At 39.0% G+C, this 144179-nt stretch overlaps 2 protein-coding genes and 1 long non-coding RNA gene across 5 annotated transcripts; 2 read left to right on the top strand and 1 right to left on the bottom strand.

The window, feature by feature from the left end:
• Positions 1-717: 717 nt before the first annotated feature.
• LOC119779549 lies at positions 718-1357 on the bottom strand. The gene is made up of 3 exons (XR_005280246.1): positions 1206-1357; positions 855-1110; positions 718-783 (listed from the first exon to the last, which is right to left on the bottom strand). It is a non-coding gene; the product is annotated as an uncharacterized LOC119779549 (long non-coding RNA).
• A 36013-nt stretch (positions 1358-37370) lies between these two features.
• On the top strand, positions 37371-101340 carry col8a2 (collagen, type VIII, alpha 2). Its single transcript, XM_038279183.1, has 3 exons — positions 37371-38101; positions 95109-95297; positions 97898-101340. Exons 2-3 carry the CDS (start codon positions 95135-95137, stop codon positions 99790-99792), a joined length of 2058 nt encoding a protein of 685 aa, XP_038135111.1. The 5' UTR covers positions 37371-38101; positions 95109-95134; the 3' UTR covers positions 99793-101340.
• A 6218-nt stretch (positions 101341-107558) lies between these two features.
• On the top strand, positions 107559-136501 carry ptp4a2b (protein tyrosine phosphatase 4A2b). Of its 3 annotated transcripts, none has more exons than XM_038279182.1 (7): positions 107559-107710; positions 130035-130343; positions 130653-130761; positions 130843-130935; positions 131134-131264; positions 134321-134395; positions 135897-136501. In XM_038279182.1, exons 2-7 carry the CDS (start codon positions 130339-130341, stop codon positions 136003-136005), a joined length of 522 nt encoding a protein of 173 aa, XP_038135110.1. In that variant the 5' UTR covers positions 107559-107710; positions 130035-130338; the 3' UTR covers positions 136006-136501. The 3 variants fall into 3 exon arrangements, with proteins under 3 accessions (XP_038135110.1, XP_038135107.1, XP_038135109.1); XM_038279181.1 differs by adding an exon at positions 121325-121381 and having other exon boundaries at positions 107609-107710; positions 130653-130935; XM_038279179.1 differs by having other exon boundaries at positions 130653-130935.
• Positions 136502-144179: the final 7678 nt, after the last annotated feature.

Below are 144179 nucleotides of genomic sequence, written 5' to 3'. Positions count from 1 at the left end.
GCCTGGCTAAACAGGTGCAATGTTTTGATCACTTCCATTGAGGATTAAGATGATTGCGGGAAGGAATCAACTCAAACGCTGTTTTATAGGTTTTCGAGAGCTGTAACGTGAGTCCACCCCCTCTGTTTAAGGTTGGTTTTTCTCTCTTAGCATGGATGGCTTCCTTCACATCCCTTTCAAACAACCTGTCTTCTTTGCCCAAAATGTGAACATTCTGGTTCTCAAACAAGTTTCCTTTGTCCTTAAGGTGTAGGTAGACACCTGATTCTTGTCCGCAGGGGGTAGCCTGTCTGAGTTGAGACATGTATCTGTGGAGAGGTTGTTTGGTTTTTCCAATATAAAGATCAGAGCATTCCTCACTGCACTGAACCGCATACATCACTCCGCTCATCTTAGGTTTGGGGGTTTTGTCCTTAGGATGCACCAGCCTCTGTCTAAGGGTCTCTGTATGTTGTACTCTGATTTGTTGTTTGGAGAAAATCCTCTTGAGTTTTTCAAAGACACCAGCTTCATATGGTATGGCGATGTTTTTGCGTTTAATCTCCCTGCCGTTATGTTCTGTTGCCTGTCTTGTGTGCGTTGGTGTTTGAGTGAATAGTGAATAGAGAAAGTAGTGCACTAGAAATTTCCCAAATGTCATGATGGGTCTCTGTGATCAAACCCACATGCAGAACACCACACAAAGCAGAGTAAAAGTTTAACAGTTTATTAAGATATGCACACACAGAGTAAAGGATAGCACTGTTTCTGGTACTGGTCCGGGACTTGGTTTCACAGAGTAATCTGCAGAGAGGGATAGTTTGGTTAGCCAGGTAACAGCGATGTCTTAACAGAGTTTTGATTCTGATTTGTACCTGAAGAGGTTCAGACTGATCGGTAGAGGGAGGGAACCGGTTGGGTCCAGAGACTGTGGATTCAACAGAGAGCTTTGCAGCGGCAGAGCTTAGCTTCAGGCTAGCGAGATTCAGACCTTGAGTTGTTCTCCTAGTTCTCTCCTGAGAACTAGCTGGGAGATTCAGACTGTGGATCTTCAGGTTTGGCTTCTCTGGGCAGGCAGGCAGGTTTCCAAACATGAGCTCCTCCAGAGCTACAGAGTTCAGTCGGGTTTTCCTATGAGCAGAGAAGACAGAGACTGGTTAGGATCAGGTTGCTCTCTAGAGCAGACAGAGATTCTTAGTACAAGCTGAGGCTCAGGTTCCGCTAACCAAAACTGGTCAACACTCCGGCGCTGAAGACAGGTCTGGCCACTGCTTAAGTAGTGGGTCTCCTAATCAGGTGGATCAGCCTCAGGTGTGTAGGCGGCTTCATCTCAGGAGACCCAGGGCGCTCTCTGCTGGAGAAAGGTAGCAGATCTCCAGATCCCAACACCAAAATGCACCTTGAAAGTGTTGATCACCCATGGTCAGTAGACAGTATATCCCATAATGCTTTCACAGGAGTGTGAAAAAATCGTTGCATTAAAATGTTTGACTTTTTAACGCTGACGATATGTGAAGTTAAATCAAAAACTAATGTACAACAGCTGGGACCATTGCTTGAAAAGGAGTGAGTGCAGCATTAGGGACATATGTTAGAATAGTGATAAATTGGAGAAAGCTCTTAAAGTATTGAAATGATAATACGTTTGTTAGTTTAAATGAAGCAGTGTAGGCACTTGCTATTGTCCACTGTCGTAACTGATGTTATGGAAATATTCCTGATCATCCTGATGCAAAGCTTTCTAAGTTCTCGTGTTTTTCTTGCTGTGCAACTCCTCATCAAAGTTCTGTTTTCTAAAGTATATTTTTTAAGCTGCTATAGTGACATCTGATTAAGCTCTCATGAAACACGAGTGATATTTTGACCAGAAAACATGTCGATCTCTGCTATGAATAAAATTTTAAGCTAAGTTCATAGGCGTGCACTAATTGTACAAAAGTATTTTTGAGCACATTTTTTCACCATAACCACTGAAAATCCTCACACATGCTGGAGCACAGCTTCTGGGAAGACTGAGACACAGTGTTTTACAGATATCATCTCATCATTTTCATTCAAGCACTCAACCTCAAATCATTCAACAAGTTAAACTCACCAGCTAATTCTTACATTTTCTTGTTATCCTTAAATAAATGGGAATCACATCAAGAAACGCCTCATATAATTCTTTAAAATCAAATACAGAGTTAAATATACGGCCTGCTATTGGAAGTGTTTGACAAGGGAGGTCTAGGAAAAACCCTTTTTGCAAGCATATCCAAATGACTTTTTGATTGTTACAATTACATGTGCATGGCTCTTGTTAAGTCTCCTGATGCTTTATAGTTTACGGCTGAGTACACAGGTTCAAATATTTCTTTTTCTTCTCCTTTATGGGGGGACATTTAAGGCTGCCTCTGAGGGCTTTCCACAGATAATAGGAGAGCTGTATGATGGGGCGACCCCACACTGCTGCAATAGACGCTGAGCCTTTTTTTCACTTTCTTCTGGTACTCCCGCCTCTGTATTTTGTCATACTGTTGCCAGCCGGCTCAGCTCCACTCTTACAGAGTTATAAAAGCAATGTTTAAACAAAAAGCACTGCCATACTTTTGCATTTCTTCAAAGGCGGCTTTTCTTGTATTGGAGGCAGTGAACAGGCCCCTTCTTGTATCTTATGAGATGTCTCCTGACACATAAAGGAAAAAGACAGGGGCAAAGGATGTTCAGTAAGAATATCACCACAAACCCCAGCGATTAAAAATTATGAGAAAGAAATCAGCTAAAATGTACCTTAAATTTATACCTGAGATGAATTGCTTTGAGTGTTCCCAGGGCTCTCATGAGCTCTGCAGTTCCCAGGAGGTTGCACACTCCATCTTCACTAATGAGAGAACCTTCCAGGCTAGACATTGTGGGCTCTGGCTTCAGCCTCCAGCCCATGCTGTTCTCACCGCAAAGAAACAAGCCAAGTTATTCACTGATTCCTTTCTGACATCCCTGCCCAAAACTTCTCCAATCCCACCCTCCTTCTGCCACCACTTTTAGTTTTCTCTTTCCTGCTCAGCCTCATCTTTGTTTTTTGTTTTTTTTAAGCTAAGTTTCTTTAAGCTAAAATCTAATTTACATCCTTAGTATATATTTTTGAACAGTGTTCTACTGAAAAAAAAGGGGAAACCTATTCACAAGACATTCAGACTCATTGAGAAGCGCTGCAGGGCTTGGCATGTTCTGCGAGCATTAGTGTTTAGACAGCATGAGATATCTCAGGCGGACAGCACAGGGGAAATAGCATCTGCAAAACGAGCTGGGGAAGAACGTACATCTGTGCAAACAGAATCTATTAAGGGAGTTAATAATTACCCTCGCTCATCTGCGTGTGAGGTGGAAGAAGAAAGAGACTGAAAAAAAACAAACAGAAGATGGCAAAAAGGCAGCACATGATAATCTAAGGTATGTTCCTAAATATCAGTTAAAGAATTTCAAAATCTTTTAAAAACTCAAAATAAAGGATGATAATGTTTCATCATAATGATCAACCTTTACCTCTTAATTTTGGGAGAAAGAGCTAAGAGTCTTTTTCTTTCACTGCCTGCTTTTTTGCTTTCAAGAATCTCAGCAATGCCTCCAAAGAATCCTGCCCTTGTTGTCTTTGGTTTGGGATAAAAGGTGCAGCCTTCTCTCTCAATGCTGATCTGAAAGGTGATTATTCTGACCTTTACATGAGCCTCTGCATAGCCTGGTGCATTGACCCAGACATTCCCAATTATAAGAGGATCGCTCTCACTTAATGTATCCAGTAAAGAATAATAAAAAGCTAGAAATTCATAGAAGAGTATGGGTGGCATGGTGACAGTGAAAAGGACGATTAAAAAAAACAGGGAAAGAAGTTTGAGATATTAATTGCTGTTTTTTCTGGTTGCTTCTTCAATCTAATCAGATCACCTGAATCCCTGCTCATATGGAAGTCTTCCATTTGTGTGACACCATCATCGGCTACTGCTGTGTGGGTGGTTCTTTTTCTAGATGGTAGGGCAGTTCTAATAGCACTGCTGCTGAAGACATTTTCCCATACAGTCACAATACAGACAAATGGGTGGTAGAGTTCTTAGTGTGCAAAGCTGGCATAAATGGAGAAAGAAAAATATAGAGAGACCGTATGAGGTGACAAAGTTTGCTGTAACACCTCTAAAAAGCCTTAAGGTTCAACAAGAGTAGACCAAGTATTTGAAGAAGGTAAAAAAAAAAACACATTACTCAGAATTACTGAAGATTCAACAGCTTTTCTTTGCAGTCCCTTCACATAGAGTAAATGTTTTAGGGTTTTCTCACTGATGTAGACTTAGTGGACCAAGGAAAAGAACTATCTATCAGACAAGTCACTAGTGGAGATTCTAATTGTAATATTCAATCAAACTGCAGGCGACCAAGAGATCAGGATTTTACTATGCTATACGCTGGTCCTCATGGGAAATGCTGTCTTCCCTCATGCCAAAGAATCCAGCTTTTGTCCCCCGGTGCGGAGTCAACTAAACCAAATGAGTCAACGAAGTCAACTAAAACTGAAGATTCTTAGACTTAGACAGATTTATTTTGTCATTTTGTATACACAAGTGTAAAAACAGCTCTAGACAATTTCATTTTTAAAGTGCAGCCTTTAAAACGGTAATACATTTATAAAAAAATAGCAATATAAACATATGACTGACTTTTTTTTTTTAATAAATAACCCACTTTACATAACATTCAGCAGTCTAATGGCAGTGGGGAAGAAACTGTAATGGAATATGCTGAACCTGCAACGGATGCTTTGAAGCCTTTTCCCAGAGGACGGCAGGGAGAACAGTCCATGGTGGGGGTGTGAGGGGTCATTTATGATGTAACGGGCTCGGGAAACGCAGCGCTGGGATGAAATGTCTTTAATGGAGGAAAGAGGAGCCCCGATGATTTTCTCTGCTGTTCTTACTACTCTTCTCACCTTCTTCTTGTCTGAGGCGCTGAAATCGCTAAAAGCACGGAACTCAGCTTTCAAGTTCGGTGATGAAGAGCCACTGAGAACAGCGTGTGCCATCTTAAGCCGTGTCATCAGATCAGCGAATCCGAACCACAGCCAGAAAATTCAGAATCGTTTCCATGACACCAGCAACACCAGGAGGATGTGGCAAGGCATATGGGTGATCACACAATACAACACGCCCTCCCCCCCGATAGATGCAGTAAACACTGACTTCCTAAATAAACTGAACACATTTTTTGGAAGGTTTGACGCACTAAACAGCACTCCAGCAGTGAAAGCTGTTCCTCACCAGGGGAAGGAGGCACACAACCTGGACACAACACTGGTACACCTGGAGGGGAAGAACACCCACATGCGGATGCTGTTCCTGGACTTCAGTTCAGTTGTCAACACCATCATCCTACAACATCTTATAGAACATCTGGGCTTCAACACACAGACCTCAGTCAGTCCAGGTCAGACTGAACACCTGATGTCATCGACCTGCAGCAGACGGCTGAGCCTGTAGGGTGTAGGCTGTGCCCTGAGCCATCTGCTGTTCACCCTGATGACACATGACTGCGTCCCCAGGTTCACCACCAGTCACATCGGGAAGTTTGCCGACAACACCCCTCACACCCCCAACATGGACTGTTTGGATTTTATCATTGCTGCACTTTAGAAATGTAAATGTCTTGAGAGTTGTATTGAATTAAATTTTGTTTTGTATACACTCTGTGTGTACAAAATGACAAAAAGTCTAAGTCATTTAGAGTTTAAATGATCTTTACCCCTACTGTTAAATTGATTGTAATAAAGTGTATGCATCTGCATGCTTAGAAAAACCTCCAAGCTCATAGACTAAGCTTTACAGTTTGAGAATCTTGCTTTAGATCATCAAAGAGGGTCAGATGAAAATTTACAATAAGCCAATAACATCTTACAGCAGTAGTCTTCTGTAGCAGGACTCTCAATGAAAGCACATGTATTTCTTACTCTTTTGTGAATGACTGTGAATTATTCAACTTAATGCACTAACATTAATGTTTATTACTTCATGACCTGAAACCAGTGAAATTGTAAGTCTTACAGAAAGCAACTTTCCTCCCCTGTTAGATCTTTCAATGCCAAAATTAGGGAGGAGAAACTTGGCGAGAACAAATTAGTCATAAAATAAATTGCAAATCTCTTTCATAGACATTAATTCTAAACCTGCTGTGTCTCTAAATGCTGCTTTATGCTACTAATTTACAACAGTATTACTATTCAAGCTGAAGCTACACATATTTCAATGTAAGTAATATGAATAATAATCCTCAGCCCACAGGATTATTACATTCCATCCATGCATTTAATGTAGCTCCTCCTTCAGGGTCGTGAGAGGGCTGAAGGCTATTCCAGCAGCCAAGGAGGGAGAGGTGGAGTAATCCTGGATCATTCAGTGATACATCACCTCACAGGGCACATAGAAATACATGAGAAAAAACAACATTACTATTTTTCCTTTTTATTTCAGTGAACTACAAAATGTACATATAAAATGCATAATTTTAAACAGGGAGAGGAAGCAGACTGTCTTCAACATTCAAGCAGGTTAATGTATTGCGATGTATTTTTGTTTTCTAGGTGAAAAGTGAACCCTGCATTTAGTCACATTGTCAATCAACTCTTCCTCATCCCTCCAGAAGGAATGTTTTCTCGTGCTCTCATTCATTGTGTTTCACAGTTTTGATGGAGTTTTCAAGGTGATATATTATTTTAGTTTTTCACACCAAAAAACAATGATTTCCACGTAGGCTGAAAAGATTGTTTATTTCTTCTGCTGAAAGCACTGACTTCCACACAATATCCCTCACATTTAAATAATCAGCTTTGTGAAGTTCTCCTAAAATTTCTATACCCCATCCCCTTCAAAGTTAACCCATGCCTTTTGAATGTGGTAAAAAAAAAAACAAAAAAAAAAAAACCTACCGACTCTCTCGGTCTGCTGCATGAGACAGCTCCCCTCTGTCATCCATCAGATTTACAGATCAAGTCTATTTTTGACACATGACAGAACAAAATGAGTCGGATTCTTAAAAATCAAATCAGCTAGACAGGAAGTCAGACAAGGGGAAAGTAAAGCAGATGCATTACAGAGGCAATGCATGGACACGTCCTAAACAGAATGAGTGTGGACTTCTGCATATACTTCTGCATTGCCCTGGTTGATTAAGGAAACTTGTGAAGTAGTATGAGTAAATCCGTCTTAAGGCTTTCAAGAATCTGGGAGAGGCTGGCTGTGAAGGGCATCTATAAATAGGCAGATTACCATGTGTTACTGGTACAGGTCAGTGAGCTTGACACAGGTGGAGCCACTCTTTCATATAAACTCAGCTTAGAGTATATCACAATCAGTGGCAGACAGAAGCGTGACAAACTGACCCTTCTGCTACATTCTTGGTCTTGAGGCTGTTAGCTCACAAGTAAATCGCTCAAGCCGTCACATAACAGCTGGAGGTGGATTTGCTAATTACAGGTTTGGTTTAACTGAATTTCATTTAGGGAAATGAAAGTTAATTGAGTTGAATATAAATGCATGCTACACTTTTTGTGATTATGTAAAAAATTGTATCCATGTATCCTCCTACTACCACATCACAACATTTTTCTACTTAGCCTATTTTATAAAATCCAGATACAGTAGTAGCCATTCAAAATGGTTCTTCCCAGTCAAAAGCCAGCCGAATGGCAGTCCACTTCCTTGCAGCTTCCAGCAAAATCCCCTCCAGCTTCCAGCCACTGGCCTTCTCCTGGGTGTGCATTTTTTTACTCTGACTCCACCCTTTCACTATATCACAGGATCTGACCAGGAGATGGCTTTTCTGTTTAGATCTTAATGTCCACAAATCATGACAGAAAGAATATGCTAGTACAAAGATTGATGTTTAAAAAGGAATTGTAGGGGACCAGCCAAGGGCCCATCAAGGAAAGTGGGGAAATTTTGAATGACTACTACTGTAAAATATATTAGACTTTATGAAGTATACATGACAATGCTTTGATCAAACTGCTGATATAAAGATCTAATGCTAAATTATAAGAGAGGCATGTGATTTTCTTGCAAAGATGGAGCTTAAAAAGCAGCCCTAGGAATCAAAATGTTATACTGTATCTGGGGTGCATTAATATTAATATTTTTTAAACCAAGACATTACTTAACATACAGCAAAATTATTTAATTCTACTCTAAAGTTTTGGTCATTTTAATTTCATGTTTTTTGCCAGTCTTGCTGAAGCTTTCAAACTGTATATCAAGTTGAATCAGCCTTAATCAAAGGCTTGTTTTCTATTTCCTGTGTAGCAGCCAATCTTTGCCTACTTGCTCCCTCACGGTACAATTATTCCTTCTCTGTGTTGTAATTACCCTCTCCTCAAAAATGCCATCTGAAGGGACCATTTCTGCACAATAGCACACTCAGATACGCAAGTTTTGGCCAACAATAACATTGGGTTTAATCTAGATATCGTTACATGCAAAACGAGCAGCAGAAATTCAAGGGCACCATTGTTCCTCACCCAGACAGTTTCTCAAGACACCAATAATGGGGTTTTTCCTTTTATGAACCCAAACCGAGAGGGATATGGAGGTGCCACAAAAGCATAAATAAATACACAAAATCAGACAAATACAAAGAAAAGAATAATACAGCTACTCACAGCATATATTTGATCTGTGACACAGGGAAAAAAGTTAAATTAACCATAATTAGACAAGCAGATTTAGACAGGGACTCTACCGTTTACCACCCTTTTTCCTTGTACTAGTGCCAAACATTTACAAACACAGTCCTATTACTATATGTGAGGAAGTAACTTCTTTATTATGCACTAAGAGAACATAATGACCAAAAATAACCTTCGAGACAGAGCAAGAGGATGGTAGATTGATAGAGTTTTCTAGACCATACTTAGGAAGTATTGTATTAATTACACAAAGATTGGCTTGTCATATATTTCTAGATGGCGTATAGCCACAGACATGTGTTCTGCATCTGTGCTTTTTTGTTTCTGATGCTTTAAGCTTTAGTGGAATATATTGGCTTACACTGATAATAAAGCTTTCAAAGTTATCCATATCAATCAAGTAACAAAAGCCACCAACAAGATCAAATGCTTTTATAGTAAGTGTTGAGAAACTCTCTGAGAGAGTCTTTGGATTTATTCTTAAAGGTACAGTGTGTAATAATTACATTAATAAATTAATCTATATGTATGTTATTTATTATCACCTATAAACTGAAAGTCTCAAACTTTGTTTGCCTTGCCATAGAAATAGCTATTTATAAATACATAGGAGCGGGTTTGCATTTGTGGAAGAAGACATCTTTTGCGCTACGGCATTGCAAAGGTGACATACTAGTGACTATAGAGATCTGCATTATGCTTGAATGGGACTGCAACAAATTAGGCCTTTAAACAATTCTACACAGAATAATTCATTATTATTTATAAAATTACCTATGTAAACTAGGGCTACACTGGCCATGAGGGGTTTTAATCTTACAGTAAACACTACAATTACCTTTAGTTCAACATCAGGGTGGAATTAGAGATTCAGAATTTTGAAGCAAGGCTCTCTTTATAGGTTGAACATGGGCAGGTAATAACTTGCATGCAGATTCAATTTAGGCTAGATTGAAATTAGTTTGTCCTTGAGACTAAAGCTATTCAACATATTCTCATTATCAGTTCGTATGAAATCGTACGAAGAGTTATGCATACTATTTCGTACGTTTTGGACGTTTTTCCTCAAAAAACCCGGTCAGTGCACATGCGCGGGCAGACAGACAAAAAAAGCAGATATGGGACGGACGTAAAACTGGGAAAAACAGTGCAATCATCACTTATTCATGTCTCTAACTACGTTGCTTGCTGTTTTATATCTTAGGGTTAGGTGTAGGGTCAGGGTTAGGGCTAATTGTTTTTTAAATTCTATGTTCTTGAATGGTGCGTAAGTTGCGCATGCGCATACGACGAAAAAAAACGTCCAAAACGTACGAAATTACGGTGCATAACTTTTCGTACGATTTCATACAAACTCATAATGAGAATACACTGAGCTATTTGCTAATCTGAGCAGGACCAGTTTCAAACTGCATGTCTTAAAAAAGTCCAATCTCAAACATGCCTTTGTAGTTTTGTCAAAACACAGTGCTTAAAAGAGACAGCACTGTAGTACCTGTTCTGCTCATTCCCATAGCTCACTCTTGTACTGAACAAAGTTTTATTTTTATTTTTTCCACTTTACCTGGAGTTATCATTAGTGTAATGAGTTGAGCAGGACGCCGGTCACTTCTGAGTATTCATAGAATCCATCTTGAATATACCCTTTATTTGTTTGCAAGGTTGGGATCATTTAACATGGATGTGCGTCTTGTCATATCTGCCAAACGGCGCGGGAATGTCCGACCCAAAGTTAATTCAGTAAAATAGTCTAGAGGCTTATAGATAAATCAGCGCTTAACCACTGAAGTTTCAGTCTGCTCATCAACTGTTGTTTTAGTCATAAAGGGTCAAATAAGAAGGTATTTTTAATTAACTTTTCAGTAAAAAGTTGCTTAATGTCTCTTTAAGAAATGTTGTAGCTTTCTTTCATATGGCCTAATGGTATCTTCCATTTAGCTTCAGAAATGTGAGGTTCGTCCTTCTTTTCTTAAGTAACTTGGATTTTTGCTCCCATCAACAACATATGAATACAATTTGAATAGGTGGTTCTTGCTAATTTGATCATTTAGGAGCCATATCAGTTTGGCCAACCTCAGGTTTTGTTTTTGGCAAACCTGTAGTTTTAATGGTTGATGTTTCTCTCCACAAGCTGGACTTACAGCAGGTCATAATACGAATATATTCTTGATTATCTTGTTAAAGTTAAACTACATGATCACAAAATAAAGAGAATTCAACAACAGAAGAATGGACCTGCTTATGTTTTTTCAACCATTCCTAATATCTTCTCACTCAGGAGGAGAGAAAGACAAAGGAGGATGAGGAAAAGAGGGTGAGAGTGCCATGAGATGCGATTAGCCTGGACCTCATGTTTATGATTTCTGTAATACAGGCGCTTGGTTCCAGACATTCCCTCCATGGAAGGAATGTCTTCCTAACCAGTTCCATGTGAATGGTTAAGGAGGGGACCACAGCCTATGAGCGGGTTGAAGGCTCAGTCTTTCAAACACACATCGAGAAGAATATGTAGAGAATGGATGCTCAAGAAGTGGGTGAAAAACCATAGCAAGGGAACAGTAGAAAAAGGGTTTGCTGGAATCTGGCATTTCTCTAATTAAGTGTCTAACAAAGTCATCTCAAAGTTTAAAGTGAAGAAATACTTTTCTATATTTTGTCACATAAGGAAATCTGTATACTCTAAAACCCCTAAATAAGATTTTTTGTTGTTGTAACAAAATGCTGATATTGTTACAAATTTCAATACCTTGTCACTTATTTCAGCGGATCGAACTCGTATAATATATAGATTCATTAGACGTTCTCTAAATTATATCTCCCTTAAATTTATTGTCATTTCAATACTTACAAATAATAAAAAACAAAATTAATTTTATCAGAAAATGTTTAATATTAAAAAATGAAGCTGTCCTGCACTAATCCGCCAATATGCTCAAAATCCCTGCAAAAGAGACTAATATCTTTTCGAGATAGAATAGCCAAACTTTATGAGGCTATAATACAAAAAGAGGGACACACCAAACACATAAACCCAATTCAAATAAAGAGTCCCTGTGGTTTGCAGATGACATCATCAGATGTATTTTTATTTTATAGATCTTTTAACATGAAATAGGCTGTACATGATTTGCTATATAAATCAAACTTAAAGGTTGTGAAGTACATATGGAGTTTATTTTCACTTGACTGTTATTTCCATGACCTTCTATCTTTCACGAATCTGTTGCACTCAGACATACCCAGACGTTATTCGAAAACATAAAGACCCAGATTGTTTTTTTGTTTTTGAATATGAAACTTAAATAAATAGCTCCAATCATAATTATGACAATCTGTGGCAATTTGAGAGGAATTGCACCACCAAGGAAATAATTACCACACTTTAAAATGATTTTAGTCTGCAATTTCCATTTACTCGTTAGAAATTGGCCCAAACCTATATGTTTACTCTAGTGCAAGTTTTTTGCATTCCACACTACAATAGCAGACTGGTGTTGAATGCAAACTCGAAATTATTCTTTGTTTTCACTTTTTGTTATATTTTAACCTGTTTGCCTCAAAAAAAAAAAAAAAAAGAAAATCCATACCCATAGTTTGAGCTTTAGAGACGCCGTAATCAGGAGCTATTTCTTTTACCAGCCTTTTTTGTATTTTGAAATTCTGCACTCTTTGTGCTTTTTTCTGAGCACACCCACAGCTGACAAGTCGCTAGCTTGTATTGTACAACCAACCAGCCTGGGCTCCAACAATAATGTTTATCCATCTGTCTCAGGAAAGAAAAGAAACAGCAGCCAGTTGCAGCTAGTCAAAGCAGGAAATTTATGTGAGAAAATGTATACTTTCCAAACATATCCAGGCCAGCATCTCTTCCTCATAAACACTTTTAGGTTGTAAACAGGCAAGTGTGAGAGCAGATAGGCTGCAGTCCATGCCAGCAGCTTAGGTGTGTGGTTCTGTTGAGCAAACCAAGGTATGTGATTATGAAGGAATTCATTTTCATTTTGGATTGATCTAATTTTACTGTATGAGTCTCTTTGTTACTGCTTATACAATTCCATATTTTCTGCCTACTTCCTAAGTTAAAGGAATAGTACACCCAAAACATGATTAGCCTTCATTTTCTACTCACCCCCATGCTGCACAACACCCTGGAGTACTTTTTTGATATCTCAAATGCATCTGGAGATCTGGGGGCTTCTTGCTGTCTGCTGACATTCAAATAATGGAGGTCTATGGTGCCCGAGGCAGAAAGGTCCATAAAAGTCCACAAAAAACGTGTCAATATTCCTCCATACTGCTCGTCCAATGTATTCCAAGTGTCCTGAGTGGGTAGCGTCCATAATTTACTCGAAACAAAGTCATTTAGAATGTTTTTAGAGCATAAACAGTAGTGTATAGGATTTCCTAAAAGCGCGTTCACGAGTCTACGGAAACCGCGGCAGACCAAACCAGATGAAAGTGCGCATTCAGCTCGGCAAAGAACTCATGCTCTTCCTCAACACTGAAGTCCTCAGACATTTTTCTTTCGTTGTTTCTTTCTTTGCACAGGTAAACAGCACATTTCTTCTTCTACGCTTGTATTATCGGCAGAGCAGATGCTGAATGCGCACTTTCATCCTGGTTTGGTCTGCCGCGGTTTCCGTAGACTCGTGGTCGCGCAGGCGCGCGCTTTTAGGAAATCCTATACACTACTGTTTATGCTCTAAAAACATTCTAAATGACTTCGTTTCGAGTAAATTATGGACGCTACCCACTCAGGACACTTGGAATGCATTCGACGAGCAGTATGGAGGAATATTGACACGTTTTTTGTGGACTTTTATGGACCTTTCTGCCTCGGGTGCCATAGACCTCCATTATTTGAATGTCAGCAGACAGCAAGAAGCCTCCCAGATCTCCAGATGCATTTGAAATATCAAAAAAGTACTCCAGAGTGTTGTTCAGCAGGGGGGTGAGTAGAAAATGAAGGCTAATCATGTTTTGGGTGTACTATTCCTTTAAGGGTATAGTGGAGGATCTTCACGAATTATTGAAAATAACCGCCCTCTCCACAAAAAATGCCCATGTACAACCCTGTACCCGCTCCCTAGAGGGAATGCCTATTAAACAAGAGCAAGAGCTCAAAGAGCATGCACAAGCCCATTTCTCCTCGTGTACGCTCTGTTTAAAAGTTGCTATTCTCATACATAGCTTATAAAAGCTTACTGTGTCCGAATGTCCGCCCTAATCCCTAAATCCCTCAATCATTATATAGAGCGGGGACTATATAGTGGATTTTATATGGAACTCAGTTAAATGACAATTTGGACAGATGACTAGGTCACTACTTTTTGCTCCCCGTTGGTCACGTAACTCCCTCTCCACTGTGCGGTGCCTGCGCCATTTTTGTTATTAATCGCTGCTGACCGGTAGCGACAGCCTATGGTGACGGTGGGCCTTTATGACAGCAAAGCCCATAAAGCTTTACGAGAAGAGCTCTCCGGGCAAAGAATATAGGGATATATCTGCCTCATTCTGATGCCTTCTTTTTCATACTCTTCGTAGACACACTTTCTCTTACAAACCTCGGCCATTTTCAAAGAACCGCAGTGAGAAAGGTGAGCTTCAAAGACTAAAAGTCTAAAACTGTTACTCACCACACATATACGCCTGAAAGTGTGCATGCGCCGAAAAAGCGGGCAACTGGACGAGCACGTAGGACGGCCTTAGGTAAACATATCACCAGAATGACTGAACATTAGGAGGACCAATTATTTAGTTGATCCACCCGGAAATAAAAGATTGTCTTCTATACTTTAAATGTAATAAAGCAATGTGTCAGTGGTATAACTATAAATACATATGGCAAGACTTATCTCAAAAACACAGGTTCATCTGAGAGTGCTGACGTTTGGAAAAAAAGTCTGACAAAGAAACACGCACCCGGTCACTTGCATAATCATACAATCTGACCCTCTTGCCCAGACATAAAAAACACACTTAACCAAATAATCAAGGAAATGACCCATACAAATGGATGCCCTACACACATTATACTAACACGTATAGGTACCAATGCTCCAGAGTGGCAAGAAACCTCTGTACCTATTAAGTGTTTTCCTTCATAGAGAAGAGCAGAATGCCAGAGCCACCGGCGGAGATCAGGGCTGTGCACCACCGAACCTGAGCAACGACAACCGAGCCCTGCAACCCCATTGGACCGCCCTGTCCCTGGCAGCCAGGCTTCCCTCCAGACATACACACACATCACTGCCATTCTTAAGTCAATTAACTAGCTCAATCCCCATAGCCTGACCTATCCAAAAATTGGCAACCCCACCCAAAAAGAGGAATGCACCCACCCCCACCATACACATGGTTAACCAAACCGTCCCGGAATATGGATTAAGATCTTGTTTGTACATTTTTAACTGTAGCAGGTTTTCCTTTTCATATATCTTTTCTGCCTTTGCATTTGTACAATATGAATGTCCTTGCTTTTCTGGCATGTATGAACACACAAACCAAATTTTGGGGGCCGGCTGCCTGTTTTCTTTCCCATATCTGCACATCTGCAGACTCTTGAAGAGAAATTGGTTAAAATGCAGGAAAACGGTGGGAGGGTGGAGAAATAAAAAGGCAGAAAAACACTCAATCTCTGTTGCTTCAAAGCCAAGTTGCCACTTTCCCCTGAAGATACATTTAGGTGTTGGTGTTAGGCATGTTCCCCTGATACAAACCGTGGTTTGTTGGCACCAGCTTGATACATGTGTTGACAGTCTGAGTATTTATATATTCCTCTACTCCTCTTTGACAGCTTGTTTTGTTTAATATACATTCACATTCCTCCATCGCTGTACCTCCCTGCCTTGTCGGTTTCTCAGGAATAAGTTAGTGTAATGAATTTTGCATTAAAAAAACAAAAAGTTTTTCTCCACAGGATTCGTTTAGATAAAACAATCACTCAGTCAGCAGCATTTAAAGACTAGCTTCTCTGTTTCCAGCAAGGTCAAACTGTTCATTGTTTATTCTTTTAACTAGACCATATTGGAATACTTTCCCAACCACCACTTAATATTTCTTTATACAAAATTCTTTTTTGTACAAAAATTCAAAACTTTTCTAAGCTTAAGGTCCTCAGTCCTTTAGACTAATTTGAAAAGAGAAAAAACTGTGGTTCATCATGCAGTTTCTATATATTTCGGGGCTATTTAGGATACAGTTTGAAACAAGTGACTAAAATGAGTGAAAGAAAGACGATGAATAAAGAGAGACTAAATGAATATAAAATAATAAAAGAAGAGTACAACAGAAAGACAAAGAGAAAGAAAGGACATCAAAAAGGCTGAAGGGAAACAGACAAAATGAAGAAACGGAGAAAAGAATCAAGATAAAATAGAGAATACAGGAGCAAAGACAGTAATTAACAAAAAGAAGGGAATAATCAAAAGACATGTTTTCCATACACTTATTTTATTTTCTAAGTTTATCCTGAACTGGAAAGTACTGAGATTCAATTCAATCCTTTTCCAGACCGTATATCAAACCCTGCACATGTTATTTACAAAACAGTTATTCAAACTATTCCCTGTAATTTAGTTGTTCATACTCCATCGCAGAATTCCGAATTTATGACGTGGTGTTCACAGATTGTGTGTGACGTGACTTGGCCACCTTGTAACTATAGTTCATTTCCTCTGTTTCCTTGTGTATTAAAGATGCTGAATGATGGGATAGGTGGAAGCAGCTGTTTAGGGAGGAGGTTCCTGTGAGGACTAAGGTCAGAACACATTCACACAGTTACACATGCCAGGTAAGAGGGACCACTCCATAAATGTAAGGACTCATCATTTTACATGTTATATGGTACTAGTTTGGAAGTATGTATTTGTCAGGGGGCGACCGTACATGTTATGAATGCTTTACAAATGGTTTAAAAACTCTTCATCAAGAAATGTAAAAAAAAAATAAACAACTGAACAGTAAATTAGATTGTGATCAATCACTTTTTTTTTTATAAAAGTGAATTTAAAACGTCCTGTTGCAAGTCAACACATTGCATAGAATGATGTTAGCTTTAAAAACAAGGTCAACTTCAGGGAAATGCCTTTTTCTTTGAGAGGCTATAATCCTGCTTAATTTATCATAAAAAAAATAAAAATAAAAAAAAAATACCTGTTGACTGATGTGTGACTGTGTAACTGATTTGGTGGTGGAATAGTGTTTTAGGAGGAAATAATCCAAGACCTATTAGAAAATGCCTAACTAACTACAGTTCTTAGTACAAACTAAGGTGTTTAATTCAGAAGAATATGTTTAATTCAGTAGAATATGTTTAATTCAGAAGAATATGTAACCTTTTTAAACTTTTAACCTTGTGCCTTTTTTTTTCTCATAAAAAAATTATGTTTTCAGAGCATTGGTGATAAGTGTAAGTAATGGATTTTTGTGTAATGTTCTTGGGTTTGTGACTTGCATATTTCAGAGAGTAAACTGAGCCTCCTTCTAAATGGAGCATGCTGGATAATATGTTTGTATTAATAAAACAGACTTGTCTTGACAGCAAGAAGCACATGTGTTGCTTACCTCATTATTTTCTCTGCTTAAGGCCTGTTACAAATAGGAAAAAATAGGATTTCTGCTGTTGCCTTAAATAATAAATGAATTCAACAATTTTGTAGAAAATAATTGAAGATTAATTGGATTCAATTGATCGATTTATGTTTGGTAGGGCTCTCAAAAAATGTATAAGTAATTAATTTAAGTTCTTGTTTTTTGCAGTTTACCAACAAAATTGACATAGATGTTTATTCAAGGTATACTCCATTGTTGATCCTGTTTTTTTATGGTTCAGCCAGTTGCTGTTAAAAAGTTTCCTCGAACAAAAAATCTTTGCATGGCCTGTTTGATTTAGGTCCCTCCTTATCCACCTGCCATTCAGAGATCACTGAAGGGCGCAGATTTAAAAAACAATCCAAAAAAGTTGAGTTTAATTGCATGTGCCAATTTTCTTTGTAACATCACCTACAATCATAGAAAGCTTATCTTTCATGATTTTGTACGTGTGATCAGGTGCTTAAACTTAGTGTTAAAGAACCAGTCCGGGTTCTTTCTGCATGGAGTTTGCATGTTCTCCCTGAGCATGCATGGGTTCTCTCCGGGTACTCCAGCTTCTTCCCACTGTCCAAAAACATGGCTGTTAGGCTAATTGATCTCTCTAAATTCTCTTTAGTTTTGAGTGTGTATGTGAATGGTTGTTTTTCCTGTTTGTCTCTGTGTTGCCCTGCGATGGACTGGCGACCTGTCTAGGAGATAGGCACCAGCACCCCTCTCGACCCTGCTTGGGATAAGGGAGACGGAAAATGGATGGATGAATGGATGACCTGTGTGGCAATACAGACAAAAACGATTATGTAAACTGTATGCTCATGCTAACATACTGTGGTGTCTTTATTTTAATGTATCCTTTTCCTTTGCAAACCCAGAGTGGTCCATAAACCTGAAGTTAACAAATAGATATTGTGCTTGAGTTATTCATAGCCTTAAAATTAAATCCATTATGAAAGAGTGGGCTATGTAGAACTACCCCATGCACAGGACAAACGTGACTATGAAAAGAACAAACCAACACACTATGGACTGAGCACAGAATGTGTTACTTTACTAAAACTGTCTTTGATTCTGCCAAGATAAAGCCTACCACGGCTACAATGAATTAATCAATCAATAGTAAAACACATTTCCAATCTGTTTTAGATATCCTCATGATTAACATCCGTGTCTGGGAATGTTAATTCGGGTGGAGCTGCTTAAAAAAAAAAAAGTCTCTGAAAATGTCTGTTTCATTTCTGATTGTTGCAGCTGAATAACTGATATTACATCGCCTGCACCTGCATCAAGATGGATCCCTCAGTAAATACAACCTGTGATTAATGGTGACAGAACTCAGCTTCATTAGCACACAATCTGGACCTGTCCAAGCACTATGAATTATACGATTAAAGTATTTCAGGGGGTTTTTTTCTTACCAAAGCAAGTACCAGATTGGCTACCTATAGGAGACCCTGTTAGCATTATTAGCTCCAGGACAGCAAGGGAAAGGAGAAAAATATATCAGCTTACTCACAGTATTAGTGGTAAAAACTGTGCTAAATTAAATACAGTTGAAAGATTTACATTTACAGCGAGGGGAAAGATAAATATGTTCCATATATTACTTGGCCTTAACAGGCATTCTTTAAATACATCCAGGGGCACCCTGAGCAAAGCATGTGAAATGAGGCCTGCTTAAGAAAATAGGTATTTGTACTTGATCCTGTCATAAAAGATGCTAATTCTGTTAACAGCTCCTTATTCTATTGCTTTTAAGTATAGATTAAGACAACATATAAGAAAATTGTCTGCCGATCTATAACCTCTCGCTGAAACTATGTGAAGATCTATCTAAATGCTTAGAGTATGCAGTTCCAATCCACCATTTACTTTGCAATTTTGGTGACATCACTTAAGCAGGGCTGCCACAGAAGACACCACATTATAAACTAATCAAAAGCAGCGTAACTGTAAAGGGTCAAAACATACGACCCAGTATTCCATGCAGACAGACAGTCAGATATCTAAAAAGCATTTCTGTAAAAATGTCAGTAACAGCAAGGATATCTAAGGCAGCGACCTTTTCAGGAGGAAAACACAGATTAGTGACCACAGTAATCTGACAGAGGATGATTATGAACGTGTGAGTCACTAACCTGGTTTAGCAGTTCTGTCCAAGACCAGAGAACGAGGTAGGATCCAGTCAGTGGGCTGCCAACAAGATGCAGCGGGCGCGCCTAGAGTGTCCCAGACGCTGTAACCCCAGAGGGCAGAGAAGCATCAGATGGACAAGAAGATCAGATCAGGGCAGAGGAAGGAAGGCAGAATGATCCAAACGGGGAAGCCAAAGGTGGCGTCGAAGACATGCTCGAGATTCAGAACCAGGAGATCAGAAGTCAGAAAAGAAGGAAATCCAGGTCAGTGACAGGAAGCAGTACCAAGTTCAGTAAACTGGTAGAATCCAGCAGGTGTCCAAATAGGGGTCAGCAGTGATGTTAGGCTCGCATTGCTGAGAAATGTTTCGAGGGCACCAGAGTCACATGACCGCTGCGAGCCAGGTCTTGTTACATCACACTCGATATCGAGCTTCGCAGTAAATTGGAATAATCTGGGTGTTTCAATACTACTGAAGTATTTAAATGCAGCAGCATTGTGGCTCTAACCACACGTTTCTCCTTACTTTTTCAGGTTAATATGTACTACTTTAAGGCTGCTATAAGTTTATAATTCCCTGTATTTATTGCAAATATGGGAAATGATAAACCCTAATCCTTTTTTTCTGGAGCATATAACAAAAGAATAACACACAAGAGTGTTTAGTATTATAAATGAGCAGTGACGGGCGGTGCATATGGTACATAGGGCTTCAGTGGGATCCCTCAACTTAATCTACTCCCTACAGATCAGGAGTTACTGCAACATTTTTTTCCCTTTGTGGTTAATGAAGGATTAATTAATTATTTGTATTTGAATTTCATTCTTGAATTTAACAAAAGTTGAAAGCTTTTTTAAAAAAACTGCTCTTCTAAAGTCATGGAGTTGGAGGTATTAATCCAGTTTTCCCTGTATTTATATATGCAAACCTTTTGAATTTAAGGCCCCTAGTTTCTGAGCAAAAATGAAAAACTCAAAAAAAAAAAAGCATCCTGAAGAAAATATGAATAAAAGAAAATGAATCACTGTAACAGAAAAACTTACTCACTCATTACTTCTATTCACACAGGATTAAACTTGAGATTGGCTTCTCACAAAATACTTAATAAAACCTTAAGTAAAGTGTTGATGTAGTTTTGGCTAATGGCTATAGCTGACTCTAGTAAATGCAACCCTTAAAATGTGAATTTCAAGTCCAGTTTGATGTCTGGCTGAACACCCTAAAAAAAATCCACAATCATCTTCTTTGTGTTGTTTACTTTAAATATGAGGTGATTGCTTCCACACTGAGTCATCAGCTGAGTCACATGAGCTCTTCTGTAAATGACAGACAAACCACTCTTCATGTAGCACACACTTCAATTCCTCAACTGTGGTCTATCCTTCAGTTAGTGAAGTATATTTTAGGAATATGTCAAAAACTCCACCTACACCAGGTAAAGTGCTTTCAATATACTGAATACAGTGTTTACTTAAGCCCAAGGTAGTGTTTTTCTACAAAAGATGTCGCAATGCGAAGCCAGGGCTTGGATTTCCACACCCTTTTTCCACACATTTTCTGAACACTTCCAGTAAAACTTTCATAGATTCTCTTTAGAATTCAATATTTCTTCAGTGAAATTTTAAATAAGCTTTGTATTTTCACTCTCTTGGCCTATTTGAAGGAAGCAGTGTCTGCGTTTCATAATCAAAATGCTATTTCCTCCCTTTCAAACTTTTCCTCTATTCCATTCTAGTATATATCGTTTTAAAAGCATATCCAATACTAATGACTTTCATGGTTAAGTTTTAATCATTGCAGGTTTTAGGGATTTAGATTGCTATGCCACTTCTTCTCTGAGGTTACCCATTCTTTTTGATCAACCACTTTAAAAAAAATTGTCTCTATCATAGTTATAAAAGGAAATTTTGCTATTTTGTTACATAGGACAGAAAGTACCAGATACAACTAGACAATTTACAGAACTCATAAAAATATTTTTCTGTTTCAACTTTAAAGGTATCAGATTATTTTCAATCATGCAGAGATAGTCTGGCTGAGTACAAAATGGAGTTTCCAACTGATGATTTTACATACATTTCTAAATCACCATGGTCCTACTGTATGTAAATATGTTATTGTCCTCCTTGCTAGATGAAAAGCTCAGTTCAGTTCCAAAGTCACTTTCAGGTGTCATAGTCAGACTAGTAGGATCAAGAAATTTCTTTAAGTTAAGCTTTCTGGCAACATGGAGTAGGCTGAAAGACCTAAAAATATAAAATATATACTCACCCAACTTAAGAACAAAGGAGAAAAATAGTCAACAATATCAACCAAACTGAGAAGTTTTGCAAAGTTACATTGATTTGAGATTCCAGCGAACTAGATGAAAGCAAATACCCACACATAGCGACAACAGGACACTGGTGAATCTGTTGCATTCGTTCTAGAACAGGATATAAATCTCTGCAGGCCTTATTGTCTGAGGCAAAACCATGAGTTCTGTTCTCTACCAGAGAATCTGGGGTGAGAATATGTTAAGCTATCAGGACATAACCAGCACTGCAGGCTTGGTTTTCATGAGATCTGAGTTTTCAGTCTCACAACAAATCCCTTTTGAAACACTCAAATATGTCCCTCAAGGACAGACTGAACGCCAGCCATCCCAGATTGATAACTTAGAACTCAACTCGGTTCTAAACATATCAATCTGGCTACTGCCAGGTTAATCAGGACAATGATTCAAGGTACATCGTTAACTGATAACAAGAAAAAAAAAGAAGTTTTAAAGTCAGTGCTTAAATCCTATTAAACAGAGATTAAAGAGGTTGTCCATGCCTAACAAAATCTCCAACAAAGCTTTATTAAAACAATTCAGTGAAGAGTAGTTGTATCAAATTCTTCCACAGTGATGTAAAATAATATATATTTATTTCAATACTTGATGAAACTCATGGCAGCGGAGCTGTTACACATTGTGCCAGGGTAATTTTCATTGCTTTTACAAATAATTAGTCATATTATGATTTAATATTTGCTCTTATGTTTTAACTTAGAGAACCTTTGTCATAATGATTTGTTTGATCATTTGAAAGATTGAGGTGATGACAAAATAATGAAATAGAAGAAATCTTTATGTAGGGAATTATTTTTTCACTAATCTGCATGCAATTAAATCCTGATAGTGTTAGGGACTGACAGAACAACCGCTGTCATCTACAAAATGTAAAAAAAAACTCAAGTCCTTGATCCTTCAGGCTTATGTCTTAAACAATAAAGTTGAAAACACTTGACTGATCAATATGTGCTCAAGATGAGCAGAGTTCATCCTACTACAGCGTGCTAAGGGTTCCCCTAAGTTCATCTTTACACCACATTGCCAGCTCCTCATATCTGGCTGGGGTGGAGCGATAGTATGTTCCGATAGGATATCAATTTACTTGTTCTAACCTGATTGTTTGGGTTTGAGGATTTTGTTGCTCCTGGACTTAAGGAAATTGCTCCCCTGTTTCCGATTTCGGGAATGGAAAAGTTTTCCAAAATCATTAAACAAACTTCGGTACCTGAAGTTTGTTTTATTCTCTGTCTTCATTTTGTTTGATAAAGATTGATGTTCTTGTTGCTCTGTCCTAAAAGTTAACCAAGAGGATTCTTTAATGAAAGATGTCAAGAGGTAATGGAAATTTAATTTTTGAATAGCTTGTAGAGTAATGCACTTAAAAGTCAAGTGACGGTTTATGGTGTGTTCAGGTTTTAGGCATGTGCATCCAGATTTAAGATAGCCAAGATGATAGTTAATTTAATGGACATTTGAAAAAAAAATAATAAAAGATGACAGTTGCTTTCATTAAATTATGAGGACCTCGATAATAATCACATCATGTTCTTGTTTCCTGTTACTGACCTTTCCATCTTTGTCTGTGAGCCATTCTCTTCACATTGCTAGGTTTTGTAAAGGCATATAAATGTTTTGGGAAGTATTCAAACGCCTTAGAACTTTTTTATGTTCACCATTCTTCTTTGCTCAAAGCTCAATTAGATTTGTAGAAGAGCATCTGCTAAAAATAATTGTCTAGCATTATTAATGAATTCTTAGATAGATTTAGGCATGGCCTTGAATTAGGCCTTTATAACGTATGACTGCTCATTAATCTTAATAATTCCAGTTCTCTTTTGGATGTTTTTTTTAGAGTCAGAATCTGAGTGCAGCTTTCTTATGTTTAGCTCCATCCATCCTCTCACTGACACTCTACACAGATTTTCTATAAGTAGCCATTTTTCCATTCAACTTAAATTAGAACTTTAAGAAAGCTTTCGAGTTCAAGTTTCGAGTTTCCAAAATGCAAATTTGCGGTGTTTTCATTTGGTTTCGAATCAAATTAACCAAACACTGCAAAGGTGTCCTACTTTACCTCATCATCCATATTACGTCGTCATGCAGGGCTGTAGTAAGCAGGAAGTAGAGGCTGCAATCTAGCACTGATCCTTACTCTGAAAGGATTTGTTTATTCAAGATCACACTATGCCAAATAGGACCAATCTGACCACTTACCAAATCTGTTCTCTCTTTGACTTGTGCCTCAACACCACATACCTCCAATTCAACCACGATTTCTACAGGCAGAAGCATGGATGCACGATGGGCTTTCCTGTGTCTCACATAGTGGCGAACTTATAAATGGAAGAAGTGGAAAACAGAGCTCCACACTCATACATGGGAAAAAGACTCAGTCACCAGTTCAGATATGTGGATGACACATGGGTCACAACAAAGACCAATGGTATCAATACATTCACAGACCACATCATCTCAGTGGACAGAAACATAAAGTTCACCCAGGAAGATGTAAAAGATGACAGCCTTGCCTTCCTGGACTTTTTCCGGTTCAAACCACGGAAGACTGACAACTCAACATAGAAGTCTACAGGAGAACCACACACACTGACCAGTACCTCTGTTTTGACTCACTCCACACACTGGAACACAAACTAGGCATCATCGAGAACCCATGAGACACAAGAAGAAAACGTTACCACCCATACAGGGAGGTTGAGAGTACAGGGACACATTAGAACATCCCTGAAGAACTGTGGTTATCCCAGATTAGCTTTTCTAAAAACCAACCATAGGAGGTACACTATATTGCCAAAAGTATTTGCTCACCCATCCAAATTATTGGAATCAGGTGTTCCAATCACTTCCATGGCCACAGGTGTATAAATTCAAGCACCTAGGCATGCAGACTGTTTTTACAAACATTTGTGAAAGAATGGGTCGCTCTCAGGAGCTCAGTGAATTCCAGCGTGGAACTGTGATAGGATGCCACCTGTGCAACAAATCCAGTCGTGAAATTTCCTCGCTCCTAAATATTCCACAGTCAACTGTCAGCTGTATTATAAGAAAATGGAAGTGTTTGGGAACGACAGCAACTCAGCCACGAAGTGGTAGGCCACGTAAACTGACGGAGCGGGGTCAGCGGATGCTGACGCGCATAGTGCGAAGAGGTCGCCAACTTTCTGCAGAGTCAATCACTACAGACCTCCAAACTTCATGTGGCCTTCAGATTAGCTCAAGAACAGTGCGCAGAGAGCTTCATGGAATGGGTTTCCATGGTCGAGCAGCTGCATCCAAGCCATACATCACCAAGTGCAATGCAAAGCGTCGGATGCGGTGGTGTAAAGCACGCCGCCACTGGACTCTAGAGCAGTGGAGACGCGTTCTCTGGAGTGACGAATCGCGCTTCTCCATCTGGCAATCTGATGGACGGGTCTGGGTTTGGCGGTTGCCAGGAGAACGGTACTTGTCTGACTGCATTGTGCCAAGTGTAAAGTTTGTTGGAGGGGGGATTATGGTGTGGGGTTGTTTTTCAGGAGCTGGGCTTGGCCCCTTAGTTCCAGTGAAAGGAACTCTGAATGCTTCAGCATACCAAGACATTTTGGACAATTCCATGCTCCCAACTTTGTGGGAACAGTTTGGAGCTGGCCCCTTCCTCTTCCAACATGACTGTGCACCAGTGCACAAAGCAAGGTCCATAAAGACATGGATGACAGAGTCTGGTGTGGATGAACTTGACTGGCCTGCACAGAGTCCTGACCTCAACCCGATAGAACACCTTTGGGATGAATTAGAGCGGAGACTGAGAGCCAGGCCTTCTCGTCCAACATCAGTGTGCGACCTCACAAATGCGCTTCTGGAAGAATGGTCAAAAATTCCCATAAACACACTCCTAAACCTTGTGGACAGCCTTCCCAGAAGAGTTGAAGCTGTTCTAGCTGCAAAGGGTGGACCGACGTCATATTGAACCCTATGGATTAGGAACGGGATGTCACTTAAGCTCATATGTGAGTCAAGGCAGGTGAGCAAATACTTTTGGCAATATAGTGTATGTTGAGAAGGAAGAGTACAGAAGAAGGAATAGTGACATTCCCTATGTCGCTGGAGTCTCTGGAACATTCAGGAGGACTTTCAACCAGCACCTGATGCACTTCAAAGCAACACCCCGAGACAAAAACAGGTTCACCCCAAATACAAGAAACAAGACTGACAACGTGGTTTACGCCATTCAGAGTAGTGAAGAGTGCACCAATCTTTACATTTGAGAGACCAAGCAACCACCACACAGGCACATGGCTCAACATAGAAGGACCAACTCCTCAGGACAGGACTCAGCTGTTCACCTACACCTGAAGGCATAGGACACTCTTTTGAGTCTCCATATTCTTGCAAAGGGAAAAAAAATGGTTTGAGCAAGGGGTTAAGGAAGCTATCTTTGTTAACTGGAAAAAACATATCTCAACAAAGGAGGTGGTCTAAGACATAACCTTTCACCTACATACACTTTAGGAACAATACCCAGAAAATTCACCGCCTTCACCTGAGTCACACTTCAATAAGGTATGTGACCAAAACCACTCTGATGAAGGAGTTAACAACCAATCAAAACCTCTTAACGACCATTAACACCCCATGTGACCTCCTTGGCCAATCCAGTAGGAGTGATCAAAGCCACTGTTTGTGTATGTGCATGTAAGTTTGTGTTTATAATTTAAAAGCCTGATGCATTCAAGAGGTATTTATATACTTTTGAAAAGGGTGGTGAATATATACACGATTAAAAAACATCTTTCTGTTTGAGATTGAGCAGGGTTGCACTCCTGAAACAGTTCCTGGTAATTATTTCTACTCTTTTATCATATGGGAACCAGGATTTTGGTCCCATAGGAACATAGGCCCTCATGATTGGGCTGTGTAAACAGATTAAAATCCCCACACTGTCATAAAAACAAGTCCACACTATCTGTCACTAAATAAAACATATAGTTCTCCTCTACTTCCCTTTGGTTTAACTCCTCCTTTATACTCAAACCCTGACCTTCTACCTCAGCTCAGTTATCAATAACACTTAATAACACTTAAGTCCATCAAGACAATAACCTGCTAGAACAAAGGAGAAATTTGTTTAAATAGTGCTATACTGTTAATTTGAAGAAGGTAAGTACATTTTATTAAAGTGCCATTGATCTTTTTTCCTATATCTTTTCCTGGTCTGGTCTTTCACAGGTCCACAGACAGAAGAATTACCCCAGCTGTCCACTAATCCCATCTGAGAGAATTTTTCCCAGGGTGGAAACACTGTCATCCTTTTTTCTCTGCACCATTCTCCTCTCCTCTCTCTTTTATCAGTGTCAAATGATTACCCAAGAGGAAACTGAAGAATATGCATCAAGTGAGCCAGAAGGAGTCTGGCCAAAAACCATCTCTTCCTCTACCTGGTTTGTCTGTTTTCCCCCTGTCCTTGATGCACATCGTCTCATGTGCCCTGGCATCAACCCCACCCACGCTCCTCATCCATTTGTCAGTCAGTGGCAGAGTCCCAGATCCACCACAGAAGAATTTTCCTGTCAAAATGTACATCAGTCCAATCAAAAGACCTCAATTTAATAAAATCTTGTTCAAAGTAGGCTATGTCTTCTTTTTTCAAACAGCTTTAGATCTCCCCTTTTATCTTTTATCTTCCCTTTTCACTCTTCTTTTTAGACCTTTCTGAGCACAGCCTGGTAAATGCCAGGAATTCTTGTATAAGGTTAGAATGCAGAAAAGTGAATCACATCAACCCACAATAAAGCTGGGCTTTTGAGTTGTCAACCAACGAGGAGGATAGAGAATGAAGCGGAACCATAAAAGCTGCAGAGACAGGCAGGTCTTTTCATGAGCCTTTAACACTGAGCTTTCTTACGCAGGCTTGTATAGCTTCAATTAAAAAAAGTGTATTGGATTACACTTTATTGTGGTATATAGACTCATTATACTTTTTGCCACACAACCACAAACTTTAAAAACTGTAATCATGAATCAGCAAAGAGGACTTGACAACATTTCTGGATATACAACATAAACATTATGGGATATTTATGTTCAAGATCAGCCCAGTCGAAGAACAGACCAATATCTGTTTAAGAATCAGTGAAATAATGTTACCACCTCTGTTCACATTATACTATGAGTCCATTCTTACTGTGATTGCTTTTTAATGGAAAGAAGAATTGGTAAAAATGCATGCCCCTAAATCTAGAGACAAAAACCTAGGTTTTCGACTTTTTTTAAAGAATTAAAGTATAAATCAAGGAAAGGTAAAAAAAAAAAAAAAAAATGTAAATTAAATTAATGAATTTATTTTAGACCACCAAGTAAAATCATTTTAATTTATCACATTCAAAAATTATGTATATTTCATATGTACAATTGCATAAAATGTCTGAAAGGGGCTATCAAGAAATAAAACTTTTTTTGGCTTAGAACAAATTGAAATGGACAAACAGGTCTGCCCCTTAGTAATGGGGCTCATTCGGCTTCTTTGTTAGCCTGCAATACACCCTACCTGTCCATATCTCTGAAAGGGGGGTCGTTAGGAGGAATTGTTGGCCTGGCTGAATAGTCTTCTGTTCCCCTGTAAGTGGGTTGGGGTTGCGATGATAGCGGGAAGGAATCAATTCAATTGCTGCATTGTAGGTTTTTGAAAGCTGAAATCTGACTCCACCTCCTCTGTTTCTTTCCTAACATAGACTCAATGCTATTTCTGACAATTTGAATTGGGAAAAGCTTCCTTCATGGGAAGTGAAACTTCTTCAAACCTGGAAACAAAGTCGTTTAAGGGAGCAAACAAAATTGTTTCAGAAGTAAAGGAAACACATTGAATCCTATTATCATCATAGGAGAAGAAGTGGAGGTGGTAAAGGACTAAAAATACCTTGGTGATCACCTGGACAACAAACCTGACTGGGGGCACAACGCTCTCTTAAGGTCCTTCAATTTTTGCAGAATCTTCCATCATCAGCTGAGGTAGCAGCATCACAGCAAATAACCTTAAAAAGCTCAATAAATTAATAAAGAAGGACAGCTCTGCTGTAGAAACTCCTGTAGAACCCCTGGCGATTGAAAAATAGGAATTTCCTAAGAAAGGGAAGATCATCACAGACAACAGTGTGCCCCATCTTCAGAACACTGTTAGACACCAGCAGAGTTTCTACAAAGCCTCCTCCAGATCCGATGCAAGACAGACAGCTACAGAAGATCCTTCCTGCTTGCAGCTATCAACAGCTAAAGCAGAGATCCTCAATTCTGGTCCTCAAGGTGTGGTTTGCTAGCCTGGCGTAGTCCGACTCAATTCTAGTCAGAATATGAGTCTGATACTGCTCCATAGAGCTGTGATTATGGGGCGTGTTTTGAACGAACCAGGAAAAAAAATGCCTCTGCACTCAATTGGATAGACCTACAACCAATAAGAGCAATGGAGTGTGTGACGTATGTTAAGCGACGCATAGTTGTTGTCAACAAAAATCAAAGTGTGCAGTTTCACGCCTAGAATAAGAAGATGGGCCTTGATCGCGTTTCTCTGTTCCTCTTTTAAAATTAATTTGCTGTCTATATCTTCTAGAACAGACCTAATAGCAGAATCTACACACCTCAACTCTCCAGCGGCAGCCATTGTTGTTGTCACCCAAGCGTGCTTTGGTGATGTGGTTGATTACGTTACTGTTGATCATCTGTCCGTCATCGTATAAAGCCCGCCCTGACAATTTGATTGGCCCGCCAGATATTGTGCGAGCATACTCGCGCTACTACTGAGCAATGCCAGACCGAACTTCCCGACCTCAAACGTTGTGGGCGGGACTAAGTTCGGAATGGCACCCACGCTAGTGGTTTGCTGCACCTTTAAGATATTTCACTGCTGTAACACACCAGCATCAAATTATCAATTCATTTGCAAATCTCTAAAGAACTTGACTGCATCCTGAGGAGATCATTTAATGCAGTTGAATTATGTGTGGAAGCAGAAGCTCACGCACAAAGTGCAGGACACCAGAACTTGAGGACCGGAATTGAGGAATTCCGGTCTACAACAACTTGTGAAATACAAAAATGAAAGATCTATACACTAAAACAATATTCAAATTCACTTTGGGAGTATCCATCCATCCATTAACTCCTGCTTAGTCCTTGTCAGGGTCGCAGTGGGCAAATACCTATCTCCGGCAGTCTTTCAAATAATTCATTTGTAAACTTTGGTGGAAAATAAGTGCTGGGTAAATACTATAAGTTTAACGTAATACTTTGTAGGATAACTTTTATTGGCAATGGCAGAGATCATATGTTTCCTGTATGTCTTCACCAGGTTTGCAGATACCGTAGCTGGTATCATCATCATGGCGGCGCGGACGAACGCAGCGGCTCCTCGCGCTCCAGCTAAAACGGTGTTTTCTAAGTCATCGTCGTGTCCTCACGACTACAAGCGCACATATTTAAATTTCATCTGTGTTGTATGTTTACATGTAGCACATTTGACAATAAAGTTGAGTTGAGTTGAGTATTTTGTCCCATTCCTCAATGCAGATCTCCTCAAGAGCAGTGGTGTTTTGGAGCAGCCACTGGGAAACTCCTTCACCAAATTTTTTTATGGGTTTGAGGTTTGGAGACTGGCCAGGACTTTAAATTCAATGTAGGTGCCAGTCCGTTGATGTCCAAGTGTATTTGTGATCATGGGGAGTTTATCAATGGTCTTGTATGTCTCCAATTTCCTTACAGCTGCTCGCACAGTTGACTTCACACTCTTCTGAGTCTGATGCAGGTCCAAAATCTTCTTCCCGCTGTATCTTAATAGGTTTTGGTTTTGGCCATGATTCCTTTTGTAACCTAACTGAGCCTGTAGAAAGGTGTCTTTTATACAGTACATATAACAGGTAAAACAGGTACCATTATTACAGGTACAGTACAGTAAAGGCGAGAACACACCAAATCCAATTCTGCATCCAAATCGACAGAAAATCGTGTCGGAGGAGGTTGTGGGATTTAGCATTAATTGAAAGTCAATGCGAATCATCACACCCGATAAGATTTATTCCAAGAGGGCTTGCATAGCTCCAACAGAGATAAACTGCAGGTCTGTTTTAGTTGGACTACGCAGTAATTCAGCAGCAACTTCATGGGTCTGACAGGAAATGAGACGTGAATACAAAGTAAAACCCATCCGCTTTGGTGGAATATTGAAAATAAAATCAAATTTAAATCTGTTAAGGGCACCGGAAAAAACTTTACCCATGATAGGAGTTCAGGAGGACAGGGAACGTTTAAATTAGGGATCCTCTTTAAGCCTCACAAAAGCAATGAGGGACAGAAAGAGCAGTTTATCAGTCGCCTCGAAAAAGAAAACAAAAACTTAAGAAGGACAGAAAACAGATATAGTAAAATAGTGATCCTCTTTGAGCCTTAGAAAAAGAAAAATAATAACAAGGGGTAGACAGAGCAGGTAAGTGAATCTCATCATTCTCTACTCCGTATAAAAAAAACTAAACTTTGAAAAACGTCATAGATCTTTCTCTTAGAATCACCTCTCACTGCCTCGGCAAGCATATAAGCCATCCCACAACCTTATTGTTGCATTTTTCTTTTTTTAAATCTAGTTCCCATTATGTTTTAAATATAGGCCTACAAAAATTCTCTATTTGTTCTGGTTTGGGATGCTGCACAGAATCATCAAGTGGGGTTTTGCTTTATAGCTGGGCCGGATGTTTTCTTTATTTTATTTGTATTTATATTGAATAACTTTTCATAATCTGTCCCAGTCAAAAGTGGGAAACTGTTTCAGTTTGTGTGGAGCACAAAAATCTGCACCGATCTGCTCACCCTGCCTAGTTAGAGCTGCTCTATATGCAGTCAGTTTGGAAAAAAATCGGATTGCAGATTAAAAAGTTGTACGTAACTGGTGTTCAGGCCTTTTGGAGCTTCATAAAGAAGCGCAGGTATGTAAAGCCCAAACAACTCACTTGTTTTTGGGTGAACAAATACTTGTTTTCCACAATAATTCAAAAATTAATTCTTCAAAAATCCAACAGTATTTTTTTCTGGTTTGTTTTTCCTTTCTCATTTTGTCTCTCATAGCAGAGGTATACTTATGATGAAAAGTATAGACCTCTTTCATCTTTCTAATTAGGAGAACGATGTTAATCAATGATACCCTTTATGGTGCCCTATGTTAGATTAATCTAGCATTAAAATCTTTACAGGGGAAAGCTTTAATGTAATTTCTTTTTCCAAAGGACACATTTGCTAATCTCCCCTTGCAATGTTTCACAGACTACAATATTACAAAGAGAGCATCGCTTGGAGTTTTTGTGTCACATCTGAATTTATCTGATTGGTTCTAACCCAATAAGACTGACCCTGTTATTCCAGCCTTTGGAATTGAGAATACAAAATATTTGTATTTGAACATGGCAAATGTGCCATGTATCTCATCACATCTGTCTGGCCCAGAAGAAGTAGTAGAATCCAGCCGGATGGCTAACAACAGCATGCGGTGAATACCGCCCAGAGAGTTCCGAATGCTGGAGCTTAAAGACTGCTGAACTGGCTGACAAGTAGATCAAAACAGGCTAAGGAAGAGAGGAGTATCCAGAAGATGAAGCCCAAGCCGGTGAGGAGAAGTTAACAAGAGTCCATACCAGAAGATCAGAAATCCGAAGAGGTGCTGAGGAAAAATCCAAGTCGAAGTCAGGAGACGGATCCAGGTTCAGTCCACAAGCAGAATCTAAAAAGAGCCCAAAGACAGGTCAGACGTCCAATTTAGAAACAGGAACAGTCAGGCTAAAAGATCCGAGGGCAAAACTGGTCAGGATCAGCCAATCAGAACAACAACATTTACGCCTGAGAACTCTTACCAAAAGGCTTGAATAATCTGGCACTGATGGCTGGGAGCAAGACCCTTAAATAGAGGCAAGAGCAGGTGATTAACATGAACAGTGATTAGAAACTGGGCGGAGCAAATCAGTTGAATGTAATAAACCATTAAGCCAGTCATCAGCACCATAATCATGACAAACACTTGCTTTTTTAATATTTTACATAATTTATTGAAACCCCATTTTTTAAAATTTTCTCTTACATATGATTTTGGAGTTTTGATTATCCCTGTAATTATACCCTGTCTCAACATCGAGAATATATGCAGTTTGAAATTCTACCAGATCAGAGAAATTAAGCAAGCAGTAATGAATTAAAACTGGGCTAGTGGGTTCCTATTATCTTGTTTGTGAACTATCATAATGTCTCTTTTCTGCAGCATGCATAATGTTTTTAGTGATTTCCTGTAGGTGTTACTCCAGACTTGTACAAAATAGTTAATTTGGTGTGGTTTTGTTTATTTAAAACTTAAAAAGAACACCCGTTACCTGGTTTTTATCTATCATAGCTGTCACTGAAGTTCAATGGTATAATGAGATAAAATGCAGAAAAAAATCCTGCTGTCTGTAAAGGCTGGCAACTACCAATCAAAACATTAAATAATTGATAATAGAAGACCGTAAAACTCAGAGTAATCGGCAGCACTAATCATTTAATGTAACACAGTTAACACAATTAAAGCCATAGAGTAGGAACGGGGTGGGAATGAATTAACTTATTCAAGTCACGTGAAAACTCACAAACAACCCCACCCAGGTGCACACTCTAACCATTCAAAAAACCCTCTTAAGTAATATACATGCTCCATGCAACCCCCAAACAAATCCACTCCACCCTAATCACACCACCTCCGGCAAGAACAGACCTCTATACGTTGAAACAGTTGACCTATGTTTGGCCACAGTGGGTGTGGTAAAGGGTTAAGTGTATCTATGACGCCAACCTGCCTTTCACAGCTTATTTTTGGCCTGTGTTTGGTGAACATCAATGGCAAGTGGCTCTCTGTGAAGGCTTTTCCAGTCTGTAAAGTTGCCTCTGTTTGTTATTTTTATTTTTTTTCAAATGGAATGGAGAGAAGTAGAAAAGTGCGGTGAAGTAGAGAGGGAAAAAAATGCAGAAAGTTATGACAACCAGGTGTTTTCCCCCTTTTCATCAGGAATGCTTCACCTTATAAAGCATGGGACTGAGAGGCAATATTGAACCAGCTCTAAAAGAACAGTTTTTGGGATTTCTGAAGGGGTGTGTCCTGACCAAAGGACATGAGTGAGCATTAATGTGTCTTTGACTACCAGCATTAACTTTTTGAGGAGCCAGATGCGGAATTCTTCCTTGCAACCATAGCGTAGCCATGACTTGGAGAGGCCAAGGCGTTCTTTCGTGTTTTGGGTGTTGACTCCACTGACCAATTTTCTGCCTCACTGAGCCTTCTTGTTTGATAGGGTGTGATCACGCAGGAGCACACACCTGGTTGATGAATGAATGGCAGGCCAGACTTCCACACAGGGGTCCTATTGATGACATCATCACCTGGCATCTGGTCACTCCATCCTTTATGTGCTCACAGAGCCATTCAGTTGCACCATGGCTCTTTCACAGACATGACGCCTTGCTGCTTGTTTTTTAAAGCTGATTCAATTTCATTGGCTCCACCACCCTACCAAATAGGTTTTCATAAGAGATCCTGTAGATTCTGATGCCACAATGAACAATGGAATGCCTATGACCTTCCACCGATACAGTATGGATGTCTATGAGCAAAGGAAACCCACTTTATTCCATGTTTAATCACTTAATTTGGATTGACATTGCCAAATATGGCACATGAAATCCTGCAAATGCATATAAATTTCGCCATAATGACACTGTTCAAACAGCAGCTCCCATTAAAGTAATAGACATGATCCAAACATGCCCCTGCAGGAGAATTTGTCTGCAGTTCTCATGTGAGGAAAAGTTGAGTTCAGCTCAACTTTAGCTCTAATGATCAGTAGATTATACAGTCTGGGGACGTTTATTACTCTTCCTGAGCAAAACACGAGTGAGAGGATTGTAGCGAGACTGCCAGCTTTTGATAACTGCATGAAACGTGTGTGGATTGAAGGAATGAATCAGTGGGTGTTGCTCAAATGACAGAGCCGTCTTTAAATCAATACCAACTGGAACATCTGGAGAACTCTTTAAACCTTTAAAAACTGTGTTCTTATGACTGTATCTATAATTAAATCTATATATTAGTACCTATACCATCTTGCCCAATCAGAAAAAAAGAGCAATATACTTTTCAAGCTACAATTGTGTAGGTCTTAGCTAGATGGGCATTCTCCCTTTCAGACTCTGACTCTACCCAACCTTATAACCCTGTTAGTCTTTAATAAATCACTATTATGAAAAATATTCAAATATGAAAATAAGTTCAGCTTTTTTATAATTTGCAAAAGAGAATTTATTTGATAGACCAGCACATGCATTTGTGTTCATGCACCTTTGGTTTAATATTCCTAAATATAATCCAAAGCAACTAAGTGTCCTTTAAAAGTCCCCTAATGTAAATAGAATTCATCCATTTATATATTTTTTCTCAGCTTTTTTTTTTCTTTAGTTTTTCTGTTGTTGGAAAAAAATATATAAAATACCATAAAATACATCCTAACCCTGAACACATCCCCTTCAGTAAAACACAGTATTGGCAGTACTATGCTGAGGGTTTTTTTTTTTTTGTCCACGGGCATGAGGAAGCTGGTGAGAGGTAATGTCAATGCTCAAAGATCCTGAGGCCAGGATAGGAGTTAAACTTCTAGAAGGATAAGACCTCCAGGCATAAATCCAGCTTGTCAGATATTTTTCCAGTCTCCAATCTGGCTGAGGTTTTCTAAATTTGAATGTTTAAAGATGTCAATCTACTGACATGTAAAGCAGATAGAGACATGCATCAAATGACTTGCAGCTGTAATTGCAACAAAGACTGTTCTATAATTTCATGTCTCAGTATTTAGATTTTTATCTTAAAAATGAAGGCCATGTATTATTTTCCCTCTCCTTCCGATTATACTCGGCTTAGTTTGGTCTATCAAATATCATTTTAATAAAATACTATGAAGTTTGTGGTTGCAACATTATAAAACATAAAAAAGTTCAAGGTCTGTGAACACTCTTTCAGGATACTATAACTAGTGTGTCCAAAAAATGAAATAGGCCAAATTTTCTGCTGCGCTACTATTATTATACCTGAACTTCATCCTTACCTATTTGCTTTTATTATGAAGACATTGAAGTGATGGTTAAAACTTTCCTTATTAAGGAGAATAGCATTTCATTAATTCCGCACTTACCCAGCTGCTACTGGTTACTTTACAACGAGACCTTAAAGGTAAAGTTTTAAGTTTATCAGGCAGGAAAACCTCTCATTCTGTAGTTTTTTTCTCTTGCATCTAATCAACTGGAACTAAATCAAAACATGTTACTATGGAATCATAACAGGACATATATATGAAAAAATTAAGGAAATAGAAGCATGATGTAAGTTTAATGAAGACATAGCTTTTTGCAATGGAAAACAATTAATATAGCTAAATGATATAATACACAGAATTATAATTTATTTTCTCTGGCTAAAAAAAAAAATATATTTTTTTTTTACCACAAGCAGATAGTAACTGGTTTCATTTCAGTTACATTTACTTGACTAACTTCGTAAAAAAGTACTTTAAAAGTAGTTGCACTTTTCCTTGCAAGACACTATTAGTCAATTAATACTGTTGTGAGATCATCGCTTTCTTAATTTTAATAAAATATCTGGTTACTCTACCCACAACAAAACACTTGAGCTCTTCAAGATTAAATAGAAATATAGTAAACTGTAGATATTTTTAATAAAAGTTCTTTATTCATTGCTAATATAATGCATTACTTATGGGTAAGTATTGGTTTTAGAAGGTTCTGTTGATTTTTTTTCTTTTGTCGCGATTCGTTATTTTGTACTTAGGTTATATCATTGTATTTTTTTTTTATACCTTTCTGTCTGATTACAAAACTTTAAACATTAAATCATATATTACAAGCCAAAAAATTATTGGGTACTTGAGTAGCCATTTTATCAATAACTTTTTTACTATTAGTGGATGGATTTCTTGCATGGATTCTCTTTACTTTTATTAGAGTGAAAAGATGTTAAAGTAGTGCTACTTTTATTTTGGTTTGCTTTTTTTGGTACTTGATCCACCTTTAGTTAGTAGTAAACCAGGTATAATTGAATGGTTACAATTAACCATTTAACAATTTAATGGTTACAAATAAGACTACCCCTAACAAAATATAAGCATAGTATATTGCTTTGGTTACATTAGTTTTAATGTACCATCAGACCAAGACTTGTAGATGGAAAAACCTTATCTAACATAATTTGAATTAGTACTGGGGTCATATAATCCTTGTTGAACTCACAAACTGTAACATGTTTTCTATACCTAACAAGCTCAAATGTTACTCCAAAGAGTTTGTTTGACCTGATATGAAAAGTCATTACATGCGGAATGGGCTGATTACATAGAAATGAAATGGAAATACAGTATATGGCCAAAAGGCTCTCCCATATTTCCATTTTTCATGTTTGTTTTTTTTCCCCCTTCACATCATCCTACCCCACCCCTCTTTTTGCGGCTAGTAACCCACCCGATCCTACTCACTCCCCTCCTTCTCTGTTTTCTGCTACATACACTTGCTTTTTGTTCAAAAGGGGTTAACTCAATGAACAATCCAGGCTGTCTTTTCCCAAAATAAGCCAGTGGGAGAGGGACCGGCGGAGTGTAAGCCAGAGAAATTGGAGCAGAGAGGTGCACAGCCCGCAGTTATAAGTCTCTGAAGTGGGACCCACAGCCTTCAGCTCCAAATACACTGCCTTGCTGCTCCCCTGCCTGACCTGACTGACTGACACACTGAGTTTCCCTCCACTCCCTCTCCCTCTATGTCCTGCTCCTTCCCTCCTACTTTCCACCCTGGAGAGTGAGAGTGCACACATTGGGAAGGTGCCCCTCAGACCTGCGCCTGGACCGCTTGAAGACAGCAAAGAGAGGATTTCTCCCCCTTCCTTTACTTTCATCCTCTCTTTAGATTTCACCATCTCTGGTTGGACTTTGTCTTGGATTTGACTTGCCAGACACAGAAAAAAACTTTAAGAACAGAATTATTTCATCTGCAGCAAAGTCTAAGTTTTGAGTTTTATTTTTGGTTGTTTTCTTCTACTTTTTTTGAGTTAACTTTCTGCACTTGCAAGAGCATCAGACCAGTTTAGAAGCCGTTTGTCCTGGAGGACCCCTCTCCGTATTTTTGACTGCATGTTCACTGAACATCTGATACTGCCACATCTCATGGGAGACTCGCGTGGCTGAAGCAAGGTGGGTGGCAGAAAAGAGAGACCGACCTGAAGAGCACACCTGCAACTACCCTAGCCTGCCTGCCCTACAACACCGCAACAGAGGGAGAGGTAAGCGCTACCTGTCCTCACATTTTCTCTGGCTCTACTTGCATCCCCACGTCCTGTCATCAATTCATTTTATCACATGTGGCTGAGATGAACCGGGCCAAGAGAAACAGAAGGAGAGAGAAGGAAAGAGGGAAAAAATGTATAAAAAACAGATTCAGCATCTCAGTCATAAGACTCGAGTAAATCTCCTCACCCCTAAGCTAGTTCACTAAATACCAGACTTAAAGATTAAAAAGAACGTGGCTTCAGTCTGTTCACAAATTTCTACTTCACCCCTTTTTTTTTGAATGCCCTTATGGTATAAAAAGCTCACTCCTCTAGAAAGTATACTTGCATTCTAAATTCTCTTTTGTGACTAGGAATTCCAGTCTTTACTTAGACGGACTTCATCCCACACATTTTTGGGGTAGCTGATGATGTTAAACAGGCGTGGCATATCTCATAACAGTGAGGCAGCAGGTTATGTTCTGGTATGGTCTCAAAGGAAAATGCTTTTTCTGGATGAATCTCAAAGCAAAGGTGTAACTAAAGGTCAAAGATATTTTCAAATTTTTTGCCAAAAGTTAGAAACTAGTTTCTTTTTCTCTTTTCTCTCTTCTCTTTTCTCCTCCACTGTTGCTTAGTTCCATCCATTGTGACGCCTCTGGCAGGCAATGCTGCATTCCTTCAGTAACAACATCCCTTCACCAAAAACTTAGAAAGGACAAATAGTTGTGACTCCAAGTTTTTGGTTGTCTCATATGGGTAACAAAGAGACTCTGAGAGAGAAGGAAAAAAAAGAAAACAAAGATGAAAAACTAAGAACTCCTGTTACCATAAGTGCATCGGTTTTTGGTTGACTGTCTCAGTAAGTATTCCAATGAAAATAATGTTGATCCTAACTTTTACAATTCAAAACATTTGGCAGCATCCCTTTATATATTGAGGGCAATTGAGAACAGGTGTATAGGTTGTGTCAAAAGAGTGCAAGAGTTTACATAAGTATATATATATACTATGCCATCTTTTGGACCACTAAACAGGACTTGAGTCAAGGTGATGTCCAAAGCTCTATTTGCCTGAGGCTAACTACTGTTAGGTCGATAAAAAAACTGGTCTGCCTGTTTTTTGTCTTCACGAAGGCAAGAACAAGGGTGATGCCAGTCTTCTTTGCTGTGGATATGACAGCCTATTCCTCTGGCTTCAAGTGATTTGCAGTCTACACGGGCTGGAAGTTTGCCAGCCATGGGCTGACTTGAGGTTGCAGGCAGCTCAAGTGTGACTGGCGCGAGTGGTTCCTTTCTAAAACCGCACATGCCAGGCCTGATCAGGGCCTCTTGTGTAAAGTGCCAAAGCGCGTCCAAGTATACACAAACAACGGTCATGCTGGATATTCCCGAGGGCACACGTGGTGTACTTTAACTATCGTGTAGTGCAAACAACTACATGGGTGAAGCACTCCCTATAAACAAAGATTTCAAACATAGTAAAACCTATAAATCTATCTGTCTGTCTGTCTGTCTGTCTGTCTGTCTGTCTGTCTGTCTGTCTGTCTGTCTGTCTGTCTGTCTGTCTGTCTGTCTGTCTGTCTGTCTGTCTTGTCATCGATAACCTTCCAAGGTAATCTTCTCAGGCCTGGGAAACATGTTATATTTTATATCCACAAGGGGGCACTGCAATTTTCTGCCAAATTCCAAGCTAACATGCATTAAGTACACAGTAGATTAATGTCGTACTGGTAATCATATTTAAGGTTTTGTCCTTCTGCCCTCACATCCATTACCATCCTTAGCAACCGTCCTACTGTCCTGGGTCTGTTCAAAGGATGTTTTTTTCTCTTCAGTGTTTGGCTCCCTCATGTTCTCCCCACGTTCTTTTGTGCTGCGCTGAGCAACTTTATGCTTTTGCATATGCTCTTGTGTTCAAGAGTTTGCCAGCACATGTGCCTCCACTACTTCCAGTGCTAACAGGAAATGAAGAAGAATGCCAGTCATTCACTCCCAGAGGTAAACGCCCTCTTAGTTCTCTACGGTGCTGGAACACAAAAAACACATACACACAATGAAGTACAGACACACTTGTTTTATCAAAGCCCTTTGTTTCATTATCTTTCAGAGCAGACAAACTGAAAATGGGGAGGTGATATAATTTAAAATCAGGCTCTGATGGTGTTTTTTATCAGCCATATTGTTTTGTTTTTTTTCCTCCTTCCTTGATATCTGTAATTTTAGCCCTAGATGCGTGAACAGTCTTGAGTGCACATTAGAAGGAATGCTAACTGGTTCTGGTAAAATACTGCATTGCATAAAGAGTGGTGGGAACTAAATACAGGTTCTGGTCTTAATCAAAGCTTGGACTGAATCGTTCAAGACTAATAGGCTGGATTTGTTTTTCGGCTTGAAAGGGAAGCGGAGAAAAAGACATATCTGCTAAAACCCTAAATATTTTTTTGTCTGCAGAAGCTTAAAAGTTTGCAGTTTTTCTCCATCTTCCTTCTGTTTATGCTCTTTGAGCTTGTATTCACTCCACCAGTAGCCATTTTGGCCTGGACAGTTAAGTAAAATATGTGGAAATCGCTCTGCAATGAGCCAAGATAGTGAATCGACACAAATGCCTGTCCCTTCAAAATGGATCGGGCAGCTTATTACTAGAGAGACAGTTCTGGCTCTGTATGAGCCAAAGGACAAGCATAAGAAGAAAGGGAAATTGAAAAGTAGAGTCTAATTATCTCTCATGCAGAGGTTTTCCTTATTGTTCCATGATTTATTTGCCTTCTATTCCATATCTTCGTTTATCAATATCCCACTCGTGGTTTCAGTCTCTCATAACTGTCTGGAGCAGAGGAAGTTTTTCCACTGGGTTGGCAGCAACAGGAGGATGAAGAAAGGGAGAGAAAGAGAGGGAGAGCAAACAGTAGGGAGGCTTGGCAGACACCCCTTGTTATTTTTCCTCCACCTCCCATTGACTCTGTCAGCGCTTGGTTTGCTCTTAGAAAGGGCTCATAGAGCAGAATGGGTTGAGAACAGCATCTATCAGTCGGGACTTATCACAGGAACTCTGGTAGAAAGAAAATTATAGTGAAGGTAGAGGTTGTCAACACGATATTGCCACGACTCCTCTAAACATCTCCCCTAATCTTTCTGACCTTTTTACACTTGTCAAAGCAACTTTGTTCTCTAAGGACAGCTGTTGATCTTCACACTGAGAGAAAAGCATGGTGTAGAATACATTTAAGCAGTTTTGTTTGGAGCCAAATGTAAAGACCTCCAGTGTTCTTTTTTTTCACAACAGCATCTCATGTTTCCAAAGGCAGCCTATAGTACAAGTGTTGATGACTTCTCTGTTGGTAAGACACTGCTGTTCTGACCTAATGCAGTGTGACATCTTCATTTTATCAACTTCAACCCAGCTTTATTCTGACTCTACTGGGCTGCTGTTTTCCATTGATGTCTCTGATATGTTTTTGGTCAATAAATCAATTGAAAATACTAATTGCTGCATTTATGTTTCAAACCTAAGACTGGATTCCTATTGCTAGGGTAGAAATTAATGATTTCATGTCCACTTGTGGAATAGCTCCACATTTAAGAAAGTGAGAAAGATCTTTGGGTGTATTCATACCAGGAACATCCTTTTGTCCAGACCAAAAGCAGATTCTTTGTTTTTCATTTTTCATCCAGTGAGATTTGCTCTTACATTTTCTATTTTGCGAGTGAAGTACACCTTCCATGTGTCCAATAATTCCTCTGTCGGTAAAGAAAAGACTAGGGCAAGGCTGAGTAGAGAACAATAAACGGCAGAAAGCTACTATGGTGGTCCTGTGTGCACTGCAATTCTGCAAACTTGTGTTTTCACTATAGCTACTAAATCATCAATTGCACGTCAAGAACACCTCATCCAACTCTTGTTAAATCACTTTTTATTTTGAATTTTGGAATGTGTTGGATAGTACATCCTGCAACCCCACAGCATTGCTAAGCAACAGATAGCAGATCACTTCTGATTTCAGAACAACCTGCTTTGCTATGTTGACCACACTATTCTGTTTGGAAACAGACCAAGACCATCTCCAGAAGTGGCTCTCGGTCCAATTGTTTTGACCAGACCGGGGTTCTCTTGCATCTATTTAAAAGATCCTGACAAAGAGGAGGAATAAACTATGGTTCATTTAAAGAAGACCAAATGTGTAAGGTGTAAATACATCCTGAATATTTATCAGTATTGGAAATAATCAAAGTGTTGGCAAGGTGGATCCTAAAAGCATATTATTTCTGAGGTGCTTGTTGGTTAGCCACTATCAAACTTTTAATCCAACTCTTTCTAGAGTTTAAAGGAAAAGATCACAGACTGTTTTTTGGTAATATATCAAAAGTTTGGCAAAAGGGCAGAAGGTGACTGAAAAATATGAAGGAACCAACATTTAAGGCACCAGGAGACATAGGTTCCCACTTTAGAACTATTAGCAGGAAGAGGACACCTCACTGTGGTCCACATCTTACCTTCTAATTTCTTGATAATGGGAATTTTTGAACATTCTTCCAGAAATGCATTTGTGAGGTCACACACTGATGCTGGACAAGAAGGCCTGACTCTCAGTCTATTTAATATCCTAGGTGTTCTATCATGTTGAGGTCAGGACTCTGGAATCCATGTATTACTGACCTTTCTTTGTGTGCTGGTGCTCAGTCATGTTGTAAAAGGAAGGGATCAGCTCCAAAACCGTTCCCACTTACCACTGCATCCAATGTTTAGCATGGCAATTGGTGATGTATGGCTTGGACAAACCCATTCCATGAATCCGCTCTGGTGGTTTACGTTGGGAACCACTTCATGGCTGAGTTGCTGTTATTCCAAAACACTTAAAATTTTCTATGATATTCTGATAGTTTACTGTAAAAGACATTTAGGAGCAATTGAATTCCAGACTGGATTTGTTGCACAGGTGGTATCCTTTCACAGTTCCACATGGGACGTATATATTTATATATAGTTCTTGTTATCACTACTTCTAGAGCACAATGGAAATGTGTTTAGCTGACCTGTAATAGCCAGGGTAGCCTCTTTAAGTCGGGTGCCTTTTTTGAAGGATTTTTCTTCTGTTTTTGGCTGTGCTACCTCATTGCACCTCAGTTCACTGTCTGGAAAGGGTTATGTTTTGGGCTTTCAAAGGGAGGACAGGGGCAAACTCTTTATGGGGTCAACTACTTAGTATAAAACTCCCATTATCCCTGCTTTCATCATGTTACAGACACATTTCCAGTCAAGTGTTTATTTTTATCCTCTCGCTTCTGATCCATCATCCATATAATTTTTTCCCTGGTGGGCCAACAGTGAATAAGAAATTGGGAACAACTCCTTTGAGACTGTTAGAAAAGCTCAAGACTTTGTTATTGTTCAGTCTGAACTTGATTTAGACATGTGCGTAGGTGTTTGTAAAAAAAAAAAGAGAAAAGCGACTGGGGTTATTGCGGTGTTATGATCCCCCTGGAGTGTGGTAATAAAATGCATTTTATTTCACGGAGACAGACTCTCTGGAGAAGGAAATGGATGCTTTGCAAGTGACACATGCATCATATGATCACACACAGATGAAATTTTCCCACTCTCCTGTAGAAGGAAACAGTTTCAGAAAAATATGTGATCAATCAACAAGGTTTGTTCCACAACTTATGTGTATATTGTGCGTTCGACTTTTAATTTTTAAAAAGGATGTGATTCCCACCATAGTAAATAAAGTTTCACTTCAGAGCAGAAACACCTCTAAATTTTCTAAGGAAAGGACTTGTTTTGTTTCATCATACACAAAAACGGATTTCTTGTAGCAACATAAAGAAGAAGGAAGAGTTGATTTAATTACTATAGAGAAATTGTAAAAGTAAAACTGCAGTTAGAGGTTAACCTAATAAGATTGCTGTAAACCTAAAAATGGGCTCACACTGAAAAGGGAAATAGTTTGACCTCTCAAAGACCAACACAGATAAAGAAACATATCTTTAATGATCTCCTGATGGGTTTTACTGCCAGGCTTGATGATTAACAGGAGTAATGCCAGTCTTCGGGCATTACAAGTTTATTCAAGGCAGTTTGCTTGGATCCCAGAAGTTCTGAGTTCAAGCCCCAGTCCCACAGACTGCCACTCTGGGTCCTTTAGCAAGACCCTTAACCCCACACTGCTCCACGGGCGCCGCACAATGGCAGCCCACTGCTCCCCAAGGGGATGGATTAAATGCAGAGATGGAATTTCCTTGCTTTCCACTTGTGACAATGTCATAAAAAAGTTGAATTCTATTCTATTCTAATTTAGGTCACTCTTGGTCATTCCAATACAATCCTATCATACAGCTTGAATCACATTAGATCGCATTAGATCCAGATTAATCCAAATTACAAAGCAATCAAATGCATAATGCCAAATGGTAAAAAGTAATATCCCCTGAAGATTTTTGAGAGTAATAGTAGTTGAGAGTAACCCTAAAAATAACAGGAATAAACCTCCTTCAGAATTAAATTAATTAAATGACAGCTGATAAAAGCAATACCGTAGGTCTAAGATTCAATAATACTTTAACTAGAAAGAAAGAAAAGGCGCAGGGTTAAACCAACAATAAGTAACTTTTCAACCTTCATCAAATATTTTCATAACTTTTATGATTATACGTCAACTTATACCTAGTTGATAGACCCCTCTTTCATTCCCCAAAAGTCGTCTCTATTACTTTTACCAGCACTAAGTGGCTGGTTGTGGCAGTGGTGCAGGAATACAGTACAAAACTTAATTAAAAGTTTCTTCTTTTCAACATTGTCATATGACATTGTTTCACCCTAATTAGGTTCATTACCTCATTGCTATTCATCTTTCATAGAGCCAGTGGAAACGGAAATTTAGTTTAATCCAATTGTAGGCAACTGGGAGATCAGGCTTTTATCACACTATGAGCTGGTCCGCATGGGAAATGTTGTCTTCCTCCAAAACAATACAGCTTTTGTCCACTGGGTGGAGTCAAATTCAATCAAAACTAAAAGTTCTTCATAAATTCTTTAATGTAGCAGTAACATTACAAATGACTGAATTATTGGAATGAAACAAAGCTAAACAAAATCAGTGAATCGAGACAATTTTTTCACACAGACAAGTAAAGTGAGCCTTTATTGCTAAAATATTAGTCTACTGTTACATGTACACAAACTGTGATCACAACCCGTTTCTAATCTATCAGGTGGAATTTTTGTTTATTTGTTCGTTATTTTCACAGTTTAAGGACATGTCATATGTTGAAAAAAAGTTTTGAGTAAAAAAGAGTAATTTTCAGCCAATTTGCATCCATTCATTGATTCCCCCTAATTATTATGTAGATTTGGGGTCTGATACTTATTAGTGTTAAGCATTTTCTTTGTATAAATTTGCTTTTTAACTATATATTTACATTATTTATATTATAAATACAGTTAAGTTGAAATAATGGGGTATCTGACAATAACATTTTATAGAAGACGTGTATTAATATCCACCTAATGGGGGCCATAAGAACATTGAACAGTAGGCCTAAAGTAGGCATATTTTAATTTATTTTTAACTTTTAAATAAATTCACATATTGTTGTTATCAAAGCACATTCTCGCAGACACAGACAATAGATACATTAAAATACCTAAGACAAACTAACCCCAGATTATCCTTTTCCAGACCTTTCATTTGGTAGCCTCAAACCCCTGCTCTAATTTTGGAATACACCATTTACGGGAGCATTTTTTTAATTTTTTGTTTGTTTTATTCTGACTTTAGAGTTTTTTCGCTTGTCATGAGTGGATTTGAGGAAAGTGACTCCAAACATCCAATGTTTGTGACATCCTTTTAGGATGCAGCCTCCAGGACCTAAAAGTTGTAGGAACCTGAGCTGATAACAACCGTAAGATGGTTTGCTGAAAACTAAAGACAATGGAAAACATCAAGTCAAAGAAGAGGCATTGTGGTGCTGCAGGAGCGTAGAGCATAGTGGTCACTGTTACACACTATCTGAAGCTTGTTGTGCTAAGCTGTGATAGCATTTTCAAATAAGAAAGCTGAATTTGTTCCAGGTACTGGTTAGACTCCACCAAGGTCATTCCTTTTCAGTAAACATTTAAGGAAGCGTTCTCTGGATACCTTTGAGTTATGTTCTGTCCAAGAGAAGGCCATAGGATTGCACAGGTGGAGCTAAAGAATGTTCTTTGGAACAGAGAATATAAGGAGTATCTGCAATATCCGCCCTACCCTATCTCTAATGGGTAGAATAAAATTAAAAGCAGAAGAAAATAGATGGACAGGAGAAGACCTTTCTCAAGTTTTCTGTTGCTTTGTATCCAAATAAAGCTAAAAGTAAGCTGTTTTCCTGCCAAACTTCATGTTTAAAATTTGTATTTCTCACTGAAGTGCTCAAACGCATTAATGAAGTGCAACACAGCCATTCCAATGAATATTTTGCTTTCATCATTTCCTGTAATCAGAAGCAAAAGTAGTGAGACGATAAAACAGGAAAGGCTACTTTTTTAAAACTGATTTGTGGTTTTTCTTTTTAATGTTGTTGTAGGGACTATGCTTTTGACTAAACCTCTCTGTAAGTCTGCCTCTGTGTGTGCGTGCATACTGTCATTAGAAATTAGGCCCTTATGTCTGACTTTATCCCTATGTTACATATACTGTATGGCAGGGTAACACAGAGCCCAGTAGTTTGGCTGCTTGGAGAAACATCCCAAAAAAAAAAAAAAAAAAAGAATGAAAAAGTCACATGAGAGGTTAATGATCTGCTTGCAGAAAACAATGTGCAGAGCAGAGTTTCAGCAGAAGGTTTTCAATAAAATTCAGTTGTGAGAATGATGAAAAACATTTGTATGATATCACCGCTCTCTGCCTCAATTTTTGGCCTTTTCCTTGTTGTTCATATAATAGTGAAGTGCCGAATAGGTTAAAGGGGGTGAGTTCGGTTCAATTGACTTTATTTATATAGCACCCATTCACAATACATTAAGGCTAAAGGTACATTACAAAGACAGTTCACTTAATACTAAAGACAGATTCCAAGTCAAGTAGATAATGTTGTTTGAAAATCATTTTAAAAAACACCCTCAGGCTAGAAAAAGAATATTGCTTAAAAAAAATTTATATAGTAACACCTTGGGCTAATTTTATTAAATTAAAGTACAGATAACATTACATTTGTTCCATCTATTATCCACTTTGCAAAAAGAATTGTGATGTACTTCTATTTCATGTCCAAAGAACATCCAGAGTGGAGAAAGAGGGGCTAAATGGGGATAGGTTTTAGTTACTACAGTCCTTTGCTAGCAAAGCAGGACATTTATGGCTAGATAGTCTTTGAGGCTCTCCTAACTGTTTCATCTGCATTGTTTGATGGATGAATGGTTGTATTGAAGGCTGGCACATGCATCTCCTGGGAAGCTGTCTTCTCCATCCAGACTGGCTTCCGAATCTCCTCTTCTCTCTCAGAGAAATAAGACAATTCGGCAGGACGGGGTAATATTCAGTAATTTGGACTCTCCTGTCTCTCCTCTGTAAGTTACTTTACCACTTCCAACCCCACAATCTTTGTTCCAAATATGCTTTCAACAAAAATGAAATAAAATGGCAGAATGAAACATCTAGACGGCGTTTTCTTCAAAACAGTTTCTCCTGCATTAGATCTGTTATAGCTGTTATCCATTTCCCCCCGGTTGTCAGATTTACACAGTACATATATATTATATTAACATTTAAAGGGGTACACAGACATTTTTAAAGTTTTTTTTTAACTATTATTATTCCAGTAATCCACATTGAGAGCAATTATTTAGAAAATGAAAAGCATACTGTATAACAGCGACAAACCTCTCAAGAATGATCAATATACCAAAATTACTGGAGAGCATAACCATTTCATCCAGAAAGTCACCAAATAACACAGTGAAGCTTTACCAACACTGCAGACTTCAGTTTCCTCAGTTGGGATTCAGAATAAAGCTACAGTGAAAAAAAGACAACAGTGTATGAGGGACATAAAAGGCTCGCCTCACACATGCAAAAAGCAGATTTATGATCCCCAAGACTTTTAGTCTAAATTTTTGGTGGCATGCTGATTTGTGAAAAGTGCAATTTCCTGAAAAGCATTTATTCCATTACAGAAAGCAATTCAGAAAAACGACCTCGCCCTGCTCATTATACGGCCTACAGAAGTTGTAGTAGTTGCTTCAGGAAATGGGTGACATGCTGTAAATAATAGAACCACCCATTAACATCACTAGTTGCTTAAGCATACTTGGGTTTTGCAGCAGAGCCATATTACCTCTCTGAATGGATAAGAAAAAAAAGAAAGCAAGTACTCCAAGTTCAAATCTAGACTGGACTGAAATAGTTTCACAGAAATAAGAACTGAAAAAAGTTATAAGTTCAGATGTAATTACTTTTTCACATAAGGACAGATTTGTTTGGATATAGTTTAATGCCCCCAAACAATTAACGACAAGACAAAAGCAAGTTTTTACAGCACTGTAAATTATATACGGCCTTGGTAATACAAAGTTTCTTTATGATTGAACCAACCAAGTAACTTATCAACCTTCTTAAAATTTTTTGATTATATTCTAATTCCAACTAGTTGAATGACACCTCTGTCATGGTCCGAGGTGGTCCACTAAGCAACCTTGAGGAGGTTGGCAGTAGCCGATCCAACCTTAGCACCCTGACCCTTCAGACAAAGGCAAAAATAAACAGAGACAAAACTACACAGCGCCGATCGTTCATAGTGAGGCTCACTGAGCATTAACATTCAGTTCTGAACTCTTTTACTTAAAAACCATCAACAGTTGTAATTAAAAAGTTTTTTTCAGGTAAAACACATGCAATGATCTATTCTATACCTCACCCAAGCTGGAGTTTCTCAGTGAGCATCAGATAAGAGGGGAAAAGGAGGATTACTGCGTAACGTTTTGGAAGAAAGAAAAGAACAATGTCCGGTTCGGTTCAGAATCCCAGTCTGTTCATAAACAGACAACTCTCGGAGGGACTTGAATTAGTCCAAAGCAAAAAAACATAAGAAGATATGCAGCCATTGATTTGACCACATACAGTAGGTTTTAGAGGAAATCTTCTCAGAAAGGCAACTGACAGCTTCGTCACAGAGGTAACTTGGTGACACATTTGGCCCAGAACTGTTATGTGGGAAGCAAACAAGGGTCAACTAGACGAAAAACCTCATGTTTTTTCCCATTTGTATCAGTGAAGACGCGATTTTGTTGATGTACAGTTCTCTCTAACTCGTAGAGAGACAGCCGCCTGCTTACGACGGCAAAAATCAGACTTCCTCAAAGGGGGGGTTGCCACGTTAAGTTGCTTCAACTGAAGACTGGTGTTTCTCGCTTTCAGAACCAGAAGTCACAGAGCAAAGAGGACAGAAAGAGTTTGCGTTTTAAAGAGGCATGGCGGCAGGGGGGCTTGGTGCTTGACATGTGATCTCCAATAGCACAAAACCAACATTAAAACTTTCTTATTTTGAACATCGGCATATGAAATTTTTTCGCCACAATTAAATTCATCACCTCATCAATATTCATCTTTCACTCAAGCACTGGAAACTGGAATGATGTCTTTTTTCAGCAAAACAATACAGCTTTTGTCCACTGGGAAGAGCCAAAATGAACCAAAACTGAAAGTTGTTTTGAACTGCATTAAGTGAAATGGTGAATAACATTGTTACCTTATATTCTGTTGAGAGAGAGGATTTAGTTTCTTGATTACAAGAAAATAAATTGTGGTTAAATATACAAGATAGTTTGGACAAACTTTCCATTTTTTTATTAAATAAATTGCTTTAAGAAAATGAATTTGATAGAAAGAATATAAGATTTATTAACTTAATTATTATACCGGTAATATTTTTTTTTCTTCTTTGTGTGGAAGAATTTATGTATAGCATCCCGATCCACACTCCATTCCAGTAGATGGCGGTAATGCACATCAATAAGTTGCTTGCCAACCGCCATAAAAAACACAATAATAAGAAGAAGATACTTTTCCATACACTTAAATGGCATTACTTTAAAGGAGCAATAAGTAAAGTGATAAAGATGGGCTGTTGAGCACTGCCTGTAGACCAAAACAAGATGTGTGACAACAAAGACCTGTCTATCCCCACTATTCCAGAGGAAATTGTCTTTTAAGTAACTTATAACTTCAAAATAGTGTCAGACAGAAAACTTCAGGTACTTAACACCATTTCGCTGTGTGTGGCAGCTACTCACATGGGTGCACATGTATGTAGCCTGGCTTGTAAACACAAGACTGGAGAACAACACAAAAAGATACTCCATGTTCCATTAGAAAAGATACCCTTAGTCCTCCAAATAACATTTTTTGGCTATTTTTATCTAAACTTAAATCTTTTTGTTCACTGCACATTTAACTGAATAAATTCTAGTTTAAAGATGCAATAGCATAGCTATGAGACAGAGACAGACAACTTAATTACAAAGGCAAATGATATACATGATCTGAACCAAAAGTACGATGTGCAATAGACGACATATTGTAGACATCAAAATGTGAATGGAAGCCAAACACCCCCTCCGGCTGATAATAACCATGCAGGTCTGTGAATGTTTGAATACTGAAAGCTACAGAAATACAGTCACCTCTGCAGGATGTTCTTCAGCCAACCAACATAATCCTAAATTACTGAAGGCTTTGAATCAATTACTACTCACTTTCATGTGGCTTGCAGATGGCAACACTCTCTCTTTCAGACTGCACGTTTCTTACTCTTTGCTCTGCAAGATGTCTAGAAAAAACAACTGCGTTGTTGCCTCATTGCTAATTTGAACCAGAAAAATTGTCATTTCCTAACAATAGGGCTGGACTATTTCACCAAGATGAACCGAAAACTAGCCCCCAGCTTTGCAAATTTTTAGCTGGACAACTCCCAAAACCTGGGCAGAAACCACACAAACCCTGGTCTTCCTGACATGTGGTGAAAGGGTAATAGAGGTATGGAAAACATGAGCGAGGAGGCTTTAAAATAGGGCTGTCGATTGACTGAAAGTAGGAGATGATGAGAATCGAATTTGGAACGTGTTGAAGTGATAGCAGAACACGGAAGAGGAGGGGTGAAAGTACAGGAAAGACATACGTTTTCACTCTCAAGATTTCTTGGGTTGCAACCAATTAGCATCTCTAATCTGACCAGGGTGTAGGCTAATGTTAACAGGAATCTTGCAGGGGCCATGTGTTTTTATTACCAGACACTGAGTTTCTCTGTGAATTACCCTTTAACATTTTACTCTGGAATTTGTTTATCTTGACAGCATACTGCTCAAACTGAGAAGCACAGTTGATAATAGTTCTCCACAAGGGTAAACCTTTTATACAGTCTGTAAGAAACCCAAAGGTTGAGAAGTATTCTTTAACGTATAGAGTTCTTATTTTCTCAAACTGGAAGGAATAGGAATGGATAAAAATGGAACTGGAGAATGCAATAGAAGGATGCACTGATGTCTGCCAGATTGTTAGATTCAAAGGATGTGTTCTGCATACTATGTCCCTGCATATGACAGCCTCCTGATTTAAACCTCATGTTTGTAGCAGTGACGTTGAAGAGAAAGTGAGATTTAAAGATTCTTAGCTGTGGTAGCTCTAAGAAATCTTTACATTTTCTCTTTCAGTAATGCCCATTTTTAAAATGTACACTCACTTGGCATTGTGAAGGCATTTAGTTTTTCAAGTCTTCTGTCTTTTTATTACCTATGCCTGTTTTAGGTTCCCTCACACTCCTTTAATCAATGTCAAATTCAGCTGCTGCTTTATTGGAAAAGAAACAGCAGGGAAAACCAAAACACTTTAGCCATATATAGGTTAGGCTGGGGAATATATATAATGGATAAACTGGTAGAATGAATGACCTAAGAGTCAACATTTTCAATCTGACAAGTTTTATTTTATAATTTATATAAGGTTGAAAAGAAAAGTCTTGAATTGCTTCCAGTTGGATTCTAAGCACTTTTTTACAATTACAGTAGTTAGTTTAGAAAAGGTAGGGGCATGCAGTCTCTATTATATCTGTTGCAGTATAGAATTTTGCTACAAGATGTCCCTGACATTCTCGGCCAGTATCCTTTTAAACAAAACTCTCCAATTAGGGAGCTGAGGGGAGACACCTTCTGGATACCTGTATGTGATTTCTGAAGGTCTTAACCTGCTAACATTTACATTTGGAGGTCATATTGGTAGAACAAAATCTTAGAAAGTTGAATCTGGAAAATTCTGAGGAAAAAAGGTTGAAAAATTGATACATACATATGTCCATGTGATACCCAGTCAGTACTTTAATACCAATCCAAATGCTTTTTGTAGATATCTGTTGTAGCCAGGCAACCAAACTGGTTCTCAAACAAGAAAACCAAGTTAACTTACTATATCTGTACAGGCTGCTGTAACAAAATTTGGGGACATAATGCACAAGTTTGTTGGGGAGACAGTCAAAGCTTGTTTGGGGTGGTCAAAAATGTGTTGACTATGCTTTTTGTGTTACAAATAATTCATATTTTCATTATATGATAAAATACATCTTATATGAAATGCCCAAAATCACTTTTACCATTGGCATTTGAATACAAAGAGCTTAGAACTTAAAAAGCGCTTAAAAATAGGATTCTGTAACTGGAGAAACTTGTCAAAAAATAGAAACACTGGGAAAAGCATAGATCTGTGAGCTTATTACTTGTATGAACGTAAATCATTTATGGCATTTCTTTTAGAATGATGCAGAGAAGGAGCAGCTGGAACAAGTCTGGTGTAACAAAGTAAAGAAATGTACATTAATCCACTGGTTTTCGTATTTAGAGGGTACTAAATCCAAATCCTTTTGCTATTTTTAGGTGGAGTGCATGGTCTCTGTCTCTCTTTAAAAAAAAAAAACAATAGTCAAGAGCTTTTTTGAAGGAGTTTGTATATAAATGTCTGATTCAAACAACAGTTTCTCAGTTTTCCACTTTCCATCTAGTTCCTGCACATAATTATCTTGATCATGCATGTCTTGCTTTGTCTCTCAAGAGCCTGCCTTCCCCAGTTGGGAAAAACAGTGAAGCAAAACCTGCTGTTTCTGTTTGACAACATATATATTGGCCTTACCCTGAGCTGTTAGCTGGTGATGACATTCATATATCATATTCCCATGTCTGTCACTGTTGCAGCATTTAGGCAGTGACTCCCCACTATTGCAAATACGTGAAAGATGGGGTCCTCACCACTCAATCACAAAACAACTTATTCAGACTTCAACGAGCGTTGAAGGATAAGAAATTGTTCAACTTACTTTAAATACAATTCAATTCAAAGCAGATGTTACATTAAAGAAATATTATGGAGTTTTCTAATGATACTCCCTGCTGTGGACAAAACACAGAACTGCAGCACTCTTCTGCACGTTCTCATGGCGCATGCTCTTACCTGACAAGGTTGGTTTTTTTTCACCTTATCTGGAGTTGCCATTGTTGTCTAGCTCAAGCTGGGTCCCGGTCACTTCTGAGTATCCCTAAAAGGCGTATCATAATGCAGTATTATTCAGTTATACGTTCAGTATACATTGAGCTAAAAAACAGAATAAATCAATGTTCCTTAGATCTCTGAAGTGATGATTCATTTTTTTTTTTTTTTTTGATTTTCTGTAGGCTATTGCATACTAGCAGTATAAAAAAATTCAGCACTTATTTAGACTTTCTATCATTATTGGATTTGAGTTCAAACAATGGACAGATTTGCTATTTACACAGATTATTAAAGAGCTACTGCAAAATATAAGAGGGCTAGAGCTACACTAAGCAGAACCTAAGTTCAAGGTTTTTTCTTTTCTTGCTATAGCTTTCCGTCTTGGTCACTGGTGCATGCCAGACCAATGGGAAAACAAAACTTGGGAATATACTTGGCTTAGTCTACATCGATTAGTCTGCTAATCTACTCCATGTGACCCTCCTCCCACTTGTCTTTGCTTCTACCTATTACACAGCTCAAAATACAGTTATTGTTCTGCTCTCGAGGTCATACAAATGCTCAAATATATCTCAGGCCAGTGAGACCAAAGAGAATGCTCCAGGTCTCTGTTTGGAGGTTTCTTTAGTTCAGTTTGGCACATTTGAAAACTTTTTGGAAAGTTAATTTCACTTTTATAGTCCTTCATAGCTCTGTTTTTTTCTTGTTTCGTTTTTCTTTTGGAAGTGCAGTTTTCGTATGCCACCATCTGCAAGAAGAACAAGTCCATTTCGTATAGTAAAAACTTAAACCTATAAATCCAGAAGGTAGAGTGCAAAGGCTGAACTCCTGCCCCATTTGAAAACTCAGATGCACTTCATCCTGCATCTTTTCTCTAATGGTGCATCACTTACTCCACAGAGGGGATCTGGATTTTGTCTGTAATTGCTTTTTGTACATGTTTTTCTCTGCTGCAAGAGTTGACTCCAACCAGTAATATAAAGCATTTCTGCCGTTACATAAAGGCACAACAGACTGGGAAAGTAATTGATTGGTTTGTTTGTTAACTGATGACATCAGCAGATATTTAAATTTGAACTGTCTAGGTTGTTGTGATAAGTGTATTAGTGCTAAAAGACTCGCTCAACTTATGATCCTTTGGGAAACTACATTTCAAATCCAGATGCTAAGGTTTTCGTCTCTGCGATCAGTCTAGACTACATTTGTTTACACATCTGTTCTTGCACAATAGGCAAATTGTTACCATTACCTTACGAGTGTGAGATGCCGGTTTTGTTTTTCCCTGCAGAGAAGATAAATAAGCAGAGAAAGGGAGAGAGAAAGAAAAAAAAAATAGCTAAAAATCACCAGCAAAACTGAATGCAACCACTGTGGGAGATGTGGTGAACATCAAGGAGTGGGGGTGGAGGGTTGGGTTGGTGGGTTGGTGGAGAGTTTGGGGGGGTTTGGCATCCCTGATGGAAACGAGAGCTGGAATCAGCTCCTGCTTACACATAAACAGACATGCAAGCATAAAGAACGGAGCAGACATGGTACCCGACACTTAAACGACACTGCTATAGCCATTTGAAGGAATTCCTATAAAAACCTCAGATGTTATTAGACCTTGTTGAGGAGAGAAAGGAGAAGACAACGTTATGGCAAGGACAGGTTATGGGTACAGGGATAAGAAAATGCAGGAAAACTATTTCAGACAGTGTTTGTTTTTTAGTCTGCTTTTTTAAACTTTATGTTTTTACTTTTCGGCATTTCATTGTGAGTAAATACTGGGAAAGCAATTAGTAGATAAGAAAATGTGTGATTACCAGTGAGTAAGCTGTTTTATTAAAGGCATATAAGAGGATTTAAAAAAAAAAAGGTTTAGTATAATTATCAGTTAATATCTTATCTTTAAGCTTAATGTTGGTGGCTACGTTTTCTTACTCCACAGAGGAGTTGGCCACCAGTGTTGTGCATGAATGGCATTCACAGAATATGTTTTTTCTTTTTTTATACGTTTGTGTTTTTAATGAAAGGTAAACTGAACGGATCAGTTTTTAAGTAATGAGTGTAAAAGAGAGCGACGTTCACTCTGAAAACAATAAGCACCGTAACTACCCAATCCGTACCTGAAGTTAGATCCATACCATCAGCTCAGTTGCGCATGCCAACCATATATACAGCCGGGTTTCCATAGACAATGTAATTATGGTACTAAAACAACTTATTTCTATCCTTAACTCACTAGAGAGTACTAATACACATCTTTAAAAATGTTATATGACTTTTCTGAGTCAATTTTGATGCTTTTTATATTTTCTCCATTAAACTGCTTGTCTGACGTCATATCAGACATGCTCAGGTTTGTCCAGCAAAATATGACCAAACCATGTTTATCTGCATTTTAGTTGTTTTCTTTCTTTAGATTACGCACTATATACCACAAGGTTAGTGCGAAAGGAAAAAAATGAAACTCAAAAAGACTGATTTATGTTTAAATCCAAAACCGAAAAAGAGATTGGGCACAGACAAGGCATTAATTTTTTCATGAAATACATTATTAACCTTTAACACATTATATTTTCGTACGCCTACTATTTTTGGTGAGGGAAAAAGATAATTTAGGTATTTTTACAAAATAAAATCGAGGGCAAAACAGATGTATATCTGGTTGCACATGCGCAAATGAGCTGATGGTACGCATCGTGCTTCAGGGTCAGATTGATAAGCGACACACACAGCTCTCGTTTTTGTTCAATTGATAACAAAACTTGTCACTGGAAAACGTCAGGTTTTTACGGAACTTATTACAGCAAACAGCATTATAGGCCAGCATTCTGGGAGTATTTCTCATGACAATTTTGCAGAGAGGTTGGCAGAATTTTATGAACTGACAAAGGAAGACTCAGACAGAAAAAACACAAATTTTTGTGCAAAACGGCCACTAGGACTTAGCAACCAGTCTGTAAAGTTTAAAGTGACACATCGAGTTAAGGCATCCAAGCTCTCTGGGGAAATATCTGCAACTGAATGATGAACATAAGAAATAATTTTTGATACAGATCTTTTCAGCAGAACCTGAATGCACCTGTATGTTTCTGAAGTTCTGTGTAATTTGGCTAACAAAAAGCTTCACTTCACATACAGTATACCTTGACAGCATTGAGTATTTTCCATTTCTTTCTATATATTATGATCACACATTTAAAAGGTAAATATGTAGGATTGTGGCTTAGTTTACCAATTGAACTTGAACTAGTTCACTTATAGGTTTGTGAACTTAGTTCAGTTTTTGAAAAAGTGAACTATTAATTTGAGCCAGTTCAATTCATCTGTGTGAACTGAACTTTGAGCTAGTTCTTTTGAAATATGAACTGTCACAGCGTTGGTGGCCACAGTCTCTCAGGCATGCAAAGAGGACCGTTTCTATCCCCGGAGGCATATTCAGTTAAATCTCACAAATGTACAAGCAGTTATATGAAGGTTATCTGATTTACCTTTAAAGTTTTACACTGGTTTGCATATTTTTAAAGGAATTGAAAAGAAGAAGGCAGAAACCAATGTCCCAAAAAGTGAATATTCCTCTATGAAGCATGAACTAGGTGTCATAAATCCAGAACAGATGGACCCAGTATTCAGGGTAAGACAGACAGCGTGAAGGTTCAAAACGTTTATTGACAAAAACAGACATAAACTACAGTGCAGACCTGTGGATCTGCGGATTACAGCGGCTGCAGGGGGGCGGGACATAACCCATCACTGGCACTCTGGATGTGGGAGAAACACAGGTAAGTGACCACGATCATCTGAAGGAAGATGATTATCAGTGTGACTCACTTATCTGGTTTAACAGTTCAGTCCATCCCCTCAGAGGAAGGCAGGATCCAGCCAATGGACTGCCAAACGAGCAATGGATCAGAGCCCGACAGCAATCTCAGTGAGCAGGCAGAAATCCGATTCAGGTCAGGGAAACAGACCAGACAGGAACAGTTCTGGAATCCAGGATTCCACAGCCTGGTCAGGGGTTCTGATCCCCACAGAAACAGACAGATCCAGGGTTCCAGGAACCCACAGAGCGTGAAGGCCAGTTCAGAGTTCCATGCATCGAGCAATGAGCTAAAACAGAAACACACAGATGCAGACAGGCAGGCTCAGAGGTTAAGGGACAGAGACAAGACATGGTACAGTTAACTGCAGAAAGTTTAAACTGGTCTCCACCTAGGAGCCAAGCATAGGGGACTTAAAACTGACCTCTTCCGCATTCCAAGCCAAAACCCTGAGGTCTCCACAGAGAAGGGCCAGGACACGATCAGAAGACAAGACAAACACTTAAAACCTCTCAACCCACTGGCGGCCAGGAACGAAGACAGGAACCATGGAATAAAGCAAAGTAATAAAACAAACATAACTAACATGAAACATGAAACAATGATCTGGCCCCGATAGCTGGGTTGACCTTATATATTGCAGAGGGAGCAGGTGAATAAGATGAATGATACTTTGAGAGCGGGGTGGGAACGGCAGATGAATGAAGTGAGTAATCAAGGTCAGCTTTTAGGGCAGATCTTGACACTAGGAACACAAAAGTAAACCATTTCCTTTCAGAAAATGTATGGCCTAAGAGTTAAAAAGCAAACATATTTCCAAGGTTTAACCTGACTGCCAAATATTGATTTATGTTTTCCTACTTTATATCACACAATTAGTCTGACCAAAAAGAGTTCAAACTGTTTTCTTCAGTGGGTGTTTCATTTAGGAAGTTCTGTCATGGCGTTCTGCCTCCTACCTCACCCTACTGAGGAAATTATTATCAGCCTCTAACTGGCGTCCTCTAACGTGAAAAAAGTTTTGGTCTTGTCCCAAATAGCTTTGGCCCCCAGGACCAAATTTTGTGAAAGCTACATGATTTATGAAGTGACGTCCTTTTGTTTTGGGTTGTTTTTTTCTATTTATGTCAATATCCTACATACAGTAAACACCTCTCCTGGCATATTCATGAAGTGTAAATACAGAATACTTTCTCCCAGACGATTAAGCTAATGGCTTGTCCAAGTGAGGCCAAGACAAAAAAAAATACATCTTAAACCAACTCCAATGATATTTTATGAAGCTGTAAACCACTGTGTGCATTGGTTGTTATAATAAAAGGGAGTTGGAAAAAAAGGATGTGCTGCAGCACCAGTTCCTGTGTGAAGCAGGTACTGAGAGTAAAACATATGAAGCCTTTCAAGAAATTTGAGGCAGTGTAGAAATCTCTAATTATCTTAAATTTCTAAAGTATATGTGCTAATTATTTTGCTTCATTTCAATATTAGACCTTTACACCGAAAGAAAATGCTTTCCATGTTTTGTGTTTTACACGTATAGGAGGCTTGGTAGCAATGAACCGCATCCACACTCCACTTTATTAAGTAAATAAATATTTGCTTCCGGCTTAAGAACAACAAAATATAAATACTAGTATGACCAAAAGGGTATATAAAGAATCTTTCAATCACTGCTTGAAATATTTTTGATAGTGGGGCTATTTCAGGGCAAAAAAGTGGGCAGTAAAACAAAAGCTCTAAAATTGTTCTGTTTTGGACCAATCAATCTGAATTAATGGTTAATTAAAATTATATTTATTTGTTTTAGGCAACATAATATTTAATCTATCTCTTTTCTTAGACTGCTTTTATCCCCCCTCCCCTGCCCATCAAAACCTGACAACCAGTTCCCCAAAAAATGTTTCAGACCAGACCATCGTGCAACAACAAAAGAAGGGGGAGTTTATCCGTCTGTCTTGTGACCTTTAAATGTCGATCCAAAGCCAACAACCACAAATGCATCAATGCATTCCGTTGACTGTTATTCTGGCATTATGTCTGTTTGCACTGCTCTCAACTGAGGAGCTGTGAAAAACCGTCTAAACACAAGTATTTCATACAATACAATCGTGAGCCAACATTAGCAGAGCTGAATAAGTGCAAGTACAGAGTTGGCCAGTGCAGATGTTGGATAAGAACAGTTTTTTGACTTTCTGTGTTTATTTTGTCCTTTCCTTTAAAAAGGTGACTTTTCTTTAAGACAATGTAACTAAATAACTATATATATATATATATATATATATATATATATATATATATATATATTAGTGCTGTCAAAATTATCGCGTTATTATCGCGTTAACGCGAGGCCATTTTAACGGCGATAATTTTTTTAACGTGAGATTAACGCTATGTGGTTTTATGGTACAATTTTCCAAGTACATCCCGCTGCAGCCTGCGGGAAGGCGGGGCTATTTTCCCCCAGTCTATGCATTTTCCATAGGCTTCGAGAGCGGAGCTCCTCAAGGAAAAAAGACGCTCATACACTGGGTGACGCTAGTGCCTTTTCTTTAAGCCCCACCACCAACAAACAAGTTGATTGTCTGGTAACTAGTAGCAACCTGAAATACGCTGAGAAAACAGATTACTGAGGTGAAATGGAATCTGCTACGGCACTCTTGCTGTCTGTGTACGCCACAGGTCGGTATCGTGTGTGTGTGTGTGTGTGTGTGTGTGTGTGGGTGGGTGTGTGTGTGTGTGTGTGTGTGGGTGAGTTTGTGGGTGGGTGTGAGTGTGTGTGTGTGTTCTCATTTTTGTTAAGAGGCTGAAAAGTAACTTTCTAGAGCATAGACTACCTCCATCTAGTGATGTCGGTCTATTGATTTTGATGTATTGATTGAAAATTGTTCATTATTACCTTGGTTAATTAACATCTAATGTTAACTGTACTACATTTTATAGCAGTAGGGTAAAATGCTTGTCTTTGTTCAAAAGACTGTATTAACTGTAAAGACTTTTACATCAGCCTGTTTTCAGGGCCTTTTTTTTGCCTACATATTTGTTATTTTTTGCTACATGCCTCCCCATCTTCTTGCCATATGTTTCTATGGCATAAATCAGTGTCTGTGACCTGTTTTCATTTAAAAAAAAGAACATTGGCACAAACCTAGCCTGTATGTATTTTTTGTGTGTCATCGAGAGTATTTAAATGATTTTCAATCAGAAAAAAATTTGCGATTAAAATGCGATTAATCGCGAGTTAACTCAGGCATTGATGCGATTAATCGCGATTAAAAAAATTTAATCGATTGACAGCACTAATATATATATATATATATATATATATCTATATATATATATAGATACATATATATAAATAAACAATTATTGAGCTTCAGGACTTATCAACATTCTGCTGCTTAATGTTAGACTTCAAATCTCTCAAATTCTCACAAAACCACTTCTAGTATGTCTCCTGAAGACATCCATCCATCCATCCATTCTTGTTTAAATGTTGCAGTCCTCTATGCCTCATGGTTGTCAGTTCAAAAAGATAAAATCTACAGTGCGGAAAAGTCTATAAGGCTAAATTCTTTGTTCCACCAGTAGGTTCCAAACACACCCAGACCAGAAAGTAAGGATGTTCTGATTAGCTTTGCAGCTGCTCTAAATATACTCCATAGGTTTGCTTTGTCTGCCATTTAGGAGAGATTTAGGATGCCAATACACCTGCAACCACATTTCTGAGTAGACTCTAGTGAGTTTGCGAATTTGGACTGTTGTTTCTTTCAGTTTGTTAAAAAATATTTGTTGAAAATTCAATCTCCGCTGGACTAGATTCATGATCCCAGTGACATTCTTCAAGCAGGGGAGATCATGAAAGATCAACAGTCATAGGGATTAAATATTGTCTGTTCTCTCTAATGCACACTTATTATACAGAAAAGACAGAGGGCATACGAAAACATCAGTTTTGAGGTATTGTCATGGATCAGTAAGATGTTTGGTCTGAATTTTGATTGGCTTATCCTAAAACACAACTATGCTTTGTTCTAAACTTTTTCATTGTACATCTAGCAGTACCTAATTGTCCCTCTACAAGGTGAACTCCCACCCTCATCTAAAGTTTTTTGCAGTCTCTTAGAAAACATTTTAGTTGAGTGAAATGTAATCTGCTTAATCCATCTTCCTGTTATGTCTGTCATGTTTTTTTTGTTCACTAATATTTTCTAAGAAACTGACAAGATGTTCACAGGAAGCTATATTTATGAAACCCCTTGGAGGCACTGGATTTTATTTAAATGCATCAAAGAAAAACCATCATTCATTCAATTTTTTTCAGTTTTATTTGTAGCAGGTTCAGAAACCATAGATCATTTTCCTCTTACTCCACGGATGTGTTTGCTTTGTGTTGGTCTGTCACATAAAATCTCTGTTAAACACATCATACCACAACAAGTTTAAAAGTCATAGATATTTTGCTAAAGATTGATTATTTTTGTGTAATTTAGTTGAACTGCCAAACTACCATGATTTATACCAAATATCAATGAAAGTTTGTTAAATCCTGTATTTTTTCTCTACTATTTTCAAACACCTTCACATATTTGTGTCTTCCTACCAGTGTTTGATGAATCTACTTTTAAATATGTTTCATGGTTTTCAGTGATCTTCGGACCAGTTTTATTGACTTTTTTAGGGTCTAGTGGCCTTTAGTTTGTCATTTTTGAAAGTATGTTGACAGAAAAGGGGTTACAAAAGAGGGGAGAGACATTCGGCAAAGGTCAGCAGGACCTGGATTTGAATCTGCGACAGCTGGTATATGGGCAATGCGCTCTACCTCCCCACCAAAGCAGCATCTCCGCAGACCAGTTTTAAATCATTAAATTCCCTTTTTTTTATCATTATACCCTTTCACCACAAATATATTTCAGGTATACCAACACAAGAACCTTGTTCCCAAACCAATGACTTAAGCGCTTATGAATGTCCCTGTCTAATTTTTCTTCTCCATTTAAAGACATACAAGCAGAAGGAATTGCAGTCTACAGCTTTCAGTCCTACAGCTCTAAACCTAAGTAAACACACATACTTCCAAACCATACATAGTCGCATTAAGGCAATGTGTCAAGCAAGCCCTGGGGTTATGCTTTCTCAGCAGTGGGTGAATAATTTGAAAAAAATCTAAGGTCTTTGGGTAAATACAGTATATATATTGGCCTTTGGGCATCTGAGCTTTAACAGCAGGCTGCAAAAGATTGTTTTGCTTGCTCTCAGAAGATCAGAAGCCTTCAGTTTGATAGCCATCCGTCTCAAATGCTTTCCAACTACTTTCAAATTATGATTTCTCCTCTGATCAGAGATTTCAGGTCCGTTCAATGATCCACATGGCCCTTTTTACTCCTCTTCTTAGAAACAATGGCTGAAGCTCTCCATCTGGTTGTAGTTTGAATCTTGTGCCAGTATGGGTGGGGGTGATACAGAAACCTCAGAGGGGCTTGGGAAAACAACAGCTCACAGTTGAAAATACGGTTTGTATTTTTCAAGCTACTGTAGCAATAAACATACTCACTGAAACATCTTTATGTACACGTGTGTATATATATAAGGAAGATTGAGGTTATAACTGTCATGGTGGGGTCTAAGAGAGTAAAGCCCAAGATGCAGAACACACACGGAGGAGGCAGGGGAAAAGGGGTCTGCCACGGGGTCGACGATGAAGATGATCCTCCGGGGGTCTGCCACGGGACCGGAGGTGAAGCTGACGCTCTGGGGGTCTGCCACGGGACCGGAGGCGAAGCTGACGCTCTGGGGGTCCGCCACGGAACCGGAGGCGAAGCTGACGCTCAGGAGGTCTGCCGCGAGGCCGAAAGCGAAGCTGACGCTCTGGAGGTCTGCCGCGGGGCCGGAGGCGAAGCTGCTTATCAGGAGGATGACGCCCAAGCTTCAGCAGGTATCCCCACGGGGTACCCCGTCCCCTCCTCGGCAGCTCAGGAACAGTCTCAGAAACAGCCGCCGACTGCGGCTCTGGAGGAGGCTCAGAGGAAGCCGCCGGCTGCGGCTCTGGAGGAGGCTCTGAGGAAGCCGCCGGCTGCGGCTCTGGAGGAGGCTCTGAGGAAGCCGCCGGCTGCGGCTCAGGAGGAGGCTCTGAGGAAGCCGCCGGCTGCGGCTCAGGAGGAGGCTCTGAGGAAGCCGCCGGCTGCGGCTCAGGGTCAGGAACAGGGGAGCCCGCCGATAGCAGCTCCACCACAGGAACAGGAGACATCACCGACTGTGGTTCAGCCTCAGGAGCAGGTGGGACCACCGACTGTGGGTCCACCTCTGGAAACGGAGGGACCACCCAAGGAGGCTCAAGTTCAGGCTCTGAGGAGGCTTGAGGCGTGGGTGGAGGGTTCTTGGCGATTCGTGGCCTTAGTAGAGAGGCTCTTGGAGGCATATTTCCATCAACTCGAAATTCTGAAGCCCTCTTAATTTTTAGCTCAGGGGTCTCTGGACGGCACAGGGGAGGCTCAGGGGTCTCTGGACGGCACAGGGCAGGCTCAGGGGTCTCTGGACGGCACAGGGCAGGCTCAGGGGTCTCTGGACGGCACAGGGCAGGCTCAGGGGTCTCTGGACGGCACAGAGCAAGCTCAGGGGTCCTTAGACGGCTAAGAATCGGCTCGGGAGTCTCTTGGCTGCTAGGAGCAGCTTCAGGGGTCTCTAAAAGACACGGAGTTGACTCCGGAGTTTCAAAACGGCTCGGAGTTGACTCTGGGGTTTCAAAATGGCACAGAACTGACTCAAAACGGCTCACGGCTGGCTCAGGGGTCTTTTGACGGCTCAGAGCCGTCTCTTACGTCGGGGTTCATTAGAGGCTGGGCTAACGGGTTCACGGGCTGACTGTGGCAAAAGGCTAACTGATGTGTAAGTGGGTTCAGGTGCAGGTTTAGCTGAATTGCTAACGGGTTCAGGAGTAGGGCTAATAGGTTCATGATAAGGTGACAAGAGGGGGAACAGATCATCCCTATCCCCGTAATAGAAGTTCCAGAGATCTAACTCCTGGATTACGGGGGCTCTGACTGCTTGGGTTGTGAGTTGTGGTTTGATTTTTATCTTTTTAACGGATGGTGTTAACTGGCGGTCATGTAGGTGATGGCTGAACTGGACTAAACTGTGCGGAAGTGGACTGAACAGGGCTGTACAGATCTGAACTGGACTGGGCAGAGCTGGTTTTCTAGACCTGGGCTTGACTCTTGCTTGTAGTCTGTAATCCAAATAGGTTGCTATGCAAATAAGCTCCTCCAGGGTTGAAGGTTGATCTATTGTTGCTAGTTCTTTTCTAATCTCTTTATTTAATGCGTTCAGGTAGATGTTTCTTAGCATAGCGTCACTCCAGCCGGAAGCAGAGGCTCTGACCCGGAAGTCTTCAGAAAATTCTACGACGGATCTATTTCCCTGTTTAGTGTTAAACAACCCATGAGACTCGACAGATTTACTAGAAAATAGTGAAGGACGGAAATTAGGAAATGACGGAGCAGATTCTGACCTTAGAAGCGGATCTGAAACCGGAAGTGACGGACGGAATTCCGGAAGTGACGGACCCGGAACCGGAAGTTGAACAGGCGCCATCTTGCGATTCCAACGAAGCCTGTGGGATCTGGAAACGGTTGTTTACTTAGAGTCAATCGGGGATTTTAACTCACGGAGGGACTGAGTGTGATCAGGAGTAGGAGGGTCCTGTTTCTCTGAGCTACGACGGGGGTGATCTGCTGGGCTTTGTGTTTTGGCCGCTGTGTTCTGTCATGATGGGGTCTAAGAGAGTAAAGCCCAAGATGCAGAACACACACGGAGGAGGCAGGGGAAAAGTTCAAAATGTTTAATAAAGTCCAAATACACACAGAAAAACACTGGGACTAGAATGGGTCTGGGGCTGGTTCACTGGAGTCTGTGCAGGGAGCGGGGGATGGCTGGATGACTGAGAAAAACAGGAGATAATCCACATGGGAACCTCTAGGGAACTCCACGAAGAAGTCTTCAGGTTAAAACACGTAGGGTTCTTTGGGTGGCTCACCAGGGCTGATTAGCTGGCTAGCTCTCCTAGAGCTTTAGGCTTGAAACTGGTTCCCTGTGATGCAACTCTCCCAGAGCTGCAGGCCAGAGACAGGTTGCCAGAGAGACAGTTCTTCCAAAGCTTCACGAGGAGACAGGAGGTTAAGCTCATCCAGAGCTTTCACGAGGAGACAGGAGGTTAAGCTCGTCCAGAGCTTTCACGAAGAGACAGGATTCCTGTGAGGCAGAGACAAGGAAGAATTAGAATCTGATCTCGCATGAGAAATAACAAAGATTCTTCTGTAACAGAGGCTCAGGAAGCTAACCAACTAAGATCAACACTGCGGCGTGGAATCCAGGTCTGGAGGTAGCTTAAATACTGTGGTCCTCTTGATTAGTAGATCAGCCACAGGTGTGTGAGAGGCTCAGCTCAGAAGGACCCACGGCGCACTCTGCTGGAGGCAGAGGGTAATCTCCAGAACCTGAGAGTGACTCCAGCCCTAAGACAAAGAGACAAAAAGAGAGCAGAAGAGGATCCTCGGCGCCCTCTGGTGGGCAAGCCTGAGGATCCCAACAATAACTACTATTATCTTGGTGTAAAATATGGGGACTGATAAGTTCTTGGGGGAGGCTAGAATAGAAAGACATTATATCAAAGTAGACACAGAGAAAGTGTTTCAAGTTCTATGTCCATAGTAAAAAACAGTGACAAAATGTTCCATATTGTTTTGAATGGATTTTGGCTTTTTACACCTGTGGAACAAATAGTGAGCCAGTTAAGTTGGATGCATTGTCAAAATATTAGTTGGATGCGAATGGTTCTGGTTGGAGGTTCCTACATTAGGAATGGGGTGTAGTTTGGCTATGTTCTTGGACTTCTATTAAATATCAGTTTAGAGAAGCAAGATAATATCTTTCAGAGATTCTCCACAACTCTGTCTCTCATCACAGATGATCTCCATCCAAATGGAATAAAATATCCAAATATAGGTACTCTTGCAATCAAATGATCAAAACAATCAATTAAAAAGGTTAAATATGACTTTTACACCTGAGCCAAAACCTTAGCAACTTTGAAAAAATGTCCATATTTTCGTCTTCAATATGCATGTAGCCTTTTTACAGCCAGTTGGAGTGCTTAAAAAATGCATGTCTTTTTTTTTTTATGGTAAAACTTTTTTCCTTCTTTTTGTTCTCACCCGACAACAGTGTTATGCCAAAGGTTTTATAAGGGCAGTGAGGATGAGGAGCCAAAATGTGGTATGGAAATCAGCCTGGTAACATTAGGGGATTGGTTGAGGCTTTCCACTCATGCAAACACTCCCCTCTGTTTCTCACTCTGCATTTCTTTGAAGTCATGGAGGATTTTTTTTCCCCCTGGCCTTTTGCAACTGTGAAGTGAGAAGGGGCCAGTTTTTGACACTTTTACACTGAAATGTTTTTGTGTCTTATTACATATTTTTCTTAATACCTTCAAATGATTGAACACTGAGTCTGCTCCCCATTAATGGTATAATATCTTCTTTCTGAGCCAAATAAGAGGTGTGGGTCTAAAAGTGAAAGTTCATTAGTTCTGCAGTTTGGTCTGACATTTTACTTCTGTCACTTTCTGACTTTTCTAAAGTCTCCACAAACTTCCCAGTTCCTCTTCGCAGTGCAATACTTTGGCATCTTTTAATGATATTCAATTTTCCACACATTTAGCCCCAACATCAAAACAAAGTTCACCTTTCACTATAGCACCAGTTCATTTTCCATTTTGAAACACTTGATTTATTTCAGGAAAAAATGTTCTGTCCTGTATCCTCATTGGCTGGTTTGATTCCAAGTTAAAAAGCAAGACATATTCCAATAAAATCGCCAAAACGGCTGAGCTGTGTTTAACATTTGAAAGTACAAATCTCTAGAGAGCCATCAACCCAGCATTCTCCATTGTTTCTGAACACGGTTAAATGAACTGAGGTGATGTGAAGATGTTCCTTTTGTATTGCAAACAGCATTTTACTCATGGAAAAGTTTGATGAAGGAAAATTTTGCAGACGTTTGCTTATTTAATCACTATAAATACAACTTTTGCAACGTTATAGACTATTGGATTTGTTTAAATCGTAAAATTACAGGTTTGTTTTAAAGGAAATAGAACAAATATTTCACTGCTGATTTTGGCTACAGATATCAGCACTGATCCAGCACTAAGCATAATTGCATGCCCTTGGCCCTTGACTCCATGCCGAAAGACACAGATTTGAACCCAGGCATTGGAAACCCACTAATTACTTAAAATACATTTGATTTATGTTCATGTATTCTAATACTCAATACACAGTGTCAGCAATGAGTCCTGTGAGAAAATCTTATTTAAAGGTGATAAAAAAGTGTACATGTGGTACATAGTATAGTATTATGTGGATCTATAGGATCTATAGAGTAAAGAATACCGTTAAGTTTGACTACTTCTTTGCCAAATTCTTTGTTCCATGTGGGTTATTCTGTATTTGATAATAAACAAAGAAAGCCTTGATCTCAGTGATTGTGATCATAGTTTGATATCTCAAAAATCCAATTTGAAATAAATGTGATTTTCTTTGAAAGCAGATCTCGAAAACATTTCTCACTGAGTAGACGAATGGCAGAGGATTTGAAACTAGAATCCTAACAGGGGCTGACACCAGACACAACCCTTTGAACCCTTCAATTACTTGGTAATTGGCTACATTTCCGAGGTCACAATCGGTCAAAGCCTGTGCACAGCTGGAAGTTAGGAGGCAGTGATGGTCTGGTGGATTTTGACTGACAGATGCTTGGTTGCATTCCCTCCCTAAGGAAGAATCCTAAAATCTTCAAGGGATCTTTGAGATCAAGTCTGGAAGAGAAAAAATGGGGTTGTTGGTCTCAGAGATACATCTCCTAGTAGAAATGTCATTTCATGCATACTCAGCTGAATGGAAACAAGGCCAATCTTTATTCCCTTATAAATCAAAGCTACCCGTAGGCGGACTGATTTAACTTTGTAGTTTAAGCTCCTTCTAAAGCTGTGGGTATGTGATGGGCTATCCTATACTACACAGAACGTCCCCTTACTTGGACTTTTATCTTGATTCCTCTTTGATATAAAAGTTAGAATCGTGAATGTGGCAGGAATAAAAGGAGGAAGAGCCAGAAATAGGGGGGTTGGGGGAAGAAATGGGGAAATAATTGAGGAAATATGGTTTCAAAAGCTGCATTTTTTTGTGAAGCTGGGAGACGGCATTCAGGTTTAGAGATCAAACGTTGTAGAGTTTTTTATTTTCTCAGACCACAGTGAATGAAAGAACTGAGGTTTCCTGCAGCAGCCTGCACTTTGTCATCCAAAGACGTTGAGCAGCTCTCTCTTGCCAACTCTTTCCCCTTTAATGCAATATCTCTCGTCAATAAACTGCTTTGTCAGTATCTGGATGCCAAATAAAATTTTTGTTGTGCGGCTTGGTTGAAGCACTTTGCATTGTTTAACCAGAAGTTAATCTGCCCTACTCTAAAAGCTTCAAACAGCACACTTTTTGACCGGTTGCTCATTTTGACACTACCAAGAAACTAAATGAGGAACTAGTTTCCCACGTGTAAATTTTAAAGTTCATTCAAAAGAGGGGTGTTTTTAAAGGAAATATGTTATTTTACTGGAGCTTTTTATTCAGATCACAAGCCAATTTTTTGATCTTGGATGCATTCATATAACACCACTACCTTTTCTGAAAAAATATAACATGAAATATTAGCATCTTTCTACACTACACCATTTTCGTTTCTATGTTTGTGTGGTTCAGCTGGATTTAGCATCCAAATATAAAATTACAGTATTTTCTTTAATTCACAGCATTTCATGTTAACCAATTATTTATTTTTTGTTTATGTATTATAAAAGAACAGAGTTTCTTCCAGGTAAAGTTCAACTAGAGAAGTACAGTACTCTTGCTCTTAGCATGTGAATCTATCTTACGATGGTTAAGCTGCACATGAATATCATGGCTTCAAGCTCAAAATCCTCTATATTTGAAACTCTTTCTATGAAGAAAAGAGAAAGTTGTGCTTTACTGTGTTGAAATAATTAACCGGCCTACTAACCATTAACTGCTATTCATGCTTAAGTTAGGATATGCGTCAGGGGGCCGATTGTCATGGTGCGATGGTTTTACTAGCCCAGATGCAGACTCACAGACACAGAGGGAGGATTAAAAGTCCAGTAATTTATTGGAACCGGTTGACAGACTTACAGGTTTGCAGAATCAGATAGGCATGGTGGCACAAGAAAAACAACGATCCAGCACAGAGGGAAGTTCAGACTCAGCTTATATAGGGAGCTTCCTTAATCAGCAGATAGAAAACAACTGATCCCTCCCCAGGCATGGATCCACGGTGCCCTCTGGTGGGCAAAGCCCCGGATCCTGACAGTACCCCCCCTCAAGGGCTCTGCTCTGCAACAGGCTCAAAACACTACGGCTCCACATCCAGAGCAGAGGAAGCCGCCAACTGCGACTCCGCATCCGGAACAGAGGAAGCCACCGACTGTGGCTCGACCTCAGGAACAGAGGGAACCAGCGATTGAGGCTCCACCTCACGAACAGAGGGATCCACCGATTGTGGCTCCACATCCGGAGTCTCTGGAAGGCGCAGAGCAGGCTCAGGGGTCTCCAGACGGCACAGAGCAGGCTCAGGGGTCTCCAGACGGCACAGAGTGGGCTCAGGGGTCTCCAGATGGCACAGAGGGGGCTAAGGGGTCTCCAGACGGCACAGAGCGGGCTCTCCAGGAGCGCGTAGAAGGAGTCTATGGGCTAGTCTGTTGGCTGGATCGTTCTGTCATGGTGCGAGGGTTTTACTAGCCCAGATGCAGACTCACAGACACAGAGGGAGGATTAAAAGTCCAGTAATTTATTGGAACCGGTTGACAGACTTACAGGTTTGCAGAATCAGACAGGCATGGTGGCACAAGAAACACAACGATCCAGCACAGAGGGAAGTTCAGACTCAGCTTATATAGGGAGCTTCCTTAATCAGCAGATAGAAAACAGCTGATCCCTCCCCAGGCATGGATCCACGGCACCCTCTGGTGGGCAATGCCCCGGATCCTGACACCGATGTACCAAACGAGGAGGCTAATGCACCAAAACAGGATGCTAATGCACCAAACAATGCGGCTAATGCGCCAAACTAGGGGGCTAATGCTCTAAACTAGGCGGCTAATGCTCCAAACCAGGGGGCTAATGCAGCAGACCAGGATGCTAATACACCAAACTATGCAGCTGATGCATCAAACCAGGGGGCTAATGCACTAAACTATGCGGCTAATGCTCCAAACCAGGGGGCTAATGCAGCAAACCAGGATGCTAATACACCAAACTATGCGGCTAATGCACCAAACCAGGGGGCTAATGCACCAAACCAGGATGCTAATACACCAAACTATGCGGCTAATGCACCAAACCAGGGGGCTAATGCTCAGGTTTTAGTCTTTGTGAATTCATAGACCTCCAGTTTAAGCTGAAAATATTTTAAACCTGAAAATGAATATGTGGTACTAAACTAAACCTCCTTATCAGTTTGCTTCTAGAAAAATAAATAATAGAATTAAGAAAGCATGAGGCTGCAGAATAACTACCTGTAACACCTAAACTGGATGAAAAACTTAACCTTTACTTTATTTTTGACCGAAAAATGGGCTGCGACATGCTTCCTAGTCCGGTCGGGGGGTACACTCCAGACAAGGACACTGAAACAGACATTGAAACAGATTTCATTTGATGCCTTATTCGGCCTCATGTGGATGTAGTCTTTTTTTCTTTAAAAAATACTGCTCACATCTTGCCTTCTTCTAAAGAACCCAGCATTAAGAATCGCTTCTTCTCATAAACCCAAATGCATCATTTTACTGGTGTGTTATGCATTTCAGAAAGAACCCTTTGTGTAAATTGTGGCTGATTATATTTAGAGCTTTGATGAGATAAGTTAGGGCACGTTTTCTTTTTTTTTCTAACTAGGGGAGGAATTTGGAAAATTTTGAGAAACCAAGTTAGAAAAACCAACATGTGCACCTTGTACATGTAAAAGCTGCACATGTTGGTTTCTCCTAAACATGTGCACCTTGTCCTCCCTGCACTAGAGAATAAGGTGCACCGGCAGCATCTGTTTGATTTATCAGCTCTAGTTAGGCTTTACTACAGGAGACGAAACTCTGCCTCCCCCTTCAGCAGCTCTTCATCCGCACCCAGGGAAGCTTACTGTAGGTATCCAAGGATGTGTCTCATTCCCCTGTCTGTTTTATTCCTCTCTAACTCTAATATTCCTCCCACTAAGCCCTCCCATTGTCCTCCGCATACCAAGCAGAGACAAAGACACTGCTTCATCCCTCCTTTGGTATGGTGATTATCTAAGCGAGGGCCATGAATCTAAACTAACTCCAGACTCTGAAGAATGTCCCCTCCGTCTAGCTGCCAGGCCTGAGATAAACACATCTGATCTCTTGAATCACCTTTTAATGAACCGTGAGATGCGTGTGGACTGATGCCGTCTCTTATCATAACCTCTTGAATTGATTTCGATTATGTTAGACAGACTGATCTAAGCTCAATTAACATGCAGGCATAGATCCCACTGTGCAGAAACATATAAAACACACAATTTTATCAATGGTTGATTTTATTCATTAAAATCTTTATCAGTGTATCTATCGTCGCACAGACTGGATGTATTTTTTTTTTATAGATTTCTGGCAGGAGATTGAAAATTAATCTCATTCAACACTGCACAATAACCAAAATGATTGCTATGGGGATTTTTTTCTCGGTTGTAATCATAAACTCGGCTCCCAAGTTTTTCATTTCAGAATGCAAACCTGTAGCTTTTAAATCTATCTTATATTATAATGCATTGTGCTAGTTTTATTAAGTTTTAATAGTTTGTCATGAACATTCAAAGATAACAGATGACCTTACAGGCTATGTCTGAATGATATAACTTTGGGAATGTTACCCTCCCTGTGAACTCTCCTGTGCTGACAAGCTTTTCATCATTACATCTTGTCTTGCTGCAACCGAAGCATTCCTCTGTTGTGTGTCTCTGATCACCGTCTGATGACTGGCCTGTGGAGATAACAGAAGAACAATGGAAAAATATGGTTCTAATATTAGAAAATCGTAATTTTCATCCGTATATATATATATATATATATATATATATATATATATATATATATATATATATATATATATATATATATATATATATATATATATGTATATATGCAAAGGTATATATATATATATATATATATATACATATATATATATATATATATATATATATATATATATATATATATATATATATATATATATATATATATATGTATATATATATATGCAAAGGTATATATATATATATATATATATATATATATATATATATATGTTTTTTTTTTTTTTTTTTTTTTTTTTACAGCTACATTACCAAAATACTTTTTTTTCTCTTAACCCCCTATTGACTCCTTGTAAGTCTGTGCATCTATAAAATGTGATAGATAAGGCTGACTGCTACTTTCGATGATGTGGCGCCTCATTAACCAAGAAAATTATGATTGTCAGAGAAATCTTTTTCTAAAACTGCGCAGGGGAACTGAACTGACCCAGAACCTTCTTGCTGCAAGAAGGTTCTTTATGCATGGAGTTTGTATGTTGTCCCTGTGCATTCATGGGTCCTCTCCAGGTACTCCGGCTTCCTCCTACAGCCCAAAAACATGACTGTTAGGTTAATAAAATTTTCCTTAGGTGTGATTGTGTTTGTGAATGATTATTTGTCCTGTTTGTCTTTGTGTTGCCCTACGATAGACTGGGGACCTGTCCAGGGTGTACTCTGCCTCTTGCCCATTGACAGCTAGAGATAGGCACCTGTACCCCTTGCAACCCTAGCAGGAATAAGTGTGAGATAAAATTGATGGATGGGTGTTTTATTGGTCTATGTTGGCATAGAAGTCACTTGTGTTCATAGTTACAGCTTTTTTTGTATTTTTAAAATTAAATAAAGATGCAGGTTAATCTTGAAAAGCGAATATTTTGAAGTAATTTGTACAATACAATGTTTTTAAACAGGGATTTAAAAGTTGTAGTTTATAAAACTGATCAATGTTAAACTACTCCTTTATTCTATAACTACAGACATTTTTTTTTTCAATTTTCTGAAGTCATAACACGAAAATTGTCAGTATTTGGATGCCAAATAAAAGGCTAAGGCTTTTCTTTGCACATATGTTTTTTTTTTCCAGTTGTTGGTTGCCTAATTTTTTTACTTAAATATTGTATATTTAGTATGTTTAGCATGTCTTCAAAAAGTTGAGAGCGGAGAAGAATTAGCAAGATATGCCTGGAAGAATATATAACTACAAGTCTTACATCAGCACGTAAGACTTGAGAGATGCATCATCCCTCAATTAATCATCTATGAAAATGCTGTTTTCAGGTTATAGCCTTTAGGAAAACCATATATGCAACTGTTCCTTCAAAACCAATGTAAAGCATATGTGAAGAGCTTATATGCACATATGTAGAGTGAGTTGGGTCACATCTCAGCATAAAATCAGGAGTTGATTCAGACATCTTGTTTTACATGCTCATATGAAATAGGACTGGGAAACATCCCAAAACTCTGCTTGTCATGAGTGCCTGACACTTCCCAGAGCTCCCAAAGCTTTGCGCTCTGACCTGTGGAGCTTTTTGGTGACTTTTACAGCCTTTATAGGACCAGGCCTGCACTTACTGTAGATAGCACCTGGGGGACAAATTAGATGGTTTTCTCACAGCTTTTACATGGCCGAGTGTGTATATCAGGAGCCAAATAGACTTTTTATGCATTTCATGTTAGAACTGTCCACTGGTTATGACTGCAGAGATGTCGCTACAGTTAAACTTCCATTTATCTCATGCCTACTTGATCGACACTCAACTGCTTTTTTCAGGAGTTCTGCAGGAAATTGCAGTCATTAAAAATTATTCCATTAAACAGCAAGAAATTCCTGTTTCTGAAGATGCCTTCTAGTGAGGATTATTCCTTCAGATTTTTACATTTGCGTTACATTTACAATGCAATACAGACATAACTTGTCTGCACACGCTCAGCAGTCACTTTCACACAGACAGGGAGCTATGTTTATACAGTCCAGCAGTGAATCCTAGGAGGTGTTAGGCCAGAACTGGCGGGATCTACTTACACAGCAAGCCATCTTAGCCAGTCTAATAAAGGCCTGCATTGATCCTGATGGGTGGGGTGGGCTTGGGTATGGACCACAGTCGGAGGAAGCAATGTGCTGCACGCTGGTGGTCTTGGTGAGGCGCATGCATGCGTGTCAGGGTATGAGGTGCTTTGTGTGTTTTTTTCAGCTGGCAGCTGCTGTATTTCAAAACGGCCGGCTGGAGACTTAAGTGAGTGATCAATCAAACAGGGGCCAGAGAATTGTTAATAGGCCCTAAGTTGGATCCAAATTATCTAATGAAATGCCAATTAAAATGAAAGGAGATGAGTCAGCAGGGGATTTTCTTTCTTTTACCCATGCTCCATAGCACAGGGACAAAACTTACAAATCCAGATTAAAGATCTCCAGCCTGGCTCTAAAACAATCTCAGCATGCACCTTTACTTCAACAGTTTGCTGAATTTATGTTAAGACATAGTTGCTTGTACAAAGATTTCAGTGGACATTTGCAAAGAACTTTAAGGGACGTTCACAGCAGCACGCAAGCTTTTCTTCAAGAGATACTTTGATGTACAACTAGCTCTTTAATTTATCCTATAGATTTCTGAAGCTTAAGCGAAATTTTAATTTGGAATTATAATTATAACTATTATATGTGCTTCTTTTGTTTCAGAGATAATAAAGGCTATTTTTTAGGACAGCAAGGGGTCAATCTACTCTTGCTACTCCATGGCAAGAATGGTGGGTTTACACACATTGTGTAACACACATGGTGAAAATGCACTTTTAGTTATTAATATTGTTCATGGTACCCTAATAATAGTCTTTTTTAAATAACCATATCTGTTACTGGTGTCAATATTTATGTTTCTGCAGCACAAAATAGGCCTTAACTTGATTTAAGGTGATAACCACAGACCCTCATCCCCAAACAATGGGCGTCAAAGCATATGTATTTTTTCTAGTTTTACTTGATGAGTCACATAACATTTTATTGCATAAAAAAACAAAAAACATTCCAAATCGTTTCCAAAAGAAACAGCAAAAATGTCAATAATCAGGCCTTGTAAACTAATTTTGTCAACTTGTCAAACCCTAAAAGACAACAATTGTCAATTTGGATGGATGGATGGATGGATAGATGGATGGATGGATGGATGGATGGATGGATGGATGGATGGATGGATGGATGGATGGATGGATGGATGGATGGATGGATGGATGGATGGATGGATGGATGGATGGATGGATGGATGGATGGATTTAAATATTTCTATACTTTCGTTCTGAGGCATTACTCTTTCCTGTAATATTTTGAGTGGCTTTGAACAACAAGTCTTTGGACCGACCCAAAGTTTTAGATATCCACCGCTTGTTTTTCTTATTGAGTCAATATTCAATAATTTTTTTTTTTTTTATCAAAGTTTATTTTCTCTCATTTTGAATACATTAATAAACTGTAGCTTTCTTGTCAGTTTTTGGCTTAAAGTCCCGTCAATAGATAATTGACAGTTTGCAGTCTAGTGAAACTGTAAGCACCAACCACACAATACAGTATAGCTTCATGATTGGGTTTCACATGCTTTCTGATGGTTTGGAGAATGATTGCCAAAAAAGCATTTTTTAAAGACTTATAAGAATGTTTGATCCCCGTCACTTAAAAGTTCAAGAAATTTAGAATGAATTGTTTTCCTTCTTCTTTGTAGTGCAAAAACATCATCTGCACTCTCATTTATTGAAGCATTTTATGAATGTTTTTGAGAAAAAGGGGAAAGTCAGTGTATCATTAACATGTAATAATAAATCACTATTTCCCATACTGGCAATTCTTAAAAAAAGTTTACAACTTAAGTGGCAATCCAGAGGTAAAATTATTATTATCATTTCTATTATATTAAATATTTTGCCACCAAATATCCTAGATCTCTTAAAATGTCGAATTAGAGATGTAATATTACAGAATGAATCACTGTGGTGTTAAGTGCCAGAGAACCCTATGTTAAAGCACTCAGGCTGCAACGCAGCAGCCTTGAGCACAGAGGCATTTTAGCTCCTTCGGGGGGATTTAACCAAGATTTCCTGCCCCTTATTAAACTATAATCTCCCTTCTACGTCTCATTCCCTCTCTTTTGGACAAAAAGTAAATAAAAAAATCTGTGGTCCTGTGTTTGCATGTATTCAGTATATGCCTTTGTGTTTTAAGCTGTTTTAGGAGCAAGTAAAAGAAAGCAGAATGGAACACTATTGGCAGAGAATGCAAAGCAAGTGGGTTAATGAGCAGATAAAGACCCTTATTAATTTACCTTTCCTTTTCATTTTTTTGTCTTGTAATGACTGGATGTCGAATTTAAAGTGTTCACTATCCCATCTATTGCCCAGGTCTTATTTAAACATCATTAAGAGCTTTAGTCTTGAGTGTTGTAACATAAAAGGGCTCATTCGTCGTGTTCAACAGAGTGATCTGTAATAACACAGTGTTTATAATGAGAGTAAACATAGACTGATGCAGACTACAAGGTTTTTTTTTTTTTATTGGGCTTTTCCTACCTGGAAGTTCGCCCAAGTTCTTTATGTAGCTCAGGACGTTTTTCCGGTCATGGCAAAAAAAAAAGGAAAGAAAGAATGGAACAATTGACAGCATGCAACGTTAGCCCCCTTTTTAAGGCCCCCAGATTTTTTTTCTCACCTTCAGCCTACACATTTTTAATTACACCAACCTGCTTAGCTCCAAGATTAACTTTGACCCTTTTAAAGTAAACATACATAATAATCAAGATTAAATGGAAATATGCAATTGTAAAGCTTTCTATAGTGAAACACAGTTAAAAACTGCTAAATGTTTGTATTCCAGGTTTTTCTTAACATGTCTTTTTTTTCAACAGAGCTGTTGCTAATTAACATTCTGAGTCATCCAGGTCACAGTAACTCTAAATAAGCTTAAGTGCCTAGTTCATCCAAAACCTACCTTCTTTTTTAGAATTTAATCTCATAATAAAGCTATCTATTCATCAAAAGCACACACAAAGTCATGCTTTTCCCGATTGTTGCATGACAAAGTAATCCTGAATTTCCCTCACTTAGCAGCAGCATCATAACCTTGCGCTGCAAGCTGGATTGTCTTTAGATCTGAGTTTTCAGTCTCATAACAATCCATCTTGAAGAAATTCGCCAAGATGTCCATCTCTTGACAAGTCTTACCAGTGACATGCCAGCAGGGTTTATTGGGGTGGGACATATAGGAATGTCAGCAGTCAGAAGGGCCTTGCAAAGGCATTGCAAACATGGCTACACTGAAGGGCTCACTTGTCGATACCGCAACTGACTCGGTTTTAGCTTAAATAGTGACAGTTTCTCACTTGAAAAAGGAGCAAAGAAAAACACTTTGTGTTTTTAAAGATTTGCAGCTATGATGTGATGAAAGCGTATTATGAACTAGCTGGCAGTTCACCCAATCAGCTCAAAGTATTGTACTAAACGTCCCTCCTTTACATGGACAGACTGAAGCCATCCCAGATTGATAATGTAGAACTCAACTCAGTTCTACACATATCAGTCTGGCTACTACCAGGTTAGCAGCCCTTCCCACTCTTTGAAAGCTAGTGTCTATTCCTACTATTTGCGAATTGTGATTACCCACCCTGTCCAGAAAACACCTACCTTTATCGCATCATGTTTACCAATGTTAACAAGTAGATAAAGCTGAAATAAAGTACAGATTAGGTGCTAATCTGTCGAACAGATTGGCACCTAATCTCTACATGGCAGTAACTTATATTTTTCAGTTAAACACAATGCCAAAGCCCATTGCAAGAGGTTTCGGATGTCATTTAGCCTTCCTAAACCTAAAGAAGGGCCTAATCACTAATATTAGCATGATGCCATGCTGCAGCAGCTCCAGGCGATGTAATAAAATGAGTGGGAAGGCAGAATCGCAGTGAAGGCTTGAGTCTTGCTTCCAGGTTCCAACTATAGTATAGTTAGTGCTGTTGTTAGCCTGCCTCACTGAGAGATGTTTTGTGATGTGCAACTCACACTTTCTTACAAAAAATAATGAAACAAAACTTATTTTGGAGTCAAAACTTTGTTGGTTTTCTTTTTATTTTATGGCCAGTTTCAAGTGACCATTAGAGGTGTTACAGCAGTAAACTTTAGGGTGCTGTAGATAAAGATAGTTCAGAAAAATGTATGCACTTCTTATATTTTCTAGTCCATTTTGTCCGAGAGCAGAAAAGAAAGGGACAAAGGCCCAGGAGGTCAGAGTTTGACTTATAACTGATGGGTTGCCCACTGGTTACAAGCAAGACTGATTCCCTGCTCTGTCTGCCTCCATCATTATGTCTTTGGGAAAGACAGTTCCCCCGTCTCACCTTCTGTTTCTTGGTCTGAGGTTCTGGTGGCGCCAATGGATGGTGTCTTGTCAGTCTACTCGGCTTTGTTTTTAGTGTAGTTCGCCACTATCAGCATGTGAATGTCTGAATAGATGACTGAATGTAGTGTAAAGCTCCTTAGAGGTCCTAAGACTTGATAAATGTCAACGTTCAGAGAACAAAGTATTCAAACAGGCAGACTGTATATCTCAAAAATCATTTTCTTTTTAAAATTACGGATCTGCAGTGGTTAGCTAGGACGCCTAAGGCAAGAACCCCTGTAGGAGGAAAAGACAGGTTAGTGACACCGTCAATCTGGCGGATGAAGATTATGTACGTGTGAGTCACTAACCTGATCTTAAAGTCCAGTTAGTGCCCAGAGGAAGAGGTAGATTCCAGCTGGTCAGCTGCCGAAAAGACACGACGAATGCTCCTCAAAGGGGAGGGAGAAGCTGAAGCCGGTGTCAAGAAGGTTCACAGGAGTCCAGGACAGAAGACCAGTGATCGGAATGGGTACCAAAGGGAAATCCAAATCAAAGTTGGTAGGCAGTTTCCTGGTTAGGTTAATAGGCAGAATCCAGCAGGAGTCTAAAGACAGTTCAGGCAACCAGATCAGAACAGGAACAGGCACGCTCAGAAGTTCACAGGCAGAACAGAACAGAGTCATGCAATCGCAAACAATAAGATCTGCTAGAATACTCTCAAGTTTCGAAAAATCTGGCACTGATGACTTGTTAGACAGCTGGTTAAATAGAGGTAGGGGCAGGTTGATGAAATTAATGGTATGAGAAATTAGGTGGAGCTAGACAGGTGAATGAAATGAGTAATCAAGCCACACATCAGCGCCAAGATCATGACAAAAAAGGGCTATATTAGTACAGAATATTACCAGACCTTACACAAGAAAAAATTATTAGAAGAATTCATTGTTCTTAGATTTTACAAGTTCTGAATTTTTGGAACTCGTCCAGGACAGCAGAAAATACAACACATCAGAATGATATCTATATAACTGCAGTGTCCAGAAACCTTCTTTTTAAATTTACATATGTTATTACAAAATATTTAATACGAGGATGTTAGGGGATTATCACAGGGGTACAGAAAACATATGAGACCATTACAAATGCACCAACATCAATTGAAGGGATACACTTCCTTTAAACATTTGCATATTTACAAAGCCTCCATTCAGTTTAAGGAAACGTTTACTTTGTGCCGTGGTTACAAAAACATATATGAATAACAATGAAAGGGGAAATAATATTTAACGTAATGATTTTCTTGGTTGAAAATGATTCAAAAAATGAAAGAAATGTATTAAACCTAGCATGAGTGATTTTGAGAGAGCTCCATCAGTGCTGCCTTCAGGATGTCACAGTCTTGGTTTTCCATTTGTTGTCCCCTGCTGCCCTCTTGTGTCCTCTTTCTCTAGCTTTGTTTTCTGCTCTGTCCTCACCTGTTTTCAATCCTCTCGTTAGGCATCTCTTTGTTTCTGTCCCCTTTAAAAGCCCTCCCTCTTCAGTTCCTGTTTGCTGGATCCTCGTCTAACGTCTGTCTGCTTACCTCGTCTCTCCCTGGCTCCTAGAGTTTGGTTTCCCCAGATGTCTCCTTGGTTCTGGTTTGTTTGTTATTTTTGTTGGATTTTTTTATTCCTGCCTCAGTTCCTGTGAACCTCATTAAACCCACCTAAATTCACCTCTGCCTACCTGCCTCTGCATTTGGGTCCTCCAAACCAACACCAAATCCTGACACAGGATTCCTTCTGGTCTTATAAGATAAAATCTTGTTTTTGAAAGGTCTGCACATAACCTTTCAGTTAGACTAGCATTTAATGAATAAATATTTAAATATTTGGTAAACAAGGCATTTGGTCACTTATCATTTTTTTTTTTGTATGGTTACAGAACAGAATAAACTGAAAATAATCTGAGATCATCAAATATATTTGGACAGCTCAATGTAACCTTTCATTTCTAAGTTCTACCTTTAACATTTTTAAATAAAGTGATGTTCAAAAAGCACCCACACATGCCTTCCACCCCCCCTTTTCCTCTTTTATGTTTTGGCTTGTTAACCTTTTGCAAGTACATTTAAATTAACAGCAGGGAAAGATTTGCCAAGAGTAGTCCTGTTTTGGCAGCAAACAAAAAGAGTATTCACACCAGCAATGAGGTGTGTGCAAAGGTGGACATTAAAAGAGAGGAGAGGAGGAAATTGGTGGTGGTGGTGGGGGGGGGGTGGAAAGGCCCTGAATTTGCCAGTGGAGACCTATATGGCACAAAAAAAAGCAATCATCTTGATTTACAGAAGATCGGATTCCTCTACGCCCTTGAAGCTTTCCTGCTGGCAAGGTGATGTCATCTCCTCAGTGCCTTCTAACACTACTCCCGTTATAACAAGGCTATCCACATCCATAAATCTGAATCTTGTTTTTTTACCTTTTATTTTTTAATTAATAAAAAAAGAACTAATAATGTTAGTTCAATCTTTTTGGCCTTTTGAAGTCTGCTTATAGCATTGTGCCTTAAAACACTGAAAAGCAGAGCATTTATTGCCTTGGAAAGGTGGAAGCAGGAAACTCTTTATTAGATTATTTTTCTACTCTTTTCACTCGATTACCTAATCAGGGGTTTGTGTAGACTTGAGGTGCACTGCTGGGGCTGGCGGAAATCTACAGATGTCTTAGTTTGCCTGCAGACTCTCATTTTGTTTCTCATTTCCGATCCCCTTCTGCCAATCCATACCGTAAACCTGGTGCCTTGTGGGTCAGGAGAAGCTATAAATGCCGTGCAAACTCTCTTAATCTCCAGAAAAGATGTTAGAGCATGAACTGGCAAAGCAACAGGGATCACTCAGGCAAATACACTCTAATGTATGCTGTTTCATTGGCCTGAAACCTTGGGCTCTGTGGTGCAAATAAGGTTGAAACTCACATGTAAGTTTGTAACATATAACATATGTGAGGCCTTAGGCCTCCAGAATTTCGACACTAATTTGCCTTACTTTCACGGCTTCACTTTTTGTCCTGTGATTAAACACTTTCATCTGCATGGTATATCCGCCCCCTTTTTTTATTATTAGCCTGTCTGCTTCTGCACCCCAGTCCGCTCCAAAGTATAGTAAAAACATATTCTCCTGAATGCAATCATCAAGCAAATCAGAACATTTTCTGATTTTCTCACATCAAACTTTTTTTGTTTTACATCTTTTGTATACATTTTATACCTTTCATTGGCTTGTAGCCGTACTATTTATTCAACATTACCTTTATTTTTTTTAATACTTTCAGCATTCTGCTTCATTCTATCTCTGTTCTCCCGCTCTGCAGAATTTCTTAGTTCAATCTCTAACGCTAATCTCTCTGCTTCTTCTTATAGTAGCTTCCTCTGATCTGTTCCTGTGTGGCTGTGACTCCATCCTGGAGAAATATCAGCTGTGGTGCTGCCATCAACACCTTTGTTTATATATGCTTGAGCTCTGCCTGTTTTTTCAGTGTAGTCCTGTTTCTCTGACTGTGACTGGCTGGATTTGCTCTCCTCATCCATTGACATATGAGCTGGCTCAGAGCTCATCTGCCTAGCTGTGTGTTTCCTGGACAGGGCCGCATGTGGAGCTGGATGACAGTTGCCATTTGTATCTCTGCTTCTGTCTCCTCGAACCCCAGTCGGCAACAGCAGATGGCCGCTCACACTGAGTCTGGTTTTGCTGGAGATATATGCCTGTTAAAAGGGAGTTTTTCCTCTCCACTGTCGCTACAAGCCTGCTTAGTGTGAGGGATTGCTTTCGAGTCAATGAGTCGATGCAATCAACTGGTTTTCCTAGATAGCAAACTTTGATTCAATTTGACTGTATAATCTGGTGAACTGTAAAGTGCCTTGGGATGACATGTGTTGTGAATTGGTGCTATATAAAAAATTGAATATTTCTGTTTCTCACCTTTTAAAGTATAGAAAAACAGAGGAAAAAATTGATTAGTTTAATGTCCTTAAATTGATGCGGCTTTATTTTTTCCCCGTTATAGTCCAACAAACGGGTTGTAAAGTAGAAGCAGGTACAGATTGAGTGGTGATGGCTTTTGTTTACTTTTGTCGAGCTATTTCTAAGCTGAAATCGAAGGTTAAAGACACATGGCTCTAAATGTAAGGAAATTAAGGAGATTATCCGGAACATCTAGTGTTATCGCTGAAGTTAAGGTGTTGTTTTTAATCTGCGTCTACGGAAAAGTTAATATGTACATTTCAGTTGGATGCAATTCAGTGTTCTGCTCTGTTATGACAGAATGCCTATTTCACCCTACATCAAAATACTCGTGCCTTTAATGTTTTCATTATAAAACATTAACCAACCTGAGAATTATCTGTGAATGTATAAGAGTGCTTAAAAACTGAGTTAAACACAAAGTTTTTGCTGCATGAGTCCAGCAGAGGGCTAGATGCATTTCTTCAAATTTTACCAACCTGGACTTCCATCAGGATATTGATTCGGGAGCATTAAATTAAAAACAACAGTTTTTTTCAAAAAGTTTTGAAGGTAACTATCCCCCTGACACTAAACAACATGGCTGTAAATAACATAAACCTCTTGAGTTCACAAACTGCTTCCGTACAAGCCACGATTTATGTCAATACTACAGTCCACATTCCATATACATGCATTTTCTTGTTTTTTGTATATATTTTGAGGTATCCTCTTAGAATACTTGTTTTTTGTTTTTATCAATGGTCGGCATAGATAATTTTTTAAATCTAGATTATTCTCACTGTAATCTTGGAATCAATCTAGATTAATATAAAATAAAAATTTGGCTCATTTAAATTCTGCCTAAGGCATTCATAATATGTGACATGTGCTTATCAGTGGCACTCAAACTTTATAGTTTGATGAACATGACTCCTCCCCTGCTCTATATCAGTACTTGGCCCGGCATCTTCCACACTGGCTAATGGATGCTTTGCCTTAAGGTGGTACTTGAGACTGGAAGAGCTCCTGCAGTAAACCAATTCCGCATTGCACACGATGCAAACAGCTTTAGTCTTCTTGAGGTTTCTTTTGAGAAGCTTCTTAAAAATAGATTTCCCCTGAAGCAAACCCGGTGGCTTTATAGCTGTATCCATTTCAGCATGTCATGTTCAATGGTGTTGTTGTTCACAGTAGGCCTACACAGGTTGGAAGACTGATTTGTTTCTACCCCAGATACACATCTGCACTAAAATATCAAGGAGAAAGTCATCATAGCTAATTTAGTGTAGACCCAGCTTCCAACCCAACTGTGAGAACAGATTAACTGCGATAATTTTTTTATCGCCCGATAAGAGTCTGGAGTTAACGGAGCAAATTAACACAGATAACGGCCGACCAAAAGTTTTTATATATACATGTTTTCAATTTCTCTCTCTGTATTATATTTGCATTTTGTTCCTGTTTCTCTGGAAAAAGCTTCATTATGTTAATTAAACTACAACAGATTCTTGATATACGCTTTTTAAAACACATCCTGACTCTAAAAGTTATGAAACGGATAGTAAACAATAGCACTGGTAAAACACAAGAATCAGTCATTTTAGAATAAAAATCACATCATAATCTTGAAAAAAATATCTTCAATATTTTGTTTTTCTGATAAGGAAATAAACGACCTGCTTTCGATTTACATGATAAATTCACATTTAGAATAAAGAATGGACTATTTAATATAAACTCGCGAACATTGGAAATCCTTGTTGTTGTTTTACTAATTTATGTTTTGCTAAGTGAATTTTTTTTTTCCATTTTATTACAACATAGCATCAACATAAAAAAGAAAATTACTCTGGAATCGTTTTTGATTTCCATATACAGTAAGAATATTAACCTCCTTCCAATGAGACTTTAAAGACATGTGACAAAAAATTACCATGGAAAAGTAAAAAACGTGCGCCACCGTATAATGAATAATTTTGACAGAGATATTTTGCCAGAACAAATAAACATGATATCTGAGAGGATTTGTCATCCATGGTAAATTACATTGGATATTAATATGGTTTATTTTCTTGGTTGTGTCCCAGCACAAAAAAAATATTAAAGAACAGTGTCGTGTCTTCCTTTAGGCTTTTGGAAAAATGCAGCTAGGGAGAAATTACAATTTAAAAATAATTGAAAAGAGTCAGGAAAAACTAAACAGTTGCATATTCTTTGGATGTTATTCTAAGTCATTAAAGTCATTTTGGCGTGAACGAACCACCCATGGAACTGTTTTTGGATCAGAGGACAGTCTCAAAACAGCATAATTATGCCTCCACTTCAAAAAGGATCTATTTAACGTTTGTTATGAGGAATCTTTGCTTCACCATATGCCTACTTCTACTTCAGTTTACTTAACTAATGATTTAGGGGAAACACTAACCGCAGAAGGCAGGAGATTTTCTTGTTGGCAGAATAAAATCACAACCTTTCCTGAACAGCAACCAAATAAAACTTTAATTCACCTTTTAAACTCTGCCAGTGAGAAGAAAAGATGTTATATTTCATTATATACGCAGATTTTTGGCCCCATTGACAAGTCCATGATCATGTTATGTGAATAGTCATTTTGTTCTTCTAGTGTCTATTTTTCACTTTTGAGAAATAAGCTGTTGATTCAAACCCCCAGAAACTGTGACTATAAGTCATATATTATGGCGTGATCCAACACCTCGGAATTGCTGATCAGACTTAGGGAGAAATTACCTCATTGCAATGATGCTGGCTTGAAATACACCCCTCAGTACTGTTTTCAGGCACTGGTGCTTTCTCTATTTATCAAACTGTTTATGGGTGATTATGGTACTTTGACAAATTATATCTACTAGCATGAGAATGCTGGGAGATATTGTCATTTGACTGGAGTCTATATAAGACACTACATATAAAAATATAGGCCGCATTTATTATATAAATTTGACTGGGTTAAAAACAATCAGCTAGAATAGGATACAGCATCATTTTTCATGTTACACGCTGCTTATATTTGGAGATTTTATGCTTTGAAAATACAGTAACATTAAATAACTAAAATATATGCTTCACAATCAAAATAAAATCCCAGCAAGCTAAAAAACTTTGAGACATGGAAAAGAGGAGGGGATAGGGCACATAAAAAACATAACAAAAGTTCTGTCGGTACACAATGAACTTATAGTAGATAAGGAACTTTATGGTGTTGGATGTCATTGGCAAATGACAAGTGCTTGTCATGACTAGATCTGATGTCCATTTTTGAAAAGCAGTTCTTGTGGGTGAAAGTTACTAGCCTGACGTAGTCCTACTCAATTCTAGTCAGAATATGAGTCTGATACTGCTCCATAGAGCTGTGATTATGGGGCGTGTTTCGAATGAACCAGGAAAAAAAATTCCTCTGCACTCAATTGGATAGACCTACAACCAATAAGAGCAACGGAGTGCGTGACGTATGTTAAGCGAGGCATAGTTGTTGTCAACAAAAATCAAAGCGTGCAGTTGCACGCCTAGAATAAGAAGATGAGCCTTGATCACGTTTCTCTGTTCCTCTTTTAAAATTAATTTGCTGTCGATATCTTCTAGAACAGACCTAATAGCAGAATCTACTCACCTCAACTCTCCGGCGGCAGCCATTGTTGTTGTCACTCAAGCGCGCTTAGGTCACGTGGTTGATTACGTTACTGTTGATCATCTGTCCATCATCGTAAAAAGCCCGCCTTGACAATTTGATTGGATCGCCAGAGGGTGGGCGATCATACTCGCGCTACTATGGAGCAGAGCCAGACCGAACTTCCCGACCTCAAACCTTGTGGGCGGGACTAAGTTTGGAATGGCACCCAGGGTAGAAAGTTACCGCATTTTCCGGACTATAAAGCACACCTCCCTATAAGCTATAAACTTTATTGTGTTTATTTACGCCATAGTAATAGAATAGAATAGTATAGAATAGAATAGAACTGTCAGGTTTGGTAGATTTTGTAGAGGACCCAAATGCGGAGACAGAAGCAGAGATGGTTTCTCGTAGGTTTAATGATGAAGTTGGTGGAAACAGAAGCATGAATCCAGACTGAACAGGCAGGGAACTTAGAAACCAAAACAAGGAGACACTTGGGATGAAAATACATACAAAGTGAAGAGAATCCAGCAAAGAGGAACTGCACAGGAGGTGTATATATGAGAAATAGAAACAATGAATTGGCTAATCAGCTGATAGGAAACAGGTGTGGACAAGAGCAACTAAAAAGGGACACTAGGGGGAAACAAAGAATAACCAGGCCCCTTCTTATGACATCAATATATGGCAAAAGAGGATTTTATTTTGATTGTGAAGTATATTATTTTAGAAGTATATATTTTAGTTAGTTAATGTTAGTGTATTTTCAGAGCATAAAATCTCCTAACAGTTTTTTTTTTTCAGTTTTGTTATTGATCAGTTAAAACTTCATCGGTCATCGGACAGGCTAACACTACTGATGCTCCCGACCCTGCACACTGGTATTGCGTTATCTTATTGTTGTCTGGGCAACCACAATGTTTTATTTTATATCATGCGGCAATGTTCAACCAATCATGTAGCATAACAACATGCGCAGGGCCCGAGCAGATCTGGTACCTAAACTGTAACTAGAAGAGAACTTAAATGAAGCTAAAGGAAATAAAACTAATGACTACAACTAAAACTAGACCAAGGACTCAATAATACAAAATAGGCTTCAAAGAGATAACTGATATATTTTAGATAACTAAAAATGATATGAATCTTGACAAACACAGAATTACATAGAATAAATTATAAATGAGAGCCCAAAAAGAACATTTAACAGAACCAAAAAGTCCAGATAGGTTAGAATCATGGCAAAAACAGAATATGATAGAATAGAATATGATACAATAGAATAGAATACCTACCATACAACATGTTAAAAAACAAAAAAGCACTTAAGATGGTTTTCTCTTATAATAAAGATGAGGTGTGATGTACAAGTCACAATGCATGGTAAGTGCATTGAGATAGAAGTACATGAATATATACATTTGTTAAGTTGCTTTCAGGCATTGTATGAACTAAAAACTGTCATGATTTATCAGGATTTCTAGCCCAAGATGCAGAACTCACAGAACAGAGGCCAGATTAAAGTCCAATAATTTATTGGAGAACTCAGGTTTTCCCCCTGGGAGGCAGAGAGGACAGAAACAGGTTATACTCAAATACAGGTTTACAGGTTTCCAAACTCACAGGTTGCAGATTCAGACAGGCAGGGTTAAACAGGCAGGGAGGCTGTGGTTTGCTTCCATGGCAAGGACAGAACAGGTTACAGAATCACTGAGTCAGAAACAGGCAGGGTGGCACAGGGAGGACAAAGACAAAGACAATGACCATGGCATGGCATAGCAGAGCATGGCATGGCAGAGCATGGCATGGCAACAATGACTATGACCACGATCCGGCTCAGAGAGAAGCTATGACTCAGCTTATATAGGGAGAGGTTAATCAGCAGAGCTGATGGGAATCAGCTGAGCGCAGAGAACCAGCTCCCAGGAGAGGATCCACGGCGCCCTCTGGTGGGCAAACCTCTGGATCCCAACAAAAACATTTTCAGAGTAAATACCTTTGAGTTAAAGGATGGATGAATTGCGATTGCAGCTTTACATAAAAAAAAAAAAAACATTAAACATTAATTAATTCAAAAATGAAATTCCAAGTGGGTATTTTCAGGGGTTTGCTACGAATACAACATAATTTTTTAAGAAAATGAAAACTAGCATGTACAAAAAATAGAATGCCATTAACACCTAAACTTAAGATAGGCTAAAGGTAATTGATTTGGTGGAAAGGAGACCTGGCATAAAAGCAATAAATGATGATGAGAGATGACAGTCCTGCCTCTTCCAAATAAAAATCATTCATTTATATATAAAAACAAAAGTAGGTTTGGTGATGGTGAAGGTATTGTTTAAAGGAATGATAAATGCATCAACCACAAACCATAATGCTGTAAAATATGCGTCAGGGAAGACACGTCAGCTTGATGTGATTGGTCAGCAAGCAGTCCAGGGTTTCAGGCCAGTTACAGATTTATGTGTGGAATTCAAAATAAAAAAAAAAGATCTGCAACACAATTATTTTCTGCAAAACTACTTTGCAAAAGATTTTTTCTTGTATTGACACATTACAACCCCGAATTTAAGTGTATTCTACTAAAAGTCCTATGACTGAATGGAAGTCATCTTTCTGAGATAAAAGGAATATTAAATCTTGATTTCAAAACCCTTTCAAAATAAAAAAAAAATAAAAATTATAAGCTGAAAGTATTTATAATATTTATGGTTACCGTTTTAGGAGTCCTTTTGTACATAGCATAGCCGCAGGTTGCAGCCGGCTGCTCTATACTATATGACCCCAATAATATATGTTTAAGTTGTTGAAATCAGACAAAACAGGAAATATTTCATGGCTTTTAGTTAATTATGCAATGCACTTTGTATTTGAACGGTTGTATGTAAATATATGATCTTAATAGCAAAATCCACGTCTCATAGCATCCAGGCTGCTATAAACCTAAAAATATTTGTCAAATTATGTTATTTCTTTTTTTTCTTTAAGTTTACACAGCCATGTAAGTAATTCATTTGAAATTTTTATAAATTAAAGAAATTTTTTAATAAGCCACAATGTTTAGTTGCTACATGATAACGGTAAAAAAAAAAAGGTTTGTGTCATGTCTGGGTTTTTTTCCCCTCCAAGATAAAACAGCTGAATAAACATCCTCTAGAAGTGGTGATTTTAATGTTTTCCTGCCAGCGGCTGTGTAGCCTTTTGAGCCCTTTTTTTTAAGTTTAAAGGCTTTTCTTGGCATCATGCAAGTGTGCTGGCCTTCTTAGTGAAAATATTTAGAACCTGTAAATGCTGTTATGTCTAGACTGAACCACTACACTTTATGTGTGTGAAAACTGCTCCCTCCACCTCTCTGTTTTTGGTTAAAACTCCTTGCAGATATGCGGCTTGGAGGAAAGTTTGGTGAAGAAGGTGGTGGCGGTTGAAAATCTGCCTGCCAGTGGGTTCATAGTTGGGGTTGGGATTCATTATAGTTGCCGATGTGGCTGTGGTTAATCAAAATTGGATGAATCAGCTAGAAGCTTTTATACGGGCTTAAAGTTTGGTTCTCCACAATGTCTGTGGTTGAAACCAAAACTATTCAAACACCTCTTACCCCAGTTGTTGAATCCTGTGTTTTTGTAAAAGTTGACCTAACTCTTTGTATGATATTTAGGTGATGATCCCTCTACTCAAGCGAAGGCTCATATTTTCACCACAAAAGCAAACACCTCGTTTTCCTGTCCGTGACACCAAATCCTCACTCGTGGGTTTATCTGTAATCTCACTGTGGCACGTGGTTTGGGAAATGTCTGGCAGTCTGAACCCACACATGGGGGTAGGCCCTGCTCATTCGCTCTCACCTCCCCTGTGCTGTTAATTTCATTAGAGGATAGAAAGAACAGTTATATGGAAGTCTGTGTTTGGCTCTCAGACAGCAGGGTTGTCTGTGTTTCTCTGGCATGTCCGTGCAGTCCTCATGAGGTGCCGCTGAATTACGGTTTGGAAGCTGCTGCTCATGCTTCAGTAGCCGTTGCAGCCCTCCTGTATCTTTTGGACATTGTGTTGGTGCTGTAAAACACACAATCATGAAAGGTGACGACTGCAAGCATCAACTCAATGCCAGGTGGTTTCTAGATTTATCTTCCCCTTTTACGCTCTATTTCCATATTATCGGCTGCACTGTGGTATGTTTTACTGAATAAGTACATTTATCTTAAATAATCTTTTATTTTTTATATTACAAAAACAAGCTCCAGTGTATTTTATTGGGTTTTTTGTGCTTTACATTAAATTGTAAAAAAGAACAAGTGAAAGCAAGAAACTATGCAGATTAATAATATTCTAAACCAAAAAAAATCTAAAACAAAATGCAACATGAGTTTTTAATTACTCCCCTTCACTGATACCCCTGTGTAAAACCCAGTGCAACTCTGAATCTATTTGGTCTGTGAAGGCCACTAGTGACCACTAGTGAACAAACAGCAACATAATGGCAAACTAACATGGCAGATAGGTCAGGGGAAAAAATGAAAGAAGCTTAAAGAAGGGTAGATTACAGGATTGATCAGTATCTGTGCTATGCTTTGAATAATCCATCACATGAGAATGATACATCAGTAAACCTACCACAACACAGCAGACCTAAGTGGGTGCATTAATAAAGGAGGAACAAGATAACCATGGTAACCTAGAGGAGCTGCAGAGAGTCACAGCTCAGGTTGGAGAATCTGTCCAATAGACTGAAGTTAGTCATGCATTCTACAGATCTGGTTTTTATGGAGGACACCCAAGTAAAGAGCAGTTGCTAGAAAACCAGCATACAGTTTGTTGCAAACCACCTTGGACACACTTTAGATATGTTATTTTTTATGTTAAAATATGTGTAAGATGTCGTCTTGTCAGACGAGACTGAAATGGATCTAAATGAGCGATATTCAAAACACTGAATATTGCATAAAAAGCTGACATTACCCTGAATATCTGACAGTACCCTGAATATCCATTCATCCATCCATTTTCAATCACGCTTATTCCTGCTGGGGTCTCAAGGGGTGCTGGTGTCTATCTCCAGCTATCAATGGGTGAGAGGCGGAGTACACCCTGGACAGGTCACCAGTCCATCACAGGGCAACAGAGAGACAACCAGGACAAACGACTGTTCACACACACACTCACATCTAAGGGGGATTTAAAGAACCCCAGTAACCAGACAGTCATGTTTTGGACTCTGGGAGGAAGTCGGAATACCTGTAGAAAACCCACGAATGTACAGGCAGAACATGCACTATGTCATTTTAAAATGTGGCAGTAGCAGCACCATGCTAAATGACAGAGTTTATTGGGAGAAAAGGTTCATGAATGCATGTACAGCAGTCCTCAAAGAATGCCCATCAGAGGCTTCTACTAGAGTTTGTGTTTTTTTTTGGATATGGGCCATTAAGACAGTTCCCCAGAGGAACATTAGAAACTGTAGCTGAGAAGCAAAGGAAAATTAAATAAATTATGTTTTAGCTATGCTTTGGACAAGTTTTCTTCAGTTGTTGCTTCCTGCTTTTTACAAAAATTATGGAAAAGATTTTAATTGCTTTGTGTAGGGCAGCACTAAATTAGATCCCAACCCAGAAATTAGATGCTATCCTTTATTTTGATCGCTAATGATGATTACTAAACTCCAATAACATATTAGGACTATGATTTGCAAAATGAAAAAGATGTCCCAATTCTAAAAAAGCTATGATTTGTTATAGAAATCTATTAATAATAGAAACATTATTGTTTTTGATTTTCAACATAGTATTTTTTCAGTAAATAGCTGCATTAAAATAAAAATTTTTACCTTTAAATTTTATAATGAAATCACGCTACTTAAATAAAAAAAAAAGAAAAGTTTTTGTACATCCTTTATAATAGGTGTTCATAAAAGCTAAGGGTGCTGTATCCATCTAGCTTTTAGCTCTTTTGCTTACAAAACAGTGGGTACCCAGACCTGCCTCTTAAATTACTCTGTATTTGCACCAAAACCACAGACCCCCACACCAGACGAGCTTCCTTGCCAACCAGCCAGAAAGTCGGCCAGCCACCAAACGCTGTCCCACTAATACCGTCTGCCTTTCTTCTATTTGTTTCTCTAAGCATCTCTTTCTTTTTACTTCTCATGTTTCTTTTGAGTGCAGATCTGGAGTTTCCAATAAGCATAAACATACATAAATTATAGATATTTATGATGAATCCCAAATAAACAGCTGAAGAATTCTTTGGTAAACGGCTGTAAAACAAGTATTTGGCTATCGCAGACTGGAGGCTAATCTCTGCACATGTGTTGCCAATGAACACACCTCTTTTCTAAGGGCTTGTGATTTAAAGTGTTCTGTGATTTCTCAACTTAGTTTCAACCCTGTTAACAATTAACCGTTTTGTGTAATGAGATGTGATTATCAAATTAGAACATGTCAGCTTATGTTTGTGTCACTGCTGTGCCTCAAATCAAACTTTTATTGCCTAAACTTTTTTTCTCAATGCGGAGAGATAATAAAGGGAGGAGCAAAAGATGGACAGAAGTTCTTGTTTCATAGAAGGAAACGCTGTTACTGCACAAGGCACATGATGTAGATAAAACGGGAGAAAATTTAAATGTCTGCAAAAGTATCTGTTACTGTAACTTCCTACATTTGGTGACAGTTACAGTCACAATGTGTTTATTTGGGAGTTAAGTTAAAAAGTTTATAAAAATTACTGCATCTTTGTGAAGTGAAATGAAAAACATTGAGAGCGTTTAAATTTTGGAAAAAAATAAAAGTAAAGGGGGCATTTATATGCAACTCCTCAGATTTAATACCGTAGAACTACTGTTCACCAAAATTGCAATCTACATACTTGCAGTGATGGAAGCATGATACTGCAATCTCATGGCTTTCTGAAATGATTTTCTTATTTCCGCCTCCATATATGCAATAAACATTCTGTACAAGGTGACAATTAGGAAAAACATCTGATGGATTGATTCGCTGTAGAGTATTCTTTTTTTCTCTGGTTTTTTTTTTTATCTCTGAGGTATTCATCATTTTTTAAAGGTTCAGCACAGCTGCGTACTAATTGCCTCAATAAACTTCTATGTAAAAATGCTTGCTATGCAATAAAAATTAACCTCATTGACAGAGTTTCCTGGACTAATAAAATTGGGATTTAGTTGGCATTTATCAGTACACAGCCTGAGCCTGAAAATATATTTTGCATTCCAAATCATTTTCCTTGGTCCAAACAGGGCTTAGAATTTTGGGGCTGAGATGGAATTGGAGCAACTGAAAGCCAGTTAATCACACATTTTGTTGCCTAAACAGAGCAACTGTCTACAGGTGGTTTATCTGTTCGAATAGGACCATAGCTCTTAAAAATATGTGGACAAGAACAGTGTGGTTGTCTCTTAGTAGGGTGTATTGGGGCTGAAAGAAAGGCATACTGTGGATGCTTAAAGTCATCAAAATCTAATATTGTCTCTGTTGACACTTCAGTAAAAATATGCAACATGTAGAGATTTATAACTTGCAATTTAAAATTACTCATAGAAAAGATGGGTTCAAGAGTTTACCACTAAAGAGGTGTATATCTAAAGAGAACATAATAACTTATGAGGCAAAGAGTGAGTTTTCAAGTTTAAAAGTCTAAAAAGAACACTACATCCTCCGTTCAGTCATCAAACATAGTAGTTTGTTTCAGTGCTCTGACCCACACTGGAAAAAAAAAATGCAACCATTGTTTTTTGCATTTACTTAATCATATTTAGTTATTTTAACAGAATTGTGTCATGTTAGCAGGGTAGGACATAAAACTATTTTGTTTAAGTAACTAAATATGATTAAGTAAATAAAAAAAAAACGGTTGCAGTTTCTTTTTTTCGGGTTAGACCATCTGCTGTTTATCTAAATTGACTAACATATTTCTCAGATTTAAATAATAAATAACTAATTTGTACAATAAAAGTTAGCAATTTTGTAAAAAAAATGAATAAAATTTCTCTAAGTTTTTGTACTGGGACAGTAGTTTGAGACAACATTTATAGCAGACATTGATAACATACATTATTGGGGACCAATTTTATTGGAAACAACAACTAACCAAAGATTCCTAGGCCAACAATGAATGTGTAATAACTGGCACTGTGGAAATGCACATGTTATCTTGGCTGAGAATACAACAGATTTTTTTTGCAATGATAGGCATTTGTTTTTAAGTGGAAACACCTAAAGCTGATTTTCTTTTGTAATTAGCAGATATCAACCATGTTTGTTACACGTTTGTAATAGAAGCATGGCTCCTGATACCTTTCAATGATTCTTGTTTTTTGGAGCAACATGATTCAGCAACACGTCTCCTAATCTTCAAAGCAAATCTTTATTTTCAAAAGATTTAAAATGCCATGTAAAATGTTGCATTAAATCCTATTTGATGATGCTCTTTGAACAGAAGATTTAGATAGATGTAAATTTTTTTTCTTTAAAAGAGGAAGTAGTAAAAAGTAAATCTAAATGATCTGTCTTTTTTTTCTCACCTGCAGATCTTTTTGTGTATAAGAAGCCTGGAATGCTAGTTACCATGCTGTTGGCTCCTGTCTGTGTCCTGCTAATGCTTGGGGGCCGTGCTCTTGGTGGAGGTTACCCCCCCATACCCCACATGAAGTACATGCAGCCTATGATGAAAGGACCTGTTGGACCTCCTTTTCGAGAGGGGAAAGGACATTATGTTGGTAAATAATCTATGTTTGCAATTCATTTATTTTCACAACCTTCTAAACACATGTAGGAACAGACCACATAGCCATAATGAGGCCTAATAGTTCCATTCTTTTTTTGGAAATAGACTTAATATTTGAAACCTTTGCCTAATGTACACAAATATAACTCCTTTGGAATTTGGCAGTGCTCATCAGGGGCCTATTAAGGAGCTGATTGCCAAATGTTTGTAGAAGTGAGTGAACGAGGCTATTTGTTCCCCTCACCATCTGGATGCCGTTACTTCATTGTTTTTATCACATATTTCCCAGGAAAGAGTGTGATGGAAATCAAAATAAATTAGTTGAAAAAACACTCAGTGAAAGAAGAAGGGAGAGGGGGGTGGGGTGGAGGGTTACCATCATTCTACAACAAATGCATGCTATCACTCCCCGCCATTATCAAATTGGACTTAAAGTACACACAGGCAGTTCAGGATCATGTGAGAGGTGGGGAGTATAATAAGAGGCCCACTTTTCAAAGCAAATTTGAGAGCAAATATAGTCAAGGACATTAAAATAGCACTAACAGTTGAAGGAAAACAACATAAGTGAGATGGTGGGAATATTTGATGTTGATGTTTAGTATCTAATTCTCCTGTAGAAACTTTTAAGATCTGCCAGGAAAGTTAACAAGTCCAGAGGGATTGTTTTTTGGGTGGATTCACATCTAGGAGCTAAAAGCTGCTCTTTTGCAAATGGTTTCAATTGGATAAAATGATTTTACTGCCGCTTAGTGGCCCACAGTCCTCACTACTTCATTATTTACTTAATTCAAGAACATGAAGCCTTTCTAAGAAAGAAAATAAACATACGAGCAGAAATTCATACATTCATACATGTCTTTGATAAACATTTCTGGCTTTAAAAAAAAAAGAAAAAGATAGCTTAATCCTAAATAAAATAAATATAATTATTCTCTATAATAATGTAATAACAATGTCAAAGATAAATTGAAAATTACCAATTAAAGACTTTCCTGAAGGCAACAATTACTGTTGACAAAACCTCTTTCTAAGATGAAAAGAAATTAGAGATGAGTTCAACAATTTTTTCTTTAACTCTTCAGCAAATAAATAGAGTATTGACACACAGAGAGAATTGATTGTCACCATTCAAATTGCCTGCAGCATGTTTTCAACTGCCAAAACCTTAGTTTTAGGACATTTAGTAGCAATGCAATTGTCACTAAATGGCTGCTCATCTCCTGCAGTGCCAGCAGAGGGGGCTAAATGCTTTAGGTTATATGTGCAATATCAGAGACACTTGTATAAAAAGGTGCTAACATTCCCCCAAGATGTCTAGATCATGTCTCCTGTAAAGGTAACAGTGTGAATATATAACCTGAGCAGTCAAAAAAATGCAACTGTAAATAGTTTTTATTCATTCAAGTTGAAACAGATATTTATCAGATGTTTCCTTGCCTGTTTCTGGGGGAGTGGATTTCATGTCGATTAAAGATATGGCATTTTAACTAAATAATTCTATAGATATAAGCCTTACCTACAACAAGTTAAAACTTGAAAGCAGTACACAATAATATATATCATGGAGAGATTTTTTCTTTGGGTATGTTCCAACATTTTCTGTATCAATCTCTTAAATGCTACTCACAATGTGCCACAGGTAATATTGTGATGTACTGATGTTAAAATGATGTTGACTGGGGAGGATCCATGTAAAGAAGTCATACTTAACATTGCTTGATTGTTGGTCAATCAGGTGATACTTTTATTTCACAAAATGAAGAAAACAAGCTTCAGTCAGGGGCATTGTTTTTCTTTTAAAGTAAGTAGGATCCTCAGTTTTACAGATGTTTTCTCCATCCATCCATCCATCCATCCATCCATCCATCCATCCATCCATCCATCCATCCATCCATCCATCCATCCATCCATCCATCCATCCATCCATCCATCCATCCATCCATCCATCCATCCATCCATAAAATGAGTATTGTGGACTTTTTGGTTTGGTTTTGGTTTGGTTTATCAAGCCTGAATATTACATTTTTGTTAAGGTTATTTGGAAAAATTTGAAAATATTGTTTCTATGCAATAAAAATGTTAACAGGCTCACCAGCTAAAATAAGAAAAATATGTCCCATGGATGCCCACTGTTTAACTCATTTTAATTCCACTCAAACAATACGCTTTCTGAATTTGCATGCTAATTCCATTAGTTTTTCTCAGTATTGCCAGGTTTACTTGTTTCATTAATAATTCAAACTATCCCTTTTAATTGTTTGTCATTGTTAGCCATACCCCTAATTATTATTGTATATTTATTTCTGATTAGTTTATTTATTAATAATTATGTTAAACAATCTTTATTTTTCTAAGCGTCTGTATATGCATAATTACAACAGTACAAATTTCAGTAGTAAGTTTTGTTTAAAAGAGCCATTTGCTGATAACATGTAAAGACTGTGAAATCTGTAATTGCTTTAGAAGCAATTATAAGAACAAAGTTATAAGATTTTTTTGCCACAGATAGATGCAAACAGGATTCCTCATTTTAACTATTTAAATGGTTTTAATTTTTAGCAATTCTAATCTTTTGATTATACTTTCTAGATATGCCACCTATGATGAAGGGAGAACCTGGTCCTCAAGGGAAACCTGGACCAAGGGGTCCTCCTGGGCCACCAGGACTACCAGGAACACCGGGACTGGGGAAACCAGGTCTCAATGGACAACCAGGTCCTCAGGGGCCTCCAGGATTTACTGGAATTGGTAAACCTGGACTTCCAGGTCTACCAGGAAAGATTGGGCCAAATGGAATGCCAGGACTTAATGGTGAAGTTGGACCTCGTGGTGAACCAGGTCCCCATGGACTTCCTGGGCCCCCTGGTGTCCCCGGCCCAGCTGGTTTATCTCTGAATGGAAAGCCTGGGCTCCCAGGTATCAGAGGACCCCCTGGAGCTCGTGGTGAGCCAGGATTAAAAGGCACTGCTGGACCACCAGGTGAACGTGGACTTAGGGGGGAAAATGGCAATGGTAAACCAGGAACTCCAGGTATCAGGGGCCCTCCAGGTCTAAAAGGCAGTACAGGACCACCTGGATTTCCTGGTATTGGCAAACCAGGGTTAAAAGGTTCACCGGGACCACCTGGACTTAAAGGTGACGAAGGACTTCCAGGGAATAAAGGAGAACCAGGGCTGCCTGGGCCACCAGGCCTTCAAGGTCTTCCAGGCCCAGCTGGGTTGGGGAAGCCTGGTCTTGATGGGCTCCCAGGAACACCAGGTCCAGTGGGCCCTAAAGGTGAACAAGGAACTCGGGGTAGTCCTGGAAATCCTGGCCTACCTGGTTACGGAAAACCTGGTCTAAATGGTCCAAAGGGGGAGAAGGGTCACAGTGGATATCCAGGTCTCCAAGGGGACAAAGGGGAACAAGGAATGGTTGGTCCAATTGGGGTGCCAGGTCTTGACGGACAACCAGGGCCACCAGGCATTCAGGGTCCAATGGGGCTTCCAGGAAAACATGGAATTCCAGGGCCGAAGGGAGAATTAGGACCCAAGGGACCCCCAGGTCTGCCTGGACTCAAAGGGGACCAAGGTTCCAGTGGTTTACCTGGGAGACCTGGTGTCCCAGGAGAAAAGGGTATCCCTGGTCCTCATGGTTCTATTGGTAAACCAGGCCCTAAAGGTGAGCGAGGGCAAAATGGTCCACCTGGGAATCCAGGGTTGACAGGTTCTCCAGGGCCCAAAGGGGAGTCCGGCTTTATGGGGATTCCAGGCCCCAGGGGCCAATCAGGAATTCCTGGTCTCCAAGGGCCTATGGGTCCTATGGGGCCACAGGGTGTCCCTGGACCAAGGGGTGATGCGGGACTACCAGGGCCTCCAGGGATAGGCAAACTGGGGGAAAAGGGAGCAATAGGTCCACAAGGCCCACCAGGAAATCCAGGGCCTGCTGGGCTTAATGGTAACCCTGGTCCGCCTGGTCCTCCTGGGCCTCCTGGCCCTCCTGGAAATGGCCACACTCTTGCTTCGGGGGCCACTGATGCAGGACTGGGTGGGGAGGAAGTGCCAGGGGACAGAAAAGGTCCTGCATACACTCAAGTTCTGTCTGCCTCACTAGCACCAGCTTTCACAGCCGTTCTTACCACGCCATTCCCACCTTCTGGTATGCCAATCAAATTTGATAGGACGCTGTATAATGGTCAAAATGCCTACAGCCCTGCAACTGGCATCTTCACGGCTCCTTTATCTGGCGTCTACTACTTTGCGTACCACATGCACGTAAAGGGAACTAGCCTCTGGGTGGCTTTGTACAAGAACAATGTACCAGCCACTTACACCTATGATGAATACAAGAAAGGCTACATGGACCAAGCATCTGGCAGTGCAGTACTAGAGCTGAAGGAAGGTGATGAGGTCTGGGTTCAAATGCCTTCAGATCAAGCAAATGGCCTTTACTCTACCGAGTACATTCACTCTTCGTTTTCAGGATTCTTGCTTTGTCCCACATAACCTTTCCCTTATAAAATGTTCCTGAAATTGTGCCTCAGATCAGCCCTATACCCGAGATACCTGCAGCCTTAGTTGAAACACCCCCCATAACATTTTGAGAATACTACCATGACCTTATCTCTCTTACCCTCCGCAGTCTCAGTTTGAAAAAAAAAAATTGTGAATTATGTTTAAAGATTTGAAAGGCAGGGGAAGCATTGTCATATTGTGTTCTTATATTTCAATGTTCATCAAATGTTCGTCTTGGGTTGTATTTTGTGATGTTTTTTAGGCTATATTATTTTAATTATTATATTGTCATATTTCGTTATCATTATTTGAACCTCCTCATCAATGTCGCTTTTGTTTGTTGGATTCAGACTTGTAAGTGCCTTACATGGTAACATGCGAGTAACAGACCTTCCCGTGTGACTGCACATACTGTCAGACAATAAGGTCACCAAAACTCGGGGAAGGAGGGGGATACGTTTCAGACACCGGTCACTTCTGTGTGTGTAATTAAAATAAAGAATTGGAAAACCTGCACTTAGAGTAACACTTCAACAACTGAACTGCTGACAGCTAGTTATGTAAAAAGAAATCAGGGCATCTGGTCCTGTGATACCTTTGATTTGGTCCGTTTTAATTTGCCACCCAACTTCTAGAGAGAGATTTATAATTTATTACTTGATGGTATACGAGCCTACTAGGTGCATCTTTTGTGTCAATGTTTTTTTCTTATTGTTCAAGACAAATTAGGATTTGATAGATAGAATATATTTTAACATGCAGTAGAGTGGATACCAAAATTATCCTCAAATGGGCAGTAAAGACTGCGTTCTGGTAAATTAACTTGGTATAGCAGTCTTATTGAGTGATGTATATTTTTCCTTTTGCACTTGGTGGCATATTGCACCAGAGGCTTGCTTTTCAAATGCTCCATCTTTCATAAATCTGCTTCAATATGGTATTCTGTGAACAAATAATTCTATATATCTTCCTAGTTGGAAAAATACCATTCTAATTATAAGAGAAAAATCGGTGAAACTGCCTAAAGCTTGATTGTATTTTAGAAATAGAGAACCTCGTTAATAACAATGAAATAAAAGTTCCTACCTTCTTTCCCAAATATTTTTTAGACACAGACATCCGATTTTTGAACCTAGCTTCTTTCTTTGAAAGCAGAGTTATATCCCAATATACATCTAACACAGTATTTGGCACTTCTGGTAAAGATATATCAAAAGTCTTGGATACATTCACTTACGTGTTTTTTTTAGAACATCTATTATTTAAGTTAATCAAGTTTATTTGGTAAAGATTCTTCATACTTTTGAAATTGCCCATTAGTAGATAGGAAAGCTTCTTTTTACAGGGTGGGAGGTTTCAGATGGTTTTACCTAACAGTGGGAGTTACATGTTTTTTGCCACATATTCATATTTTGTCTAAAGCCAAGCACCTAGTGGAGGTATCATCTGCCATATCTCCCAAACAGTTTTGCATGTAGGTGACGTCTAATAGTTGTCTTGGAGCAGTGGTGTACAATTATGAACTGTCATTTGGTAAAAGAAAGAAAAAAAAAAAACATTTATTTTGTTTTTTAAGGGGCGGGGGGGGGGGGGGGGGTAGTGTATGCTATTATATAGGGTTATTGTAAATCAAAAACTTTGCCTCATTTTGCCAAGATTAATAGACTTATCAACAGCATATTTTGGTGCATATAAGTCTGAATTTGAGTGAAAGTCTTATTGTGACCCTATTTTCTATTACGCCCCAAAAAGTGTGGCTAATACATTCCATTTTGCTCTGATTGTAAATTTAATTAATTTCACTGGAAATATGTTTATTTTATCTCCTAATTAATACCTTTCAGCTCACCAACCTTACTGCAACAGCTTGTTTTCTTAAGGTTCAAATTTTCTGAGATTGCACCCTGTTTCTCTGTTACATTTATTTCACAGGAATGGATTGGTATCTCTTTTTAACCATTTGAATAAATATAGTTAATTAAATTTAAAACGTTTCATTCTTTAGGAAAAAAACTTTATTTTTTTATGCATTTTTACCAGGACTGCCAATAATCCTGAAGGATCTAATCATTCCAAATTATAACTGATTCGCCTTTTTAAGTGAATAAGCAAAGGGACACACAGAAGTTCACTGGTTGTGAAATACAGGTTGTATAACATTCAGCAAACCCCTGGTTTAGTTCTAGAAGAGGTAGCAGGTCAGAGGTAAGAGCTCTGTGTTTACTCACTACTGCTGGATGAAGCATTAAAGATACGCTCTTTTTGTCAATACATGTGTGTGTGTGTGGGTGATTGTTTTTTTTGGCTGTGTCATGTCATCCCCCTTAAAAAGTCAGGTCATGAATATTTCAACAAAGATAATAATAAACTTGAACGAGGTTACAAAGTTTTCAGAATCATCATCAACATTCTGTTAATGTTTCTCAAGAACGCTTGAGAATCTAAAACTCTGAATGCTTCCGTTCCCTCTGGGTTTTGGCAGGAATTCCTGAGGAGTTTTTACATCACCAGTCTGTGCTAAAAAGGAGGAGAAAAGAGATGTAGCTACTGAAATACATAATTCACATGACATGGAAAACAGCCAAAAACTGAAACAAGATACTGATAATAATATTGAGAATTTTTTTTTCTCTCTGATTAACACTGAATGGGCTGTTTCACGCTTTGAAATAATAAATGGAATAATGGCCTCCTCTGATTCTCAGTTTAACCAAATCAAACAAGAATAGAAAACATTTTGAAAGGTGCTTATTTCAGCTGGTGTTACCAAGCAAAAACACACAATGCATGACCTGGACACATTTTTTTTCGTATATGCAATGTCCTGCAGAAGTATTCATGTCTTATACTTTTGTAATAATTTAAATAATTTAAAGTGGCAGGCTAGTGGTTAGGGCATAGAGCTTGGAATCCTGAGGTTCCGAGTTTGACCCCCACTCCCACAGACTGCCACTCTGGGTCGCTGAGCAAAGACCCTTAACCCCACACTGCTCCCTGGGTGCCCCATGATGGCAGCCCACTGCTCCCCAAGGGAATGGGTTAAATAAAGAGGTAAATTTCTCCAATGCGAGATCAATAAAGCTAAATTATTGTTTGTTTTGTACCAGAACCACAGACTTCAATGTATTTAATGTGAATGGCCGCTAGAAGTTCTGCAGTATTGTAAACTGAAAAGAGAATAGTCTGAAAAGTATAGAAAATTTGTTTTAACACCACCTTGTAGAACCCCCTGAGTTGTATGTATCTGCATTTCCTCCAGGATGACAAACACCTTGGCTGTTTCTTTGACTTATCCTCTTCACACCCGACCTACCAGTTTAGTCGGACAGTCATGTCTTGGTAGGTTTGCAGCTGTGCCATGCTGTTCCCACTTTTAGGTGGTGGATTCAACAGTGATCTGTAAGAAATTCAAAGCTCATGGTTCATATCATTACCCACCTGTATCCCTGACCTTTCTTCTGTGTTGCTCACTTTTCCCTTATGTTGTTCAACCTTGTCTGAAGAGCTGTATTCTCAATGAGGTTAAAGTAAATGCAGACGACTCTTACCAATACAGTATAGTAATGTTTATCAATCATTTAGTTGCACTGTATTTTACAGTATTATTAATACAAATAATGACCACAATTTTCATGGTTTCAGATCCCAGTTTTGCAGGAGTTTTGTAGTGATCCAACACATCACATCCCAACCTAAATACATTGGATTTTGTGGATGTAAATTAAACAGAAAACTCAGACTTTTCTCCTTTATTTGCTTTAAACCAGAATCTGCTTACAGTGCCCAAACACTTGTTACAATGATATTTGTGCCTAACATTGAGCTCTGCAGTTAGAAATAATGTATGCTGATTTTTCTTTTCTAAAATGCATCCACGATCTATCACTAAAGGGTAACTCTTTAAGTTCTTTTGGAAAAGCAGTGTAGGATCATGCCTAATCAGTATTCTGTCCAACGTAATGCGCTTACAGTTGCCTTCATATATCATGATCACCCCAAAATCTGCTTATGTATCAATGTTATAAGGTTTGTAACGCATTGTTAGACTTGTTTTGTGCTGTATGTTCGTCGTGTGTTTTGTTCTTTGCTCGTCTTTTATTCTTGAACAAAAGAAGCGCTGATGAGAGTCACCTGTGCTTATTGCTCTCTGTCCTTAATTTTTCATTGACAATGTCACTTGCTTGCTGAGTTTGCATCATGTGCAAATCATTTAACAAGTGTCAGTAAGATCTTCGGTTGCAAATTATATCTTAGAACTGTTTTCTTTGTGTCTTTATTAAACAACAACAAGAAAAAAAAAAGAAGAAATATAAAAAACAAGAATTAAAAAAAAAATCACAGCAGCCTTGCTTCGGTTCTTGAAGGGAAATTTGTTTGTTTTTATTTTCTCTAAACACAAACGGCCGTTCCCATTTGCACATGAAATTAATGATGTATTTATGCATTACTGATAATTTAATAGGAATGCCAAAACTGACCACCGAAGCCTAGAACATACAAATGGTATTTAATAGCATTGACAACTTAATAGCATTTATAACATGTAGTTAGCATTTTAGAGTTGTTTGTGAAGGATTATTTTTGGACGTTTATTTTCTTACATGTCGCATACAACGTAGTAGTGTATGTTTTTGTTTTTATTTTTGTTATACATCACTATTGCTTGCACTCTCTGCAATAGAATATGGGTATAAAATGCACTTATTTTGATTGAAAATGTTTGTCTGCTTATACAAAATCTACAGTACTTGATTGTATTGATAACACATCAATAAAAAGAGAGAAAAAAAATGTGTGTTTTGGTCTCATGCCTTGATTCTTTAATTTAGTGCTCATAGAAGATTTACATTTATGGGAATTAAAATTGGATATTTCAGGAGGTGAAACTAGTATATATGTGGGTATATGTTTACAGGATTTCTATCCATCCATTTTCCATCAGACTTTATCCCTACTGGGGTTGCAAGGGGTTCTGGTGCCTATCTGCAGCTGCCAATGGGCAAGAGGCAGGGTACACCCTGGACAGGCCGCTAGTCCATCACAGGGCAACACAAAGACATAAAGGACAAAAAAGCATTCACGCACACTGACACCTAAGGAGAATTTAGAGAAGCCAATTAAGCTAGCAGTCATTTTTTGGACTGTGGGAGGAAGCCGGAGTACCTGGAGAGAACCCATGCATGCTCAGGGATAACATGCAAACTCTATGCAGATAAACCCCAGGCTGGGAATTGAACACAAAACCTTAGTGCTGCAAAGAAGCAGTGCTTCCCACTGCTACACTGTGCAGCCTTTTCAGGTTTTATTACTATACATTTTTAATGATGTGGTTTACAGCTATTAAACACCTCAAAACTTGGTTTATTAGGAAATTAAACTATTGCATTAAATCATTTTTGGTTTGTTTTATTGTTTCAGAAATTAAAATAATTATTGGGATGATCGCTGACAAGCCTCGCTGAAACATGGTAATGGGAGGTTTAGTGGAAGGAAAAGAAATGCAGTAGGTAAAAAATGAACAACAGGAATCAGTGGAGATTGCAAAGATGATTTAGGATTTTGGGGGGAATTTACCTGGGGATTCAGTTCTTCAATTGGCCCCTTACACAAATCCTTAACATGGGCTAAGATGTTCTAAACTTTTCTTTTCAGGTCATAGTAAACATCGCATTAAAGTTGGATATAAAGAACCCCAAAGTGTGGAAAAAAGACAGACATGGACTGGCTTGAGGTCCAATGTGAAGTAACACTGTCTATAAACAGTTGCAAAGTCCTGTCATATGTCCTGTTTGTCCTCTGTGTTTTTATCAAGTCTGAAGTCTGCATCAAAAAGTTAGAGCATTTCATGTCTGCATCTCTTGATAAACAATATTGAGATGCTAACTTTCATTTCCAAATGGAGTTGGCACACGTCTACACGGCAAAACATTTAAGTAATTTGGTCAGCAAATTCTCCTGACTTAAACCACAAAGATAATTTGCTGGGTTTTGTCAGGTGAGAGGCAAAATGAGAAGAGAGAGTGTCAACAATGCAAACGAGCTGGAGGCCACTATCAGAGCAAGTTGATTCCTTTATACCTCAGCAGAACAACAGGCTGATCATCGCCAAGCCACTATAATGCAGTCCTTTCTGCAAAGAAGACTCCTCTCACTGTCTGCATACGTTGGCTGACATTTGTGATTAAAAAAAAATGAATAAAAATAAAAGATTAATTTTTCAATTCAATATTTAATTCTATTTAATCACGCTGAGATGTATATATAACAGCTATTTCAGGAGAGATTTACAAACCAGTATTCATGTATTGCAGCACAGTTGGTTCTTTAAAGGGTTGCAAGTAAGGGTGCTGTAGCTAGAGGGAGCTGTAGAACTCCAGTAAAGATACAGACTATCTCAGAGATTACTGAAGATCCATGATGGATCTACTGATAAAACCTTTGAGTCACTGAAGATCTTAGACTGTACAGCTGATACAAACCTTAATTGAGCTTGCCGCTGAATTAAGAAATTAACAGAAAATACACTGTTCAATATTCAACAGCTTTTTGTAAATATGTGTATATATAAGTATTACACTATATATGTATATATATATATATATATATATATATATATATATATATATATATATATATATATATATATATGTATATATCTTTAAAAACTATATATATATATATATATATATATATATATATATATATATACATATGTATATATAGTTTTTAAAGACGTAAAGTTGATCCAAAACACTATTGTTAGTTAATAAGCTCACTTTAACTATTTTGCTATTTGATTCCATTGGCACGTGACATTTTATATCTATATATAAAACAAATAACCCATGAGCACAGGGATCATTTGTTGTTCTAACTTTCTGGAAATGTCGTCACCATTGTGAGTTGTCATTATTCACCCGGATCCCTCTTACGTCTTGCTGACGCCAGACCCTCTGTGTAGCGTTTGGGTGTTCCTGGTAAAATGCATTACCGATTCGGTGTTGGGGCTACTAACTTTTTTTTTCATTTTCTCATGACGGATTTATTTTACGAGGCAATTATTTTTATCCTATAATATAAATAAATAAAGACAATTAGTTTTTTAATATCTGGATACTTACTTTTTCAGGTTTAAAATTAACATCTGATTTTATTTGAGGTTAATTATAAAGCAGCTACAGAATTTGAAGGAAGAATATATTACTTAGAATTGCAAAGAGGTTAAACACTACAGATCTATTTTAAAAACAGCTTTTATAATAGGTCTATAAAGATTCTTTTTGTTACTGCACGTAAATGTAATGTATGTGATGAAACTAATTTCTATTAAAATGCAAATTGCAGTTGTCAATAACGATCAATTGATTGACCTATTGATTTGTTGATTGATTATAGTACATATTAGTAAATTATCGAAAATTTGAATCGAAAAAACCCTATCTGAGCTCTCAATTTGTCCATTTGGCTTTAAATTCTACTTTTTGCTGTTTTTATTTAGCTAGATTAACTAGACCGCAAGGCAGTGTTTCCGTGTTTTTCGAGGTTACAGTACTAGACATTTGAACTAGCTGTAAAATAACCTGCATTTAAAACGTCTGCCCATAAATCACAGACTTTACATGAGCTTGGCAGGAATGTGTCTTTTGCTTTGAAATAGCTTTAGGAATGTCTCAAAATTGCATTCCGCAAAAACTTAGCGTCTCTAATTAGTTCACATTTCCTGTCACTAAAGTTTCCAACGGTCCACAAACGCATCAAGAAGCTCCGCCCACCCAAACGAGCACGGCTTCCAACGACAATTCAGGATGCTACAGTGAAGAGGAACAAAAAGGCGACCTGACAGTGGTGTCTGCACTCCCTCCACTTTCTCCGGGGTAGTTACGGGATTTCAATGTTCAACCTGATCCTTGTAAGTATTCAGCGATAATATTGTGAACGTATTGTTTCTGGGTTTTTTTAACCAAAACGTGGGTTTTACATTTTTTTAGAGGGCTTATATAAATACGCACCAGAAGTAGTAATTTGCTGCTCTGATAAGGCAAACCACGGTTAGCTTAGCTTCGTAGCTTGGACAGCTGCAACTGTCGCCGCGTGACAGTTAAAATGTATTTTACAAAAATGAAATATTACCGGTTTGGTTGTTTTCTTTATTTGAGAGCTACGACGTTTAAATAAAGACGAACTTTTTGAGAGTTTATTTGGTTTATTGTTGCTCCCGGTGACGGTAAATTTCGGAGTTAGGCTAATCTGCTAGCTAATGTAGCGGTACTAGCTTGCTATTGTCATCACTATCAACGGGGAAACCTCTATCGGGTTTTGTTCCAATTGCTGGGTCACTTTTGACGTTACAAAAGTGTAATAGTAATAGATGGCTTTTTCCATAGTGTCATGGTGAAAGGTGATTATACCGTTTTATTATTATTATTATTTGTACATTTTAGCTAGCGGAGCAGCTCTAGCTTAGCAGACTGCTCTACGATCTATTTGGCCTTTAACCAGTGGGGTTGGTTTGTGTTTTTCAGTTGATATATCTGTAACACAGATCCCAGCTGTGCTTTTGCGAATGTCATATTTTCTGGGGCTTCGTGCTTATATAGACTGCCGTCATTAATTTTGACATAGTAGTCTCGAAACCCAGATGGCGACTGCCTTAACCGTTTTTTTTTTTTTTTTTCCTTCCCACGCCATGTGATAAATATTAAACCCGAAGCACTGTTGTCCCGTGTGTTCGACGCCGGGATCCAGGGCGTTGTTTTAACTAGGCATCCTACTTAGATCCACCTTTAAAAAGAGTATTTAAGGTCGTTTAAAATGGTGGGAAATTTTGCATTTTAAACGGTTACAAATTAGTTTTTTTTAATTGCATGTCGCCCATTTACGTTCTAATATGCGGAGGATTAACATTTAAAAAATAAGTGATGAAATGAAATGGCTATAATTTTAGTTCAGATATTTATTTTTTATACATTTGTACAATATATGTATAATCTTCTGCTTTAAACTCAAGCGATCCTTTAAAATGATACAATATTGTATCTTATGAGCAGAATCCACTGCAGCTTTTTTAAAAGAAAAAAAGCCAAACACTGTTTTCTCAGACCAATAGTTAAACTTCATATCTTTCCCAAACCTAGGCTTGTTAGATGTTAGAAAATGCACAAAACTCTAAATCTGTTTTGTTATAAATAGGGATAAAAAAAACAAAAAAAAACCCTTTGTACAGAAATAGTTGCTTTTGTGGAGATGTTGTGGCCTTTATGAAAGTAAACTATATTGACTGGAGCATAAAGTAGCGGCAGACTTTCTCATAGTGACATACCAACTCTACTCAACACAGATGCAGTACTATCACCTGTCTGTTTTAACAGTTTAATTGTATGTTCCTTTAAAAATGCTGCTAAGTGCATACTTAGGCCTGTTTTCTATTCCTTTCCTTGGTTTTTGAAAACAGAAAACACCCCACCATTTTTAGCCGAAGTAAAATGAGGAAATGCAGTTGGGGAGGAAGTTGACTTGAGCAGCTGTGACACTAAAGGCCCCTGCAAATTCCCATGGTTGACCAGTTTTTGATTTATGGCCTTGCGATCATTCCCGTTTTGTAGCTGGTAGTAAATTTCAGTTTGTGGTTGATACCATACTGAGGCTTTAAACTTCCCTGCCAACTTGGGTGGATAAGTGAATGAGTAACAGGTAAGCTAATTATACATTCCTTCTTATGAGTGAGTCACTGCAAGGTGACCCATTTAGCTTATAGAGGGGGGTAGGTTTGACAACTTGGGACATTAAGATCTTTTTATGCTGCCTTTTGTTGACATATGAGTTGTTCCGACCGTATCTATTCGGGGCAGCTAATTGAAGGTTTGTTTTTATGAAAGACCAGCATATCTGGCATTCTGGGTAATGCCAACTCAAGTCTTTATACGTGACTCATGTTTTAACACACAGGTTATTCCTTCTGGTGAGCTTGCTTTCAGCTAATTAGCACATGATGCACTTGCTAGTCTAGACACAGCATTTCTTTAACTCAATCTTTAAGAGCACAACTTTCATTCAGAGACTTTATATGGTCCCACATGATGAAGAGCGGATATCCTGAAGCTTTGAACTGAAGGTGGGGCCTTCTTTTTTTGATGTAAAGCAACAGGGTTTTCATTTTAAACCTTGTTTTGAGTAGCATCAACCAATTTCTAATAAAGTGTGCTTTTTTTTTAAATGTTATGCTTCACAATTTGATTGAGACTCAATATAAACTGGAGTGCCTAAATTCAAAGATGAGACACCACAGCAGGAGCCTGGGTTTTCTTTTTAATTTTTTATCAGTGGCTCATTATTTTCATTTGGAACCTGATATGAATCATAAATGTCCCTGGTAAAGAGTTAGTGCAGGGTTAATGCTGGGTTCCCCTGAAAATCAGGACAATCTGCTCATTGTAGAGCATTGTCCCTTTGACTGGGTTTCAGTACAGTCTCTGCTTGCGTTTAAACTGTTAGTATTACAATCAAATTATGCTGATACCAAGACTTTTAATGGATGTAGCAGCTATGGGATTTTTTTATTTTTTTTATTTGTGGGTGTGTCACAGGCTATAGTGAATGGGAATTAAGTTGGCAGCTGTGCTTCTTGGAAAGTATGTATACTCTGAAACAAAATGTGCTTTTCTTCTTGGCACCTCAAAAGCTAGAATAGTTTTCTGCTCCTTGTGTACACAAGCTGTAGCCTATTGTCTCTGCTCTGCCACATATTAAAGCAAATGAAGGAAGAAAAAAAAGCCCTGTTAGCAAACATGGATTGTTTTTTTAAATCTGGTATTGAAAAAATTGATCAGCTTAATTATGATTAATCAGTTATTGAAACAATCGTCAACTAAATCAGTAATCAATTGATCTGTAACTTGAGTAAAACATTAAGACCTTTAGCTAAAAGTGAAATCCACTCAAATAAGTCATTATTCCAAAATTGTAAAAAAATAAATCGATAAATAAATATTTTGCATTTCAGATGACAAACATTTTCTGTCCATTGATATGCTCTATCCTGAAGTCCTCAAAGGGCGCAGTTTTAGATTCATTTGGTTTAAATTCAGTGTAAATCGAATAAAGAATCGAGTGATCGATTGAATATGAAAATAGTCATTAGTTGCAGCCCTAGTTATATCCACGCTTTCTTCAGTTCTGAATGAATTTGCCTAAGGTATAGGGCGTGACGTTAAGACCAAATTATTGGTGTTGGTAATACTGAGATATAATTAATACTATATCAAAACACTTGTCAGCATTTTAAGTCGCTTTGTCCAAATCATTTTGTCTTTGCGGCGGGTCCAACTCAGCTGGTTGTGCTGTGAATCTCATTGCATTCAACCTCCCTTTTCTTTTTGCAAAATTTCTTGCTTAACATTTAAAGAGGTTGTGTTTTACATGTGTACAATACACTAAAGCAAGAGGGGAAGTTCTTAGCCTTGGTTACTGTAAGTGTGAAAGCTGAACCTCATGTACTGTAACTTGAGGCCAACTTATCAAAGCTGGTTACTGGGGGAGAGCACCACCTGTGTTGTTGCCTGCTGGCTTTTAGCCCATCTGCTCATGGTGATCCTGTGAGTATTTAGAGGTAGAGCTATCAGTTCAGTGTAGACTGGCTTTACATAGTTGGTATTTAACACTTGTTTTTAATTTCTTTTGTTTAGATTACAACTTTGCATAATGTTGGTGTGGTTAGGGGTTATTCTTGTACTGTTTGTTTTGTAATTCATGCTGAATGGGAGGCAGGGTGTCCTTGGCCACTTTTGACCCACTGAATAAACGAACTTATATAATTGTGCAAAAGTGGCCATGAGCTCTTTGTTTATGCTAGGGCTGCAACTAGAGCTTAAACAATTTATCGGATTATTGAAATAATCAAATAATTTAGTAATCGATTTATCATTAACTGGAGTATAGATATTCAAAAACATGCTTTTAGCTAACAGAGAATCCCACTTAGAACAGTAATTATATCAAAATTGTTAATAAAAAAACACATTTTTCGTTTAATGTTAAAGAAAAAGTTTTCATCTGTCAGTATGCTCTATCCAGAACTCAAGTGGAAAAGTTTTACTTTCACCTGGTTTGATTATGTCAAAACTCTTCTTTGTGGAATCTTTGGCTATCTGACTATTACTGTATTAATCAACAAATTAATCGATTAACAAAATATTTGTAAGCTGGAGCCCAACTAAAGAGAGTATATTGGCAGGACAAAAAGTTTTTTTTTTATCTTAAATTGAAGTGAATTGTGAGTCATGCCATGTTTGCCATAGTTATAGTTGGTTGTTGCCACAGCGTTCAGCTTAGGCGAAGGTACAGAATTCCTTACACTGACCATCAGACTACAGTATGGTTTATGCTTGGTGTGTCCTTTAGGCCTGCGTGGCGAAATTATGCAATTTTCCCTGCACTACAGCACCAAAGATGCCAGAATTTTCATCTGGAAGTCCAGATGTGGGGAAATGTCTAACTATGTGGACCAATCCATGTGAAAACATGGCGAACTTGGGGAGTGGCGGCCTAGTAGTTAGGGCATAGACCTTGGAATCCTGAGGTTGTGAGTTCGAGCTCCACTCCCACAGATATTCTGGGTATCTGAGCAAGACCCTTAACCTCATAGTGCATCACACAATGGCGGCCCACTGCTCCCCAAGAGGAGTTAAATGCAGAGGTAAATTTCTCCAACAGAGATCAATAAAGTTAAATTATTTTTTTATTGAACGAGTTGCAGCCCCTGCTGACAAGGGTTCGCAAATGTTCACATTCAGAGGCGTCTGGTGATTTAGCTCATAAATATAACTAATGTCAATAGATTGTGTAAAGAAATAACTGTCTTGATCGGCATGTAGAGGCTTTAATAAACTTGTAAAAGGCTGTGTTTTCTACTTCAAAAAGTCGTATGTTTCTCTTATAACCTCTGCACTAATTGGCACCATGTAGCATCTGTTGTCTCTGTGTGTGAAAGAGTTTATCAAAAACACTCAATTTGTCACACTTGGTGTCAAATTCTCTGAAAATGACCCCAACCTGGCATGGTCTTTAGGATGATCTAAAGGTAAGGGGGTTTGTAACTAGTTGCTATACCGTATTTTCACGACTATAGGCGCACTTAAACGTCTTTTTTCCCCTCAAAATGTGCAGTGCGCCCTATGGTGCGGTGCGCCCTATGTGTGTTGTAACTGCGACTTTTGAGACCACCCCATTGAGGAGATGATGAAAGAGTGGCTGAATGTAAGGAGACCAGGTGTTTTTTTTTTCCACTCATCACCATCGCTGTTAATATGTAACTCCATGCGTGCCCATCTCACAGCTGATGTGAAAAACATGGGGAAACAAATTAACCCTGTGCTCGCTGTTCAACCGCTCGACATCGGTGTGAACCGGACCCAGCAAGTGCAGCAGAAGCAGCGAGTTTACATGCAAAGTAAATGGTTGACGCGCGTATAGGTGCAGCAAAAGGTCCTGCAGCGCGTTTTGAGCAGCAGGAGCGTTTAAGCATCTGCCAACGCGCTGCTGCTGCTCGAGATGGAAAAATTGAAGTTTTGCTGCTGGACGCGCCGCATCAACCAATCAGAGAAGCTGATCTGGGAGCTGACAGCGAGACAGACACAGCGCTCTGATGACATATGATATTAACGCAAATGGAAAAGGCTGGATGGATGAGGAGATGATGAAAGCGTAGCTGAGGCAGGTGTAGCCTATGTGAGGAGACCAGGTGGTTTTTTTCCACGCATCACCATCGCTGCGTGCCCATCTCACAGCCGATGTGAAAAAAAGGTGAATCAAATGAACGCTGTGCTCGCCGTTATCCCGGGGGGTCTGACAAAGGAACTTCAACCGCTCGACATCAGTGTGAAGCGGCCGTTCAAAGTAAGGCTGCGAGCGGCGTGGGAGCGATGGATGACAGACGGAGACCACAGTTTCAGGATAAGTGGAAGGCAGCGCCAGGCAAGTTACGCCACAGTTTGCGGATGGATTGTAGATGGACTAACGTGTCTGCTGGCTCTGTTGTTCAAGCTTTTGCAAAAGCCGGCATTATTTCTGAGGAGCTGCGCTGCACGGAAAGTGACTGACAGCGAAGAAGGGGAAATTGGCATGTCTGATTTAGCGCAGCTGTTTTATTCAGAAACAGAGGATGATGACTTTGATGGGTTTGATTAATACTTTGTAATAAATACATGAATAAAGCACAAACATACTCAGTTTTGCTCCCGCTCTTTTTTTTTTTCTACCTGAAAACTTAATTCAACAGCAGCCTCTGGGCGCGTCTCCTCCTCTTCAGCGCGGTGGCTGGCAGGTGTTTTTTCATCTAAATAATCTAAATCTTGCAGCTATGTTTGCTGTGATCAGTGGGAATAAAGTAGTTTTAATATGTTTTTAAGTGAGAAAGTCCACCTGAAAACTTAATAATTGCAGTCAGTTCATCCAGATTATCTATTTCTGTCGGAGGGGCTCAGACCCCCACATACCAGCGGTGCGCCGACAGCAGAAATCCTTTCATCAGCAGCCTCTAGGCTGGGCAGCCTCCGGGTTCACGCGGTGGATGGCAGGTGTTTTTCATCTAAACAATTTAAACTGCAGGCACCAGGATACCGGCAATAAAAGCGAACATATTCCGTCGGCAGGTTTCAGGATTTTAAGTTAATTTAGGAGTGATCACAGCGCTGTGTCATCTGCGATGTGTCTGTCTCACGGCCAGCTGCCAGGTTTGATTAATACTTTTTAATAAATACATGAATAAAGCACAGTCATACTCAGTTTTGCCCCCGCTGTATTTTTAAATACGCAGTAGAGGTATTTAAAGGTAGTAGAGGACATGTACCTGTATATAAAAAACGCGCCCTATAGTCCGGTGCGCCTTATGTGTGTGTTAAATACAGAAATGGGACACATAACTGAGACTGCGCCTTTTAGTACGGTGCGCCTTATGGTCGTGAAAATACGGTAATAACATAATTCCTCGGTGTGTTTGTTTATTAGAAAGATGTAATTCTGTCTATGGTTTTCTGTCTAGCCTTTGTTCTGTGTAAGCATCTGGTTGCAGAGTTCAACTTTTATTTCTGCATATATATATATATTTTTTTATTTTCTTCCAGCTGTAGATGTTGAAGACATGATTCAGATCTCTTCACGAGGGACATCAAAATTCCCAGTTGAAGCAGTTGTTGCTACCACAGAGATAATTGTTGATATAGCAACAGGAAACTCCTGATGCAGCTCTCAGAAGGCAGTGTTTGCTTCCAAATGTCAGAAGATCTCATGTAGCAGTGTGGCAAAAAAAAAAATGCTTGCTGCATCTCTTCTGGGCAGTGTTCGGATTTTAGATCTTTATTTTTCCTTTAGCCATCCCTGCATCTTTTTGTAGTACATAACTCTAGTTTATTCACATGCACATCAATGATTCAGATAAATCCGCCATCAAAACAAACCATAAAAAGGTTCCTCTTAAATAAACTTTAGCACCACTTAATGGTTTACACAGATGACTAACAGCATGCAAAAGTTCAGACTTAGGCAGTTTACTAGGGGTGATCTAACAGTTCCCTGTGGTTTGGGAGCAAGTTATTCTGTATAATCAGTTCATATGTTCACGTTCAGAGGTAAAATGAAAAGTATGGTGATTCCCACTGAGTGAATACTCGCGTCGGCCACGTTGGGTTCTTGCTTAACATTTCGTCTCCGTGTCGCGGTCACTGTGGTGAAATTTCTCCAAGTGCGCTTTAAGCGGAGGACCTCCAGTCAGCACTATGATAAAGTGGACCGCCCACTAGAGCTGGGCGATATGACCTCGAATCAATATCACGATAAATCGGGCAGTTTTACCTTTAACTAGGAATGCTCTGGCTTCTCTATCAGAAATGCAGACATAAGCAGGAAATACAACTGATCTATTTATAATTTACTCTTTCAATAAATCACATTACACATTACTTTTAATTAAATAGTAAAGTCCTTTACCCATTCAGCTTTAAACATTCAACAATATCTCATTGAACAGGAGAAAAATGTTACCTCTCTTTATTTTTGCTTAACAGTAATTGAGCCTTTTGCAGATTTTTGAAGTCAACAGCATGGTTGTGCTGTAGTCATTGGAAGTGGTTGGGTGTGTTACTGTGGGCAGTCCCGTCAGTTTTCAGGCAAATTTTGCATTTTGTGTTCTTTTGCACAGTATCCCTGGTGTAATTTTGAAGTCACTGAACTGGGCGCTCAGGGAGAACATTTTGCATCATTTAAACTCGTGCACACCCTCACTCAAAACCGGTCTGCCGCTCGCTAAACTCTTACAGCACGCCATGGATATGGAAGTTCAGAGCATTAAATATATATGGTGCAAATATGCAGTATTTTGGTTTGGTTTTCTCCGTATGATGCAGGGTCTGTGACATGTCTTATGTCGGTAGGGAAGAAGCTGTTGCTGAACCTGCTGCGAAGCCTCTTCCCAGAGGGCAGCAGGAAAAACAGTCCATGGTGGGGGGGTGGGGGTCATTTATGATGTTACGGGCTCGGGACACACAGTGCTGGGAGTGAAATGTCCTTCATGGAGGAAAGAGGGGCCCGGATGATCCTCCCTACTGTTCTCAGCTTCTTCCAGTCTGAGGTGCTGCGGCACACAGCTGGTCAGAACGCTCTCTGTGGTGCCTCTGTAAAAGGTCGTGAGGATGGGTAGGGGCTGGTGGGCTCTCCTCATGCTTTGCAGGAAGTACATGCGCTTCTGTGCTCTTTTGAGAAGTGAGGTGGTGTTTACAGTCCAGGTGAGGTTGTCTGTGATTTACACCCCTATGACTTTGGTGCTGCTGACCACCTCTACAGCTGAGGGGGTAGGGGGTTAGTCTGTGATTGCCCGTATGCCTTGCCACATCCTCCTGGTGTTGCTTGCATCATGGAAGAAATCCTGGATCTTCTGGCTGCAGTTCTGCTTTGCTAATCTAATGGGACAGGTTAAGTTGGCACGCGTTTTCCTCAGTGTCTCTCTATCACCAGACTTCAAAGCTGAGTTCTGTACTTTTAGCGATTTCCGAATCTTAAAAGGTTAATAATGCTAAGGTTGTGAATATTTTTTGGGAAACAAAACATAGCAGCCTTAACCTATTCCACCACCAGAAACGGAAAAATCCCACTGTGAAAGTTAAGCTTTCAACTGATGTATTTCAGCTTAATTCAAGGCTTTAATGGTTTTGATATTTATTTTGATATTTAAATAATTGTGTGATAGAAGCCCCACTTTGCATTTTATCACTTGGCTTGGGTTCACATTTGTTCTGACATTTTTGTCCCTCTTGTTTGTTCCTCTGCCCTTTCCTCTCCTCTAAGCACCATCACAAGGCTTTGATCATTACTTTGTTTATCTGTACTCACTCAAAGGCTGTAAAGCAAGTGATAAGTGGCCTTAACCATTCAAGTTCATGTGTGCTGGGTGTTCCTTTTCACAGGAATAGGGAGGGGGTTTCATGTCCCCCCACCTACTGTGCCTAGCTTAGTTTAACAGGGACACACACAGCCAGAACAAGAAGCCTTCCAACAGAACATTGGCTTCTGTCCTTTGGGAATACAGCAAGGCTGAACCAGATAGTCAGCTTGCACATTTATCATCACATAAACACAGTGACAGTTTTTCGTTTTTTTTTTGTTTTTTTTTTCTCATAACCCATAACTTGCATTGTCAGCCAATTGGAACTATGAGGGCAATGCATAAATCATCAGCTTAAAAAAAAAACTAGGAGTTAATATGATATGTGACAGTAAAAACACTCTCCCCTTAGTATGCATTTTTAAGGTTTGCACAAACTAAAATATACCATGCTACCAGTAAATGAGTGGATCTAATCAGGAAGGTCCCAAAATAAGCTACTGCTAAATATTATGCCTTTAAAAAAAGATGTGCTGACAGCTGTCTGGGACAACACGTTTTTAAAAGTCATTGATAAAGCAGACCTGTAACTTAGTTTGATTGAATAAAATTCCCCCTTTTTTTTTATAAGCAGTTTATCTGCACCCATTTTGATTACTTCTGTTGAAAATACACTTTACATGCTTTCTATTTTTGAAAGGCTAGACGGCTCTGCTTGTCCACAAAGTTTTTGTTTGACATCGGGCTTTTATGTAGTATGAAAAAGTTGCCTAAATTAACATTATCCCCAGGTGTCCCACATTCAGCCAGGTCAGATGGCGGTTTTAACATTTTTAAAGGGCGCCTGTATAAAGCCATGTCAGAACACCCTGGACACACACAGCTATTTTTGTTTTGCCAGCTTTTCAACCACTTTTAATAACACAATTGTCTTCACCGATTATCTCTTAACTCTGCTAAATGTGTCACAGATGCATCACGTTGTCAGGGTTTGCAATTCATATTGCAGATAAGCGTTTTCATTAATGACATTTTTAATTAATAATGTAATAATGGGTCAGAGTGTTACAGCAGCTGATGCTTACTGGACACAAAGAACATTGTGCACTTTGTAAAAGGTCACTGAAGGATGGGAACACTGATGAAAATAAGAGGAAAGAAGAAAATTGGAATGTATTGCTAGAAATTTAATTTATATTGACATCAAATGATTTCCTATTATTGTGCTGCTCTGGTTATCTTGAACCCATCTAAATTGATCCATAGTATCCTCTACATTGTTTATTTTTCTCTTTTTAGTGGCTGTCTCAGTTTCTGGGGAAACTATTATTCACTGGAGGTTATGTCTCTAGTCATAGTAGAGCTTGCCTTATCTCACCCAGGGGTGATTATTGGACGGCAAGTCCGGGCTTTTTGACCCATGCAAGTCCTAAGTAAACATTCCTTAAACTCTGGCAATTATGCTTATAGGAGCCATTGACCTTGGACACATTGGCTCAACTACTTTGTTTCATATGAACTCTTGGTTATCTTTTTGTTTTGTTGTTTAATGAGAGTACAGTAATCCCACTAAATCCACAGTTAACCACAATACTTGGCAAACATTATAAAGTTGGAAAATATTTCAATATTGCTATTGTTACTCAAGTATTCTTCTGCTGTGGCACAGTATAATGGACAGGGCTGAGAATAGTCCTACATGTGTTTCTTCATTCTGCATCTATATCTATTTGTGGATATTTGTTAAATGCTTCCCACTCACAAAGAAACACGTTTGGTAGAAGCAGCTGTAGCCTACTCCTTGCTTTTCCTTTCTGTATCCATTGTGAAATGGTTTTCTGAATTATGTTTTTAGACTGCAGGTTTACTGAACATTTGTTGCACTGGATTTTCTCTCCAAAACTAAAAGTAGTTTTGTGGTGACTGTCGGCGCATAGCTCGTTCCTAACATAAAATATTGTTATTCATGACTAATATTACTGGTTTTAGACTGACAAAAACTGATCATTTCAATGGACTTCAGGTGGATTGAATGGTTTTACTTCTCTCTTTTTTTTACAATACGTTTTCAATTAATCTCTTGACAGAAAGGTAACAATATTGATAGAAAGTTGACATATCTGTACTGAAACAACTCAACCACACTTGACTTGCAATTTTAGCGATAAACTTATCTCTTAAGTCAAATTCATCTTTATACATAACATATTTTATAAAAAAAAAAAATTAAAATCCTACATAATGGTAATCCTAGTTTATATATTGAAGTCTGGTAAGATGTTGAAGAGTCTTGGATCAGACTGTGGACATGCCTCTGGCTGGTAGGAAACAATTTTCTAGGAAACATTTAGGAGACACTTGTGTAAAGTTTTTGAAGTACGCCCAATTCTTCTATACAACAAAAAGGAGCGTTTTCTTTCCCTCCTTTAATTACCATTAAGCCGAACCGAGATCGTGTTCTTGGAAACATGCTGAAAGGACATGTACCAGTGATTCCCACATCCGTTCTTGGAAATGTGGCAGAATTCCGTCAACAAAACATGAAGTAATGCAGCATCCACTGCCTTGACGTATCACTTTCTGCCGAGCCTGCTGTTTTCAAATCCCCTGGAGAGGGCAGGTCGTGAGAGGCTCAACAACAGTCTGAGATCGCCAGAGCTGAATTTTGCATATACGCCTCAATCTTTCAATGTCTGCTTGCCCAGGCATGTCTGGGGATTTGAGTGTTGTGCTTGTTGCACTAGATAAACATGTGAAGCTATAAAAGGAGGAGAGAGGCTTAACTTGAGTTGCTTATTGTACTACTTTCTTTGCCTTCTTGTTTTTTGTGTTTGACTTTGTTTGCTTCCAAGCATGTTAGATGACAGGGGGAGGGTTTGTGTACATAACTTAGTGTTTGCCATTTGCTGGATGTAGTTGCATATGGTCTTCTTTGACTTCTCTATTCATTCCATGTTCTTCGGAAAAACAAGTAGGCTTTTTTGTGTGCAATTTTAAAGTTATGTTGCTACATCTCTTTCTCCCCCTGACTTTTGGTGTAACTTTGGTGATGGCTCTTTTGAATTAAGGACGACCTATTTGTTCTTGATGTCTTTCCCAAGGACTAGCTGTCATCCATCCATGCAGCTAGCTGTGTTTTTTTTTTTTCATTTTTTCGTTGTAAAGATTTCCCTTATTGCGATTTTATTTACATTTTTCTTTTCCATAACCACCTGCGTTTCACTCTAAGGTTTCATTTTCATTTGAGAATAGTTTGATTATAGAGGTGTTAAGGTCAGTAATAAACCTGTTGAAAATAACACAGATTTGTAGGTACGAACTGTCATCACATAGCACATTCTTTTTGCTATGCTTATCACAAAAAAAGACAGAAACTAAGAAGCTTATACTAGCTGGTTAGTTAGCTCAGCTATCTGCTCTCATAGTGAGACGACAGAGCAGACGGATCCTCTAGCCTCAGCCTGCTGACTATACTCTTAAAATCATAACTGTATTGGACAGAGCTCATTTAGTTTTCAAGCCATTCTGTCTTGAGAACGAAAAACATGGTGAAAAGTGGGTTAGTGCTGTCATCTATGCTCCAAACTGCAAAGGAAAAGGTTTCTTTAGTCTCCTATTTGGAGGCCTTGTTTTAAAGGACGGAAACTTTTTAGAAGTTTTAAAGATTGGTTTACCTTGATCAAAAAGATGCCTCATTGTGGAAGATGGCCACTCACTTCTGGAGGGCCCCCTTAGAGGATACTTTCTAAGCCTTATTTTCTATTTCTACCTTTGAAGCTCTTTCTATCTTTTTGGACTTTACTTTTCAGCAATTGGAATTGTATAAAGAAAAACATTTGACTGAATTATATTTAAAAATAGCATGGGATCTAAATTTGTCTATGATTGCATTTATATGAATTTAAATGTTCTGACTTGTATTTCTGTAAACTTTCAGCCTTTCTCTCCTTTCATGGCCGTGAAAGGAGAGAAATAGGCTGTGAGTTGCCTAAACTTGCTTCCGTTAGGGCTAAAAAAGGTTTCTTGCTGATAATAGAAAAGTTAAAAACCGCATGCCTTTTTATCCATTTGAAATTGCACAACCCTCCTTTAAACTCAACAATCCATTTATTTTCCTATAGAGTCTCAAAGATGCCTATCAAAACTTTGTTTCAGAGCACCCTTAAAGGATGAACTGCCTTCCTGAATTGTTGTCCTCACTCAAGGGTTCAGGTGAGTTCAAGTGCAATCAAACCCATGTTGGAACAGCTGGGAAATGGAAAAGAAAACTAGTTTTGAGAGATTTGCAAATTGAGGTCCCTCCAGTCGGAGGTAAAAAGCTGCTGATCCATTCTATCAGCGAAGTCATCGTAGTAAGGACCAGCTGTAATGTCGGACAGATGCGATCCTGACGTCTTTGCTTTCACTCCCTGTTATGTCTTGTTTAGTACTGCAAACCAATTGTTATGTCCTCTTTTAGAAGCTTTCTTAAATGTCACTGATTTACCAGCTTTCTTCCTGTAACTGCACTTGCTTGACCTGTTTGACATTTCCAGGTACATCATTTATCTTTTATCTTTTATTTAAGACTTGGAGAGAGGTCACAGGGACCAGAGTGACACTTTGTTCCACTTTTATCCCTACAGATGTTGTTTGCAAAGGTTGTTCAAACTGCCTCCCTGTTCTTTCCTTAATTTAGTTTCAAATTGATATTGATGCCTGCTTTCATAAAAGCTCTAAATAACGCCTAATTGGAGACGGAAGACGTCCTGCTGCCTTCAAATTTAGGTCAGCCACCAAATGTCACTTTTGTGACACATGTCACCCCCCTCCTCCCGCTAATGAACCAGGATCAGACACAAAGTTAGGCCTCCAGCCGCTTCAAGGCAGTATAATCTGGTCGTGCCCAGTCTGGCTCTAGACACAACATCACTGAGGAGACGCACAACCTCAAACCACCAAACCAGATTCATATAGCCTCTTTCACAAGGAGTGAAAAGATGGCCTCACAAATTCCTGTTTGCCAAATGTCTGTTTTGCCTTCATTTCATACTAGTTGCTGTGTGCCCAGATATTTAACCTCATATGGGGGGTGTGGGTGTTTGTGCATTCTAATTTTAGCACAACACCCCGTCTCCTGTGTAGCAAATGTAATACAGGTGCTGGTCATAAAATTAGAATATCATGAAAAAGTAGATTGATTTCAGTAATTCCATTTAAAAAGTGAAACTTGTATATTATATTCATACATTACATACAAACTCATATATTTCAGATGTTTATTTTGTTTAATTTTGATGATTACAAATGACAACAAATGAAAATCTCAAATTCATCATATCAGAAAATTTGAATATTGTGAAAAGGTTCAAAATTGATGGCCCCTGGTGCCACACTCTAATCAGCTAATTAACTCAAACCACCTGCAAAAGCCTTTAAATGGTCTTTCAGTCTAGTTCTATAGGCTACACAATCATGGGGAAGACTGCTGACTTGACAGTTGTCCAAAAGACGACCATCGACACCTTGCACAAGGAGGGCAAGACACAAAAGGTCATCGATAAAGAGGCTGGCTGTTCACAGAGCTCAGTGTCCAAGCACATTAATAGAGAGGCGAAGGGAAGGAAAAGATGTGGTCGAAAAAAGTGTACAAGCAAGAGAGATAACCGCACCCTGGAGAGGATTGTGAAACAAAACCCATTCAAAAATGTGGGGGAGATTCACAAAGAGTGGACTGCAGCTGAAGTGAGTGCTTCAAGAACCATCACACACAGACGTATGAAAGACATGGGTTTCTGCTGTCGCATTCCTTGTGTCAAGCCACTCTTGAACCACAGACAGCGTCAGAAGCGTCTTGCCTGGGCTAAAGAGAAACAGGACTGGACTGCTGGTGAGTGGTCCAAAGTCATGTTCTCTGATGAAAGTAAATTTTGCATTACCTTTGGAAATCAAGGTCCCAGAGTCTGGAGGAAAAGAAGAGAGGCACTTCATCCACGTTGCTTGAAGTCCAGTGTAAAGTTTCCACAGTCAGTGATGGTTTGGGGTGCCATGTCATCTGCTGGTGTTGGTCCATTGTGTTTTCTGAGGTCCAGGGTCAACGCAGCCACATACCAGGAAGTTTTAGAGCACTTCATGCTTCCTGCAGCTGACCAACTTTTTGGAGATGCAGATTTCATTTTCCAACAGGACTTGGCACCTGCACACAGTGCCAAAGCTACCAGTACCTGGTTGAAGGACCATGGTATCCCTGTTCTTAATTGGCCAGCAAACTCTCCTGACCTTAACCCCATAGAAAATCTATGGGGTATTGTGAAGAAGAAGATGCAATACACCAGACCCAACAATTCAGAAGAGCTAAAAGCCACTATTAGAGCAACCTGGGCTATCATAACACCTGAGCAGTGCCACAGACTGATCGACTCCATGCCACGCCGCATTGCTGCAGTAATACAGGCCAAAGGAGGCCCAACTAAATACTGAGTGCTGTACATGCTCATACTTTTCATGTTCATACTTTTCAGTTGGCCAACATTTCTATAAATCCTTTGTTTTTATTGGTCTTCAGTAATATTCTAATTTTTTGATATGATGAATTTGAGATTTTCATTTGTTGTCATTTGTAATCATCAAAATTAAACAAAATAAACATCTGAAATATATGAGTTTGTATGTAATGTATGAATATAATATACAAGTTTCACTTTTTAAATGGAATTACTGAAATCAATCTACTTTTTCATGATATTCTAATTTTATGACCAGCACCTGTACTGTAGCCGGATTCTGTTTACATTACTTACTTTTTTGTATATTGTGATTGACCAGCTGACTGCCATTGGGTGTCAACAGAAAGTCATTATCTGTGTTAGTTATGCAATCATGTTGTGCAAAAGTGTTTAGCTAACTAAAAGGCTTTGAATTAAATCAGCTGCTAACTTTCTACAGGCTCTTTAATCTGGCATCACCATTTTAACTACATTTTGATTATGAGGAAGGATAAAACTTGGTTCTGTGGTGCTACTTTTTAAGGCAGGAACACACCAGGTCCGATTTTGCGTCCAATCTGGCAGAATATCGTGTCCAAGTTGTGGCGTTTAGCGCGCATTGAGTGTCAATGGTGAGGATCACACCCGATACGATTTTATGCGAGGAACTTGCGTAGCTTCTACTGAGATCAACCCGAGGTCTATTTTAGTTGGACTAAGCAGCATTTATTGCTGTTTTTCTTGTCTTTAGACATACTTTTCATCTTTTAATATCGGCATATGAACAGTCTCTATCTGTTCTAGTTTGAGACGCTGCAGGCTCGTTAAGTGGGGCTTTGCTTTTTGGCTGCGCTTTATTTTTATTTTATATAACTTCTCATAATCCAAGATAAATGTGGGAAATTGTTTTCATTTGTGGCGCACAGAGACAAAATGTAAAAGATACCGTGCAGATCTGCCCACCCTGCCAAGTCAGAGCCTCTATACGCAGTCAGTGTGACATGAGAAAAAAAAAAGGGAGATTAAAAAGCCCTATGCAAACGATGTGTTAAGGCCTTTATTCAGATACGTTTGCATTCTATACTTTTCCCTGTAACTAAAGCCTTCTGTACCAATGAGTTGGCAGGTGTGAATACTCATGCCCTGATTCCTATTATTCTCTTTTAATCAAATGTTTTGGTTTGCATGTCCCTCACTGTTCTCAGATATGGTGGTTCTTATCAGGTAGTACTTCTACTCCCTGCTCACCCACATATTGTTCCCTTTTCCTTCAAAGCTAGAAGAGATTTCAGGGAATATTCAGCTATTTTTTTTTATTTTATTCACACTATTACAAGGTTTCCGTGGGTCAATAAAAGTCATTAAATTATATATATTTTTTTTAATCAAGGCATTAAAATTCATTAAATGTGATTATCGTGGCATTTAAAATGCTTTATTTAAAAAATAGATATAACATGTTCCACATTTTTGCGTGGAACTGCTTATGGTTGAAAGCGGTATGTTCGGAAAAGAAGCTCAAGGCTAAGAAATGGCAAGGGAATGGGAAAATGCAAATTCCAACAAAAGTGACTGGAAAACGAGGAATTCGGGACATGGCTGCAGCCTGTCAACGGTAAAGATGACGAAGGATTTTTACACAAGAGAGAGATATATTGAAAATATAAATAATATGCATGCACAAAATGGGAGCCTTTATGCATTTCATTTCTTGTAGTAACCAGGAAATAAACTCAGGTTTAGTAAAACAAAGAAAAATATAACATTGGAATATTTGAGAAGAACAATGGCTTGTAAAAAGTGGATAGGCTTATAAATCAAATACTCCAGGACTCGGTAAACATAAAATACCTCAACCCTTCATTAACATCGACCGGACATTGTTAGCTCATCTTCACTTAGCAGCTCTCAATGTTAATTTATGCAATGTTGCTTGTTTCCTGTGTGGTTAAACTGTTTTCTTTTTTTTTGTTCTACAAACGGCGAGTGCATTTTGTTCTTCTATTTACTTGGTTCATCACCGCAGAACCAGTTTGCAAATTACAAGCATCATTTGCATGCCTTCCTGACAGTGTTGTGATGACAGCCCGGCAAGCAGCTGGGCTGGTCTGATGTTGCCAATGTTTACTTCCTCTTTTAAAAAAAATAAATAAATTTAAAGTGCCTTAAATTTAGGACAAACTTGTCCCAACGGTGCTTTTTTGGAGGCAAATAAAGACATGTCATCTGACTAGAACTGTGTTTTTCTTTATCATTTGCTCATATTTATATATAAACATACAATGACCATGACTATAGTTTTTATTTTATTTTTATTTTGAGCAAGTTGCATAAACTGTTACCAGAATTGTTGCTTATTAGCATGTTGCGAGGGTAGCGATTTTAAAAGGGAAGCACATATGCTTAACCCTATTCATTCTTAATGAGGCATTTCAATACAGATTCCCGGCTTTAACCACGAGGCCACAAGTCTGCTCTTCTTTTTTACATTTATATCCATGCATGAAACTCAAATGGTGTCAGTAGCATTTTGTTTTTTAGCATCTGCTTAATAAATTTGTTTATATCTTTTGGGTATATATCCTGTCACACTGGGGGAATCCTCGTCTTGTCTGCTTATAGTGTTTCAACCATGAAATCCACCAACTAGCCTCCCCTTTTAAAACTGTTGTTTCTGGAGAGTCAGAAGTTCATTAAATCCTTAAAGTCCTCATTCTTCCACTGTCTGCATGCAATCTTCCTGTTCTCTCTGGCAGCTTGAGGGTGGTAATTACAGACGTCACGGCAGATCTCTGTTGTCACAGAATAAAAGGAAAGGGGGGAGAATCATGGCTATTTTTTCAGTTTCCTTGTAGCCACTGCCAAGTACAGAAGAAGGAGAGAAGAACAGAGTTTTAGAATCAGGAGTGGGTGAAGTCATCCCTTTGACTCTGTGGTTAGTTGCTGACTGAGGATAAGCAACAGCAGGCTAGATTGGAGGAGTTGGAGAGAGATGAGAAAGTTGCTTTGGTTTCTTTCACTGTGGACCTTTTCTCTTTTAGTGAATGTTCAGCAGTGACTCAAAACCTTTATTTTTAAAGTTTTAAAAAAAGAGCGTGAGACTGAAGCAGTGAAGATTATTGAATCTTTGCCGACCCTTTAATCCTTACCTTGTGACTATAGCCTGCGATGCAGTGCTAAAGTCTGCGCTTTATACCACCCATTCGTGTGTGTGTACATAGTTCTGATAGCCAGCCCCCTCCCTCCCCTCACACCTCCGTCTAAGACGGTTTCAGCCAGTTTGCGGCAGCTGGCTTTTAAGTGTTCAGGACTTGGCAGTGGTTTGACTCACGACTCCCCGGCTAGTTCCAGACATTACCTGTTCTTTACTGGAGCCCTGCTGTGCATATTATTAGTTTCCATTTGTGTGGCAGGTGGTGTCATAATCCAAAGGTGTTGTAATTTTACAAATTCAAAAGTCTCCTGTGGAGTAGTGATCACTTCTTAAGCTGTTTAATAATTCCCAGTGGCAGAAGGATCACTTAAATTCAGAGTAGCTTGTTTATTAAATCTTAAAGAGCTTATTGCTATTAAACTAGAACACAGGATGTTTTGGTTCCAGGCACAATTTTTTTCTTCTCTTGTTGGTAAAACATCAGGTTATGGAGGTTGAGTAATTGGATCAATGGATTGCCTTTGACACAAGGAGAGGAAAAGTTTCATTCCATGTTTAGACAAAGGAGAAATGCTGGTATTTAATGATCTTCAAACAATCATTCTGTCTGCACTGTAGTTGGTTAACTGTTTGTCCCTTTATTAAAATTTCTTAATCATCTGGTTTACATTAAAGATCTACAAATTTGCTCTTAAAGTGCATTTTTTTTATTGTGTAGAGATGATGTAGAATTTTGCTTTATGCTTGAATATAACTTGGTAATCACTGAATTAATCTGACAATATTAAGGGTTTGAGTATACTAGGAAATGATGGCTTATGCACAATTTATTGATCTTTCACCTTCAGTTTTTCAATATTAAATTTTAGGGGTGCACGATATTGGGATTTTGGCCTATATCCGATATGCCGATATTTTAAAACTCATGTAGCCGATATCGATACCGATGTTAAAGCTGGACAAAAATAAGTAGTCATTGAAAATAGCAGTTTTGTTATCCATTTCTGACACTTTGAAAAATAATATACTCAAATATATTTTCATATACTGATATCAAAATGATTTTTAAAAACGCGGTATCGATCTATTTTACTTTCAAAATCTCGTGAAATTTCATCGTTCTGTTGCAAACTCTCGTGATATTTTGCAAATTCTTGTGAGATTTTGTTAGTAAAATAGATCGATACCGCGTCAATATATCAACACATAAAAATATGGCAAAATTTCGTGAATTTTCGGGGGATTTCGTAGCATAACGATGACATATAGCAATATTTCATTAGTAAAAGAGATTGATATGGTGTTTTTGAATGGCAATATATCAGCATATGAATATATTGTGATATTTTAATGTATCAATATTTTTCCCTCATCTTTAGAAGTTTTTAAGTCCTGTAAAAAAAGTTTTTGAGGAAGAAGAAGTAGTATCTATTTTTTTTTTTTTTAGACTTTAGAAACTCAGAAGCCGATCAAATATCGGGTTAAATATCGGTGGGGTGGCCGATGTCCGATATTCAGTTTTAAGGCCGATACCGATAGGGGGCCGATTATATCGTGCAACCCTATTAAATTTCAACAACACATTTTTCTGATTGGATGGTGAAACGTTGAGTATGCAGTGAAATATGGTTGTCCATCAGCAGCAAGTGTCTCAGTTTTACAGGCGTAAAGGGGGTATCATTTCTTTTACCATACACTTTAATATGAAATGCAGTAGTTTCCTTGAACTCTTGAGAAAACAAGCAATCTCTTGAATATAAGCTTTCATTTAAATCCAAAAAATGTTGTAGCAATTTTCACAAAATACTGTAATAAGTCATTTAAAATGAAGAAGTTGATCGCTTATTTCCTCTGTGCAAAAGTCTGGTTTGTTGCACACTTTTAATGTTTACTAACACAAAATAAATCCTTCCCTCTGTTTTCTTTTATTTTTAACCGTGGCACGGGGAAAATTGAAAAGCGTACCAATTATTCATAGCATTCATCACTGTTATTGAATAAAATATATATTGATTATTGAAATAATCATCAGCTAATTTAGTAATCGATTAATTGTTAACTGGATTATTAAGACTCTAAAACATTACCTTAGCTGAGAGAGCAACCCACTTAGAAAAGTAATTATATCAAAATTGTAAAAAAAAAAATATATAAACATTTTGCATTTAAGATAATAAAAAAAAAAAAAAAAAAAGATTTCTTGGTCTGTCATTATGCTTTACCAAGAACTCCTCAAGAGGAAAATTTTGAGTTCTCTTTTAAATTCTGTAAAAACTGTTCTTTAAAGAAATGTTGCTGTCCGTTGTAAAAATAATTGACAGATTAATTGATTAGCAAAACGGTCGTTAGCCACACTTCTAATTGAATTATTGTCCAGCCCCGCCCAATAACAATATTGTCCCAGTCATTAAACACCTTGGATAATGGAAAAAAATTGTTTCAGTCCATGGATTTCTTTTAATTTAAGTAAGTTGATGTTGCCCTAAGCACTCGGAGGACCAGTTGCTGTTCACTGGGTTTAGCTATGAGAAGCACACTCAACAGAGAAGTACAACAACTCTTTAAATGGTAAATGGCCTGTACTTGTATAGCGCTTTTTCAAGTCAGGAGACTTAACCAAAGTGCTTAACATTGCATTCAGTCATTCACCCATTCACTCACACACTGATGGTGGCAAGCTACACTGCTGCCCTGAGCTCACTGACAGACACTGGCACCACCGGGCCCTCTGACCACCATCAGTAGACAATGCAGGTAAAGTGTCTTGCCCAAATACACAACGACACTGAAAGATGGAGCCGGGGCTTGAACGGTCAATCCTTCGATTTCAGGGCAAACTCCTACATCCCCTCCTCCTACACTGTCGCCCCTTTACTTCCATCAGAAATTAAAGGATAATCTGATGCTTGAGGAAATGCCTTCATGATATTTGAATGGGTTAATTCTCTATTAGTTATGGTCATACGATAGGCATAGCGGGTGAGAGATTTTCTTCCTGAATCTGGTTGTGTAAACACTTATGTTTAGTAAACTTGGGTAGATTATTTTTAGATTTTCATGATGGAGACTAGTCTCTAAATTGGTTTTGAAGACATGCATGACGAAATATTTTTTCAGCTTTATTTTGCAACGTCTGGTGCAGGATGATTTTATGTCCGTTCTGTGAGAAATATACACTTTTTCTATTAATCTAAAGATCTGTCATATATTGTTATAAATGAAATCCCATCTTTTCCTCTCTTCCCAGGCTTTCTGTGTTGACTTCAGCCGTACCTATATGGCGTGTGTGACCGGAGAATTCTGCCAGGCACAGCACCTCACCTCTGCGGAGAAGTGAATCGGCCGACCCCCGAGGGACTACGCTACCCAGAAACCCCCCTGACTGCCAGCACATTAGGAACTGCTGACTCTTCCAAAAGGCTGCCGCCCCCCCTCCCCTCTGGGATACTGCGTAGTCCTTGGCCTGCCTTCCCTGCCCTGTCCCAACCAATACGAAAAATATTTGCTTTCAACTTTCTCCTTGAACAGCCAATCACAAACAGCTCTCCTGAATGGGGTAAACTCATTGGATGACTTCTGGATAGTCTCATCTTTTTTTTTTTTTTCCCACATTGTTTTTGTTTTATTTTACGTTTTTTCCACATCCCAGAATACTGTGGACTAGTTTTCTTTTTGTTGCTCTTTTCTATGTGAATCATCCTGCAGTGAAGATTTGTTCTCCTGACCATTGTACTTCACATCTTGTCCTTTTTATTTATTTTACCCTCCCCTGATCACATACACCTCCTAGCAGTCTGTACATCTGAGCCAAAAGTTGCTTTTTTTTGTTTTATAAGAGTATTGTATTGTAATTGTTTTTTTAAAGCCGTCTCGCCAACATGAACCGCCCTGCTGCAGTCGAGATTAAACATGAGGCCATGAGGTTCCTTATCACGCACAATCCCACCAATGCTACACTCAACAAGTTTACCGAGGTGAAGCATTATCTGTTATCTAATGTGTTCACATCTGCTTTAAGGCCCTCTGACATGAAGTCATTATTCAATTTCTTCCAGGAACTGAAAAAGTTTGAGGTCAACACTTTGGTGAGAGTTTGTGATGCCACCTATGATAAGGCTCCAGTGGAAAAAGAGGGCATACAAGTCGTGGTAAGCATCTCTAGTAACTAGTGGCTTTAAGGGTTAATTTCCGACTTGTCCAGCTTTAAACTGTTACATTAATGTTTCACAGCCATACAAGTGATTGCAAAAGTAACATCACTACCTGTATTAGCATTCGTCTGTATTGTTCACCCCTCTGTCTTCCACTGTGGTTCATATTGATTAATTTCCACATCTTGAATCCAGGACTGGCCATTTGACGATGGCGCCCCTCCTCCCACGCAGATCGTAGACGACTGGCTCAAGCTGCTTAACACAAAGTTTCGAGAGCAACCTGGCTGCTGCGTCGCTGTACACTGTGTGGCAGGGCTGGGCAGGTATGCACGTTTCACTTTTGATTCCAAAACTAAAGTACCTCTCCTTGCACTTATTGTTTTTAATCATGTACCAAAATCGCACTCATCAAACAATAGACTTGGTGTTAAATGAAGCATTTTGGGAGAAGGATTTTACAAATGAAAATCTGAAGTGTGGCATTTGTAGGTCTCCATTCATGTCTCTGAGACATTAATTTGTAAACCAACTTTTTAGAACAGTATGGCTTCAGTTTTTACCAATATTTAAATCAGCTTTGTTTATCTGAATGTGGATCTGTGAACATCGGTCTCTACATCTTATCTCAGATTTCCTGTTGGGTCTTGGATTGGGCTCTGCTACCAGATCCAATTCATAGATTTTGTTATGTCATTTAAATTTCATAATACTAAATGACAATCATCATATATTGCTTTAGAAAAATAGCTTGGATTTGAATCACCCCACCTGGAGCTGACCTTGATTTAAAATTCAAGCTGTTAAACATGCTTGTAAGGTAATCATGTTTCACTACAAACAATGAAAATATAACACACTAAATATTATCAGCTAGTAGCAGCAATCAATTAGCCAGTTTAATAGTTATAAGTAAATATTTAAGAACAAAGTGATGAACTGCTGTAACTCTGAAAATTAAAACATCATGAAATTGAATCATCAATCATGAATTTAATAGCCATAAACTGAAAATTTAATTAATCACCCAGCCCAAAATTAGTTTTTTATTTAAGAAGCAACTGATTTCACAGTATCTTCTTTAGGGTCATCACAGTAAGGTGGGCAGGATACAAATGTTTATGCTGCTCTTCGCATTTTTATGTAAATAAATACAAGTCCTGTTCTTTCAAAGGTTCCCTCACAACATGTCAAATCACAACAAAACAAATGTTTTAGTTTATGGCGCAGTTTAAATTTGAGTCAAAGTTCTGTCTGTTTTAATTTCCCTCAAGTTTTATATTCAGAAAGAAAAGCATTAAAAAGCATTTCTGTTTAGTATCGACTGCTCTGGTCAGTCGGGGCTCATCTCCATCCCCTGTAACAGAGTGACTCCACTTTAACCCATTTAGGCCTAAAACGCCTGGAAAAAACACCTTAAAAACCTATGGCCGATTTTAAAAAATACCCCTAAAACCTGAAGTTTTTCTGTAAATTCAGCAACTGTGTCAACGCCTTAATTATTGATATCTCAGCTTCTGTAGCAGATAGAACTCAAAATATATTTTATCTTTGAAATTCTTCCAAAAAAAAAAATGTGAAAAGCAGTAATCAAAAAAAAAAAATTCAACCTTTTATTTTTTCCATATGTGATCATGTCTTCATTGAGAATGTGCAATATAAAACGTTTTCAAAATAAAGAACAAACATTACATAAATAACTATCTGATGATTACTTATTAACAGTATTATTATGCATAATAATGCATATGTCTGTGTTATAAATTGCATACAACCTACCTCCAGATGGCCACAAATCTGTCCCGGGACATATTTTGGGGGAACTGCGTCCTGAAGAGAGGTTTACATACACAGCCCAATAAATGTCTTCATCTCCGTCACAGTCACGGGTGACCACTTTGCCATCTTTGCTCTTGTTGGAGTTTGGTTTGTTTGGTCACTGTACCTATTCGTCTCGGTAACTAGATGCATCCAAAGTTCTTCATTAAAAATATGCCCAAATGCCTGCAGCGGTGTGGCGTCTGCAGGCAAATCAACTTTCACTCCAGGTGTGCGGTTGAAAACACTCCGTGCATTGCGGTGGTAGTTCGATTGGTTCAGCGCGTTCAAAGTCATCATTTCATCTATACCGTCATCAAAGCCGACACACTCCTCAAAATCACTGCCTTCCGACAACTCTTCTCTGTCAAACTCCTCCATGTTTGCTTGAAAAAAACTTCTTTCTTCTTGCTTGACTTATATGCTCTCCCGGCGTCAATGGTAGAATGACGCAACAGCACCCCCGGCTTGAATGGTAGAAATGCGGTAATGCTTTCCCGGCCTAAATGGGTTAATAAGGTTACAGAGTTCATGCACTCTGTTGCAGGAAACAGAATGGTAAAGAATCTGAGAAGTCCATTTTACCCTGATCTCCTTTTCATCGTGCCGTCCTCCTGCTTCATGTTCACCCCTTCACCACCTGCTTCACCCTTGCCAGACATGACACACATTGAGCTGATTGTTTTGTCCCTGCACAGTTTCAGCTCGTAACTCGAACCGTTTTCTCCCTACTGTTCCCTCTGCTTAGTAAATAAAGTCAACCGATTAGATAATCCTTGGTTACAACACGTACTTCTCTTCTCTCACTACAAATTAATGCAATTAAATGTTTATACGATAGTCGTGTCATGAAGGAGGCTGCAAGCGTAATGTGAAGTTATGGCCCGTTGTAATCACACCTCAGGGTGACGGAGAACTACAGTAAAGTTGTACTGAATAACACGAGTGTGAAAACGATGCAGGCAGGAGCAGATGATGTGAGGAAACTTGTGTGAAAGTGTCTTCTCTGACAAAGTAGAGGCCCACCCTTAGGGGGTTTCTTGCCTTGCTGTGACATTCCAGAGGTTTTTCCAAGTATAGTTTAGACTGGTCATTTCTGAATTCACCAGTTTTTCTTTTCTTTTTCTTGCTAAAGTTTCCTTACTGAGCTCTTCTTGGTTCGTCTGTAGTCATATCGTCTCACCTAACACTCTTTACCACACTTATTTCTCCAGCACTGCTTCTCTTTAAAGTTTTTGAGCTAGAAAAGTAGCTCTGTTAGCGCTGATAACTGATCTGTTAAGTGGTCCAGGGAGCTGCTGTATTTATTTACTTTTACTCATTCTGTGTTCCCTCTGGTGACAAAGGAGGAGTCCGTTTCACTGTAACTTATCACAGAGCATGAGTACAGCACCTCAGCAGGGCACCTGTGAACTCCAACACCCCTGTAGATTTCCCAGGCCTGTTTCCCAGATTTACCTTCACCCCCTTATTATTGCTAAGGAGCCCTGCAGCCTTGGTATTTCATCTCCTGTTCTCACTATTCTTGCTTTAACCAGTATGTTGGATTCCTTTTACCTTTCAGAGCTCCAGTCTTGGTGGCCTTAGCTCTCATTGAGGGAGGAATGAAGTATGAAGATGCCGTGCAGTTCATAAGGCAGTAAGTACCTGTCGTACCTGTGAGCTTAAGACACTTTTTTTTTTTTTTTTTCTTCCCCCCACAAAACTTATGTTATGTTGATAGATTATATGCAGTTTACCTATAAAGGATGAGAGTATTTGATTGTTAATACAGTGACCATCCAGCTTCCCTGAAGGCGGTGGCTAAAGCTAATAGATTGTCCCACAGTTGTAGGGAACAAAACTGACTTCCACTGATTTTAAACAACTACAGTCCCAAACGCCTTATAGAGGTTTACATTAAAACAATTTTCTAAATGTTTTCCAGTCACTGACTGAACATTACAAGAAGAAACCAATAATTATTTAGACAGGAAATTTAGGCTGGAGGCGGTGTGCGTCCAATGAACGTCCCACATGAAACAGTTTGACACAAAATATTTCAGGCATTTCTGGTCAAAGTAACAGAAACTTAAAAGCTTAACGGTTAAAGCTGGAGGTTCTTAGATACATTTTTTTCAATGCTTTGAATTGAAATTCCTAAAATGTCTTTGACTTGACTGGATTTTCTCTATTTGAAATAAACCAGTTTAGCTTTAAGATTCATCAGTCAGTGTTTTTGTTCGGTGTGTTTTTTTTTGAGCAGTTTTTGGTGCTACGCTAAAATTACAAACCCAGAAACAGAGGAAAGCAAAACGCCTTTTAAAGGGATTACACACAAAGTTGTTAGTCTTTCTTGGAAATAATTGAATCATTCTGGTATAAAACCAAAACTTTCCTCTCATGCTATAGCTCTTCTGTGTATCTGAGACGCTCCTAAAAACCTGATGTCAAAAGCTGGTATGAAGCCTGTAGGCTGTAAATTGGGTAACTCAGGTGGGAAACCCCTTGACAAACATACCAGACGTGAAATGAAAAAAAAATAATTTGGAAGATCACATTGAATAATTGTTAGAAACCCTGTAAAGATTAATGCTTTTTCAATTGGTTTCACACAGGACCTTCTTTTGGAGCTCACAGCTTCATATAATTTCCTGATGTTCAGCTTTTTCGTGTCTTTTTAAAGACTTCTCTAGCGAAAACCATGTTTACATTTGATAGTAGTTTATAGATCTGTATTTCGATCGGTATTTTGATATTTTTTAAGGCTGAACCAGTTTTCTTGGGTTTATTCTCATTCAAGCTTTAGCCGTCAGGTTCAGCCAAGTCAAAAATAAGTTTTAAAGATGCAGTGTGTGCTGTAGATTAGATATTAAAAGATATTAAATTTATTAAAAAGAAAACACTTTCTCCAAAATGTTAAAGCTGTCCTTTTAAACTAGTGTGTGGTTGAAAAGAAATTAAATTTCACATGGTTATACCTGTGCTGACTGAGTTAATAATTTGTAGACAGTTTGTTTTGCTGTTTTCCTTGCCAGTCAGAAATAATCAATAAGCAAAGTGGATTACTTTTAAAAAGGTAATCATTGTCTTCAGAGCTTTGAATGTGTTACTTTCTGGATTACAATCTAAACCTTCCTGTTTTGTTGTTTTTTTGGTAGGAAGAGACGTGGAGCCTTCAACTCCAAACAGCTTCTTTACCTCGAGAAATACAGACCCAAAATGCGTCTGCGGTTCAAAGAGAACGGCCACAACTGCTGCGTGCAGTAGGCTGCCCGTCTGTGCATCTGCTTGTAATGCACATAGTTTGGAATCTTCCAACAAAGAAGATTTTTAACATAAAAAAATGAGTGCTATCAGTAATTGTTGTGATGATTTGTAAACACTGAGTCATGGTTAATTGATCTGAGAGAAATCGAACGATCAAACAAAATGAATTTAGATCTGGGGAAATCCACCAGCCGAACCAATGAATGGAAGGTCAAAGCACACAGATGGGGCCCGCCTCCCGGTTCTACAGCTCAACCAAACCACGGGCCAGAATTTCATCTGGTTTTTTTTTTTTTTTTTTTTTTTTTTTTTCCTCTCAAGTCCATCCTGTACTTTCTTTTTCTTTTAAACTCAAGTTGTAATCATGGGATATTACCTTCCATCATGTGAATCTTTATTTTCTTTTCCACACATACATGCTAATGAAATGTTTGATTCTGTTTTTATTTCCTTTAATTGTTATTAGGCCTTTAAAAAAACATTTTTAAACTTTGAACACATTGTGATTGTGTTTTTGTTTTTGCACAAAACTCAAAAGGTTCACCTGAAAATGCAGTAATGTTTTTTTTTTTTTTTTTAGTTTTTGGCTCTTCACGTGCTTCAAGTCAATTTCAGTTAAGAGATTCACAGAGGCTGAATATATCATATTTATTCGCAAGAGAAGTGTGGCAGTGTTGAGTTTGGCAGGGGCAAGGACACTTTGTCTTTCAACTTTTATGTGTTTATTTTTTTTTCCCCTTCTAAGTCTTGTTGGAGTGCAATAATCAGTCCACCTCAAATACGCCCATCAGAACCTGCTGAACATCAAACACACACTTGCAGACATTTCAGAGGGGAAGTAAGAGCTGCTTCAGTTGGTACTCCTCCAGCTGTCATTCACTTTACCAAATCAGGGGATGGCGCTAAAGGATTTCCCAAACGAATATGCAGATTTCAGCTCACATACCCAGAGCCCAGAGTATGGTCTGACACACGTGGTGGAGAATGGAAAATGGTCAGTTTTTTTTTTATTATTGTACCCATTTCGAAAACATCCCCCGATTCGTATTGGTTCTTTAAAGATAAATAAATTGAAATGAAAAGCATTCTTGTGAGTTATGTCTTTTCTTTTCCTATTGAGGAATGGCCTTCCATTCAACCACATATCAAAAGGTAATTTAAAAACTTGGTATGAGACTGAGAGCCTGTTCCTTTGTGGCAGCATTTTTAAAATTGTCTTCATGGCTAGCATTTCTTAGATGGTATTTGCTCATCAGGTATGTCAGTCAGAGGCTGTCCTACATGTTCTTTCCCCAGTGGAGGGTGACTCACCACCACGTGGAAGGCGTGGAAGGCGCAGGACACCGTGGTACTGAGAAATGACTCACTAAAAGCCTCACTAGGTCACGACTTCATTCAATGCAGGAGCTGGATCAAAGCCCTCCCTCTGCTGGTTAAATTGGGTAATGGCATTCGGAGGTTTAAAGAACAATGCCCAAATCTTTTTGATTTCAAAAATGTTAGACGTGTGTTTCTATTATCCACAATTAAGTTATTAATGTTAATCTGTCAGTTGAAGTGACAATTGCTTATTTTTGTCTGAAAGGGCACGGTTGGTGCATCGGTAATCCTCTGTGCCTCCAACAATATTGAAGAAATGGAAATGCATCACTGGAGCCTGCTTTGAAAAGGATGAATGGCAGTCTCTAGGAAATCTGTGCCAAGTGAGGCAAGATTTGCATTCCCTTTGTTACTCATCGCTCTCATTGAAGTTTAACCGCTTTGTTGAGTTACAGATTTAAGTTACAGCATAACAGGCGGAGAACTGGTAGTACAAGAGTTCAGGAGGGAGTTTGTCTTGTTCTCTGTGACCTTCTAGAAGTCAAAATCTTCCACCTTGATGCACTTGATTTGTAGCTGAGGTGTGTTTCTAAATACCGGAAGATAAGATTATAGAGGTAAATATGTCAACAGAAAACCTTTTCACAGTTGGATGAAAGTGTATTTTTCCCAATGGGCGTCATGTTTTCCATGTGTGGGCGTCACAAAGAGCTAAAAAGATCTTTGTATTGTAGTCTGAGTCAGCATGCTCTCATCCTGAGTCATGCTGTAAAAGATAAAGATCAAAGCTTCAAACCTGTTACTGTGACATAAGGGTGGCCTTTTTTTTCTTCTGGATATCAACATTGTGTGTTCCTCCCTCTACAGTCTTCAATATGCCAAGTGAATCAAGAGTCTTTAAGTTTATTTGCCTAAGGCAGCTACAGACAGGATTTTATGAGAATTAACATTTTTGTTTTAAAGTAACAGGTACTTCCAGTTCCTACACCTCACAAGTATTCATGCTTCTTTTTCATGTGGTGACCACAATGTGTTTGGGTGTGTATGTGTTTGTCAAAACGGCACAAGCTCGGACAAATTGGATTTATGGCTTCCATCCATGTTCATTAGTTTTAGACATTCATAAATTCTCTACTGGGTTGAGGTCTGCGCTTTGACTGGGCCATTTTAACACGTTCTTGATTTGATCTAAGCTAGTTCATTACTTTCTGGCTTTATGATTTCTATTCTGCCAAAAGTTTAGCCTCGAGAACATTTTCTATTTAACATAAAAAGATATTGGACTAGAGGTTAGATATGAGTAAACAAAGTAATGGAGCCGAGCAATCAATAGTACTCTAGTGGAGTTGTGAACGGAGGGAAGGATGGGTGAAGAGCAAATGTATTGCATGCCAAGATGGATAAAACCTGAGACCCAAGTGCTTGAAATACACTATGAACTTTTGAGTTTATTTAAGCCTGAGCAAAGGCCTCAATAGCTGCCAAGTGCATCGATGCATTGATAAGAACTACTGCGGTTGGCAAACCCTTATAACATTTTTTTTTTCTGGTGAAAAAAATCATTAGGGGCCCCAAAAAGTACTAATTAAACACTATCAGGACTAGAGATGGAACAATACATGGGCCTGGCAATACCTTTGCCATAAATTAACATTTTATCCTTTTATCAGCATCTGCTGATGCGTACATATGTTGCCAGCTTTGCATTCTGCAGCCATATTTTGAGATCAGATGAAGGAACTGCATTGTTGCTCCCTCCATCAAGATAACCATTGTTTATGGGCTGCTTGATTTCTTTATATATATATATATATATATATCTATATATATATAGATATACACTATATTGCCAAAAGTATTTGCTCACCTGCCTTGACTCACATATGAGCTTAAGTGACATCCCGTTCCTAATCCATAGGGTTCAATATGACGTCGGTCCACCCTTTGCAGCTAGAACAGCTTCAACTCTTCTGGGAAGGCTGTCCACAAGGTTTAGGAGTGTGTTTATGGGAATTTTTGACCATTCTTCCAGAAGCGCATTTGTGAGGTCGCACACTGATGTTGGACGAGAAGGCCTGGCTCTCAGTCTCCGCTCTAATTCATCCCAAAGGTGTTCTATCGGGTTGAGGTCAGGACTCTGTGCAGGCCAGTCAAGTTCATCCACACCAGACTCTGTCATCCATGTCTTTATGGACCTTGCTTTGTGCACTGGTGCACAGTCATGTTGGAAGAGGAAGGGGCCAGCTCCAAACTGTTCCCACAAAGTTGGGAGCATGGAATTGTCCAAAATGTCTTGGTATGCTGAAGCATTCAGAGTTCCTTTCACTGGAACTAAGGGGCCAAGCCCAGCTCCTGAAAAACAACCCCACACCATAATCCCCCCTCCACCAAACTTTACACTTGGCACAATGCAGTCAGACAAGTACCGTTCTCCTGGCAACCGCCAAACCCAGACCCGTCCATCAGATTGCCAGATGGAGAAGCGCGATTCGTCACTCCAGAGAACGCGTCTCCACTGCTCTAGAGTCCAGTGGCGGCGTGCTTTACACCACCGCATCCGACGCTTTGCATTGCACTTGGTGATGTATGGCTTGGATGCAGCTGCTCGCCCATGGAAACCCATTCCATGAAGCTCTCTGCGCACTGTTCTTGAGCTAATCTGAAGGCCACATGAAGTTTGGAGGTCTGTAGTGATTGACTCTGCAGAAAGTTGGCGACCTCTTCGCACTATGCGCGTCAGCATCCGCTGACCCCGCTCCGTCAGTTTACGTGGCCTACCACTTCGTGGCTGAGTTGCTGTCGTTCCCAAACACTTCCATTTTCTTATAATACAGCTGACAGTTGACTGTGGAATATTTAGGAGCGAGGAAATTTCACGACTGGATTTGTTGCACAGGTGGCATCCTATCACAGTTCCACGCTGGAATTCACTGAGCTCCTGAGAGCGACCCATTCTTTCACAAATGTTTGTAAAAACAGTCTGCATGCCTAGGTGCTTGAATTTATACACCTGTGGCCATGGAAGTGATTGGAACACCTGATTCCAATAATTTGGATGGGTGAGCAAATACTTTTGGCAATATAGTGTATATACACACACCAGGGGCTCAGAAGAGCTGGAGAAAACCTGGAAGGTCAAGACATCAGTGCTACCCGTGGTCATTGGGGCCCTCAGGGCAGTGACCCTCAAACTTGAAGAGTGGTTACACTCTTCAAGATACACTATATTGCCAAAAGTATTTGCTCACCCATCCAAATTATTGGAATCAGGTGTTCCAATCACTTCCATGGCCACAGGTGTATAAATTCAAGCACCTAGGCATGCAGACTGTTTTTACAAACATTTGTGAAAGAATGGGTCGCTCTCAGGAGCTCAGTGAATTCCAGCGTGGAACTGTGATAGGATGCCACCTGTGCAACAAATCCAGTCGTGAAATTTCCTCGCTCCTAAATATTCCACAGTCAACTGTCAGCTGTATTATAAGAAAATGGAAGTGTTTGGGAACGACAGCAACTCAGCCACGAAGTGGTAGGCCACGTAAACTGACGGAGCGGGGTCAGCGGATGCTGACGCGCATAGTGCGAAGAGGTCGCCAACTTTCTGCAGAGTCAATCACTACAGACCTCCAAACTTCATGTGGCCTTCAGATTAGCTCAAGAACAGTGCGCAGAGAGCTTCATGGAATGGGTTTCCATGGTCGAGCAGCTGCATCCAAGCCATACATCACCAAGTGCAATGCAAAGCGTCGGATGCGGTGGTGTAAAGCACGCCGCCACTGGACGCGTTCTCTGGAGTGACGAATCGCGCTTCTCCATCTGGCAATCTGATGGACGGGTCTGGGTTTGGCGGTTGCCAGGAGAACGGTACTTGTCTGACTGCATTGTGCCAAGTGTAAAGTTTGTTGGAGGGGGGATTATGGTGTGGGGTTGTTTTTCAGGAGCTGGGCTTGGCCCCTTAGTTCCAGTGAAAGGAACTCTGAATGCTTCAGCATACCAAGACATTTTGGACAATTCCATGCTCCCAACTTTGTGGGAACAGTTTGGAGCTGGCCCCTTCCTCTTCCAACATGACTGTGCACCAGTGCACAAAGCAAGGTCCATAAAGACATGGATGACAGAGTCTGGTGTGGATGAACTTGACTGGCCTGCACAGAGTCCTGACCTCAACCCGATAGAACACCTTTGGGATGAATTAGAGCGGAGACTGAGAGCCAGGCCTTCTCGTCCAACATCAGTGTGCGACCTCACAAATGCGCTTCTGGAAGAATGGTCAAAAATTCCCATAAACACACTCCTAAACCTTGTGGACAGCCTTCCCAGAAGAGTTGAAGCTGTTCTAGCTGCAAAGGGTGGACCGACGTCATATTGAACCCTATGGATTAGGAACGGGATGTCACTTAAGCTCATATGTGAGTCAAGGCAGGTGAGCAAATACTTTTGGCAATATAGTGTATATATATATCTTAATGCATTGTATCAGTTTCCTTCTGTTTAACAGTTAAGCAACAGTTGATGTTGGTTTAGCAAAGAAAATATTTCAAGGTGTATGTGTGGTAATGTGGCCTTTTTGTTTAGTTGTTGCATGTTTTCTAATTTTGGATTTTCTTTATTTTTGAACTTGTTTGCTTGTTTTTTAATTTTGTGTGTTGCATGTTTTTTTGGGATTTTGTTTGGAGGCCACATTGCCACTCACACCTGGACACGCCCACAGCAACGGCACAGGTGTTCCCCATCAACCAAGCAGCGTGCCAACTGGGACGCTGATTTAAAAAGGCAGCTGTTTGGTTGGGGAGAGAGACCCGGACATGGGAAGGCCGATCTTGGAGGGAGCCGGACGGAGCGGGTGAGAGAGAAGCAGCGGGAGAGGTTTGGGGACTGACGGCAGGAGGCCGCTGGAGCGAGGTGCAGAGACGCACACCGGAGCGAGGTGCAGAGACGCACACCGGAGCGAGGTGCAGAGACGCACGCCGGAGCGAGGTGCAGAGACGCACGCCGGAGCGGGGTGCAGAGAGGCCCGTCATGGAGCGAGGCGCAGAGACGCACGCCGGAGCGGGGTGCAGAGAGGCCCGTCATGGAGCGAGGCGCAGAGGCACGGTGGCGAGAGGCGCGTGTTGGATGTGACCTCGCAGGCCAGCTATGCTGGAGAGGCCCACACGCGCAGCGTGCCGGAACGAGGATCCAGCGCTGGGGTGGACGGTGCCCTCCATTATACCCGCCCAGTGCGCGTCTTTTAACAGACTGGCCCATTGACTCTGCTGCTCTTCACCATCTGGATTTTTATCTTTCTTTTTATCTTTTTTTTTTTGGATTTTAATCGATTTTAACTTATCTTTTTAGCTTTTATTGGATTTTAATCGATTAAACTTTTTAAAGCTCTGCTCACAATCGCCGCAGTCTGTTTGGTTTTATGTTTTTATTTAAGAGGATCGCACCTCTCGGGTGCCACATATGAACACATTTGCAAGGTGCTGTACATACAGTTAGTGTTTACAGGACATTCGCTAAACTGTTGTTTATATGACTAGAAGTGGGACTGAAAAAATAAATAAATGATTTATTACATTGGAAAGAAGAGAAAAGCCTTTCCATAAATTGCCCCACAGGTATGTTTATCTCTGTGAAGCATCAGCTCTTGGTTTTCTGATTCCTAACCTGTCTTTAACATCTACCTGCCCTCTGACCTGGAAAATTATGCTTTGATGATCCCACCAGCTGAGACTGACTAGACTAGAGCAAGCAACACGTTCAGTTCTCTGAAAGAAGTTATCTGAAAAAACACATTTGTGAAGCACTGATTTCCTTTTATTAACTCTCCATCTTGAAATAACCTTTTTCCTTCCAGATACAATTAGATGTTTATTTCAAATGTGTTTAAAAAAAAGCAGCATCAAAACTATTAGGGTTTCTTGTGCCTGCTTTACTAGCACTTGTACAGTTTGTTCTGAACCTGGCTTTATATTTAAAACACATAAAAAAATAAAAAAAAAACTCATGTTGACTAACTGCTGTTCTCTCAAATTGCTACTCTTGGTTCTATTTTCTACTCCACAACATTTCTGAAGGTGTCAGCTCTGGACTACAGGCTTGACTATTATTACAAACCCAATGTTCAATAAATGAACCGTGGCTGATGTAAGGCAGGACTTGGTGAACTCAAATCTGTAAATATTGTTTATGATTTAACCTTTTTTTTATCAGGGATTATATTATGAAACACTTTACAACAGAATCAAATGGGTTAACATACTGTATATACACGCGTAGTTTTCAATTCTTATCTTCCTCTAATCCTAATTTTGTTTTACTGACTTGTTTAAATACTTCTACATCTGTACCCATCCTTAATGTGTTTTGTTTTAGATATAAGATTGTTTAAACTGCACAGTAATTTTAACATGTTTGATTAAAAAGATAAAAATGCATGCATGTTGGTGGGTTTAAGGAGGTCTTCGAAGTACTCTGCCCACCAACACACAATGTCCACGGCCTTTCCGAACTCTTCCCATGCCCAAGTTTTTGCCTCGGTACCCAGCTGACCTGCCGGTTTGTCCCACAGGTCAATAAAGCCCAATAGGACTCTTTCTTCAGCTTGACAGCTTCCATCACAGCTGGTGTCCACCAGTGTGTTCAAGGGTTGCCACCGTGACATGCACCGACAACCTTGCAGCCACAGTTCCGACTAGCCGCCTAAACAATTGAGGCACGGAACATCAACCATAAGCGTCGTTAGACCTATTTAAGGGTGGCTTCAGCCACCCTTTCTTTGGCATTAGCCACCCTATAATTATTTTGCGATTTTAAAAAATATATATATTTTTTTCTGTATTTATTTTTTCCTCATATTTTCCCAAAAC

Source organism: Cyprinodon tularosa, unplaced genomic scaffold (genome assembly GCF_016077235.1).
Source record: "Cyprinodon tularosa strain WSP-4 unplaced genomic scaffold, ASM1607723v1 ctg149, whole genome shotgun sequence".
Taxonomy (NCBI): Eukaryota; Metazoa; Chordata; class Actinopteri; order Cyprinodontiformes; family Cyprinodontidae; genus Cyprinodon; species Cyprinodon tularosa.
Note: the sequence above shows the minus strand (reverse complement) of the source record. Positions and strands in the feature narration are given on the sequence as shown.

Excerpts from the sequence above, each read along its gene's own strand:
- col8a2 (XM_038279183.1), top strand. The coding sequence starts at position 95,135 with ATGCTAGTTACCATGCTGTTGGCTCCTGTCTGTGTCCTGCTAATGCTT. Across the intron at positions 95,298-97,897 it reads GGGGAAAGGACATTATGTTG|ATATGCCACCTATGATGAAG; the intron begins GTAAATAATCTA and ends TATACTTTCTAG.
- ptp4a2b (XM_038279179.1), top strand. Across the intron at positions 130,936-131,133 it reads AAGAGGGCATACAAGTCGTG|GACTGGCCATTTGACGATGG; the intron begins GTAAGCATCTCT and ends TCTTGAATCCAG. Across the intron at positions 131,265-134,320 it reads TGTGTGGCAGGGCTGGGCAG|AGCTCCAGTCTTGGTGGCCT; the intron begins GTATGCACGTTT and ends TTTACCTTTCAG.